This window comes from Lepidochelys kempii, chromosome 1 (assembly GCF_965140265.1).
Source record: "Lepidochelys kempii isolate rLepKem1 chromosome 1, rLepKem1.hap2, whole genome shotgun sequence".
Classification (NCBI taxonomy): Eukaryota; Metazoa; Chordata; order Testudines; family Cheloniidae; genus Lepidochelys; species Lepidochelys kempii.
In genome coordinates, this window is record NC_133256.1 from 26,746,701 (window position 1) to 26,890,879 (window position 144,179).

The window sequence follows — 144,179 nt, forward strand, 5'->3', positions numbered from 1 at the left end:
ACTCATGTCTGCAATGAAAGTTGCACTTTGAACATATGAAATACTATTTAATGTTAACTCCTTTGAAAAATCAGGTCATGGGAATCTCAGATGCAGCACCCAAAATCACTTTCTGTGCTTCAGTTCCCCATCTGTCTAATGGGGATAATAAGACCACCCTCATCTCACAGGTGTGTTGTAAATATAAATTCATTAATGTTAGTAAACCATTCCGGTACCATGGTGTTGAGCACTACAGAAAATCCCAGGAGGAAATTAATAATTCTGTTTTCAGGGAGGAGTTTGAATAGTGTGCAGTAAATAAGGCATGGGACCAAACGCTGAATAATGGGGGGGGAAAAACAAAATATTCAACAGCTGTGCATTAAATGAGCATCATCCATCCTGCACACAGAATAAGCCATCTATGGAAAATAGGTGATCATGTAATTAAAGATTGTATCAAAATGAATATGCAAAAGGGGCTAAATTAAAGGAGAACAACCAATCTTAATTCTGACATTTCCTAATTTGAGTGCTTGTCATTGCAATCTTAATAATGTCCTTTTAACATTGTTTGTATTTGTATTCCAAATATACTTTGCATATATAATTGTGTGTAGTCTTCTTTTCTAGACAATTAGGCCTGGATGTTCAAAAGTGACTAATGATATTAGATTAGGGTTGCCAGGTGTCTGGTTTTCTATCAGAGCATCTGGTTGAAAAGGGACCCTGGCGCTTCCTCTCAGCACTGCTGACTGGGCCGTTAAAAGTCCAGTTGGTGGCACTGCTGGCGCAGTGGGACTGGCAGGCTCCCAGCACAGCTCCTGGAAGCGTCCCTCCAGCTCCTAGGCAGAGGGAGGGCCACAGGGGCTCTGCGTGCTGCCCCCATCCCGAGCGCTGGCTCCACTGGCCAATGGGAGCTGTGGAGCTGAAGCTCAGGGTGGAGGCAGCGTGTGGAGTCCCTGTGGCCGTCCCTCCCCCAAGGAGCTGGAGGCACCTGCCAGCTGCTTCCGGGAGCTGCCTGAGGTAAGCACCGCTCAGCACCTGAGCTCCAACTTCCAACACCATGCCCCAGCCCTGAGCCCCTTCCTGCACCCAAACTCCCTCCCGGAGCCCGCACCCCCTCCTACACCCCAACTCTGTGCCCGAGTCCAGAGCCACCTCCTGCACCCTGAGCCCCTCATTTCTGGCCTCAACCCAGAGCCTGTACCCCCTCCTACACCCCAACCCCCTACCCCAGCCCGGTGAAAGTGAGCGAGGGTGGGGGAGAGTGAGTGATGGAGAGGGGGGGTGGGATCTCAGGGAAGGGAAGGGGAAGGGCGTTTGGTTTTCCATGATTAGAACATTGGCAACCCTATGCCAGATGCCTCCATTTTTTAGGTGTCCAAATTGAAAGAATTTTAAGGGGCCTGATTTTTAGAAAGTGCTGATTGTTCTCAACTGTGCAGTGGCTAGTAGGGTGACCAGATGTCCTGATTTTACAGGGACAGTCCTGATATTCGGGGCTTTGTCTTTTATATAGGCACCTATTACCCCCTCAGCCTCTGTCCTGATTTTTCACACTTGCTACCTGGTCACCCTAGTTTCCAGTGACTTAAAGTTACTAAGCAAAGTCTAAGAGTCTAGCTTTTAAGGTATAAAGAAATGATGAAAAGCAAATATTAAAAAAATATGTGGATGTGATGAGGACCAAAAAATCCTGGCCTAACATTACAAACCACACTTTCTGGTAAAAGAGGAGGAAGGACTTACAAGCATCCAAACTTCCCAAAACACTGATTTGTTGTAGTCTGAAAGGCAAACAAAAATAAGCCAGTTACACATTCATTGAAGGGCTGGCAAAAGTCCTGTCACCATAGCAACCCCTCAATAGGCCTGTTTTGCTTGCACAAGCTTTCTTGCCTATCCCAGCCCCAAATTGCTGAATAGGAGGAGCTTTGCTTTGTCCATTCCTTATTTGTAACTTGTTGAGAGCTAAAGGGAGGGAGGGGTGAGCCATCTCTGCTGCCTGAGTTGCAATTACACCTACAAATGCCTTCTGTGTTGTATGGTGGCTGCATTCTGGCTCTTAAATTCCTTTGGCTGTTTGTGGTGTTAGAAGCAACTACCAGAACCTATTATGTTGGGATTGTGGAGGAGAACTGGGACTATGCACCAACTGGGAAGAATCTGATTACAGGACAAAGCCTCACAGAAGATGAGTAAGTCCCTCAGGTTTCTGGTAAATCAGATCTCATGTCTCGAGAGAAAAATCCTTAGGTCACCCATATTGTCTTAATGTCTTAAGTTTGTGCCGTCACTGGACTTTAGTTTTAAAAAAAAGTTTTGCTAGTATGGCTGCAATATACATTTAAGGCTGGATATGACTTCTATTCAAGTCAGTTGAGGGACTCCCACTGAATTGAATGGGAGTTGGATCAGGCCTCTGCTGTTTAAAATGGCTTCTCTTCCTTAGTACTGATAAAATAGGGGTGGGGTGCAAGGACTGGATACTTGCTGTGACACTTATTGAAGGGTGAATTTCAGGTGTTAGTTCTCAAAGGATTAAAAGTTTTTGTTTTTTTTTTAATTGCAGCTTTGCTTTACCAGGATTCATGTGGGAAATCAGGTATTTGTGAGTGCTGGCCCAAGGTGACATCACAGTTCTGTCACCACTAAGCACAGCTTTTCCACAATGAAAACTGAAGAGAATCTCTTGTAAACTGGTGAAATTTGACAAATTGGGAAAACTGGTTTGAAATCAATAAGAACAAGTGCAAAGTACTTCACTTAAGAAGGAAAAAGCAGATGCACAACCACAAAATGAGAAATAACTGGCTAGGTGGTAATACTGCTGCTGAAAAGGATCTGGGGGTTATCGTGGATCACTAACTGAATACGAGTCTAGAATGTGATGTGGTTGCCCAGAAGGCTAATATTCTGGAGTGTATTAACAGCGATATGATAAGAAAGACACAGAAGGTATTTGTCTTGCTCTGCTTGGTACTGGTGAGGGCTGATCTGGACTACTGTGTCCAGTTCTGGGCGTCACACTTTAGGAAAGATGTGGACAAATTGGAGAGATTCCAAAGGAGAGGAATAAAAAGTTTAGGAAACCTGACCTATGAGGAAAGGTTAACAAACTGGGCATGTTTACTCTTGAGAAAAGAAAATTGAGGAGAGACCTGATAAGAGTGTTCAGATATTTTATAGGCTGTTATAAAGGGGACTGATGAATTCTCCATGTCCACTGAAAGTAGGACAAGAAGTAATAGGCATAATCTGCAGCAAGGGAGATTTAGGTTAGATATTAGGAAAATCTTTCTAACTATATGGGTAGATAAATTCTGGAATAGGCTTCCAAAGGAGGTTGTGAAATCCCCATTATTGGAGGTTTTTAAGAAAAGACTGGACAAACATCTGTCAGGGGTGGTCTAGTTTTATTTGGTGCTGGCTGAGTGCAGGAGGCTGGACTTGATGACTTCTCAAGGTCCCTTCCAAACCTACATTTTTATGATTCTATGTGGAACCACAGAAGTTAGAGATGGGAAAGACTTATTCAAGATTCAAATACACATGTACGAGTGGGATGAGAAGAAGATGGTCCATACAAACATACTGTATACTGCACATATAGGCCTCGGTTCAGGGAGCCACAGAAGTCAGTGCTTAAATTTAAGCACGTGAGTATTTCCACTGACATGCATGTACTTAAATTTAGACATGTGCCTAAGTACCTTTCCGAGCTGTGACCACAGTATTGTGATGTGTATGTTCTTCTTACACACACAGCTAAGCTTGATTCTCCATCCGTTACACTCCATGGAAGACCTCTAGAGGAGCAGGTATCCCTGTAGCCCTGGGAACTGGCATAACGGCTATACTTCTGAACATTGTGTGTTCATTGAGGCCCACATGGGGATGTTTTAAAGTTTCAGTTTTATTAAGAAAATTAAGGGACCTTCCACCTACTGTAGAGAGCCGGTACGGGACTATGCACAGGGATGGGGGTAGGGTTTGGGAGAAAATAGGATCCTGCCCAGATGTAGGAGTCCTCACTAGCAGATCGTGATAAAGTTCAGAACTTTGTATTGTCCTAGAAGTTAGAAATGGGAAAGACCTATATGGCTATCTAGGCAACACCAAGCCAATGCAGGATTGTTCCATACATCCCTACTGATATGTTCATGATAGTTTGAAAAGTCTCAAGCAATACAAGAAGTATTTTTTTAAAATAACTTCAGGTGAAAACCATACACAGCTTTGCAGATAATTACGATAAAAGTACCAAAAATGCAGTATTAGCAAGTGAAATGAATGGACTTCTCACTTTTTGTTTTAGCGTGGATATGATGGTTACGGAGAAGGAGTGAAGAAATGGCATAACATTCTATAACCACTGTTTCTGCTTTAAAAAAAAAAAGGAATGACTAACAAATGGAGCTGTGCAAACTTGTGAAGAAAATGTGCAAATTCATTCACACTCCCAGAAATCTCTCCATTTTGCAGAATTGTGTAAAACAGTTTTACAGCAAAACTATAAAACTACACGTTTTCAAACAGCAACTTCACTGAAAAGTGGACTTTTTCACTCAGAAAATTACTGACATTTTAGTGAGGAAAAAATAATAATGCTAGGCTCATAGAACTGAAAATGGTCCCATGTTCCTGTGAGCATTTTGGGAAAACAGGACCAGTTTTGATTTAGCACCAAAATGTTCAGATCTTGAGTGCTTAGAACTGTACTGCAGCCATTTCACCCCACTCTGCTTATGGGCATCCAAACTTTGAGTTTGTATCTGTCCTACAGAATGTGATGGTAATGGTATTTTTCTGGGCTGCCCTTTGGACTATTTGAATACTAAGCTGAACAGTTTGCTGTTTGGACCAGCATGCTCATTCACACACAGCACTCTCTGAATTTGATTGCATGTACTTTAAAGTCAGTGACATTAATTCACATGCCTATTTCATAGACAGAGAAAATTTTCATTAATGATTTTAAATTAACTCTTTGCTTATTTTTATAGTCTAATTTTTACAGGACATTACTTCCTACAAGTAATTGTTAAATCTTTTAAATAAGAAATTGATTGCTAAAGGCATTAAGCCATGCAGGATAATCTAGTTCCATAAAACCTTTGGATTCATGCCATTCCAGATGACCGGGACAACAGGGCAATACTCTTTGAAAAGGCAGCATTCTGCAAATAATAATGCTTAGTATTACAATACACAGTAATTTTCATTTTCAAACCATGACTGATTAATCCTAGAATATCAGGGTTGGAAGGGACCTCAGGAGGTCATCTAGTCCAACCCCATGCTCAAAGCAGGACCAATCCCCACCTAAATCATTCCAGACAGGGCTTTGTCAAGCCTGACCTTAAAAATATCTAAGGAAGGAGATTCCACCATCTCCCTAGGTAACGCATTCCAGTGTTTCACCACCCTCCTAGTGAAAAAGTTTTTCCTAATATCCAACCTAAACCTCCCCCACTGCAACTTGAGACCATTACTCCTTGTTCTGTCATCAGCTACCACTGAGAACAGTCTAGATCCATCCTCTTTGGAACCCTCTTTCAGGTAGTTGAAAGCAGCTATCAAATCCCCCCCTCATTCTTCTCTTCCGCAGACTAAACAATCCCAGCTCCCTCAGCCTCTCCTCATAAGTCATGTGTTCCAGTCCCCTAATCATTTTTGTTGCCCTCCGCTGGACTCTTTCCAATTTTTCCACATCCTTCTTGTAGTGTGGGGCTCAAAACTGGACACAGTACTCCAGATGAGGCCTCACCAATGTCGAATAGAGGGGAACGATCACATCCCTCGATCTGCTGGCAATGCCCCTAAATATACATCCCAAAATGCCATTGGCCTTCTTGGCAACAAGGGCACACTGTGGCAATCCTCACAAAATCCCTCTGATGTAGGTAGGTAAGTATTATTACCCCAATTTTATTGATGGGGAATCTAAGACATAGAGGAGGCAACCTAAGATGGTTCTCTTTAAAGGAGCTAGTGCACAGAAATTAAGGAATGTTCCTTTTGAAGCTAGCTGGTCTTCAAAGCTGGCCTGAATTCTCATCCAGCACAGCTCTGAGAACATAAGAACTGCCATACTGGACCAGACCAAAGGTCAGTCTAGCCCAGTATCCTGCCTTCCGACACTGGCCAATGTCAGTTGCTTCAAAGAACAGGACAATTATCAAGTGATCCATCCCCCATGATCCAGTCCCAGCATCTGGCAGTCAGAGGCTTAGGGCAGAGCATGGGGTTCCATCCCTGTCCATCTTGGCTAATAGCCATTGATGGACCTGTCCTCCATGAACTTAACTAAATATTTTTTTAACACGGTTATAGTTTTGGCTTTCACAACACCCCTAGCAGCAAGTTCCACAGGTTGACTGTACGTTGTGTGAAGTACTTCCTTTTGTTTTTTAAACCTGCTGCCTATTAATTTCATTGGTGACCCCTGGTTCTTATGTTATGTGAAGGGGTAAATAAAACTTCCTTACTCACTTTCTCTGTGCCATTTCTGAATTTGTAGACTTCTATCCTATCCCCTCTTAGTCATCCCTTTCCCCAGTTGAACAGTCCCAGTCTTTTTAATCTCTCCTGATATGGAAGCTGTTCCATACCTTTGATAATTTTTGTTGCCCTTTTCTGTACCTTTTCCATTTCTAATGTATCTTTTTTGAGATGGGGCAATCAGAACTACATGCAGTATTGAGTGTGCTATGGATTTATATAGTTACATTATGATATTTACTGTTTTATTATCTATACCTTTCCAAATGGTTCCTAACATTTTGTTTATTTTTTTGGCTGCTGCTGCACATTGAGAGGATGTTTTCAGAGAACTATCCACAATGACTCCAACATCTTCTTTGAGTGGTAGCAACTAATTTAGACCCCATTGTTTTGTATGTATAATTGAGATGATATTTTGCCATGTGCATTACTTTGCATTTATCAATAGGGAATTTCATCTGCCATTTTGTTGCCCAGTCACCCAGTTTTGTGAGATCCCTTTGTAGCTCTTTGGACGTAACTATCTTGAGTAATTTTGTATCATCTGCAAACTATGCCCTCACTGTTTACCCCTTTTTCCAGACCATTTATGAATATGCTGAACAGCAGTGGTCCCAGTACAGATCCCTTGTGGACATCATTTACCTCTCTCCATGCTAAAATTGACTGTTTACACCTACCCTTTATTTTTATCTTTTAACCAGTTACTGATCCATGAAAGGACATTTCCTCTTATCCCATGACTGCTTACTTTGCTTAAGAGCCTTTTGTGAGGGACCTTGTCAAAGGCTTTCTGAAGGTTCAAGTATACTAGATCTGCTGGATCACCCTTGTTCACATGTTTGTTGACCCCCCTCAGAGAATTCTAAGAGATTGGTGAGGCCTTTACACAAGCCATGTGACTCTTCCCCAACAAATCGTGTTCACCTGTGTGTTTGATCATTCTGTTCTTTCGTACAGTTTCACCCTGTTTGCCTGGTACTGAAGTTAGGTTTCCTGGCCTGTAATTGTCAGGATCGCCTCCAGAGCCTTTTTTAAAAAATGGCATCATATTAGCTGTCCTCCAGCTGTTACAGGCACTGATTTAAGGGATACGATACATACCACAGCTAGTAGCTCTGCAGTTTCACATCTGAGTTCCTTCAGAACTCTTGGGTGAATACCAGTTAGACCTGGTGAGTTGTTGTTTTTTTAATTGATCAGGTTGTCCAAAACTTCCTATTGACACCTCAATCTGAGACAGGTCCTCAGATTTGTCACCTAAAAAGAATGGCTCAGGTGTGGGAATCTTCCTCACATTCTCTGCAGTGAAGACTGATGCAAAGAATTAATTTCACTTTTCTGCAATAGCCTAGTCTTTCTTGAGTGCTCCTTTAGTGCCTCGATTGTTCAGTGGCCCCACTGATTTTTTGGCAGGCTTCCTCTTCTGATGTACTTGAAAAAATTTTGCTGTTAATTTTTGAGACTTTTGCTAGTTGCGCTTCAATTTCTGTTTGGCGTGCCTAATCATTCTTTTACACCTGGCTCGCCACAATTTATGCTCCTTTCTATTTTCCTGAGTAGGATTTCACTTCCAATTTTAATGCCTTTTTGCCTCTAACTGCCTCTTTTTTACTCTGTTTAGTTATGGTGGCATTTGTTGGATCTGCTTACTATATATTTTTAGTTTGGGGTATTTAATTTGAGTCTCTGTTATGATGTTTTTAAAAAGTTTCCCTGCAGCTTGCAGGCATTTTACTCTTGTGACTGTTCCATTTAACAAGCTTCCTCACTTTTGTGTAGTTCCCCTTTTTGAAGGTAAATGGTGGGCTTCTTTGGTATTCCCCTCGCCCCCAAATGTTAAATTTAATTATATTATGCTTTCTATTATCAAGCGGTTCAGCTATATTAATCTCATGGACCAGATCCTGAGCTCCACTTAAGACTGAGGTCTGAGGCCCCATGCGGGTAGAGGGTCCCAGAGCTTGGGCTTTAGTCTGAACTCAAACATCTACATGGCAATTTTTAGCCCAGTAGGCTCAAGCCCTGCAAGCCTGAGTCAGCTGACCTAAGCCAGCCGTGGCCATGCCATGGGTCTTTTATCCCTGTGTAGACATACCCTTAGAGACCCCAACAGGGAGTGGGACACGAATGGGGCCCATCTGGCTGTGCTGGGGAGAGCTCAGGATACACTAAATGCATTGCTCCCTTCATTGCCACAGTAAGCATTATACCTTTGAAAGAAAAAATACCTCCAGGCATTGGTTCTTCAGTGAAACTCCTCCCTGTCTTCAGTATGCCTCAGGATAAGGCTTAGCTGATTATGAAGTGCCCTGATCCATCCAAATTAATTCTGCAGCTCATAAATCTTTTAAATCTCTGCTGAGTTTTGACAGTATTTAGGCATTAATTGAGGTGAATCTAGTCTCTCACAGCAGGCCACCGGAGCTGTGGGCCAAGACCTGCCCTCAGCTGCATCCAGCCACACCAAGGGGCAGCCTTCGTTACCAGAGAATCAAACATCATTTATGAAATGTGCCAACTGGCTGATCCTGTCCAGCTAAATGAAGACAATACATTGATCATAGATGCTAAACTAATAGCTAAAGCTTTAGGTGACCAAATGACCCATCTGCATCACCAAAACAATCACTGTGGCATGGGTCAGCAACAGCTGGGTGTCAGAAGGCCAGAGGTGAAATCGGCTTCCTACTGAAGCCAGTGGGAGTCTTGTGATTTGACTTCAATGGAGCCAGAACTTCACCTCAGGGATGTACCCGCTATAACCACATTCAACCAGCAACAAACTGGGGGTTCTCCTAAGGTTTTAGGGATTCCCTGAACCCCAAATGTATCAATATATGGAGGGAAAGTGCTAAATGTTTTTGAACCTTCTTAAAAAGACACCGCCACCCCATTTGATTTGATGCTGTGTGATCTTAGGCCTTGTCTGTGTTTAAGTTCCCCCCCTACTGGTTCAGCTCTCCTAGCAGTAGCAATCGCGCAGAGGCTGTTCTGGTGGCTGCTGGCATTTTAACCACTGTACCATAGAGAAGTGCTCCGAGCAGGGTTACACAACACACAGGTTACAATGTCAGCAGCAGCCTGTCTACTCTGGTGCTACTTCCATAGCTACCACCAATCGTTGCAAGAGTGGGGAATTTTAAGGAAACAAAGCCTAGCAGAGACACAACTATAGAGAAAGTGAAAGTTATATGGGAGGGCAAAACCCAGAAAATGGTGGTTTTTAAACGAAGACTAATGTTCAACCTTCGTGAAGCTAGTTGTATGGTGGCCATTAAAAATCCACATTTAGCTGCAGTTAGTCCCTAGATTAAGTATAGGGGGAAACTCAACCTCTTGTCTGGTAACTGTTGGCAAATGATGCCAGCAAATCTTGACAATGGTTAGGCTGTTTTTGTGCGGATTCTGCTGCCTGTCATGCTTACCAATATGGTCTCAGTGTTTACCCTTACTTCCCCATCTGTTTGTATGCATCCATTATCTCTTGTCTTGTACTTTAAATTGTAAGGTCCTTGGGGCAGAGACTGTATTTTTGTTCTGTGTTTGTACATCACCTAGCACAATGGGGTCCTGGTCCATGACTGGGGCTCCTATGTGCTACAGTAATATAAACAATATATAATAATGAGAAATGTTGACATTTCAGTGGAGATCACTGTAACTTCAAGTGGCAGCATAAACTCAAAGAGCCATTGGAATTGCACCAGAGAGGAATCTTGCTCCAAATCTCTAGAAGCTATTGTATCTATACTGGGCTAGTCCTGTTTTTTGTCCTGTTCAAGGCCTGTCACTCTTAGGGTTTTCTATAGCACGATTCACTGTGCTAGATACAATGAACAGCATAACTGAAATCCAGATGATTTTTGCTACCATAAAAGTTGACATTTTATATAAGAAAAATGCTAACAAATTAAGGTCCTCATGCTGAGCACTTACATACTCAAAACTCCCTCCATGTAAATGCCTGTTTAATACATATCTGTGCTGGTGCGGTTGTTTCACTGAGTTAACAGATGGTTCCTGTACTGTGATTGTGAAATTTGCCAATCTTAAATCAAGTATTATGACTCTTAAGATCAAAGGCAACATAAATATCATTTAAGGTGACAATCCTTGGCAAAATACTCTTTGGGACTGATGGAGGAAATAGGTGTAGAAATTACACGTAACACATACATTTACTGTATGGCCTGATTATCAGCATGGCTAGTCTTAGTGTCCTCAGGGTGGAATATGCATTGCTGTAGCGTTTTACTCTACAACTCCTTTTGGAATTAATATATCAATTATAGCACTTATTATGGGGGAATGGGAAGCTGAAATTAAATCAGTAATAACTGTAAAGGGCTGCATTTTGTTCCCTTTTGATAACTCCTTGAACTTACACTCTCCTCCTCCATCCATGTGTGTAAACAGAAGTTATCTGCTGGGGCTTAAGAATTGCTAGAAATGATAAATTGGGAAAATCTGGGATGGTCTAAAGATTTGCATGGAGCCCAAGCGGCAAGAGTCTGAACAAGGCCTTTAGGCTTATTTAGTAAGGCACTTAAGCATGTGCATAACTTTAAATAAGTGAATGGCCCAATGGAAGTCAATGGGACTATTAGTGGAAGTCAGTTGCCAAGCAAACACCTGAGCAGGCAAACAGGAGAGGCTAATAGGGAAGTTCCTGAGGATGTTTTCAGGAGGGAATGCAGGATATTTTTTCTACAGGGAGTATAGGAATTTTTGTCTACAGGGACAACTCTACATTCCCAACAAGGGATTGCCCATAACGGAATGTTATCGTGATCTTCAAGGGATGTGCCATGTTGTGGTCCTGCCTGAAGAAAGAGATGTCCTTTGCAAAAAGTGCAAGGTGATGGCTGTATCAGAGGAAAAGAGTCAAGATCTGGAAAGGCAGCTATTGAGCCTGTTTAGCCTTAGAGAAGCAAGAGTTCTTGGACATCCAGACTGAGGCAGCACCACTGCAGCTCTCCCTGTAGAATGAATAGGTTTCAGGAAACAGAAGAGTGGAAAACAGAGGAGAATTAGCTGTTTGTAACCAAGCAAAGACAGAGAAGCAGGAGACATTTTACACAGTCAGAAGTAGAAGGGCAGTCTGTGCCCACCAGAAGAAAGAGGAGTAGGTAAAATTCAATGCATGTAGAGGCATCTAACTTTCAGGCACTTTGTGCAGTAGCCACAAATAATATATTGGAAGATTTAACTGAAGGGAAAGAACAGGGATCTCCACAGCACATACCTGAGGATGGATGCTCAGCCCAGCTGTTGAGGATGTCAGGCATACCCAAATGAAGAACACAGACTTTCCAAAGAAGACATACAAACCGCACTGAGGACTTGGTATTAAGGAGAGTGGACAAAACATTCTGCAGGGGACAGAAGGACAGCAAGATGGTCTGCTGTCTTCCTGCAGCAAGGACCATACACATCACTGAAAAACTGGATGGGATTCTGAAGACTGGGAAAGAATCCATTGGTTATGATGATATACATTGGCATGAATGACACTGCTTCATGGAGCATCGAAAGCATCCAGGATCTTAGAAAGAAGAGGAAAGGTCTGATCTTCTCTCATTCACAGGACAGGAAAGATCCCTGAGAAGACAGACAGCAAGAAGATGCTGGATATAAACTGTTGGCTACGTATGTGGTGTAAAATAGAGCAGTGTGGTTTTATGGAACATTGGCCCACTTATGGGGAAAGGAGGATATGTGACTTGAGCTATCTCCATCTGAATAGAAGGGGAACCAATCTTCTGGGTAGCAGACCAACTATAGTAGGTAGGAGAATATCAAACTAGGATCTACAGGACAGGGTACTAAGGAGGAAAACACAGTAGGTACACTCAAGCATAAAACTCATACTCAGGATACCATGAATGTAAAGAATCAAGGCATCAAAGGATGTAAAGAGAAGAAATTCTTCAGTTGTCTACACACCAATGTTAGGGTAATAAAGAGGAATTAAATACTAATTTATTAAAAGAAATTTGATAAGACTGGTCTTACTGAAACCTGAAATGGTGGGACCATTCATGTGACTGGTTTGTCAGAATCACTGGATTCATTCTATTCAGAAAGGATAGAGTGGGTAGAAGAGAATAGGGGTGGTGGTACTTTACATTAAAGATACCATTACTGGCTTTAGAGTTACTGATAGTTCAGAAGGACAGGATCTGAAATGTTTATGCATCATGTACTAACTGATAAATCACAGGATGGGGGCACTACCAGGGGTGTGCTATAAACCTCAAATCAGATGAGCAGTTCTTTAAACATCTATGTATAACATGTAGAAAGAAAAATTGTTATTGTGGGAGATTTCAGTCTGTGTGACATATACTCGAGGTCTGATGCTACCCCTAGTTTCAATGAATGGTATAGGTTCGATCTAGACAAAGATGATAAAATTATCAATCATGGTGTAGAAAAGGCAGAAGTATTCAACATATGCTTCTCTTCTATATTTAAAAAGAAGAATGATGTATTAATATTATACAGCGATAATGAAATACTTTCTATTCCATCAGTAGCTATGAAGGCTGGTAAATAGCAACTGCTAAACATGTTTAAATTTGCAGGATCAAATAACTTTCACATAAGAGTAGTAAAAGATTGGCCAAGGAGCACTTTAATGATTTTTAACAAATCATGGTACACTGGGAGAATTCCTGAGGACTGGAAAAAGCTAATGTTGTTCCAGTATTTTAAAAGGAGTAAATCAGATGACCGGGGAAACTAATAGGTGAGTTAGCATAGATTCTGGGCAAAATCATGGAAAGGCTTATATGGGATGCAATCAGTAAAAATTTAAAAGATGGCATAATTAATGCTAGTTAATATGGTTTTATGGAAAACAGGTCTTGTTAAACAGATATCATTTTTGGCAAATAAAGTGTTGGAGACACTGGGGCATGGCCACTAGGTAACTCGAGGGATGGAAGACCACGAGTGTTGATGGAGCCCCCTCGCACTAGGCCCAAGTGTCCTTGGCCCCCTCCCTCCTGCTTGGAGGCACTCGCAGCAGCTCTGCGTACTAGGCCCAAGTGTCCTTGGCCCCCCCGCCTGGAGGCACTCACAGCAGTTATGCTGAGGATCTGCAACAATATGTTGCAGAGTCAGACTGCCTGAAACTAAACAAGGCCAAACAGGGCAAATATGGAAGAAAAATGCTGAATAAAGCAGCTTTATGTATAGTTTAACAAATGATACAAAAAACAAGGGAACTAGCTGGTAACTGGATTGGCTGGCTATATGGATACTTAGGGCAGCTTGCTATTGGATAAGTATGCTGAAGAAAGGATGTATAAAAACCTGTGTAACTTCCTGCTCTGTGTGCAGGATTTGAGATTCAATTCTCCCTGTACCTTTTTGAAGCTTCAAATAAACTTTTCTGCTTCTCCACCCCATTGTGATTGTTAGGGGGCTTATTCCTGGTCCTTCTCGCATGAACAGAGAGCAACAATACCCGAAGTCCAAAGGTGCAAACAATTCGATGTTTATTGGGGTGAACTTCCAGCAAGCATGATTCCAGTTTCCTTCCTTAGTATCCTCCTTCCCAGCTCTGACACCACAGAGCCTTACACCTGTGTCCCTGTTCCCATTCCTACCCTTAGCCAAACATGATTCCTTCCTTACTCCCATTCCCTGTTCCCATTTCCCCCTTTAGCAAAACATGATTGCAATTTCCTTACCCCCATTCCCTGTTCCCATCTCCCACCCTCACCCCCACCCCCACTTCCTCATTGACTACAGATTATATAGTAAAACTTGAGTTCTGCTTAGCTATACCTTAACCAATCATTTTCCTGAAATTTAACTAACCAATCCTAACATATTGTAACATGATTATGTAACCAAGAATATCCCACCGCCTTAATTAGTTTACACCCAACAAAATTAATTATACAGCAGACAGGAACAATCACAGAACCAGACAGCTTATACAAACAATAGCAAAGTGGGAACTATAATGACAAGACAATACAGAAGTGAGGATTTCACATCCCAGCTATTGATAAGTGAGTTCTTGCCAGACGGGATGCTATCAAACTAATTTTCCTTTTACATTTTCTAGGCACTTCCCTTTCTCTGGAGGTGATAGGAATACAATCCTGTCCTGATAGTGCCTAACAGCCCAATAGCACCTTATTTCAATGTGACTAGTTTGGAATGTGAGGATGGGACTGTTCACTTCCTAGCTTATGGCTGCCTCTGCTGCTTAGCCAAAGGCCTTAGCCTAAGAACAGGGTCTCAGACTGTCACAGTAAGAGAAGACCCTTACACCAGCAGATAGTGATTTTGATTCTTTCTTTTATACCTCTATAATTAGCCAAGTGATAAGAATACACCTAAATTCTTAGAGTATAGGCCTTTACAGACAGGCCTGAATATGTATATCCTAACAGTGATTATTGGGTGAAGCACACCAGGTAGCGAACCAACCCCTGTTGTTGTTTTGCCTCTCGGCACTGGGTGCCGGCAACAAAGGTAACTGGGTTGACACAATATATTTAGATTTCGGTAACCCAGTTGACTAGCATTGGTCAAAAATTGTGTTCTTTTTTCCGTGCAAAATTTGGATTGTTTGACAGAAATTAGACTACTGAAAAATTTCAGCCAAAACCCAAAATATTTCAATTTGTAAATACTGCTGCAGTGCTTCATGGGAGTTGTAATTCAGGTCTCTCATCCTCCTATTCTCATCCATAGGCTGGGCTCCCTCATCAGACTACATCTCCCATTTACACCACCTTTGGAGAGGGAAGGCAATGCATCAGGGCAGATGTAGTCTGGACAAGGAGCCCAGACCGAAAAGAAGAATGTGGTCATGAGGCAACCAAACTACAAATTCCATAAGGCATCACTTCAGCATTTCCAAATTGAAATATTTTAGGGTTTGGGTATGGTTTTTTTTTTCCCCCAGAAAAATCAAAATTCCATGTGGAAAGTAGACACTTTTTACAAAAATACTTGTTTAATCGAACATCCAGTTTTCCTTAAAAACTGCTTTGACAGAATATTTTAGACCAGCCCTACATTTGACTTAGTCCTACATGACATTCTGCACTGTATACTGTTCATTACATTAGCACTAGACAAAATCACTGCAGCCCATATTACATTAAAACTAGTCAACTGATAGATCACAAAAAATAACTGTAAATAGGGATATCATCCTATCGGGACTTTTATAGTGGGGGCCTGCTGGGATCTGTACTTGGCCCAGGGCTATTCACTATCTTTATCAATGATCTGGAAGAAAATATAATTCCTGTTAAATTTGCAGATGACACAAAAATTGTTGGAGTAATAAATAATTATGGAGACAGGTCAGTTATACAGACTAACCTAGATCACTTGGTGTCATAAATATAAAGGGAAGGGTAAACCCCTTTGAAATCCCTCCTGGCCAGGGGAAAGCTCCTCTCACCTGTAAAGGGTTAAGAAGCTAAAGGTAACCTCGCTGGCACCTGACCAAAATGACCAATGAGGAGACAAGATACTTTCAAAAGCTGGGAGGAGGGAGAGAAACAAAGGGTCTGTGTCTGTCTGTATGCTGGTCTTTGCCGGGGATAGACCAGGAATGGAGTCTTAGAACTTTTAGTAAGTAATCTAGCTAGGTATGTGTTAGATTATGATTTCTTTAAATGGCTGAGAAAAGAATTGTGCTGAATAGAATAACTATTTCTGTCTGTGTATCTTTTTTGTAACTTAAAGTTTTGCCTAGAGGGGTTCTCTATGTTTTTGAATCTAATTACCCTGTAAGATATCTACCATCCTGATTTTACAGGGGGGATTTCTTTATTTCTATTTACTTCTATTTTTATTAAAAGTCTTCTTGTAAGAAAACTGAATGCTTTTTCATTGTTCTCAGATCCAAGGGTTTGGGTCTGTGGTCACCTATGCAAATTGGTGAGGCTTTTTATCCAACATTTCCCAGGAAAAGGGGGGTGCAAGTGTTGGGAGGATTGTTCATTGTTCTTAAGATCCAAGGGTCTGGGTCTGTAGTCACCGAGGCAAATTGGTGAGGCTTTTTACCAAACCTTGTCCAGGAAGTGGGGTGCAATGTTTTGGGAAGTATTTTGGGGGGAAGGACGCGTCCAAACAGCTCTTCCCCAGTAACCAGTATTAGTTTGGTGGTGGTAGCGGCCAGTCCAAGGACAATGGGTGGAATATTTTGTACCTTGGGGAAGTTTTGACCTAAGCTGGTAAAGATAAGCTTAGGAGGTTTTTCATGCAGGTCCCCACATCTGTACCCGGGAGTTCAGAGTGGGGGAGGAACCTTGACACTTGGCAAGGTGAATCATTTGAACAAACTGTGTGTTAATACCAAATGCAAGGTTATACGTCTAGGACAGGGTGATCAGATGTCCTGATTTATAGTGACAGGTTTCAGAGTAACAGCCGTGTTAGTCTGTATTCGCAAAAAGAAAAGGAGGACTTGTGGCACCTTAGAGACTAACCAATTTATTAGAGCATAAGCTTTCGTGAGCTACAGCTCACTTCCTCAGATGCATATCGTGGAAACTGCAGCAGGCTTTATATATACACAGAGAATATGAAACAATACCTATTCCCACCCCACTGTCCTGCTGGTAATAGCTTATCTAAAGTGATTTCCAGCACCAGCAGGAGAGTGAATTTGTGTGGGGGGGTGGAGGGTGAGAAAACCTGGATTTGTGCTGGAAATCACTTTAGATAAGCTATTACCAGCAGGACAGTGGGGTGGGAATAGGTATTGTTTCATATTCTCTGTATATATAAAGCCTGCTGCAGTTTCCACGATATGCATCTGAGGAAGTGAGCTGTAGCTCACGAAAGCTTATGCTCTAATAAATTGGTTAGTCTCTAAGGTGCCACAAGTCCTCCTTTTCTTTTTTCTGATTTATAGTGATAGTCCTGATATTTGGGGCTTTGTCTTATATAGGCACCTGTTAGCCCTTACCCACCCCAATTTTTCACACTTGCTGTAGGTTCACCCTAGTCTAGGAACAAAGAATGTAGGTTGTCCTTAAAAGATGTGTGGGGAGGGGGGACTATATCCTGAAAAACAATGACCCTGAAAAAGATGTAGGGGTCATGGTAGTTAACCAGTTGAACACGAGCTCCCAGTGCAATGTTGTAGCTAAGATGATTAATGCAGTTCTTGGATGTATAGGCAGGGAAAGATCAAGGAGTAGAAAGATGGTATTACCTTTGTATATAGCATTAATGAGACCATTACTGGAATACTGTGTCCAGTTCTAGTGTCCACACTTCATAAAGGTTATTGAAATATTGGAAGGGTTTCAAAAAAGAGCTACAAGAATCATTTGAGTTCTGGAAAACATGCCTTCTAGAGAGAGACTAAAGAAGCTCAATCTATTTAGTTTATCCAAGAGAAGGTTCAGAGCTCACTTGATCATGATCTACATAGAGAAGAGATTTCTGATTGTAGATGTCTCTTTAATATACTTGAAAAGGGCATAATGAGATCCAGTTGTTGGAAGTTGAAGCTAGACAAATTCAGACTAGAATTAAAGCACAAAATTTTAAGGGAGGATAATTAATTATAGCAACAATTTACCTAGGGATGTGGTAGACTTTCCAGCACTTGAAGTCTTCAGGTCAAGTCTGCATATCTTTCTAAAAGATATTCTGTAGATCAAATGGAAGTTATGGGCTTGAAGGGGAAATTATTGCTGAGGTTGTTTAACTTGTTTTATGCAGGAGGTCAGACCAGATGATCATAATGGCCTCTTCGGGCCTTGAAATCTATTAAACTGGTGCCTGAATTAATTCATTCTCTTTTCCCATTGCTAGAGTGGGGACTGTGCTTTGCTTGCCTTCTTTTTGGGCTCCTGAGCAGATGGGGATTAAGCTGTGAGCTTTCTTCCTTCTGGTCTTTTTGCCAAAGCGGGAATTGAGTGATGAGCTGCTGGCACTACACACAAACACCTAAATGGCAGAACCTTAAGCAGTTGTTTGTCTTGCTTGTGCTTAAGGCCAACCCTGATAGCATGACCACTACTGTTGCATAGGAGGGGACTTTCATCAGTGTAGTACAGTAATGTAGGACCTGACTCCTCAGCCTTTATTCAGGTTGAGTAGCTCTGTGACTTGTCCCATTGAGTTCAGTGGAACCACTTGCATGAGTTGGTAAGTACCAACTTTTGCGTAACTTTAAAAGAGTATTTCTGTCTTTAAACTTTTGTCTTTAAACTGTTTCCCCCTCCATTCTATAGACATGCGAGTGGGTTTGTGAAGAGAGGAGCCAACAGAATAGGACGTATTTACAAGAAAGCTGTTTATAAACAGTTCACAGATGGTACCTACATGCAGGAGATTCCTAAGCCATCCTGGTTGGGGTTCCTCGGTCCAGTGATGAAGGCTCAAGAAGAGGATATCTTTGTTGTTCACTTAAAGAACTTTGCTTTCCGTCCATATTCTTTGCATCCACATGGTCTCTTTTATGACAAAGATTCTGAAGGTAAAAACCAGATCTCAGCTTCACTCCATACCTGCCCCTTCTGACCTCTCCTCCCTTGCCCTGCTCTCCTCACTCTGCTTCCCCTCTCTTTTTTCTTTCTATTTAGCTAATCTCCTCCTAAAGTAACCCCTGTCCCCACCCCACCCCAAAAAACCCTATGGCGCTAACCTGACATTTGCCACCATCACATTATTCACTGTTTATGTGTTATACCCCTTCCCCCACCCAGTTATCTGCCTTGTCTATTTCAGCAATATTGTCTCATTGTTTCTTTGTATTCCCCTGTCTTTGCTTATTTCTTATATTTAAATTGCAAGCTCTTTGGGGCAGGGACTATCCTTTTGTTTTGTGCACAATGGTCCATGACTGGGGCTCCTAGGTGCTTCATGCAAATAATAAGTAAATAAATAATTGTTGTTCTGTCTCATTTCTCTTTTTCTACCCCCTTCCCTTTGTGGAGTGAATATACTGGATAAGGGCCCTGTCCAAAGCTGATTGAAGTGAATGGGGAACTTTCCATTGACCTTAATAAACTTTGTATCAGTTCCTAATAAACTGACCAGTATTGTTAACCAGTAACTTAAAAAAGGAACATTCTCATTTATTATGTTTTTAATTTTTAGGATAATTAGCTTCTTCCTGCCTTGCTTGCTTTTCTTAGTAAAAATATGACCGTCTAAATCCTCCTCTCTAATCCATATGAGAGATCTTGGCTGCAATGATGTGTTCTCTCTATACACAGCTCCCAGGGGCAAATGACTAGGCTTCTATAGCTCTTTGTGGGGCTACAACATGCGATGTCATTTGCACAAGGAGGGATATTGATTTGAATGCAAAATTACATGCTGTGTGCATTTTCTCCTCACCGCTGTCATCAACACTTTCAACAATTTTAAGGCCAGCAGGGATAATTACCATCACCTAGTCTGACCTCGCATAACACACACCATAGAAGATCACCCAGTACTTTCTGCACCAAGCTCAATAATTTGTGGCTGAACTACAGCCCGTCCCTTAGGAGAAGCACTGTGTGCACCCCAGTGCTAGCTCAGGGCCCTGTCTCAGCCCCGCATCTTTCTTTAGTGTCAGATATTTTTGTTTTTAATTTGCAGGTGGGAGTTCTAGGGGGATATCCTGGCCCTGCTGAAGTCAATGGGAGCTTTGCCATTGCCTTCAGTCATGTCAGGATTTCACCCCGAGTTTTTATTCTTCTCATTTCAGTGCTTAAAGCAGTGTACGTTTTGGGCCAGCTCCTCAGCTGATGTAAATCAGTGTAGCTCCATTGTCTTTAGTGGAGTTATGCCAGTTAAGGCAATGGAGCTACAATGATATATACCAGCTGAGGATACGTGTGTGTGTGTGTGTGTGTCGTACCCCCCCCACACACATCTGGCTAGCTAAGTGTTGATATTGATGCCCATCATGGTATTATCTGAATATTGGTGGTTTATAAGGTGCCACAAGTCCTCCTGTTGTTTTTGCGGATACAGACTAACACGGCTGCTACTCCGAAACCGGTGGTTTAATTAGTACGCAGATACTCATTCTGCATTAAGTAAGTTAGTTAAATTAAGTAAGGACTAAAATTCTAAATAAACAAATACAAGTTTTAAGGGATTTTCAAGGTTCCAAGGGTTCTATAAGGTTCCAAAGTATATTAAACTATGTAATTATATCAATATTGGACAGAACACAATGCATATATTTAATTATTGCAACATCTATGGGTATGTGTGCACTGCAATTAAAGGTGTAACTGCAGCACATGTAGACATATCTGAACTAGGTTTGGTCTAGCTAGCTCAAATAACAAGGGCTGTACAACCTTGCCCAGGATCCTGGGTATGTACTCAAGCCTCTGGCCCATGCTGCTGCTCATATGGCCATGGCTTCACTGCTATTGTTATTTGAGCTAGTAGATTAAAGCAAAATTGGGTATGTCTACATGGGGTCAGTCCCAGTCACACCTTTGATTGCAGTGAAGACATACTGTATGTAATAATACATCATATTTGTGTGTATGTCTCTATGTCCTCCCACAATGTATACATGTGCAATGGCAGCCAGTTCAAAGGACTCACCCTGTACTGGCTGCAGCCATTTTCTTCTCTGACACAATTGTGTATTTGCATGGGTTGACACTTGAGCTGTCAATTAATTGCAGTTCATGCATATGAATCACACAAAACAAATTAACTAGGTTAAAAAAAGTCACGATTAATCAGAGTTTTAATGACACTGTTAAACAATAATAGAATTCCAATTTAAATTTATTATAAATATTTTGGGATGTTTTTCTACATTTTCAAATATGACTTCAATTACAACGCAGATTACAAAGTGTACAGTGCTCACTTTATATTATTTTGATTACAAATATTTGCACTGTAAAAAAAAAAATAAAAGAAATATATTTTTCAGTTCATCTCATACAGGTCTTTCCTACTTCGTGTTCAGCCAATCACTAAAATAAACAAGTTTGTTTACATTTACAGGAGATAATGCTGCCCGCTTCTTATTTACAATGTCACCTGAAAGTGAGAACAGGCTTTCACATGGCACTGTTGTAACCAGCGTTGCAAAGTATTTACTTTTCAGATATGCTAAACATTCATATGCCGCTTCATGCTTCGACTTGTAGGCTCTAAAGTTTTACATTGTTTTGTTTTTGAGTGCAGTTATGTAAAAAAAAAAAAATTCTACATTTGTAAGTTGGACTTTCACAATAAAGAGATTGCACTACCGTACTTGTACGAGGTGAATTGAAAAATACTATTTATTTTATCTTTTTTACAGTGCAAATATTTGTAATCAAAATAATATAAAGTAAGCACTGTATACTTTGTATTCTGTGTTGTAATTGAAATCAATATATTTGAAAAGGTAGAAAAATATCCAAAAATATGTATAATAAATTTATATTGGAATTCTGTTACTCTGTGATTAAAATTGCGACTAATCACAACTATTTTTTTAATCTTATGGTTAATTGAGATTATTTTTTTTAATTGTTTGACAGCCCTCATTTATAACTGAAAGAAAGAAAATCATTCACATTCAGCATCACAGAAGTATATGAGACCTGACCTGGCTTCCTTGGACAGTTCCAGTGAGAAACTGAAAGATGTTGAGTTTAGCTAGAGACTGTCTCTGTATCACAGTGAACAGGGGAACAATGTGTGCAAAACTTTAATCATGAAACCCCAAAGTTGTGCCAGGTTCACCAAAAAGTTTTGTGAACTTTTTAGCAAATTTTGGGTAAAGATGGGCCTGAATCAAAACTCCCCACCCAACAGCAACATTTTGAAAGTCTTTGAATTCAAAACCCAACTCTGTAGATAAATTTTGAAAATGGCCCCTATCTATTGTGATGGAATATACCCCTGTGCTCACACCCTACATCCTATTGTAATAATGTTTGGGTGAGGTATGCCATGTGAGGTATCATTTAAAAACTTGTAATTTGCTGATCAGTAATACCATGGCAAAATGCACATAGCAGCATTGTATATGTGAAGTTATAAACATAAGATGAGATGACTAAAAGTATGTTTTCCAGATAAGTCTGGGAAGTGACCAAACCAGTTTCTCAGAGACAAGGGGCAGGCTGACAGCTCAGCCAGGAGTAAACAAGGCTGATGGACCATTACTTGTAAAGGGCACCTTAGGTTACACAGCTACTTATTAGTCTGTATTGTGCCTCAGTAAATCACATCTATGATAGCAGGCTGAGCCAAAACCCCAGATTTAAATACCCCAAATTAAATGGTTGGGAGTAGGATGCCTCCTAGGAAGGTATGCATTCATTTGGGTGTGGGAGCCAGGCGCACGGGCCAGTCCTGCTGTCAGCTGAAGAGCTGCCATCGCAGGTATGTCAGGTAGCATGTCTCAGGTAGCTTGTGCAGATTTTTATCCTAGCAGCAGGCACAGCTACTAGGATGGAAGCAGACCGTTTCTTTGATGTATCTTTCTGCATTGTGTATGCTTCTTTTATCTTTTACTCTTTGATCTGTGGAGCCAACCTCTCAAAACAGATCAGGCGTAAATCAACATTACCAGTCTGTTGAACGTGATGTCTTTTGAAAATTATACTTATTAATATTGCGGAAGGCTAATCTCAGAATTATGTCTTGATTTAATGATTCTGTGTTTGCAATTGCTGCTGTCATTGGTCTGTTTGTGAAATACTTTGTTAGGTTATTTACCAAAAATGTAACAAAAAGAAGTAGTTCCATACTTATCTAGTGTAACCCATTTTTCCAATATGTTTGGCCTTAAACTCCCTTTTTTTCACATTAGGAGCCCTCTACCCAGATGGAACAAGTGGCAAAAGCAAAGAGGATGATATTGTTGTTCCTGGTGGAAATTATACATATACATGGCCAGTGAAGAAAGAGTATGCCCCCACTTTGGCAGACCCAACCTGCCTGACTTGGATTTACCATTCGCACATTGATACACCTCGAGATATCAGTTCTGGGTTAATCGGACCATTGCTGGTTTGTAAAAAAGGTACAGCGCTGAAAATACCGAGAAAGCCCCTCTGCCTGTTTTGGCATCTTAATAATCGTTTTTGTTTATAGGTGTAAATGTTACAGGCTTGATTGTGTCGGTACGTAGCTCATAGTAAGGGGCAGTTTATAGTTGTACCACTCTAGGAGCACCCCAGGCTTGGAATTGTGGCTCAGGGACAATTCCCTTGCTACTTCCCTCTTGCTCTAGAGGACAGTAATGTGTGACTAGCCTATACATCCACAGGATCCTTGCTTCAGTTAGGGCAGAGGTTGCATAGTGTGTAGTGCATTGCAGATGAGACCACATGTCAAAAAATGAGGACCAAAATAAATATTATTTATAATATTTATAAACAGCTGCCTCATTCACAGAATACCATCCAGTCTGCCAGCTGAACCGGGCAGTGGTTCTGTGGAAAAATGGCATGTGATCATGTCATGAAAGGCTGTCATCACAGGCGCTGACTTTCTTCTTTCTGGGTGGGTGCTCCACCTCTTCCCCCAAGTCCCCACCCTCACTCTGTTTCTTCTCGCCCCTGCTCCGTCCTTCCCCTGAGTGCGCCCTGCCCCCACTCCGCTCCCTCCTCTCCGCACCTCCTACCTGCCACTGAACAGCTGGTCAGCAGGTAGCTGGTGGGTGCATTCACTATTTTTTTTTTTTCATGGGTGCTCCAGCCCTGGAGCACCCACGGAGTTGGCACCTATGACTGTTGTACAAGGGACAAGTGTTAAGTTGTGCAGGCAACCTTAACATTGGCATTTACAGACTTATAAGTGTGCTTCAGTTAGGAACCTTAATGTTTTTCTAATTCAGGCTTTTTTGTATGGAATATATCTTTATATGTTCATGCATGTCGAATCTTCAGTGTACGGGAATGTGCTCCATACATCTGAAATGATAACCGGGCCCATGTATTTTACATACAAAATGTATGCCTACCTTAGGGCAATCTTTGTATTTCCTGAGGAAGAGGGAGACTTTGCTATGAAAGGGGCTAACCTAATCTCAAACCCAGCCTGCCTCATTAGAGTGCCTCAGAGTCATTCTTCATAGGGGAGCCTATGAAATCGTCCCATCTACCTGTATATATGAAGCTGAATTAACATTCCCAGTATCAGAGTAGCAGCCATGTTAGTCTGTATCTGCAAAAAGAAAAGGAGTACTTGTGGCGCCTTAGACTAACAATTTATTTGAGCATAAGCTTTCGTGAGCTACAATTCACTTCATCGGATGCATTCAGTGGAAAATACAGTGGGGAGATTTATATACACACAGAGAACATGAAACAATGGGTGTTACCATACACACTGTAATGAAACACCCATTATTTCATGTTCTCTGTGTGTATATAAATCTCCTCACTGTATTTTCCACTGAATGCATCCGATGAAGTGAGCTGTAGCTCAAGAAAGCTTATGCTCAAATAAATTTGTTCGTCTCTAAGGTTCCACAAGTACTCCTTTTCTTATTCCCAGTATCGTCATTCATTCAAATAATTATGCTGAAATTGGTCTGTAAAAGTCTTGCAGCTTAATAAAGTACTTCAGAAATATTGTACATTCAGACTTACTGGAAGAGGAAACATTTAAATTTAATTAACGCTGAGTTTATTTTTTAGTACTTTCTTGTTTGCTGTTTAGGAAGTTTAGATGATACCTTGATACAAGGCACTGATGCTGCTAAAGGCTTTGCCCTGATGTATAGCATTGTAGATGAAAATCTCAGCTGGTATATTGATGCAAATATAAAAGCTTTCTGCTTGGACCCAGCCACGGTTGACAAAGAGGAAGAAGGTTTCAAGAACAGTAACAAAATGCATGGTGAGCAGCCACTATCAAGTACAACCTGTCCTACAATAGCGCCTAGACTGTTTTCATGTCTGTAATATATTGCTGTTCCTTATAAATGCCTTTTAAATGTCTTTCCTTTCTCTTCAATTGGGAAGAAATGAAAGCATAGGCTGTGGGTGGGCCAGACTATTACCCCATTGTACTTACAGAAAGCCTCCCCTCAAGTCTATAAGCAGCATGGTATGTAGGGCACAGGATCCGAAGAAGGAAGCCTGGCTCCTGTGCCCATCTCAGCCACTAGTTTGCTATTTGAACTTTGGCAAATTGCTTAAACCCTTGGTGCCTCAGTTTCCCCACCTGCAAAAGAGAAATGATGAGACTGACCTTTCGTAAAGCACTGTGAGATGTACTGCATAAAAACACTACTGGAAGTGGAGAGTGTCCAAGGCTCAAAAGTGCTTTACAAATAATGGGCCAGATCCTCAGCTGGTATAAATTGGCATTGCGCTATTGCAGACAGTAGAACTACACCCTTTTGTATCAGCTAAAGATCTGGTCCAATGAAGTTAGCCTCTTCGCTCCCTGCAATGTAGGTAGGTGGTACTGTAGTCACTTTGCATGTGGAGAGTCTGAGGTAGAGAGAGATTTAACTTAATCATTTTCAAATCTGAGTGCCTACAGTTAGGCACCTAAATCCATGTTTTCACACCTAAATAAATGGCCAGATTTTGAAGTAACAGAAATGTGGAATCTCCATCAATGGAGGCTTTTAAGAACAGGTTAGACAAACTCTTGTCAAGGATGGGGTAGGTATACTGGGTCCTTTTTGAATACAGGGGGATGGAACTCTCAAGGTCCTGTTCAGCTTTACATTTCTATTATTCTGTGATTTTCAGAGGTGTTGCATACCCACAGTGTCCATTAACTTCAAAATCAGGCCATTTATTTAGGTACTTAACGACAGATTTCAGTGAAAACTTGGCGTAAGTGACTTCCCAAGATCACCTAGGAAGTTGGTAACAAGTAGCGATAGAAATCCAGGTCTCTGGATGCCCAGGCCTGTGATCTGACTGCAAAGTGCTCCTTCCTCTTTCTCACCTGGAACCATTGCTGCAACGTTTGCACTCTGGTTTTCAGGCGCAGCAGCCGCTCATCCTTTCAGAACTGTTCTTCATCTGCAACTAATACATGCTATTAATTATTTATATCTGTATGATCGTAGTGACTAGTCATGGACCAGGACCCCGCTGTGGTAGGTGCTGTATAAACATAAACCAAACAGACAATCCCTGCCCTAAAGAGCTCATTATCTAAGTATAAGAAATAATAGACTAGATGGATATAGACGCACAGATAGGACGGCACAAAGAAATGAGACAATACTGGTACAATCTCTGCACACTAGCGGCCTAACCGTTGTCAACTTTTTGGAGACATGGAAAAGGAGAGTTTTGAGGGGGGGTTTAATTGCCTAACTTGGATATGGTCTCAGCATGGACATTCTGAGGGTTTATTTTAAGGACCAGGCATTTACATTCTTTAAATAAGAGTCACTAGCAATCTGTGCTTCTACTTTGTATCTTATGGGCTGTGTTTTGTTTTGCTTTTAGCTATTAATGGCTACATTTTTGGAAATCTCCCCACCTTGGAGATGTGTGCTGGTCAATCCGTGTCCTGGTATTTGATTGGAATGGGTAATGAGATAGACATCCACTCTGCATATTTCTATGGCCATACCATCATTAACAGAGGCCACAGGGCAGACGTCGTCAACCTGTTTCCAGCAACCTTCATTACAGTGGAAATGATTGCAGGGAATGTTGGGAAGTGGCTGTTAACCTGTCAAGTAAATGAACATTTACAAGGTACAGTGATACAGATCTGGCAAATCTTTCCAGGAAGATGCCAAGTTAGATTATCTACAGTACATATTTCAGACTCAAAAAGAGGAACTCAATGAGCAGGCACAGAATTGGGGGGCCTACATTTTCCGAGGACGTTAATATCTTACACTTGTTTCATCAAATAAATCTTGTGAGTCTTATTTCAGTCATTGACAAAAAGCTATATGAGGCCAAATCATCAGCGAGTGTAAAACTTCACTGATTCATGTGAGTGAGGATGAGTCACACAAGAAGGGTTATTCACACAAGATCCAGCCCTAGCTCAGTACTTGTTGTGTATATTGGGGCTTTTGGTGAGCAATGAATGAAGGGTCAGGCCCTTTCTTTGCACTGTCTTGTGGAATATAGACTCTTAAAGTCATGTCAGGTAAAACATTTCACACTTTTTCTTTTTAAAGAAATCTAAAAAAAACTGTCTGTTTCTAAAAGGCCAGCGAGGGGCCTTTGCATGAAAGAACTTACTATTATTATTAAGTACTGTTTAATAATACAATACCCAGCTCTGGGTCTCATTGTCCCAGCATTGTACAGACCAAATATAAGAGAGAGTCCCTGTTCCAAAGAATTTATAATCTCAGAGTCTGATCCAGAGACTCCCATTGACTTCTATGAACTTTGGATCAGGCAATCCAGGCTTGATTCTGCAAGGTGCTGAGTGCCTCCCACAAGATGCTGCCCACCCTCTCTACTCCTGTTGAAGTCAGTGAGAGGTGAGGATACTTCATACCTTTCAGGAGGTGCTCAGTGCCTCAAAGGACCGGACCCTAACAGCCAGATTCTGCCATTCTTACTGAAATCAATGGGAGTTAAGCGCATAAATATACCTTTGAGGATCTAGGCCTTGACTAGTACCTTGCTCCATGAGTAGTCCCTTTGATTTCAGTGGTATTACTTGTGAAATAATGTGCCATGCTAAAAAGAGTAAGGGTGGCAGAATTCAACCCCATATAAATTGGGGAACTCTTTAAAAATGTAAATTTGTCCAAACAATCCAAGTCATTTCTCCCAGTCCATGTAGTTCACCTTCCTCTACCAAAGCTAATGTACATTAACTTTGCACCAAAGAGATGCCTGAAATGGTGAAATTTGCACTGTCTTAAGAACTGTTTGTGGATTCTGTCTACATTTTAGCTGGTATGAAGGGGCTGTATAATGTTCAGATCTGCCATAAAAATGTTTCTCAGCCTTCATTGACTGGTCAGGAAAGAAGATATTTTATTGCTGCTGAAGCCGTGTTATGGAATTACGGCCCTGAAGGCTATGACAAATTCACGGGGCAGGCCTTGAATACCACTGGCAGGTACGTGTCCCAGCCTTTCATTCCTACTTTTAATGTAAAGAGTATGGGTGGATTTTCACACCACCCTAGCAGATTTGTACGTTGGATTATCATTCATTAAAAATGGGCGTCCAAATCCCTTGAGTGCCTTTGAAAATCTCAACTGTTGTCATAGGTTGCCATAATGTGAAATCTTTTTTTTTTTTTAATTTCTGTTGATGATGCTGCTGCTGCTGCTGATGAGATTTTATATTAGGATATTGCTCAGAGACCCTAATCTGGATCAAGGGCCTATTGTGCTAGGTGCTATATGGACACTTAGGATGACACAGGTCCTGCCCTTTAATATTTACACTCACTAATGTCTTGCCTTGAGTTACAATGTAACACAGAGTGAGCACAGATTTGTGAATTTGGTTTTCTAGATATATTAATACATGTAACTGGCCCTTTCATGCTAAATAATGTGTATCTAACTCCTTTGTGTTACAAACCCAATTTATATGCAAACCTCGCGCACCCATGACATGTAAGCAGGTGAAGCCCTGATGAGCCACACCTGGGTTGAATCAGGTGATCCCAGGGTAAAAGGTCGCTGGAAGCTGCAGCAGTGTCGGGCTGAGAGAGTACGAGAGCAGTGCCCGAGCTCCAGCTAGATGGGTGGGGCTTATGATTTTGGACTCTGTCTGGGGGACTCATTGAAGACTTTTTGGATTTGTTTGTGATTAAGGACTCTTGAGGTTTGTGTGAACTTTATTTGACATTAAATCAGTCCCAGAAAGGGGTGCTGTGAGCCACAACAGAGACTGTCTGGAGCGCGTAAGGGTATGTCTGCACTGGAATTAGACACCCACAGCTGACCCGTGCCAACTGGCTTGGGCTTACGTGGCTTGGGCTAAGAGGCAGTTTAACTGCAGTGTAGACATTCAGTTCTGGGACCATCCTGCGTCTCAGGGTCCTACAGCCTGGGCTCTACCCCGAGCCCAGAAGTCTACACTGCAGTGGGAACAACCCCATAGCCTGAGCCCCATGAGCCTGAGTCAGCTGCCACGGGCCAGCCATGGAGTTTTGATTGCAATGTAGACATACTGTAAGGCAGTGGTGGGCAACTTGTGGTCCGCGCTGCTTCCCACAGCTCCCGTGGGCCACGAACCGCGGCCACTGGGAGCTGCGGGCAGCCGTGCCTGCAGACAGTCAACGTAAACTAACTGTCTCACGGCCCGCCAGTGGACTACCCTGATGGGCTGTGTATGGCCCGCAGGTTGCCTACCGCTGCCCTAAGGTAAGGGGCCTGTAAGATGGGGCCAGTAAGGACAGGGTACCTGTAATGGGACCCCTGGCCATGAGGGAGTGCTCTGTAAGCTACCACATCACTACACCTCTCCTCTAAAAAGTGACTCCTCTAGTTGCACTGCAGCCCAGTGCAACACTGCAGTACTGGTTCAGTGCACACATGTTGCTGAAGGAAAAGGCCTGGGCAGGGACTATCGAATAGTGGAAGTAAATATGTGGCTACTCAGGTTGTGTTGGTGAGAGGGTTTTGGCTTCTTTGACAATGAGCTGATGTTCCGGGAAGGAGGATTACTGTGATGGGATGGGCTCCATCTATCAAATACTGGTAAGCGCATCTTTGGACATTGTCTGGCTAAGCTGATTATTTTATTTGGCATATGCAATCTGGTCAAGCCAAGCCACAGCATTCTTATCAACAGTGTTCAAGGCATGAAGGCCTCCAGGAAGTGGAGTCATTTTGCAGTCCTCTCCAAACCATGTTATGGTTTGTGGCTGCCCACATTGACATGGTGGACTGTCTCTAAAATGCCACTGAAATTCTGCTGCAACACAAATTCCATGTCCAATACAAAATCAGTTGAGAAGGCTCCATTGCCTTCATGGTAAATCAAACATGGGTTAATATTGAGTGGGGTCCAAGACAAGATAATTATTTGTCACTTTCTCTGCGCACCATGAAGCTCACCACACATCCTCTACCGTAAATCCCTTATTTAGTAAATTTATCCACAACAGGCGCTATGAAGGCAGACAGCCATATGATGGATTAAACAAGTCTTTAGTTAACAGCAGATGTGGCATATTACACAATTTTGTCATGAGCTTTGTTGCACTTTCCTCTCTGCAAACATTGGATGGAGCAATATTGCAGAGAACTGGTAACCATGGTAGAGGAGTAGATTTAAGTGTGCCTGAAATAATACACACAGTGAAATTAAGTTATACATCAATCATCCTTGTGTGAGATGAGCTAGCCCATACTGGAGCACACTACTCTGCCACTGAGTAACTGAGTGCCAAGGCTGAAGTGCATAGTGTTGGCGCCCTATGTCATTTTGGCCAGTTTTATGAGCAGGTTGTTGTGCGTTTTGACCTTAGTCGCTGTCTTTTTAAGATTATCACAATGAAGATCAAAACGCACAACAACCAGCTTGGAAAACTGACCAGAGCAACATGGGATGCCAATGCCCAAACGTTACACAGTTTAGCCTTGGCACTCTGTTACTCAGTGGCAGAGTACTGCAAACTTGATAAGGAGAGCTTTAAATTAGTTTCTACAGGGGATGGTGACAAAAATCCATCTAATGTGCATCCAGGCTCAAATAATGAATGACAAGGGAAAGGGGCTAATTTCTGGAGAAGAGACTAGAAATCTCAACTGCATTAAAAAGACAAGAGGAAAAGCAAAAGGTCAGTCTGCAAAATATCTTTGATGCCTGTATACAAATGCAAGCAGTATGGGAAACAAGCCGGATGAACTAAGTCATGGTATATGAATAAAATTATGACATAATTGGCATTACAGTGACTTGGTGGGACAATTCCCATGATTTGAGTACCAGCATTGAGGGATATAGCTTGTTCTTAAGGGATAGGTATGGGACAAAGGGAGGAAGTGTTGCATTGTACATCAAGAATGTAAACACTTGCTCCAAGGTCCAAGAGGAAGTGAGCGACAGACCTACTGAGAGTCTCTGGGTGAGGATAAAAAGGGAAAGGACAGCAGCAATGCTATTGGTGGGGATCTGTTATAGACCACCCAATCAGGAAGAGAAAGTGGATGAGTCAGTCTATAAGCAGGCAACAGGACTAACACACATGAGCTAGTATTAATGGGAGATTTTCACTTTCCTGATATCTGTTGGAAGACTATTACAGCAAAAAACATGTCCTGCAAATTCTTAGCATATGCCAGGGAGAACTTTCTCATTTAGAAAATTGAGGAAACAACTAGGGGTCATCCATTTTGACCAACAGAGAAGAATTAGTTGCGAACGTGAAGGTGGTCAGGAACTTGGGAGGAAGTGATCATGATCTGATAGAATTCAAGATCCTATGGAAAGGAGGACATGAGAACAGCAAAACAAGGACACTGGAATTCAAAATGGTGGATTTCAACCAATTCAGAGAAATAGTAGGCAAGTTCCCATGGAAACACCAATTAGGAAAAAAAAAGGAGTCGAAGGTGGCTGGCTGCCAAGGCTGGCAGTTCCTAAAAGATGTAATACTGGAGGCTCAACATCAAGCTAGTCTTATGCAGAGAAAAGATAAGAAGCATCATAGGAGGCCAATGTGGCTGCACAAGGAGCTTTTTAGCTTTCCAGAAGCCAAAAGGGACACATACAGGAAATAAAAGGGGCATGTCACCAAGGAAGTGTACATGGGAATAGCATGAATGTGTAGGGGAAAAAATTAGGAAAGCCAAGGCAAAGAATGAGTTATAGCTGGCAAGAAATGTTGGAGACAACTAGGAGGGAGTCTTCAAATATGTCAGACATAAAAGAAAAATCAAGGATGGTGTGGGTCAGCTGCTCACTAGAGAAGGTGAGCAGCCAGCATGGATTTATTAAGAACAAATCATGCCAACCCAGCTTGATTTCCTTCTTTGAGAGGGTAATTAGTTTGGTGGATGGGGGGGATGTGGTGGACATAATATACCTGGCCTTCAGCAAGGCTTCTGACACAGTCCCACATGAGATTCTGATAAGCTAGAGAAATGCAGGCTTGACAGAACTACCATTAAATGGATACATAATTCGTTAAACAACCACAAACAAAGAGTAACTATTAGTGGAATGGTGTCAGATTGGAGGTAGGTCCCAAGTGAGGTTCCTTAGGGATCTGTTCTGCGTCCCGTGTTTAATATCTTTATTAATGACCTGTGTGAAGGAATAGAGAGCATATTGACCAAATTTGCAGATGACATAAAGGAGGGTGTTGTCAGCACTTTGGAGGATAGAGCTAAAATTCAGAGGGATTTTGATTAAATTGGAGAACTGGGCTATAGCCAACAAAATGAAATTCAGCAAAGACAAATGTAAGTTGCTACTCTTTGGGAAGAAAAACCAAATGCACAAATACAAAATGGAGGATAACTGGCTTGGCAGCAGCACTGCTGGGAAGGAGTTGTGGTGAATCACAACCTCAACAGGAGTCAGAAATGCGATGCTGTTGCAAAAAAAGCAAATGCAATTTTAGGTTGCATTAACAGAGGCATAGCATGCAAGTCACAGGAGGTGATAGTACCACTCCACTCAGTGCTGGTTAGGTCTCAGCTGGAGTACTGTGTCCAGTTTTGGTCACCAGTGTATAGAAGGGATGTAGAAAAACTGGAAGGATCTAGAGGCGAGCAGCAAAGATGATGAAAGGGATGGAATGCAAGCCATATGAGCAAAAGCTGAGGGAACTGGCTATGTTTAGTTTGGAAAAGAAGAGATTAAGTGGGACATGATAGCAGGCTTCGAATACTTGAAAGGCTACCTTTAAAGAAGATAGAGAAAAGTTGTTCTCTCTTGCCACAGATGGCAGGACAAGAGGCAATGGGTTCAAACTACAACACAGCAGATTTAGGTTAAATCTCAGGAAAATCTTCCTAACTGTAAGAGGAGCAGGACAATGGATCAGACTGCCTAGAGAGGTTGTGGATAGGGTGACCAGACAGCAAATGTGAAAAATCGGGATGGGGGTGGGGGGTAATAGGACCCTGTATAAGAAAGACCCAAAAATCAGGACTGTCCCTATAAAATCAGGACATCTGGTCACCCTAGTTGTGGAATCTCCTTCAGTGGAGGTTTCAAAAGGAGGCTGGATAGCCATCTGTCTTGGATGGTTTAGACCCAGCAAATCCTGCATTTTGGTAGGGGGTTAGACTACATGACCCTTACTGTCCTATCTAACCCTGTGGTTCTATGATCCTGTTCTTCACACTCCCCTCCTGTCATTTCTAACAGCCACACTCCACCTTTCCAGAATTTGAAATCAGATGACTGTCACTTAATTCTGGAATGTATAACCTGCCAAGGCAAGAAGTTTCAGACAAACTATTAGACCAATCTCTAGGGGTGGTTATGTATCTGCAGTTCATTTCTGTTCTCTATAATGAACATTTTTTGTTGGTTAATCTTCACACAGAGCACCCATTTCTAACCATGGGAATTCCACTCATGATACAGGCTCAGCATATGATGGCACGTGAATTCTGGGACATAATTCCATAACAACATGACAACAACAACAATAATAATATACCTAGCTTTTATATAGTGTTTTTTTTATCCATAGATAATAAGAATGGCCATACTGGATAGATCCATTGTCCATCTAGTCTTGTGTTCTGTCTCATTTGGGAGAAGGACTTTTGCCCAAAGTGAAGTGTTATAAATGTATATGCTACTATGTAATCAGTCTGATTTGTTTATTTCATAGTGAGTCTGCACCATTCTTTACACAAGGGACAGATAGAATAGGAGGACAGTACTGGAAAGTTCAGTATGTGGAATACACTGATGACAAGTTTACCAGAAAGAAGAACCGAACTGAGGCTACAATGCACCTTGGAATACTTGGTACAGTAAATATTTTCAGGTCCTATCACTTGCCTCATTTGTGAGCATGCAGTTCCAATCCACTTCAGTGGGAATTTTGTGCACATAGCTATTCGAAAAATCAGCCCCCATTCTGTAGAGGGGGAAGTATTTTTCGGCTTGGCAGTTTTTCTAAGTGACTCCTTTCCTGCTCTGTTTTAAGGCCCAGTTATCAAGGCTGAAGTGGGAGATACTTTGTTAGTTACCTTTGCCAACAGAGCTGAGAAGAACTATAGCATTATGCCACATGGTGTGAGCTATAGCAAGCAATCAGAAGGAACGTCCTATTTAGATGGTAAGTTTCAGCTGTGTGAGTAATGAAGGTAGGATTGCTGCCATCTGGTTTACGTGAAGCTAACTCTCCTTATCTGTAGCATTATAGCTTTGTCTGCTTCAGATAGTCATAGATTTTAAGGCCAGAAGGTATCCTTAGATCATTTAGTCCAGTGGTGGGCAACCTGCGGCCTCCATGCAGCCTGTCAGCGTAATCCGCTGGTGGGCCACCAGACCGTTTACATTTGCACCGCCACCCACAGCTCCCAGTGTCTGCGGTTTGCCATTCCCGGCCAATGGGAGCTGCGGGAAGCGGCGCCCCCCGCCACTGATCTATTCTGACCTTCTGTATAACACAGGCCATAGAAATACTTTCAGTTACTCTGTGTTGGATCCTCCACTTGGATTTGCACCAGGCAATGCATTGGAGACCAATAGATATTTTCCCATTTTGTAATGTCATATGAAAATCATGGGCCAGATTTTGATCTCCGTTATACAAGTGGAAATCTAGAATAAGTCAATGGAGCTACCTGATATTAGAATCTGGTACATATCTCTTTGTTCGTCTTGGATCTTTAACTATTGCTGCTGTTTAGGATATTGCAGCTAATAATTTAGGATCTGATCTGAGCTACGTCCTCTCCGCCTCTTCTCCCCCAGCCCCCCCCCAGCTGTATTGGTAGCATTGTTTTGATGTTCTGATGTGATACACCTGGAACACTGAGCAGCACTGCAGGTACCTTTTGCCCAATGTAACTGGAAAGCAGCAAAGCAGTTAAGCCTTGTAAATACATAAATGTTGATATGAAATCTCCCACCGTATAAATTAGGCCTAAACGTTCTAGTTCCCTAATCTGAGAATATTTCTGCATAGGCTCTGTAGCACTTTGTCTCATTTAAAGCATTCAGCAGAAGGGGAAGTCGCTTGTTGGCCGACCTGCTTTGTTTCGACTGCCCTGGCAGCACTTGGAACTAAGGCACAGGACAGATTCCCAGCAGGGAGTTGTGCAGGGCTAGTAAAGGGAAAATGTAAACAAACTAATGAAATCAATACAAACCGCAGCAGCACCCTCTGTTACACGTTCAATCCCTGATCTCCCAGCGTGTAATGTGGGCATCCAGGCAGGCAGCCAGCCATGTTCTTTTCCTGAAACAAGACCACCCTGAGGCCAGCCTTGATGTCGTCGGTAAAGACCCTGCTGCCACCAACATCAGCAGACATCCCCGGATTGAAGTGTGCTTCTGCTCTGTCTGCTCACATTCATGTTCTGACCTCAGTGGGAGTTCTCTAGTAATAGGGCTCTAAGCGATGCACTCATTCCTGTGGCCATGCTTGGCATGGATTGGCCAAACACTAACTGTACCTTGGGTGCATTATATAGCTTTTTTTCTTATGAGGTCTAGACGTATTCTCCCATCCTGCAGCTCACTCCTATCCTGTGGCAGAGGGTTATTTATCTCCAAAGCAATGCTCTTTTGTTTACTAAGAGCTGTCATTTTTCATTCTTCAGTATAACTCTCTGCTTCTTCATTCTTTATCGTGTGGTTTGTAGCACATATTGTAATCCCAAGTAATAATGTCAATATACTTGTTCATAGTCCATCTAAGCTTTCAAATGTATCCTCTGTGGTCCTGTGAAATATTTCAGGAGCTCAGTTGAAATAAACTGCCACAGAGAGAATAAAATGCCAGTGGCAGACACATTTAACTGCAGTGAGACAACCAGCCCAATCAATGATTTCTTCAATCTTAAAGCACATTTTGGGCCTGTTCTTGCTCACATTGCTGCCAGTGGATGTTTTACCATTGTGTTTGAAGGGTGCAGAATCGACTCCTTTTTCTAACCGTCCTAGAAAGTCCCTTTTGTAAGTCTTCACACAGTGATACTGACATTCTCCGTGGCTGGTGTGTTACTAGTTTAACATTGTCCCTGAGTTTCCTGTGAGGAGCAATATACCAAACCTTTGCATGACACTACCCCCTTCCAAATAAGTCATAACATATAAACAGCAAGCAACACTCCTGAGACCATAACAAAGTTTCTGGTGTGCTGTTGCAGAGCCAGAAAGAAACAGATAACAGAGTCTGAATTGTTAAGTACCCACAGCTCCAACTGCAGTCAATGGGAGTTGGGCATGCCAATCCCCTTGGGAAAAAAGCAGTGAATATTTGGACAGTGTTTGTGCTGCTTTTTTGCTTAGAACGGAGAACGTGTTCTCAGAAACTAATGACTGTGACTGATCTCCAACTATTGCTTATTTTCTGGGAAATGGAAGAAAAGTGTAATTTTTGGGGAGGTGCTTTTATTGGTTTTGTATTTTAAGGACATTGGAAGTTGGGAGCCCATGTTAAACCCTGTGAGACCTTCACATACAAATGGAGAGTGCCTGAAAACGTAGGCCCAACCACCAGCGATCCACCGTGCCTGACTTACCTGTACTACTCAGCATCTGATCCAGTCATGGACACCAACTCTGGCCTTGTGGGACCTTTGATAGTTTGTAGAAAGAACACTTTGAATCGTGATGGAACACAGGTACTAAATGTGACGTGTTTACCTATCCTGAATGGCATGATTTGGTGATCTGGAGAAGTTCACATCCAGGTCTGAATTGCACAACATGGGCTCAGCCCAATTAATAAAATATTTGAAAGGGTAAACAAATTTCATTATTAAGAGTGGAAGCTCATCAGTGGAAGTCAGGAAGAAATTGGCATTGCCCGCTAAGCTAAGTGTGTTATAGTCGTATCTTTGTTTTTTCCATTTTCCCTGAGGCATTACATTTTTCATACAGACTAGAGCTGGACCTAAGCTATGAAGTTCTGATCAGACTCTGAATTTCCCCATATACAAAGTTTGGATCCAGATCCGCATCTGAACATCGTCATAGTTCCTGGGTGTTCAGATCAGGGGCTTTGGTGTGTGTCAGTCTCTGTGTACCGATTAATATGTAATTCAGATAGCGTGGTGGTGAGTGCGGTATAAGAAGCTATACAGACTAAAGTAGAACATGAGCCCTCAATCTGGGGGTCATGAACAACCTGCCTTTCTTTATGGCTGAGTGGAAAAGGTCCTGGTGTGGCATGGGGTGCCGGTATGGAGAAGGTAGAGAACGACTGAAGCAGAGTATTTATTTTGCTGTCATGAAGTTCATGAGAAAAAAAGTCTTTACATGTGTAATTCTGCAGGCACCTTTCGTTTTAACGCATTTGCTTCCTCCCTGACTGTAGAAAGGAATAGACAAGGAATTTTATCTGCTCTTCACAGTCTTTGATGAGAATCTCAGCTGGTATCTTGACAAAAATATTAAGGTGTTTACTGGGGACCCCTCAAAGGTAAACAATGAAGATGAGGATTTCCAGGAATCCAACAAAATGCACGGTATGGAATCTGTAAATAAGACTTTCCAGAGATATTTAAGCAGATGAATAGTGAATGTGTAAGACTTACCAATTTTTGTCATCATTCGTCGCTGCGGTTACAATGCTTTTCTTTGTGAGGGAACGTGCTCTGGGATTGGCTATTCTGATTTAGGGCCGGATTCTGATTCCCTAACTCTCACTGAATAGTACTTTGGTCCCATTGCAGTAAATAAGACTACATCTCATTCTGCATCTCCGCATGTGTATGGGGATCAGAATCTGGCTCTTAGTCAGAATGTCTTGGTCCCATCAGGATAGTGCCTGACTAGCTGTGTGACCTGGATCAACTCACTTAACCTCTCTGTGCCTCAGTTTCCCTGTCTGTAAAATGAAAATAATCTATTACACCTATGCCGTCAACTGCTCATGTTACATCAGTTTAATTATAAAGGAAATATTGTGAAATACTAGGCATGTGGTGTCTTTCAGTATCACATACTTTAGATTAATTATGCCTGTCTTAATTCATTTCCTATAAACTCAGAATTGGGTTTGTTCAGATGATTATATTTAATTCTTACAGTATGAGGCAGTATCTCTTAATAGTTCCTTATGCTGACATGGACAAAAAGTACCAAGTATTGCAGAGTGCTTTACAAACCTTACTGAAGTTAGCTCCACAACACCTCTGGGAAATAAAGAGGGATTACTATCTTAATTATATAAAAATGGAAATTGAGGCCAAATATGGTTAAGTGACTTGGTCTATGTAACACGAGAAGGCTGAGTCACAGCTGAGACTATAATCTAGGTCTCCTTATGCCCACTCCTTTGCCTTAACCATGAGTGCATTGGCGCTTCTAATTTATAGGGTTGCTGTGAGGCTTAATTAATGTTAGGAAAGCACTTTGAAATGCTTGGATGAAAGCTGCCATTGCAGTGTAAAGAATTAAGAGATCCCATTTCACAGACTAAGACTGAAATCTAACAGTAGGTCAGATACCCAGACAGGGGTTTATAGGAACAGCATTAAGGCAATTAATCTTCCGTACTTGTTGTTGATAGATACCACCTGTGCAGTGCTTCACTTAATTAATTAATGTGACCTACTCAGTCAGAGTTCCCTGGTTAGACATGCTAGCAGAGTATCTGCAGAATTATGACATATCTTACTAACTGGACTGTCTTCTCCTTCAGCTGTAAATGGCTACTTGTTCGGTAATCTGCCAGGATTGGTGATGTGCAAGGATGACAACGTTTCTTGGCATATGATTGGCTTAGGTACCTTCACGGACATGCATGGAGTTCATTTCCAAGGAAACACCATCCATTTGAGCGGGACGACAAGGGATACTCTGGCCTTGTTTCCCCACTCGTCGGGGACAGCGCTCATGCAGCCAGACCACGTGGGTATGTTTTTGAATTTATTTCAATATTGCTCTGTTTAGAGGAATCAAACCGCTTGATTATCACTTATGTTAAGGTCCATTTACACTTCTCTGGCAATGTGAAGGGGTCATAAAGTGCATGTGAATCTAGGAGCCTTACTTCAGGCCAAAGTTCTTTATTGCTAAGATGCTAGAATTCAGGTAAGTATGTACACCAAGGAACAAAAGACAGCACCCCCACATCGATGGGCGTGGGACAGACTGACAGGCAGGCAGAGAGGATCATCATAAAATGTTCCATAACTCTAAATACAGCATTTTGATTAAAGGTAAAATTCACCCCCATGAACAAGGCCAGCACGACTTAAGATCTGTAGTGACATCTTGGGTGGGACTGAAGTGAGGCATAGCCTTGAGCCTCTGTACTGGGCTCCATTTCACCTAGAGAGTGTGCATAAAAGATGTTCCCATTTCTCCATTAGTCATCCAGTGATGTGATTTCAAAATTAATATGGGACAAATCCTGCCCTGAGAGAGGCTTTGCAAACATTAGGGTCCAGTGTTGTTTTCCTTTACACTGGTGTAACTCCAGTGGAGTTGTTAGTTTTGCAACAGTGTAGCTGAGAGAAGAATTTGGCCAGAGCATTTAACAAACACCTGCACTATGAGCTAGGGGTGTAATTCCCCAGCTCATGTACACACAATTGTGCCGGCTCTCATACCCGCCAGTTTCAGGAGGGTCTGTACTCTCCGTGGCTCAGCTGTGCCTGTTCTGCCTCTACCATGGCTACACTGCTATTTAGATGAGCTCTCATGAGTATGTGTATATGAGCACCAAAATCACACCCCTAGCTCATAGAATCATAGGGCTGGAAGGGACCACAAGAGGTCTTCTAGTCCAGTCCCCTGCATTAAGGCAGGACTAAGTATTATCTAAACCATCCCTGACAGGTGATTGTCTAACCTGTTTTTAAAAACCTCCAATGATGAAGATTCGAAACCTCCCTAAGTAGTTTATTCAAGTGCTTAACTAAAACACAGCTCTTGCTGTGAGCAGGATTCAAAGCTGAGTAGGGAAACCCCACTGGATTTCAGTTCCAATGCCTTAACTGCTCAGCCATTACAGCTGTGTGTAGCTATAGTGTAGACATAGGCGATGTGACATCAATGGGAGTTATGTATGTTTATTAGCAAGCTGGATTTGGTCCATTGTGTGATGAGTATAAGTATGGACTAGAAAGAAAATTCTGTTCCAGCATGCATCCTATGCAATGCTATCATCTACAATGGAATTACAGAGTATAAATCAGGCCAGAATTTGGGCATCTGAACAAACAATCTGCCTTTCTCTTGATCCTGCACTAACAAGAAGCTGGAGTGAATGGCTTAATGGATTTTTTTCAGTCTTTAACATCTGTGATTCATCTTAATTAAAGGATGTTTTAATTTTCCATAACCTTTGCTTTATAAGCAGTAGGGTGGGATTGGAATCTAGTATGTAGAGTAAGGTACTGAGAGTTAGTACTCTACTTCTACTTCTGGCTCAACCACTGAGCCACTGAGTTGGTCTTGAATACATCACTTAACTTCTCTGTGCCTCAGCTTGCCCAGCAACAAATGGATCTGAAAACATTTACCTACCTCACATGGGTATTGCAAGATGTAATTATTCAGAGCCAGATTGTGGTCAGCCTCTGCTTGGGTGCACAAGAAGGAGGATACAAGAAGCCTTGCCCATCTTTCACACATTTTATGGGAAGCCACCACTGTCCTTGTAAGCCCTGAAAGCAAAAGCTGCTCAGAGCTAGGCCCCTGTGGGTGGGAACCTCTCTGGGAAGGAGAAAGAGGAGTCATGGCTTCACCTAATTCTCTTTGCACTTGCCAGTGGGGACGATCAAATGCTGCACCCTCCTACTTAGTATAGGCTCAAGCATTCATTCCTGATTCATGCTGGTGAATACGTGTGTGGCACAACTGGCCCCTATGTATTGCAGTAATTCCCAGTCAGATCAGGGCCCATTATGCCAGGTGCTGTACAAACACCTAGTAAGAGTCGTCCCTTCCCTGAAGAGTTTACACTCTAAGGGCTAGTCTATACTAGAAGCACCACAACAGCGCAGCTGCATTGAAGACACTCCCTGCTGACAGGAGAGAGCTCTTCCGTCAGCATAATAAAACCACCTCGGTGAGAGGCAGTAGCTATGTCTGTGGGAGAAACTCTCCTGCTGACTTAGCGCTGTCCACACCAGCGCTAAGGTCAGTGTCACTGATGTCGCTCGGGGTGGCTTATTCACACTGCTGAGCAACGTAAGTTACACTGACATAACCTGTAGTGTACACAAGCCCTGAGGAATGGCACAACAGCTGTGCTCTCAGGAGCTCTGGGAGTCATTGTGGCACAGTGCCTTCCAGAACGTTCCCTGGGGCAAGACTGCTCTGCCCTAGCTACTCTTCTGGGCTGGGCCTTCACAGTGCAATCTGTCTGTTAATACAAGTATTGATGTTTGCAAAGCACTTTGAGACTCTTCGATAAAAGGGTGCTATGTTCTTGTTCCTAACTTTACTATTTGATCAATGATTTCACAGCTGCACAGTTGATCAGGTAATAACATTAAAGCTCTGGATCTGGATAGGTGCCTAAAACACAAGCCAACGTCAGCAGAAGCTGAATGCCAACTAAAATGGAGCCGAAACTTCTAAGCAAGAGTCCATTATCTCTCAGCAAAGTGGTGTTCAGCAGCCTGCAGTTGGATTTGCTGCCCGATCCCACCTAACAAAGTGGGTAGGATGCCCTACTATCCCCGTTATATTCTTTGAAGGAACATCTGCAGGAAAAGAAATGGCACTATAGTATTAGAAAAATGTTACTCCTGAAACTCTGCAGTTGGAAGTGTGATAAACTTAGATAGATAACACAGCTACCTGGATGGTACTTAAGGGTAGTGAGGGTTTGCTGGCCAGCTCATTTCTAAAGGCCAGCCATCTTATTGACAGTTGACCGTAAATCAGTACTCCCTCAGCTAAGAGAGCTTATCCAGGTTTAAATGAGAAAAATATCAAGGATGATGTTTAGGGATTTCTAGAGAAGATTATGTCAGCTCTCATGAGGTAGCAAAGTTACTTGCTTTCTCATGGATACATTTATGTCAGTGGTCACGTTTTGGTTATTAAATACCAGTGAATGAATGCTCCCATTGATCGTGAAAAGACTTACATTGCAGGATCAAGACCATAGTTTGTAAATGGCAAAAGGAGAAAAGTGGTGTATGTCCATTTCACTGACCATCCTGAAAACCACATGGGCGTGCAGCTGCACCTGTGAGGATCTCTACTTATCTCAGTGGGGCTCTGTGTGAGAACAAGTGTCTGGCTGCATGGCTCTCAATGCGAAAGCAGATCTAGTTTGCTTTGGGGACAGGTTACTAAAGTATGAGGAATGGGGTTTTATCTTTAATCCTGTCATTTTATCCTTTATATAAATCCCCAGTGCTTTTCCTTGCAGGCATTTTTAAAGTGGTTTGCAGAACATTTGATCACTTTGTGGCTGGAATGAAACAGACATATGAAGTGAATAGGTGTAGCAGTACAGCTCGCCCGGGGCAGCCCTATGGAACCATGAGAACATATTACGTTGCTGCGGAAGAACTGGAATGGGATTATGCACCTAATAAGACCTGGGCGCTGAGTGGCAAAGATGCAAGGTACTGAAGTCCAATTAACAAACTGTATTCATGGGTATTCATACATGCTCTTATGGCAAAACCTAAATGTGTTTTGGGTTTCAGAAAAGCTAGCTAATACTTTTGGAATGTGTTAGATGTTTGCTAAAGCAGGTATTTTCTGCAAAGAAATTATAATATGTTTATTTCTTACTGAATAATGTGGTTTCTGGGTAAAAATTTCAAAAGTGCTTAAGTGACTTAAGAACCTAGGTCTCATTGAAAGTCAGTGGCATGGGGGCTCCTAAGACCCAGATCATCAAAGGGAATTAAGTGCCTAGCTTCTCTCCTCAAAGGTATGAGGCGCCTAGCTCCCACAGGAGTTAGGCACCTGCGTTACTTTTGAAAGGGAACTCGGTCTCCTAATTCAGCTAGGCACTTTTGAAAATGTTGTTCTGTATTTTTAGATTTTAAATTTCAGCTCTGTTCTCTGGCTGACATTCCCCTGTGAGCTGGTGCTGCTGAGGTTTTGGATTCCCTGGCAATGTTTTGGCCTTGGATTTCTCTTTCCAGTGCCCTTTCCCCTGCTTCCTGAGCCCTTTCTGTTGGGCTACAGATAGATAAACACAGACCAAAGGGTGTAACAGTGGCATCTGGTGGCTAAATAGGATATCATCACTTTGAGTTTAATACTGTAGTGCGTTATAACTTGGGGTTGGGACACAGCGTTCAGATCCTTATCTGAACTTTCTCAAAATGTGGGGCTGAGGTAGCAAAGGGGTGGATCCAGGGTATTGTTTCACCCCATTATAGGGGCAGCACCAGCCTGAACTCTAGTTATTGAAAAGGAGGACTTGTGGCACCTTAGAGACTAACAAATTTATTTGAGCATAAGCTTTCGTGAGCTACAGCTCACTTCATCGGATGCATTCAGTGGAATACAGTGGGGAGATAATATCTGTTACTGGTCCACCCACCTTGTCTCTCCATTTTTTCTTATATTTAGGGATAAGAAAAGTATTTACCTTTTCCACAAACTTTAAAAAAAAAATTTTTTTTAAGCTAGTTTTGCCAGCAATAAGTATTTTGCTTTACCCAGTTCTTTATATTCTTGGACAGATAAGTTAGTCTGCCACAGGACTAGAACTACAAAGTACGAGAATTCAGGCAAATCTGATGATTTTACTGGCTCATTTAAGGCCTGATTCAGTTACCATTATAGTTAATAGAAGAACTCCTGTTGACATCAGGTGGCTTTGGATCAGGACCTTAGAGCTCGATCCTGCAAGATTCTGAGCACTCTCAACTCCCAATTAAGTCTGAGTCACTCAGCCACTGCTAGGAACAAGACCTTATTGAAGATGAAGTAGCTCAGGTCTATGGAAAATCAACCCCTGGTTGCAGCACAGTAGCCCCCCACATAGTTAAAACACAGTTTGGGCTTCCAGTATAGCCACAGCCAAGCCATTTTTTTTAACTGTTCTCCTGAACTGTGCTGTTCTAGGGAAATTTGGACTCTGCAAGGAATTTCTGAGGCATCTATGTGCAGTGCCCATTTACTTCCAAGCCTCCAAAGAACATAAGGGAGTTTGAACCTGGCAACTTCAAAAAGACAAATCACTTCAGAAATATGTGCCAGTCTGGCAAAATGTACCCGTTCAAAAAAAAAAAAAAAAAAAAAAGTGAGGAGTACAAAGGAGCCAACAAAGATAGATTTATTGAGAACCATTGGCAGTATGTCATGTAACCATGTGGAAGAATCCCAGAAAGAGGCACTTTCTCCTAACAAGGAATTTGATTAAAACAATGTCCGCTCCACCCTTGGCACATGTGAGCCAACCTAGAGACTCCCCTCCCAGAGTACGCCTTGAAGGTGACATTGTAATGAAAGACCAATGCTCCCTAATCTAGTTTGTTTTTGAGTGCCCCCTTCTGACCAATCCACTCTTTTTCTAGTGTTTAGTCCAAGATGCTGGGTTGGGGTGGGGGGGAGAAGCAGTGTGATTATGTAAACCTGGAGTAGGAGGACTAGATGATTGGTATTCCCAAAAGGAGAATCTCATACATACTGGCATTATGGTCAGAGCCAGAAATGTGTAACATATATTAAAACGCATCAGTGGCTAGTGTGTATCACTGCCCTCTTATGGATAGAATCAGAACTGCTCATTGTGTGTGTGTCAGGCTCCAATACTGGTTTTGACTGGCCATATTTTGTTTAGGTAAAGCTACTGCAGTAAAAGGCTCTGAGTTATCACCTTACTGTTGCTGTTAAGCCCAAATGGTCACAGTGATGAATATGAAGGTATTCACACATCTGTCACACGTAAGATGTAAAAGCCTTAAACTGAATGCTAAAGAGGTGTTCCCCAGCAAGTAGTAATAAAGCAAATCTTTCATTAGCACTTTAGATAGTTAAATAGTTTTGCACTTTTAACTTTTGTCTTTTTTAATTTTCAGTTACGGGAAAATTTTTGTAAGCCCAGGTGAAGATCGGATTGGTTCAAAATACAAGAAGGTGGTTTACAGAGAGTACACAAATGGAGAATTTACAGAGCACAAAGTGAGATCAGCACACGAGGAACACTTAGCAATCCTAGGCGAGTAGCTCTTATAACTCACAAATGCAAGAGAGCATCTCTTTCCAAAACCAAATAGGTTGTGTCAGTTTTGTTGTAGAAGGAAACGATGAACACTTGGATCGGTCCCAGATTTTTCAGTGATTTTTCACACATTTTTGCACAGATTTGAATGATAGAATCATAGAATATCAGGGTTGGAAGGGACCTCAGGAGGTCATCTAGTCCAACCCCCTGCTCAAAGCAGGACCAATCCCCACCTAAATCATCCCAGACAGGGCTTTGTCAAGCCTGACCGTAAAAACCTCAAAGGAAGGAGATTCCACCACCTCCGTAGGTAACGCATTCCAGTGCTTCACCATAGAATCATAGAATCATAGAATATCAGGGTTGGAAGGGACCCCAGAAGGTCATCTAGTCCAACCCCCTGCTCAAAGCAGGACCAATTCCCAGTTAAATCATCCCAGCCAGGGCTTTGTCAAGCCTGACCTTAAAAACCTCTAAGGAAGGAGATTCTACCACCTCCCTAGGTAACGCATTCCAGTGTTTCACCACCCTCTTAGTGAGAGAGTTTTTCCTAATATCCAACCTAAACCTCCTCCTCTGCAGTTTGAGACCATTACTCCTTGTTCTGTCATCTGCTACCACTGAGAACAGTCTCGATCCATCCTCTTTGGAACCCCTTTTCAGGTAGTTGAAAGCAGCTATCAAATCCCCCCCTCATTCTTCTGCAGACTAAATAATCCCAGTTTCATAAATCATGTGTTCCAGTCCCCTAATAATTTTTGTTGCCCTCCACTGGACGCTTTCCAGTTTTTCCACATCCTTCTTATAGTGTGTGGGGCCCAAAACTGGACACACTACTCCAGATGAGGCCTCACCAATGTTGAATAGAGGGGAACAATCATGTGATTGTAAAGACAGATATTGTCAAACAGGAAGCAGTTTGTTGGAAGTATGTAACACATATAAGAGTGCCAGGTTTAAGATTTACCTATCCCTTTAAAGATTGAAGATATGCTGAACAGGTCAGTGGGAAAAGCTCTGGGGAGCAGGGTGTGGTTGCAACAAAAGAGTATGGTGTGCTCCGAATTTGGACTCAACCACAATTTGGGCACGTGCAGATTACGTGTGGGGTGTTTTTTGGGTGCTAAATTTAATAAAACTATCCCAGCGCCTGACCCTGGTAAAAAGTTCATCCAGCTAGGATGGACAAACAGACATTTCCGGCATCCACCTTAGCTTCATATGCACAGTGTTTTTTTTTGCGATGTTCTTGTGGGCAGGCAGGTTGGACTGGATGTTAGGTGTTTGGATTGGGATTAGGGGTTGGAGAATTGGAAATGTTACCTGTGTCCTATGGAATGATCATCACCTCCTGTGGTTTAGGGGTGGGGCTAGACCTGGTCATAAAATGCTATGGATTTTCTGTGAACATTTTTGAAAGTAATGAAAACAATTCCTTTTTTTTTTAAAAGGTTCATGGAAACTTTCCTTTTTTCCCCAAAGAAAAACTGAAAACCAAAAATAGGTTTGAATTATTAAACCACGAGAAATAATCAGTTTTCAGTTTCTGAAAAATTTTTCATTAACATTTTCATTTGTTTAAAAAATCCCCAACCCCCCCACCCCCCAACCATTTTTCACTGGAAAAAAAATTGACTTTTGACTGGCCATATTTGGGATACCCCATATCTGCTGGGGTTAGGGACCTGTTTTGGTGTTCTGTCCTTGGAGGCTAATGGAATCTGAGCATTTCTGATGGGCTCTGAGGAAGAATATTGTTTCCCTAAGGCCATGTCTACACTACCATTTATGTTGGCAAAACTTATGTTGCTCAGGGGTGTGGTTTAATTATGTTGACAGGAGAGCTCTCTCCTGTTGGCATAGGGCGGCTACACGAGAGATCTTACAGCTGCATCGGTACACCTGTGCTGCTGAAAGGTCTCTAGTATAGACATCGCTTATGAAATTATTGTTCAACCTTAACTACTTGTTAGCACTCCTCTTTACAGCTTTGGTCTCACAGCATTTCGCATGTGGATTTACACTGATTTCTCTTTACTTTCATTATGAGCAGCAGTGACAAGTCTAGGGTGACCAGATGTCCCAATTTTATAGGGACAGTCCCAATATTTGGGGCTTTTTCTTATATGGGCATCTATTACCCCCCACACTCTGTCCCGATTTTTCATACTTGCTGTCTGGTCACCCTAGACATGTCACAAAAGTAAGCTTCCAAGTTAAACGCTAGCAAATTCTACAACTTGTAAAAAATATTATTAAATATCCATTTCTGAGCTGACTTCTGGACAAACTCCAGTTTTCTTTATTTTAAAAGAGCAACATTAGTCACCATAGTGTGTTGTTTTCATTTAGGGCCCTTAATCCATGCAGAGGTTGGTGACTCCATACTGGTTATATTTAAGAATAAAGCTAACAGGCCCTATTCAATAACTGCACATGGCATAGAGGAAGTGGGTAGTGGAGAAAGACCTGGAACGCTAATCACTATGCCTGGTAAGTATGATCATTTATTCTTGAGCAACAGAAGAGCTCCTTAAATCTTATATGAAGAAATCATTTTAAAAATCAAATGACATTCCTTTTTTCAAACTTTCTGACACCTACACATATTTTTGGGCACAGTAAATTCTAGATTTATCCGTCTATGTGTCTGTCTAGCTAGGTTCTTATTATTAGTAGGCTCTAGATTGTGTAAGCTTGTTAGGGCAGGGACTTTGTCTTCACTTGTTTCTGAGACACTTCTGGACACTCAGAAACAATAATTAATACTACCAATGGCTCAGACTTTAAAATTAGGTGCCTAAACATAGATTTAGCAACTTTACTTTAGGCACACAGAACTAAAAATTCTACTCAATAAAAACAATAGATATCAGGCTCGAGCAGAAGAGATCTCTTGAACATATGGGAATCGGTATACAATATATTTCCATTTTCGTTTGATCCCATGCTCAGGCAAACTCAAACGGAAATCAATAGGGGCCTGATCCAACTCCCACTGAAATCAATAGGAGTCTTTCCATTTACTTAAACAGGAATCCGATCAGGGCCTAAGGGCCTAATCCATAGCAAAGCCAACAGAAAGACTTCCCATTGACTTCAGTGAGTTTTGGATTAGGCCCAAAGCCACAAGGAGTTTTGCCTAGGTAAAGGCTGCAAAATCAAGATCAGTAATACTGCCCAAACGTGATGTTTAACTGAAAGAAGGGGTTACAACTGGCATTTTATGTGATATATGGAAACAGTGATGTAATTTAGTAGGCCAAACTCTGAATAGGCAGAAGCAGGCCCAAATTAACTGGAGTCAGTAGAGTTTATACCTGTGCTGCATTTGGCCAAAGGCTGAGATTTTAATAACTTAAAAAAAAAAAAAATCAAGGAATTCAGAGTTAAGGTTTCCAACAACATTAACTCTGCTTCTTTGTGCATCAGCATTACAAATGGAACCTTCCTTCAGAGTTGGCTAAAAAAGCTTATGCAGAACCGTTTTCCACCGGAAAATTCAGTTCCATCAAAACTGAAATCATGTTGATTTTGCTAAAATTTTGTTTCAGAAAAAAAATTGGAGGGGGAAAAGTTCCAGGATGTTTCAACATTTTCATAATGAAATGTTTCAATTTTTTGTTTTGAAACCATTTGCTATTTCAGTCTTTTAAACGGTGTATTATATATTATAATATAATAATAAAAGTTGAAGTTGAAACTAAACTATATGTTTTGATCAATGTGATTCCTCCCCTTCCCCCCCCCCCCGAGAATTTTCTTTCATGGAGAATTGTGAAATTTTGGTGTGTTGTTCAAAATCAAAACAAATTCTGAAATCTCAAAATCCTTCACAGAATGGAATTTCTATCTTTCACACAGCTGACAAAAATGCATATAATACAGAGGTTCCAAATGCTGCATGTTTATTATTTAATACATTGCAGCTCCTTTGTATGATTCCTTTTTGTTCTGTTAGTTGCTAGATAGTATATACGTTGTCCAGCATTGCAGTGTTATAATGATAGACATTGTTGTAATGCCTGTAATGGGCACACTGGGGTCGGGTTACAGTAAAGTTGTAGGAAAGGTAACCCTGATTTTCATGACTGTTAGATTATTAAAATCTCAGCCTGAACTTTGCATTCAGATTAAGGTGACCAGATAGCAAGTGTGAAAAATCTGGACAGGGGGTAGGAGGTAATAGGTGCCTACATCAGAAAAGGCCCTGAATATTGGGACTGTCCCTGTAAAATCAGGACATATGGTCACCCTAATTCAGATCACCACACTCTGATTTTTCAAAAACAAAGAAAATTAAAGAAAATTAGCCTAGAGCTAAATGTCTAAAAAGAGTCTAAAATGCCCATCACTTTAATCTATGGAGCAGGGGACCATGCCTCTTGAAGTGTATGGTTGCAGGGTCCTCCCTTCACATCTTTCCTTGACTCTTGTTGGTGAAAGGATGGGGGGAGGGGGGGAGGAGAACTACACAGAGAGGCAATATCCTTTATAGCCACTTTTCCCCTTGTCTCTGTCTTTCCATTGGTTTGGTTCCCCATGACAGTGGGGGAGCATAGGGGTCTGCAGTCATTCCTAATTACCTATTTCCCTGTGATTCTTAACCCTTTTGCAGTGTAACCCTTCTGCCAGATGGATTCGGCAGCAACAAGGGTCAGGTTCAATATCTAGGAGTTCCTCTTAACAATACAAAGCAGAACCTGCTCAAGCCCCTATCCGGTTATCTGGGAAAACTTAACACCACCCATGGGTGTTTCTAAGACGCAATACTTTCCCTCTTCCAAGCACTGAGTCTGTATATGTCAAAAGAGAACTTTTAATAAAAGGGAAAGGAAACCAAGCATTAGTTTGGGAAAACATCACAACCACATTCAAAAGCATGCAGTTCTAAGCAAAAACCCAACCCTACAGTGTGTTGGGCACGTGTCCTTTGCCTCAGTTTCCCACCCTCTGGTGGGAAAGTCTAACACATCACTCTCCTCTACCCCACTCACAGTTGGCTGGCCTTGGTTAGCGAAGACTCACTGGAGATGGGGAAGGTTAATTGGTCACTAGAACTCTTTGGGCAGAGTCATACCACCAGATACAAACAACTGTTCCCACCCCCTCTCTCCTGGCTGGGATTTGGCATTTCTACCCTCTGCTTAGCATGTGAGGTTCAGTTTAGGGTGACTCCCTCAATCAGGGTAGGCTAAGCACAGTTCAGCTGCCCTTTACCCATACAGTAAGGGTAACAATATTTTACTACCTCTGTACTCATTGCTAAAATGATTTGTAACCCAGCACCAGACAAAAGTGATCATTTTGGCAAAGCTGCGCCATCATGCTGAGGACCTAGGCAGAGTCAGCATAGAACCTGTGCAAACACGGACTGTTCCTGAAGTCTTTTTCCCTAGCTGATCGTTAGATGTCAGGAGAGCGCTCACGCAGACCCTGCTTGCAGCAGTACAGACTGGCTCACATCATTTCTACCCCGTGCATTGTACTGACATGCATATGGCTGCATTGTCCCAAACAGTATCCGTTAAAACTTGTTGTCTTTTAATTTGGTCTCACTGTGGATGTTACCTGCTGTTCCGCACAGGCGACTTACCCACAGGCCATGTGAACTGAAGGGTTGCTGAACAACATTCTTGCACATGAGAAATAAATGTGGACTAGACTGTGCCTGGCCCTTGCAGAGGTGTGCAGGGCAGGGGAGGGAGGGAAGGGTCTTGCATGGCCTGCATGGGTGACGGGCACAATCGTTCCTGAGCTCAGTGTAGCTCAGAAACTCCTCACTCCGTAAGTCCCACAGCATCCCAAGTGGGGTGGGAAGGTAAAAAAAGAGGTGGATGAGGCAGGGCTATGGCCATGCCCTCCCTCCTCAACAGCCCACCCAGCAGGCTCAACCCAGGGAGAGGAATAATGCGGTGCCCCACAAAGACTGTAGTAGTGGCTGCACTTTGCCTGTCCATGTCCCGGGGGGGGGGGGCAGAATGCTTGCCAGAGCACCTGTAGTTCCATGTCCTCTCCTAAGTCCAGGGTTGTGCCTTTAAAAGCCTCCCTGGCCCTGCAATTCACAGTTCATAGAATCCTAGAATGTATCCGGGTGGGAAGGGACCTCAGGAGGTCATCTAGTCCAAGCCCCTGCTCAAAGCAGGACCAATCCCCAACTAAAATTGCCAACTTTCACGCAGTCAATAAGCACCCCGACTTTCACAACAATTCAAAAATCAAGCGAATCCCGTTTCAAAACCAGGCCAAAACAAGCCAATCCCTAAATACTCCAACGCTCTATGTGACTCGATTTCCCCCCCCCCCCGGCGTGCAGTCTGGGACTGTGGTGGGCCCGCTGTGCACCCCTGACTCTCTCCCCACCTTGTCCCTGCTTGCCCTTTGCCCCTGTTTGCGCCCCTTTTCCCCCTGCTTGCCAGGAGCTGATTAAAAAAAACAAGAAGCAACAAGCTACAAACCAAACAAGCTACAAGCCAAAAACTAGCCAACAAGCAACTCACAAGCCAATTAAGCCAAAAACAAGCCCAATTTCTGCATTTTTTTTTCTGCAGGTTTGGCATGTCTGCCCTGCATAAATAAATAAATCAATACGGTAATGAACAGCAAGGTTTTGTCCCATAAATTTAAAATAGTAGTGGTAATGCAGCATTTGTGTGATATTCATAAAGGTCGGAGCCATATTTGAGAGTCACCATTTTTTAGTATACATTTATATTATAAAACAGTATATACAACTAAACATAGTAGTAAATGGGGTTTCTGTTTGCCCATACCCTAAACACAGATATAAATAAATCTTGCCCATTTTAAACTTTAAAACCGTCCTTTGCTGTGATGCCTACTAATAATCTTGATGTTGTGGTGTGCTGAGACCAAAGCCTAACATGCTGACCAGTACTCCCCCATCTCTCTACTGTATTAATATGTTGTCTCTTGTCTTATACGTGGATTGTAAGCTCTCTGGGCCATGGACCATCTTTTCATTCTGTATTTGTACAGCATCTAGCACAGTCAGGTCTTGGTCCATGACTGGAACTCCTAGGCGCTGTGAAAACACAAATAGAAAATATTAATAAAAGCAGTAGTACACAAGGAAAATAATTAATCTGCTGTATTATTTTTTAAAATATAGAGAATTTAATGTGGTCACAACAGTTTCTTCAGTCAAATTATTTTGTTTTGTAAAATCAGGGATCAACACACAACTGGAGACATTAATCTTATACTAATACAGTTCTTGATCATTTCATGCTACATAATCTTTATAAGAATCTTCCAGTTTGTCTCTAACCTCTAATAAAAAACAGAAATGTTTTCAGCATCGTTATCAGAGCTTATTTTCGTGGGCCTCAGCCTATTATAACACAGCTTCTCCTCAATGCATATGGTGCACATTTGGTTCTTTACATTTCTGGTTATGAGACCGTAAGATCTGAATTCTATTTTAAAAACTCATAACATGCAACAGTTGTTGGTAAGAACATAAGAATGGCCATACTGGGTCAGACCAAAGATCCATCCAGCCCAGTATCCTGTCTGCCAACAGTGGCCAATGCCAGGTGCCCCAGAGGGAGTGAACCTAGCGGGTAATGATCAAGTGATCTCTCTCCTGCCATCCATCTCCACCCTCTGACAAACAGAGGCGAGGGACACCATTCCTCACCCATCCTGGCTAATAGCCATTAATGGAATTAACCTCCATGAATTATCCAGTTCTCTTTTAAACCCTGTTATAGTCTAGCCTTCACAACCTCCTCGGGCAAGGAGTTCCACAGGTTGACTGTGTGCTGTGTGAGGAACTTCCTTTTATTTGTTTTAAATCTGCTGCCCGTTAATTTCATTTGGTGGCCCCTAGTTCTTATATTATGGGAACAAGTAAATAACTTCCTTATTCACTTTCTCCATACCACTCATGATTTTATATACCACTATCATATTCTCCCTTAGTCTCCTCTTTTCCCAGATGAAAAGTCCTAGTCTCTTTAATCTCTCCATGCGGGACCCATTCCAAATCCCTAATCATTTTAGTTGCCCTTCTCTGAACTTTTTCTAATGCCAGTATATATTTTTTGAGATGAGGAGACCACATCTGTATGCAGTATTCAAGAAGTGGGAGTACCATGGGTTTATATAAGGGCAATAAGATATTCTCAGTCTTACTCTCTATCTCTTTTTAAATTATTCTGAACATCCTGTTCGCTTTTTTGACTGCCGCTGTACGCTGCGTGGATGTCTTCAGAGAACTAGCCTCGATGACTCCAAGATCTCTTTCCTGATTAGTTGTAGCTAAATTAGCCCCCATCATATTGTATGTATAGTTGGGGTTATTTTTTCCAATGTGCATTACTTTACATTTATCCACATTGAATTTCATTTACCATTTTGTTGCCCAGTCACTTAGTTTTGTGAAATCTTTTTGAAGTTCTTCACAGTCTGCTTTGGTCTTAACTATCTTGAGCAGTTTAGTATCGTCTGCAAACTTCGCCACTCACTGTTTACCCCTTTCTCCAGATCATTTATGAACAAGTTGAATGGGATTGGTCCCAGGACTGACCCATAGAAAACACCACTAGTTCCCCCTCTCCATTCTGAAAATTTACCATTTATTCCTACCCTTTCTTCCCTGTCTTTTAACCAGTTCTCAGTCCATGAAAGGATCTTCCCTCTTATCCCATGACAACTTAATTTATGTAAGAGCCTTGGTGAGGGACCTTGTCAAAGGCTTTCTGGAAATCTAAGTACACCATGTCTACTGGATCCCCCTTGTCCACATGTTTGTTGACCCCTTCAAAGAACTCTAATAGATTAGTAAGATGTGATTTCCCTTTACAGAAACCATGTTGACTTTTGCCCAACAATTTATGTTCTTCTGTGTGTCTGACAATTTTATTCTTTACTATTTTTTCAACTAATTTGCCAGGTACTGACGTTAGACTTACCGATCTGTAATTGCTGGGATCACCTCTAGAGCCCGTTTTAAATATTGACGTTACATTAGCTATCTTCCTGTCATTGGGTACAGAAGCTGATTTAAAGGACAGGTTACAAATCATAGTTAATAGTTCCGCAATTGCACATTTGAGTTCTTTCAGAACTCTTGGGTGAATGTCATTTGATCCCGGTGACTTGTTACTGTTAAATTTCTCAATTAATTCCAAAACCTCCTCTAATGACACTTCAATCTGTGACAATTCCTCAGATTTGTCACCTACAAAACTAGTAAAACTGTTTTCTCTCTACTGTTTCAGGGGAAATAAATACATACAGATGGAATGTCCCAGAAAGGTCAGGTCCGGGTTCTTCTGATCCAAACTGCATCAGTTGGGTTTATTATTCAACAGTGAATTTTGTCAAGGTAACTGGGAAGTAGTAACTAAAGGTTGTTATTTTATGTATGGCTTCCTAAACTGGAGCTGGATCCTGCAAACCTTTACTCACTACTTGTGTGAGGTATCAGGGGTAGCCGTGTTAGTCTGGATCCACAAAAACAATAAGGAGTCTGGTGGCACCTTAAAGATTAAAAGATTTATTTGGGCATAAGCTTTCGTGGGTAAAAAACCACTTCTTCAGATGCATGGAGTGAAAATTACAGATGCAGGCATTATTATACTGACACATGAAGAGAAGGGAGTTACCTCACAAGTGGAGAACCAATGTTGAGAGGGCAAATTTGATCACTCGAATAGCCACTCCCAGTCCCTAATCAGGCCCAAATTAATTATATTAAATTTTCAAATGAATTTTAGTTCTGCTGTTTCTCTTTGAAGTCTGTTTCTGAAGTTTTTTTGTTCAAGTATAGCTACTTTGAAATTTGTTATAGAATGTCCAGGAAGATTGAAGTGTTCTCCTACTGGCTTTTGTATGTTTCCATTCCTGATGTCCGATTTGTGTCTATTTATTCTTTTACGTAGGGAGTGTCTGGTTTGGCCAATGTACATGGCAGAGGGGCACTGCTGGCACATGATGGCATATATCACATTGGTAGATGTGCAGGTGAATGAGTCCCTGATGATGTGGCTGATGTGGTTGGGTCCTCTGATGATGTTGCTGGAGTAGATATGGGGACAGAGTAGGCAACGAGATTTGCTACAGGGATTGGTTCCTGGGTTAGTGTTTCTGTGGTGTGGTGTGTAGTTGCTGGTGAGTATTTGCTTCAGGTTGGGGGGCTCTCTGTAAGTGAGGACTGGCCTGTCTCCCAAGGTCTGTGAGAGTGAGGGATCATTTTCCAGGATAGGTTGTAGATCGTTGATAATGTGCTGGAGAGGTTTTAGCTGGGGGCTGTACGTGATGGCTAGTGGTGTTCTGTTATTTTCCTTGTTGGGCCTGTGCTGTAGTAGGTGATTTCTGGGTACCCGTCTCGCTCTGTCAATCTGTTTACTCACTTCCCCAGGTGGGGATTGTAGTTTTAAGAATGCTTGATAAAATAGCGGAACTAAAATTGATTTGCAAATTTAACACCATTAATTTGAGCCTGAATAGGGACTGGGAGTGGCTGGCTCATTACAAAAGCAGCTTTGTCTCTCCTGGAATTGACACCTCCTCATCTATTATTGGGAGTGGACTACATCCACCCTGATACTTGTGTGAGGACTACTGGCATGAGGAAGGGTTTAAAGGACTGGGTAATTCATGCTTTTGAAGATGACAGCTGATGAGTAAGGCTATGTTTTAGTCACAGGTATTTTTAGTAAAAGTCATGGACAGGTTACAGGCAATAAACACAAATTCATGGCCTGTGACCTATCCATGACTTTTATTAAAAATACCTGAGATCAAAACTTGGGCAGGGGGCGGGGGGTGCTCAGGAGGGGAGGGTCTGGAGGTACTGTGGGTACTGGGGGGAGGTTGGAACATGGCCAAGGACCCCACTGGTGCTGGGTGGGAGGGTTGGGGGAGCTGGCAGGGGCTCCCTACCCGGCTCCGTGTCCCTGCAGTTCCTAGGCAGCGGAGGGGCGCAAGCGCCGGCTTCCACAGCTCCCATTGGCCGGGAGCTGCAGCCAATGGGAAATGCGGGCACAGGGCCTGTGGGTGCGGGCAGCGCACGGTGCAGAGCCCCGCCCTGGCCCTTCTGCCACCTAGGAGCTGCGGGGCCATGCCAGTGGGAGCCCTCCACCCCAAGGTAAATGCCCCCCCGCACCCTCCTGCCCCTAGCCCTGAGCCCCCTCCCACACACCCAAACTGCTGCTGCTGCAAAAGTCACCGAGGTCACGGAAAGTCATGGAATCCGTGACTTCCATGACCTCTGTAACAGACTCGCAGCCTTACTGATGATGCATGAGTAAGGCCAAATTCATCTCCATGTACAGTCCATTGAAATCAGGGGAGTTACATCAGGACTAAATTTGGTCCTTTTCAAGGAAAACTTTAGGGCAGTTTGGGTGGAGGTGTGACCTTTGCTTTACTTCATGAAAATCCTTAGAAAGTCATTGTTACCATGTTAGACTTTTGAGTCGACTAAATGCAGCAACAGACAGGCATAAATAGCACACAGAATCATACGCGCTGACTTGTGCTCCTGCTGGTGGGTGCTTGACCCACCTCTGCCCCTGACCCCACCCCGACTCCACCCTTTTCCATGAGGTCCCGCCCCCATTCCAACGCCTTCCCCAAAGTCCCCACCCCAACTCCGCCCCCTCCTTGCCCCTATTCCAACTCCTTCCCCAAATCCCTGCCCCGGCCCTGCCTCTTCCCCACCTCCTTCCCTGAGTGCACCACATTCCTGCTCCTCTCCCCGCCAGCTCCCAGAGCGGCCAAACAGCTGTTTGGCGGCAGCCGGGCAGGAAGCGCTGGGTGGTAGGCGGAGGAGTGGGGACGCGGCGCGCTCAGGGAAGGAGGCAGAGGAGGAGGTGGGGCAGGGAGGAGGAGAGCTTGGCTGCCAGTGGGTGCAGAGCACCCACTAATTTTTCCCCCTGGGTGCTCCAGCCCCAGAGCACCTATGGAGTCGGCGCCTATGCACAGAATAACATGAAGCCAAGAGGAAGAAGGGCTTGTGGTTTACTGATTAGTAATCAGGTGGAAATTTGGATTCCCAGTGCAGACGATCCCCATTCTCCTTTCAGCACCTTGACCCTGTTGCATGGCAGGGGTTGGATTTTCAGAAGAGCTTAGGCACCATTTAGGCACCTTGATGAAGTGGTTTAGGACTCAGAACCTCTCAATGCTCTTGTGAAATTCTGTCTCTTAGGCTGTGTCTACAATCAGAAGTGTGACTGCAGCTAACTGGCTCAAAGAACAATAGCAGTGAAGCCACAGCAGCACAGGCTAGCGGCTCAAGTACGTACCCAATGTCCCAGGTGGGCTCGAACAGCGTGTGCTGCCACAGTTTCACTACTGTTCACTAGCTCAGGAATGTCTTTGGGTGCTGCAGTCATACCTCTGATTGCAGTGTAGAGAGAGCTTTGATTCTTTTGAACTGATGTGTGCTCCGCATGCAGATATCTCCAGGCATTCTTGCCTGGCTCTCCCATGTGCACATTGAATTGAAACAAAATTGGATAGTAAAAAACTGGGTAGTAGAAAACTTTATTATCCATTTTGGGTGTGAGGAATGGAAACTAGATTTTTCATTTACTTCTTACAAGATGGTGGCAGTTACAACTCCTGGAGTTGGAATAATTATTTTTATGTCTATTATTTAAAAGGTTTTATAAAACAGAGATAAATTGGAAGTTTGAGTTTATAGTAGAAAACTATGTTACAGTCCTGACTGTGAAATATAATGCCTGAACTCTAGGAAGCATAGTCATTGTCAGTCATTTCTTTATCCCATGGGAAAATATAAGGTTCTGCTCTAACTGATATATATCTGTATTTATTTCTCAGTTATGTTATGTGAACTATCAACAATTATTAATTTAACCATAGCTCAATGTTATAGTTAATAGCAATATTATGTACTGTGTATAATGTCTTTTTTTAAAATCTAATTGCAGGACACTTACAGTGGTTTGGTTGGGCCGCTAGTAATTTGCAGAAAAGGAATACTAAATGAAAAGGGTTTAAGGAGAGAGATTGATCGTGAATTTGCTCTTCTGTTCATGGTCTTTGATGAAAATGAGTCCTGGTATTTGAATGAAAATATTGAAAAGTATCTGCATAAGTGTCCTGATGACTTTAATCACACCGAGGACTTTCTGGAGGGTAACATCATGCATGGTATGTAGGTTTCATTGGTGGTAGCAGCAGTTTATCCAAGAGACTAATGAATTCTTTTTTTTTTAATATAATCCTTTCAGAAAACTGTCAAATTGGCTTGCAATTACACAATCTTGCTGTACAGTCTTCACAAATGAAGTAGACCAGGTCATTATTGGGCTGGATGGCTACTAAGGAATGAAGGTGCATTCTGGGCGTCAACAAACCTGGAATCATCCAGCAGACTTTGGAGGACTTTGAAAGAAGTTTTCTTAAGAGTTAGTGCTGAATGGCTCAAGACCCTGATAGCTGGAGCATTCAGATATATATTCTTGGTCTTGGGTCACTCGTTAACTTTGTTTTGTAGTTTTTATTTAAGGGCCAAATCCTCTTCCACCACCCTTGTGAGAGTTCTCAGGGCAGAAAAATCAGCCAAACTACCAGTGTATGTGGAGAGGCCATTCCATAACTTCCTGTTATTGCAGAGTTGTGCTCCATGTTGGCATACTTTGCAACAGCATGATCATGACGTTTGGGAACTGGGGGCCAAGTGGCAAGAACCGACTGGCCAAACCTCTGGGTGGGGGAGAGAACAGACTGGATGCTGTAGTACCAGCCATAGAAAAGCCAAGTTTGTGTTTCTGCACATTACTCCCAGTTGGAATGGGATTCCATCCCCACATCCCCCACGTAGGTCCCCTGCACAAAGCCCACTCACTAAGCACTTTATATTAAGACAGGTTAAAACTTGCCTTCTGCATTGCAAAAAACTGCTTATGGTGCTGTGTTGAAATTGAAACGCAAACTGTCTCTTTGCCTGTAACCTTTGAGATGTGAACAACAACTTTAGGAATCCTTTACATTTAAAGGCCTGGGTCTGATTCTCCACCTTCTTGTTTCTTGTGCAGCCATTTGCACTGTTGCAAAGTGACCCTGATTCACCACTTTGTTACTTGTTTTATGCATCCGATGAAGTGAGGTGTAGCTCACGAAAGCTTATGCTCAAATAAATTGGTTAGTCTATAAGGTGCCACTAGTACTCCTTTTCTTTTTGTTTTATGCTGGAATAACTCCATTGGATTTAAATAGACTTACATTGGTACAAAACTGGAGTAATGCATTTATGAATCAGGCCCAGTGAGTGAAAAGTGGGTGTAAAACACTACCAGTGACCTAAGTGAGGGCAGAAGTCTGATTTGGTAATGTTTTACTTCCCATTTTCACCCACTTCACACAGATGTAAGTAATGATTCATGGCAATGGAAAACCCAGTCCTTGGTCTCTGCAAAGAGAAAGCAAGAACAAGTGTTTCTCTTCAGCACCCTCAGCATTCTGTCTCTTTATTCGGCACATTTAGTCCACTAGTGTGAATCACTCTCACTTTGTACTTCTTTCAGCAATTAATGGAAGGGTCTATGACAATCTCCATGGGCTAACAATGAAAGAAGGTGCAAACACAAACTGGTACTTGATAGGAATGGGAAATGAAATCGATATCCATACAGTCCATTTCCATGCAGAGACCTTCATCTTCAAGGTTGGTAAAATCTTTACTTTGCTGTGTGGGAGGTTTAGGTTGGATATTAGGAAAAACTTTTTCACTAGGAGGGTGGTGAAGCACTGGAATGGGTTACCTAGGAAAGTGGTGGAATCTCCTTCCTTAGAGGTTTTTAAGGTCAGGCTTGACAAAGTCCTGGATGGGATGATTTACTTGAGGATTGGTTCTGCTTTGAGCAGGGGGTTGGACTAGATGACCTCATGAGGTCCCTTCCAACCCTGATATTCTATGATTCTACATTTTGATGGAAAACTTTTGCAAAAACTTCTAGCTTCTAGCCTGATCCCACAGCCTTTGTACACACACACATACCATAGGGAGATTTGCATGTGAATACTGCAGAATTAGTTAGAATTTTGTAAAGCTCATGGTTCATATGCCTTTGTATGGTAAAATATAAATGAATATCAATAGCTAAGGTATGTATGTACTACAGGACAATAGAGGATGGTTTACACAAATTGAAGTCAGTGGGAATTTTACCTGCTTATTCTAGGGTTCAGTGAAGCCTCGTGTTCTGTATTTATGTGTTGAAAGAACTATTTAAAGAGCTTGATTTAAAACAAATACCATTGTGTGGTGTTTTAGGGCATCATTGATACTGCTAATGTAGCACGTGAAATCATTTGTATTAATCTGTATTGCTCCGGGGCCCTATCCTCATTGGGCTAGGCACTGTACAAACACATAACAAGGACAGCCTTGCTCCAAAAAGCTTACAGTTTAGTCAGAACATGAATGCATTGTTTCAGGTGTAGTAACAGAAGTCTTCATGATGCTGTTTTGTCCTGCCCCAGACAGATAATGATCACAGAGCAGATGTGTATGACCTTTTCCCTGGGACGTTTCAAACAATCGAACTCATAGCAGATAACCCTGGAACATGGCTTCTGCACTGTCACGTAGCTGACCACATTCATGCTGGCATGGAGACAACTTTTACCATCAGCAAATCAGGTATAGTATTTGAAAATGCCATTTCGTGACTGTGCGCTGTATTACAGTTGTTCAGATAAACAGCAGATGGGTAGAAACATAAGGCTTGGATCAGCACTGCTAGTGTAGGGATCTGTAAATTACTGTATGCTTCCATGCTCCATCAATGTCTGGTTCCAGGGAGCGGACCTACACTGCAGTGTGAACAGGCAGTGTTATCACTGCTGCTTTCTGCAGATTTTAAACCTCTTGGAGATCCACAAGAGCTCCTCGAATGGGTAGTGCTTGAAGGGAACCACTCTTGGGATTGTGCTGATGTTATATCTCCTGTAGGTGGAACTGAAGTTGCTTTCTGTCACCATAACCTGCTCCTGCAACAAGTCTTGCCACCAGGGATTATCACAAGAATTTCTGCTAGCCTAAACCAGATAAGCAACTAGTGAATATGGCGCATAAAGTGTTAGAATTAGAGATGAACAAGATCTATTAGATCACGCAAAAGTGAGATCTAAGACTGAGCTCTATGGTAACCCAGTTAGCTTCCTCAGCTTCTGTTGAAGTCAGCTGAAGATGTAGGTGCTCAGCACTTAAAATCAGGCACCCGGGCCCAGATATACAAAGGTATTTAGATACCTAACTTCCATTGAAATCAGTGGAAGCTTGGAGCTTAAATACTTTTGTGGACCTGGGCCCAGGTTTCTCAAGTTGGGGTCCCAGAAACAGAGGCACCAAAAATTAATGGACACATGACAATTTTAAGCATTACTGCAGCCCTTAAAACTAGGGAGTATTTTATACTGGATTGAGTGTGGCTCTTTAATTAGAGCAGGGGATTGTTAGAGTAAGTTACGACTCCTGTGAATAAGGCTGGCAGAATCGGGTCCTCAGTAACTGGAGTCTTTTGAGCCTTTCTGAGGAGAATCCCTGTAAATGCACAGCACTATCTTTATGTCAAATGGGAGGAGGCGCAGCTTCAGTACATTGTACTTCTGCTCTAAAGTCATACTCTTTTAAACGCCTCTTTACGCACATTAATAGCCTATTTTTATAAATCATTGTCACAGCTTATGACACAAAGTGATTGTTCTGGAATGTTGACTTCATACCTGGCAAATGTAGCCTAAATGTCAGTCTGATCAAGCTCTCATAAGGTGTGGTACAAGTTCATCCAGTGTTGGCCTGGGCTGTTAGCACAGCGAAGAGTTGCCATTTGACTGTGTAGGTCAGCTTTGAGTTTTGGAATCATCCTTAGGTAGATGCTGAGATCCTAGAGTTGTGGCTAGACTGAGAGCTTCCTGTTTCAACACCAATAGAACATGGTACATTTAGCTACTAATGGGAGCTGTTGTATGTTGATTAGGCTGACTGAAAATTTATTGTCAAAACTGTTTTTTTATGGAAAATTGGGGTTTTGACTAAATTAATTTTTTTCGAGGTATCTGTTTTACATAGAAAAGTTCCGTTCTTTTATCGACAAACTGAACACCTGTTTTCAGTCAAACATAAACATATTTTTATTCTGAAATGCTGCCGCACTGCCTCATGGGAATTGTAGTCCAGCTGCTTCATGTTCCCATTGTCTGTGACCCTGGGGGGTTTTCCTGCCAGACTTCATCTACCATATTGTACCATGGCAAGGTGACTTTTATGAGGCACTGTCTCCCCTCATCTAGAAGGGATACCAAGGTGCATCATGGAAGATGTAGCCCTACCAGGTAGCCCAGCATATAGAGGAGAATGAGAGCATGAGGCACTCTAGGGGCATTTTAGAATTGAAATGTTTTGGTGCAGGGACAAATTAGTGTCAAGTTACTTGCCCAAAACTTAAAACTTTCCACAGGAGGAAAAAGCAAATATTTTCCAACCATCTCTAGTGTTGAGCTTCTCTGAAAATATAGCCCTAAAGAAAAGCTGTCTGCTCTTTAAAGGCTGTCTTAAAACAAAAGAAAATTAGAAAAAATGAAGTAAAAACCTATAGCAGGTGAGTTGGAATAACTGGGGAGGGTGATGAAGAATATTAGATACAGACATTGGACCCAGTCCTGCCAGTGAATAATGCCCATTGATTCCAGTGGGAATTGTGAGTACACAGCTCATGCAAAAGCAAGCCCATTTAATGCATGTTGTGCTTGAGAGATTTTCCCATGAAGTCATTTGGAAATCTTACACGCAGAGAACATTTTCATTTCATTTCTGGTAAAAAGACAATTTATAAACTCTTCTCAGGGGGCACATTCTTACATGGAAATATGTTTATCAGGCAAATCCTGCCCACAGCTGGGGTAATGATACTGTGCTCTGGGAATGTCCACAGGGGCTTGGGAAAGAAAGTCTCCCCTGACCTGGTGCTCCACAGCTGCTACAGCACATTCAGTGGCTCCTGTACCCCTCCTCCGTAGGAGATGGAGGAATACACAATGGATTTTGCCAATAGCAATTGTAAGGGTTAAGCCGAAATTCCCCTTCACTGTCGAATGTGAAACCATTCTGTAATTTGCACTTATTCTGGGTGTGAAACTTCTCTTGATCTGAGTGAAAGCATGCAGAACTAATGCAACAGAGATCTCTGCTGTTTATAAGTCAGAGCTGGCAACAACAAGGGCTGGGTTCAGTATCTAGGGGTTCCTTTTCAACAATACAACACAAAACGGTCTTGAGCCCCCACCCAGTGACCTGGGACAATTACACACCACGCCCTGGGTGCCTCTAAGAGGCAATATTTCCTCTCTCGCAAGCACAGAGTCTGAGTGTAGCAAAAAAATAAATAAATAAAAGGAGGGAAGTAACTCAGCATTAAATTGGGGAAGCACCGCAAACAGGGTTCATAAACATAGACCATGAGCAAAAGACGCAACCCCAGGTAAGTTGGGCAGTGTCCTTTTCTCCTCAGGTTCTTAAGTCCAACAACCCAAAAGTCCCTTTAACATGCCCATCCCTTCTCTGCACCCCACTCACAGTTGCTGTCCTTGGTCAGCGCAGGCTCAGAGTTCAGAGGTGCATCTGCAGAGTTCATCTCCTGCCCTGATTGGAGTGGGAGGGCAAGGAGGTACTTTACATGCTCTGCTGCTCAGGCACTCACGCACCACCTCTCTCTGCCAGCTGCTCAATCACCAAGCCTCTCTGGAGGGCTCTGCTCTGGCCCTCTCCACGAGCCACTCTGCCAATCACTGCACCTCTCCACCAGCTAACCTGCTGGCCATCACCAAAATGTCTTCACAGCCCACCACTTAACACAGCTCTCAACAATTGCAATTCTTGGTGAGGGACCCTCACTGCTGTTGTACACTGAGCAGTCTCTTGCATCAGAGACACTATCCCAAAGCAGATCTAATACTTAGACCTAGATATCAGTGATTTCAGTTCTGCAGCATGTAACAAGACTCTCAAGTAAGTCTAAATTAGCTCTTTTATTACATAATGGAGAAAAGAACAGTCAAATAATATCAATGGCCACTAAGCAAGGCCCACACCACCAGATACAAATGTCTATATCCACTTTTTCTTAACTCACTGGGCTGTGGAACCCATGTCCCCTACCTAGTGAGTGCCATTTAGTTCAGGGTGACTCCATCCATAGGGCTATGCCAAGTACAGTTCTGCTGTCCTCGATTCAAGCAAAGATAACAACCCTTTATTACTCCTGCCCCAATAACAAGGGGTCTGGGGATCCAACACCAGCCAAAAGTGATCATTTGGGCAAGCAGTCCCATCATGCTGAGCACCCAGGCTCACCTAGATCAGCTACTGAAGTCCTCTTCCTGCTTACATAAGAAAGGGAAATTTTGCCCTTAAAACTATCCAACTACCCTTGAGCTCTGCACGAAATTTTGTTGGCCTAATCAGAAATTCTATTTGAGTTACCCACGTAGAATAAATGACGCATTCACTGTTTTTTCAGACCACTAAAATCTGCTGCTTTATCCTATTTTCAGCCTAGGTAAGCTTTAATTTTTTTACACAGACAACAACGTTCCTTTAGAAGGAGGAGTAACAACCACAGCATATGACTCAATTAATGTAAAACACCAGGATACTGTAAAGGGTATGGATCCATTTTATTTAAATAATATAAACTTAAGCCGATGGATGTACAGACTTCTCATACGCTATTTCTCGTTTTGACAGGTGGTGACAGAGAAGGAATAAAATTCTTAGGCAAAGCTCTGGGTGCAGGAGAAGCTAGCTCAACACTCATAGCCCTTTTTTCTGTTGGACTTGTTCTTCTGGCAACAGTATTAACCCTCATCATCCTCATCACTTGTCAGAGAAAAAGGACATACTACAGGTCTGTGCAACCCCAGTGTGCGCTCCCAACTGATTCCCTGTAAATCTGTATTTTGGGGACCCTTTCTAGAGCTCTGTTGGATTTCATTGTATATTGTTGGTATATTTGAGGCAAGATATGTTTGTGAAGTTTACAAAGAGAGAGCCCAATCCTGTAGCCGTAAGTCACGTGTGACACAGACTGCAGGCTTAGAACCTGATGACCGTACACTGCTTGTCTTTGCAGCCTGATTCTGCTCTGTTGAAGTCAGTGTGAGTTGTGCCATTGAATTCAATGGGAGCAGGCTCAGACTTAGGGCTAGTGTACACTAGAAGTGCTACATCGGCACAGCTGCATCAATGCAGCTCTGTTGCTGTAGCGCGTCTGGTGACGATGCTCTATGCCAACGGGAGAGCGCTCTCTTGTCGGCAGAATTACTCCACCTCCGTGAGAGCTATGTTGGCGGGAGAGCGTTTCCCATCAATGTAGTGTTACCTGCTTAATTTCAGGACACACCGGCGCTTAGATTGGTCTAACTTGCATCACTCGGGGGGGTGGCTTTTTCACACCCCTGAGCAACGTAAGTTATATCAACATAAGCAGTAGTGTAGACCTGCCCTTATACTTGAGAGGTCCCACTGATATCAATGAGATTGCTCACTTGAGTTAGGCAAGCAGGATTTGGCTTTGAGAGCTGATAAAATGCATTCGGCTTCTGATTCTTTTAATGCTGTAAAGTGTAGCCAAACAATATTATTTTTAGAATTTGAATTGAGTTGCGACTGGAGCAATGAGAAACTCAACAGGGTAGAGGGTTTATGCAAACCTTTTCTCCAGTTTCAGTTCATGTTCATTGTGCTTGGAGATTCTGGTTCAAATAAACAGTAAAACACACTGAGAAACCTAGTCAAACCCACAATAAAGCCCAGACATTTCTTTTTATGCAAACCTATTATTGGCCCTAGATTCCCTCAAAAGATGGACAAGCATCAGTGAACATGTTAACCCACCTGGGTTTACTTTCTAGGGCTCACTGGACTTCCCCTATAGTCAATGTGAGCAGGAGGAGGAGCCTGATCCAAAGCCCACTGAAGTCTATGTAAAGACTCTTATTGACTTCAATAGCTTTGGATCAGGCCACAGACAGTAACTCTTAATGAATCCAAAACAGGTGAGATCTGCATGGCCTTGGTTTTGTAATGAAAATTTTACACAGCTCTAATTTGCAGAATTACTCTCAAATATGTGTACAAACCTATTGACTTTAAAGAGATTTTAACAGAATCTTGTGCTTAATTTGGTCCTGCGTATTACTTTTTATGCTCTCAAGTTCAGTACATCATCTTTGCGTTTCCACTGAGTGCAATGGGTTTGCATGGGTGTATGTGAGGGCAGAATTTGGCCCATAGCCTCTGTGATAAAACAGTTGCTTAATGGGATCTCTATTGGGTAGTGCTATGTTGAACTATTTTCAGTGTGCCAGATTCTGCGTGAGCTAGTGTAAATCTGGAACAAATCAATTGATTCACTGGAGATACTATGGATTGACACAATCTGAGAACAGAATCTGGCCCACTGAATCTACCAAAAGTTTAGGAGTTCTCTTCCTTTACCCTATTAAATGAGATTTCTGTTTTGGGGGCCAAAATTTTAAAGGTTTTTAGGCATCTAATGATGCAGATAGGCATCTGGGATTTTTTTAAAAGCATTTAGCAGCCTAACTACCATTGAATTAGGTAGCAAGGTGCCTATCTGCATCTTTAGGTACCTAAATACCTTTAAAATTCTGGCCCCCAAAACACAGCAAAAATCTGGCCTTGGGTTACTAAAGAGAAAGTCATCTGGTTTTATAACTACTTCTTATTGTGGGCTTGATTCTGTGACCTATACTTACACTGAGTAGTAGCTTACTCCCTGATTTCAATGAGATTACTCAGGAAGTCAAGTACTTACTCAGGCCCGGTCTACACTGGGCAGGAGGGCGATCGATCTAAGTTATGCACCTTCAGCTACGTGAAAAACATAGCTGAAGTCAACATACTTAGATCTACTTACCGCGGTGTCTTCACTGTGGTAAGTAGACGGCTGACACTCCCCCGTCGACACCGGTACTCCGCCGGAGTGAGAAGCGGAAGCGGAGTCGACGGGAGAGTGCTCGGCGGTTGATTTATCGCGTCTAAACTAGACATGATAAATCAATCCCCGCTGTCGATCTAGCGGGTAATGTAGACAAGCCCTCAGTGTTAATAAGGGCATAGAATCAGGCCTTATATATAGTGATACTTTAATGTTTACAGCTCATTTTGAATGACCTATTGTTTATTTCTGCCACAAGGATGTTCATATCACTTACAACCTTGGTGGATGAACTCCAAAACTAAAGCAATCTTTTATCTGTGAAATAATTTAACTGAGTTTGATTTTCAGCATAAACTCGAGTTGGTGCATAATGTCATAATTCCCTTGTAGGGAACTTTACCGACAGTCACTTTGAACATAGGTTAATGGTGTTCTGGATTAATGCCAAGATCACCAACAGATAAAAGGTGTTAAACAAAATCCTTGAGGTGTGGGGTATTTCTCAGTGTTTCCTTGATTCTTTTGTTTTCTTCTGGTTCTTTAAAAGCAAAACAAAAAGCTTTCTAGATAAGAGGTCTGATCTTGCAACCATTACTCATTCAAGAAGTCCTGCAAGAACAATGACTTGTGTGAGTTAAAGTTACAGGACTGGGCTCAGAATTAGGATAGCAATTATAGTCAAAGCTGTTTTATCCGGCATGTTGGGGAAATGGGAGGTGCTGGTAAGTGAAAAATGAGGGTTAAATAAGAGGGAGGGAGTTTGGGTGTGGGAGGGGGGTGCAGGGTGCGGGCGCTGGGAGGGAATTTGGGTGCGGGAGGGGGCTCAGGGCAGGGGTTGGGGCATGGGAGATGGCTCAGTGCAGTGGGGTGGAGCACAGGATGGGGTGCGGGGTGCTGGGTGCTAGATCTAGGGGATGCTCACCTCAAGCAGCTCGCCACAAGTGGCAACCAGTCCTGGCTGCTCGTAGGCGGAGACACGGAAGGCAGCTCCGTGTGCTGCCTCCATCCTGCCCCGAGCACTAGCTCTGCAGCTCCTATTGGCTGGGAACCACAGCCAATGGGAGTTGCGGGGGCAGCACCTGTGGGCGGAGGCAGTGCACAGAGCTGCCTCCTGCGCCTCCACCTAGGAGCAGCTGGGACAGGTCGCCGCTTGTGGGGAGCCACACGAGATGAGCGCCTCCCAGATCTGGCACCCTGCACCGCATCCCATGCCCTAACCCTTTGCCCCGAGCCCCTTCCCACGCCCAAACTCCCTCCCAGAGCCTGCGCTCCACACCCCCTCCTGCACCCCAACCCCCTGCCGTCTCCACGCCAACTGGACTATAAACCAGAATTTCACTGAGGATCAGAAATGCTGGTTTATAGAGCTTTCCAGCTGGTGAAGTGCCGGATAAAACAGCTTTTACTGTACATTGTACCACAAACACTCCTTCAATCATTACTTTTAAAGCTTCCTTTATAGCTGGCTAAACCTAATACCATTCAGGGAACCACAGACATTCTAAACACTAGTTTCTTTCCACTATGTAACCACTAGCATTGAGGTGTCTTGTTCTTTGTTAAATACTATTCATGTGTCCAGAATTCTTGCGTACTATATACAAATAGAGTTAAGGCTTTCACCCATCATGCACCATAAATAAATCAACATTATTTTGGTATTTTTATTTCTGTTTTCCGTATATGTGTTTGATGTTTAAAACAGAATAATAAAATATCTGAATGGTATAATTTAGCCTTTTATATAAGGTTTAAAATTTTAATGTATTAATAATAAAACAATTACCATTTGTATGAACCTTCTGACAGCTTCTTTAATACAGAAACTCTTTTTTATTTGAATTGGGTGGTTGTGGTGGAACAGAGATGAGGTATTCCAAAATGTCTTCAACATAACTGCAAAGCTTCATGCTGTTAGTGTACCAAACATTATAGTTTCACTGTTACCTTGTCCTTCCCCACTTTCCCTCCCTGCTTATTTTTTCTCTCTCACCATATGCTAAGAGTGTAAGCTTTTAGTGGCAGAGTCTGACTTTTTATTGCATGTGTGTACTGCACCTAGCAATATAGGGTTGACTGCCCCAATTTTCTCCAGGAGCTTTGTTAGAATAGCATAGCATTCTCACTTCAGATGCAAATCCCAAACAAGCCCTCAAGGACAGCAGGTCTCCCTGTACCTTCAAATTTTAGGCTGAATATCCGGAAAATGTTTTAATGCTAAGTTCTGTCAGACGTTAGGAAGAAGCCCCTCTCACCAAATCATTTATAGCTGAACTGGAGAATATTTATTTACCTATTCATTGTTTAGCTTGTGGTAATACCCAAAATGTGCAAGGCTCTTTCCAAACAAAAGCAGAGATAGATACCATCCCTGCCTTGTAGTGGATGCTACAATCCTACACTGACAAGGAGGGTGGGTTAGCTGTCTTGTTAGGACCTTGATCCCACAAACATTCTGTGTGTGGAACTTCAGTTGAAGTGAATAGGGTTCTGCATGCCAGAGCACTTGACATCTTGGTCATTTTCATCATTAATTTCTGAGATTTTTATTATGTGAAAGTGGGTTGCCCCTTAAAAATCAATGAACCGGTAACACATGCAGTCTGGTTCCATTGCCTCCTGGGCCCTCTGGCTGTGCAGAAAGCAGGAGTTATCCCATAAACACAAGGGAAAGGAGTTCACTGGATTCAATCCAAAAACAAAAATTCCCACAGAAAGTTAGTGGACCTTTGAAGCCAGAGATCAGATGGTTTAGATGGGAGAATTTTCTTTTCTCTCCCTGTACAAATAAGATATTAACATTCAGTCATAGCTAGTTGCCATTCCACATACTTTCTACTGGGTATTACAGGCTGGAGAGTAGCCAGGTGGCAGTACAAATACAGGATGCAACTTGTAAGAAGCACTGGGAGTAACCCAGGGTTTAATTTGTCATGACAGAGGTGCTGGGGCTCAAGTAATTTTTCTACATTCATAACTGATGCAGCACGCCTAGAGGTGCTGGGGCTCTGAACTGCCAAGTGTAGCGGTGCTGAGGCTCAGCACCTTTTAGCCTAAATTCAGTGCAGGCTGCCACAATTTATCTGTGGAGAATGAATCTGGCCCTCAGAGCTCTACTCTACTCTCCCCCACATGAGATCTCTGGCTTGCTTCTCCGCTCCCACTGCTATAAACCAGGAGTAACTTCACCAAAATCAGTGGAAACTACCTTGGCTTAAAACCATTGTGACTGGAGCATCAGGCCCATTGGCCTCTGATACTGCATCTTTCTACAAGATGGGACAGGCAGGGAGGCCCTCATCCCCATAACCACAAGGAGGAAGATTCACAAGATTGTTTGGGTGGAGGGATGGGGCTTGGGGCACCCACGCCACCAACCCAGACGCTCCTATCTAAGTTAGGGCCACGGGGACGGTTCTAGGGCATGGACCAGATATTGCCCGGGCCACTCCTGGGTGGGCCCAATCCTGCCACCGCCCCTACCCCTGCGCCCAGCCAGCGGGGCCCAATCCTGCCACCGCCCGCCCCCTTTCTGAGGGCCACACCCGGAGCTACCCCCGGCCCCGCCTCCTTCCCGCCCTGGGCCGGCCGCGGCGCCAGGGCCCGAGAGCCGGGCGCGCTGCCCGGGGAGGGGCAGGCGGCGCCGCGGCCCCACTCGGAGGGAGGGGGGACGCGAGCCGGACAAAGAGCGGGAGCCGGGCGGGGCGCCGGGGGCAGGCGGGAGCAGGAAGCAAAGCGAAAGGAGCGGGGCCGGCTGCGTGCCGGGCGCTCCCAGGCCCGCGGGGTGCGGAGGGCGCCCCCTGTCCGGCCCGGCCCGGCCCGGCCCGTGCTCGCCATGGCCATCGCCCACATCGCCACCGAGTACGTCTTCTCCGACTTCCTGCTGAAGGAGCCCTCCGAGCCCAAGTACAAGGGGCTGCGGCTGGAGCTGGCGCTGGACAAGCTGGTCACCTGCGTCGCCGTGGGGCTGCCCCTGCTGCTCATCTCGCTGGCCTTCGCGCAGGAGATCTCCATAGGTAACCGCGCCCCCGGCCGGGCCGGCCCCGCAGCCTGGCGCCCGGCCAGCGGCGCTCGCAGCCCCGCCGCGGCTTCCCGACCCGCGCACGCCTCGGCCCCGCGGAGCGCCTGGGCTGCAGCCGCGCGGGCGGAGCCCCGCTGCGTTGGGAAGGCTGCGGGGGCTTGCTTGGCCCTTCGGAAACCTCGTGTGTGTGTGTTGACAGCTCTGGGTTATGCTGGGTCTGATGGTCCTGCTGACCGGGGATTCAGCACCAAGCCGCTGGCCTTTCTCCCGGTCTGCAGCAGGTTTGGTTTTGTCTCCATATTAGGAACCCCTCAGTGGGTTTTAGGGAATGATGCTGTTCAGTCAGTTCGTCTTTCCTGGCGTACTGCAGGCGCTGGTGATGCCTCACCCACAATAATTAAGAACCGAGTTTATTTCATACAAATTGTATCCAGCGCCAGACATTCGCTGGTCAGAGGTCAGAGTAAACACGTGCTGTATAAAATTAAAGTACCCTTCCTAAGGAAATAACCGGGGGGAGAGAGAAACTAAAACATCTCTGTATCACAATAGGAAATTGAGCGGTTTCTTTGTTACTGTCTGTACCCAGACGTGAGACTCTTCAGGGAGCATGGGAGAGGAATGTCTCTGAATAATTAAAACTAATAGTTTGGCTTTGATGTAAATAGGTGTGGATGACTACAAGTGCACTGCACTTCAGGCTTCAGAAAATGCTGATAGAAATGTCATTTTTAGGAACATGGTGAAATTTTTGGTTTGTCAGCCTTTGTATTGTTCCATCAAAATACTTCCTAGACTGATAAGTTTTTGTCACTCAGAAGGGCTGAAGGTTACATATGGTTACAAAAGGGAAGCAGTAAGTGATTCTGACAAAGATTTGGGGGTTGTGGTGGATAATCAGCTGAACATGTGATGGTGTGACCAAAAGAGCTAATGCAATTCTGGGATGCCTAAATAGGGGAAGCTCAAGCAGGAGTAGAAAGGTTATTTTATCTCTGTATTTGGCACTGGTGCAACCACTGCTGGAATACTGTGTCCAATTCTAGTTTGCACAATTTAAGAAGGATATTGATAAATTGGCGAGTGTTCAAAGAAGAGTCACAAGACTGATTAAAGGATTATAAAACATGCCTTATAGTGGTAGACTCCAGGACCTCAATCTATTTAGCTTAACAAAAAGAAGGTTAAGAAGTGACTTGGTTATAGACTGTAAGTATGTACATGGGGAACAAATAGTTAATAATGGGCACTTCAATCTAGCAGAGAGAGGTAGAGCATGATCCAAGGACTGGAAGTTGAAGCTAGACAAATTCAGACTGGATATAAGGCATACCTTTTAATGGTCAGAGTAATTAACCGTTGGAACAGTATACTAAGGGTTGTGGTGGATTCTCCATTACTGACCATTTTTAAATCAAGATTAGATGTTCTGTGTCTGTGCTATACAGGAGGTGAGACCAGGTGATTACAGGGTCCCTTCTGGCTTTATAATCTCTGAACTAGGTATATCAATTCACATGAAAAATTCTCATTGAATTCAATAGGCATTCCATGCATATAATGACGCCTGGAGATGGCCCACAATTTACACACTGACAGAGGCAGACATGGGGCTTTATTACACTGCTGAAGAAAGATTATCTAATATTTGTGCATATCTCAGACACTGGAATGTGTGCCTATGTCTGATTCATTAAATGGCAATCTAGATAGGTTGTAATCTCTGCTCCTTTGTTTTCTTTCTGTTTAATTCAAATATAACACTTTATTGTGCTCACTCTTGGAAAAAATATTGTAAATTAGATTTACAGCCTTATTAATGTTCCCTGTTGGACTTTGGTAAACTGTCATGGGTATTCTTATGACCTTCATTACTATGGTATCTGTGCATCTCACAATCATAGAATCATAGAACTGGAAGGGACCTCAAGAGGTCATCTAGTCCAGTCCCCTGCACTCAAGGCAGGACTAAGTATTATCTATACCATCCCTGACAGGTATTTGTCCAACCTGCTCTTAAAAATCCCCAATGATGGAGATTTCCACAGCATCCCTAGGCAATTTATTCCAGTGCTTAATCACTCTGACAGTTAGGAATTGGACACAGTATTCCAGCAGTGGTTGCACCAGTGCCAAATACAGAGATAAAATAACCTCTCTACTCTTAATGTCCAACCTAAACCACCCTTGCTGCAATTTAAGCCCATTGCTTCTTGTCCTTTCCTCAGAGGTTAAGAAAAACAATTCTCCCTCCTCCTTGTAACAATGTTTTATGTACTTGAAAACTGTTATCATGTCCCCTCTCAGTCTTCCCTTCTCCAGACTAAACAAACCCAATTTTTTCAATCTTCCCTCATACGTCATGTTTTCTAGACCTTTAATCATTGTTGTTGCTCTTCTCTGGACTCTCTCCACAATCTTTAACATATTTATCCTCACAACTCCCCTCTGAGGCAGGGAAGTGCTAATATCCCCATTTTACAGATAGCCTCTCTGTGCATCAGTTCCCTAAGGCCCAGCTCCTCAAAGGTATTTAGGCACTTAACTCCCATTAAAATCAATGGTAGTTAGGTGCTTATTTACCTTTGAGGATCTGGGCCTTAAGTGGCTTGACCAAGGTCTGTAATGGAAGAGAGAAGCTGGGTCTCCCAAGTCCTATGCTAGCACCTTAACCACTGGACCATCGTCTCTCTTTTATGTTTCATCCTAATCTGTGACTCTCCTTACTTTCACTGTCTGTCATTAATGTAATATTCTTCTAAACAAGATTTTAGTAGCGCAGTGCACTGAAATAACTGCCACCTCTTTTTTTTAACAACACACTCTCTGCTATTGATTTCTACAGGCCCCATGTTACTCTTCTCATTGAATGAGATGTTCCTCAGATTGATGAAAGGGCAACAGATACTAATCTATTAATTTACAACATTTGGCTATGAAGGGCTATATTATACCTTTATAACTCAGTCTTGAGTAGATTCATAGAGCTGATACCCCGATGGGAGCTCAGCAAGGGATTTCACCATGGGGAGACACAATCCATCCATCCCTGAACTTCCAGATAAGCATGCTATCCCTAATCCTGTGCTTAGCCTGCTCTAGTCCTTCCTCCTTCTCCTCTTCCTTTGAGGAGATTTCTCTTCCTGGGGTGTGCACAGAGGGATCGGTCTCTGTGGTCCCTCAAATGCAGTGACTATGGCTGGCCATTGGCAGGGCTTCATTGGGGAAAGCTTTTGTGCCTCTACCAACATCCCCCCACAAGGGCAAGGTGCAATCTGGTCTTAAGCAAAGCTGTTAATTGGACAAACTTGTGCTCAGTTACTGGTAATAGTTGAAGGCCTGATCCTGCAAATGCTCATGTGAGTAACTTTACTTCTGTGAGTAATCCCACTGAAAGTCATGGAGCCACTCACGGTACTAAGCACTCTGCCCCTAGGCTTTATTCACTATAATGTCGTAAGTGGGCCATAAGCCTGAGCCTTCCAGAAAGTCATTCTAGGCTTTAGTGGCGAAAGGGCTAGCTATTCTATCTATTTTTAAAACTACAGGTCACCAAATGAAATTAATAGGCAGCAAGTTTAAAACAAGCAAAAGGAAGTATCTCTTCACACAACGCACAGTCAATCTGTAGAACTCTTTGCCAGAGGATGTTGTGAAGGTGAAGACTATAACAGGGTTCAAAAAAGAACTAGATCAGTTCATGGAGGATAGGGGGATGGCTCGGCCTGGCAGGGCTGGAGGCTCGGCCCAGCATCCCAGCTCACAGGGGCCAGCGGCTCGGACCCGTGCTTGGCAGGGCCGGGCTCTCGGCCCGTCCCGGGGAGCAGTTTCGCCCAGCGGCTCGAGGATGCCAGCAGCTGCGGGGGAGGGGGGAGTGGCAGCTCGGCTCAGTGGGGGCGGCAGCATGGCTGGGGTGGGGCCCTCAGGGCTCCTCCTGTTACGGGCGGGCCTCGGGCGGAAGGAGCATGGCCAGCGGGCTAGCCTCCCCAAAGCAGGGGTTCACCTGCTGCCCATGTGTAGCACCCATAGTGTAGAGATGACCTGGTGTCAGTGAACAAGTGTATTTAGTAAATTCACGTCAAATTTCCCACTGAAGTCAGTATTTTCTGAAGAAATGGTATTATTTGAGAATATTAATCTGGCTCCTGCATTACAAAGGCGAAATTTTCTGATTATCTCACAGATTTCCCAGAATTATGAAACCTGCATTCTGAGAAAATTTTATGTATTGTTTATTTGAAGTTTGTAATGGACAGATCCATGTCAGAACAAGACAGCTCACAAACATGCTTCATGGGTCCATATTTTTGAATCTCCTTTTCAAGAATCTTTAAGTGATAATTTTCTGCTTCTTCATTCTTGCTATTTTAACAGCAGATTCTTTTAATTTCCAAGAAATGACTGAGGGGCTTTCCAAGTCGTAAGGATAACATTAACTTACAGTTTAAAAAGTATGTAGTTTTTGGTTACAAAATGCGTGGCAGAGTGTGCTTAAGTATTATTATCCACCTCTGCAGATTAGGAAACTGCATCAGAAAAAAAGTTTATTCCAAAAGTGGCCTGTATCAGTGAGTGCCTCAGTTCTGGGTCCCCAGCTTTAGACTCCTAGAGCCTAAATTTTGGAAGTGTTGAGCAACCACAACTCAATCTGTAATCATTGAGAGCCTGAATTAGATTTTGAATTCAATGGAGAGCCTCTGCAGAAATTGAAGTATTGGGGGATGTACTCATGGTGCTCACATGTGTTGCCTATCAGGTGGACTGCCATACTCTGTTCCAGTTGCAGCTCTTCCAGTCTGTGTGGCTTCATTCCTAAGTATAATGAGTTGCAATAATCAAGAAGTCATGAACACATGAGTTAAAGTCACCATGACTAGGTCTGAGTCTGATAGGATGAGGCAAAGTTTTCTTACCAGTCACAGATTGAAGAGAGATGTACCTGTTCCTGATATCCATTTATTCATGCTTTTCCTGGTTTTAAACACTTTGAGTGACATACTGCTCCTCTCCTATTTCAAAGGGACCCCTTTCAGGAGATTGCATAGGGGTTGGGTATAGGTGGGGTAGGGTGGGATGGAGGATTTGCCACTACATAGATCCTCCTGCTCTTCCTCCAGCTCCTCTTCTCCTGTAGGAAGAACTTTAGGATGATGGAGTCTACGTCAGTCATTAAGCTGGAGTATTGGCTGCAGATTGATTCCCCCCCCCCAAATCTCTGGGGAAGAATTCCTTTTCTTCATTCCTTCCATGCAGAGAACCCCAGTGCACAAAACAGTTGCACAGGATGATTGCTGGAGAGAGTGGTCCCACAATGGCTGGGCCCGCTGAAATCATGGTGAGTGCGGGAGGTCCCAGATGACTGGAAAAAGGCTAATGTAGTGCCCACCTTTAAAAAAGGGAAGGAGGAGGATCCGGGGAACTACAGGCCAGTCAACCTCACCTCAGTCCCTGAAAAAATCATGGAGCAGGTCCTCAAGGAATCAATTCTGAAGCACTTAGAAGAGAGGAAAGTGATCAGGAAAAGTCAGCATGGATTCACCAATGGCAAGAAAAAAAAATTGGGGATTGGTCCTGCTTTGAGCAGGGTGTTGGACTAGATGACCTCCTGAGGTCCCTTCCAACCCTGTTATTCTATTCTATGATTCTAAGTCGTGTCCGACTAACCTAATTGCCTTCTATGATGAGACAACTGGCTCTGTGGATGAAGGAAAAGCAGTGGACATATTATTCCTTGACTTCAGCAAAGCTTTTGGTACGGTCTCCCACAGTATTCTTGCCAGCAAATAAAGAAGTATGGGCTGGATGAATGGACTATAAGGTGGATAGAAAGCTGGCTAGATTGTCCGGCTCAACGGGTAAATGATCAATGGCTCCATGCCTAGTTGGCAGCCGGTATCAAGCGGAGTGCCCCAAGGGTTGGTCATGGGGCCGGTTTTGTTCAATATCTTCATTAATGATCTGGAGGATGGTGTAGATTGCACCCTCAGCAAGTTTGCAGATGACACTAAACTGGGAGGAGTGGTAGATATGCTGGAGGGTAGGGATAGGATACAGAGGGACCAAGACAAATTGGAGGATTGGGCCAAAAGAAATCTGATGAGGTTCAACAAAGACAGGTGCAGAGTCCTGCACTTAGGACGGAAGAATCCCATGCACTTCTACAGACTAGGGACCGAGCTGCTAGGCAGCAGTTCTGCGGAAAAGGACCTAGGGGTTACAGTGGATGAGAAGCTGGATATGAGTCAACAGTGTGCCCTTGTTGCCAAGAAGGGTAACGGCATTTTTGGCTGTATAAGTAGGAGCTTTGCCAGCAGATTGAGGTACGTGATCATTCCCCTCTATTCGGCATTGGTGAGGCCTCATGTGGAGTACTGTGTCCAGTTTTGGGCCCCACACTACAAGAAGGATGTGGAAAAATTGGAAAACGTCCAGCGGAGGGCAACAAAAATTATTAGAGCTTATGCTCTAATAAATTGGTTAGTCTCTAAGGTGCCACAAGTCCTCCTTTTCTTTTTGCAAAAATTATTAGGGGGCTGGAGCACATGACTTATGAAGAGAGACTGAGGGAACTGGGATTATTTAGTCTGCGGAAGAGAAGAATGAGGGAGGATTTGATAGCTGCTTTCAACTACCTGAAAGGGAGTTCCAAAGAGGATGGATCTAGACTGTTCTCAGTGGTAGCAGATGACAGAACAAGGAGTAATGGTCTCAAGTTGCAGTGCGGGAGGTTTAGGTTGGATATTAGGAAAAACTTTTTCACTAGGAGGGTGGTGAAACACTGGAATGCGTTACCTAGGGAGGTGGTGGAATCTCCTTCCTTTGAGGTTTTTAAGGTCAGGCTTGACAAAGCCCTGTCTGGGATGATTTAGGTGGGGATTGGTCCTGCTTTGAGCAGGGGGTTGGACTAGATGACCTCCCGAGATCCCTTCCAACCTTGATATTCTATGATTCTATGAAATCAATGGCAAAACTCACATCTGCTTCAGTGGAAAAATGATTTGGCTTCAAGCACACAAATGTATATAAAATACATCCCTGAATGTGAAAATAATTTGAATAGATAATAATTGAAATTATAAAACTACACTGACAAAGCAAACATTAGCTTGATCACCAACATTCTATGCCCAGGTGATATTATTGATCCTTGGAATTCTAAGAATCCAAAGGAAACACATGGCTTTTGATTCTCTGAATGGAAGAATTCTGGTTTTAAATTAACCATTTTAGGGCTCTCTAATGTGGTGATACTGCATGGTATCATAACCTGTTGGTGTATTAATATTGAACAGTTGTCACAAGTCTTATTGCTTAAATAACCAAACGTTACTTAATTGAATGATCTGAACTATTTTAATACTGAATTTCTCTAAAGGAACATAATTCTGTGAGCGCTCATATAGGAAAACTAGTACTGGATTCAAACGTTTCCTTGTGTGACTGTACTTGGATTGTTTAAAAGTTAAATGCTGCCAAAATGGGAGACAATGGTTTGATCCTATTTCAGCTCTGAAGAAGAGTAATAGAATATTTAAAATAGATAGAAAGGATTAGCTAGATGTGAAAGCAGTGCCAGTGATGAGTCTGAACATGAAAATAGCTGTACAGGAATTGCTTCTCAAAGAAGTAGGAGTGTTCTGCAGACTGCAGTCATAGGAATTGCCCTCCACACCGAGTGCCCTCACAGATTCCATATCCTCAAAGCAGAAGACTCCCAGTCTGAAAGTGGCCAGTTGAGCATTTGCTGAATGGTGCCTTCAGTTAATCAGCCCTGAACAGTGCTTTGGTCAGTGAGTTTTACATGGAATGCAGGGGAGAGAATGGTATAAGAACACCTCGTCCCTGTGGTGATGCAGCTCTTCTGAGTAGTGAACTTGTCAAGTGAAGACTCAGATGCATCCCATTCAAACTTTGCTGGGTGGACAGTGGAAAATGACCTCCCATCTACCCTTCACTCTAGGCTGGCCTGCAGCGATGTGAGTGGGAAGGAGAAAGGGTGCTGCTGCTAAGGGATAAGCTTAACCATTGCCCACCTTTTGCAGCTCTGTGTCTCAGTAGTGCTCAGTAGTTGGCCTCTGTGCTGATATAGAAAAGCCACTTCAGTAGTAACACCTGAAGATGGTAGGGGAAAGGAAAGGCAAGGCAGAGGGAGGACACTTACGACACACAAATGAATTTAAAGCTCAGCTGCTGATCCCCTGATGCCCTCATGGAATAAAAGCATTTCCCATGAGGTTATCCCCGCGAGAAGAATGTTTAAAATACAGTAATTAACCACGGCTTTTTGTGGGAGTTGGTAAGTGGAAAGAATATAAGCAAAATAAGCAATAGGGTAGAGAGAGGAGGAAAAATTTCTACCTTGAGCTGCATACGCAGTGCTTGGGAGCTGAGGCTTTAAAGTTTCAGCCAATGGTTGTATCTGGCTCATATAATACTAGTCACAATTAATATTGTGATCTTTATAATATAAAAGAAATATGTATAACAACAAATACCTTAGAAACCTTTTCTGGACACGCAGAAAGAGGCACATGAAAAGGTAGACAAAATAATGCAAATAACCCATATACGATCTTGCTGTAGATGTGGGTAAAACCCTGATTATATTTGCTTGGTAGCCACGATGGGAGCAAATATACCTACCCACAGTCAAATCCACACACACACTCAGCTATCAAAACCAATGGAGTACAACACAGTTAATTCCTTTCTCTCCTGTTTACGTTCTTTTACCATGCCCATCACTATGCTGAGTGCTAAATTGTGTTGCTCTTATAGGGCCAGATTGTTCCTTGCCACTAGGGCTGGACAAGGATTTGGGGCGAGTAGGTGAACGTGAAGGAAGCCTTGTCTCACATTGTACCATTCAGAGGGACCAGATGCCAGTCACTGTGCTCAGGGTGTAACGCTCTCCAAGAGGCAGGCAGATGGCAGAGCTGATCCTGCATGTGGTGAGGGAATGAATGGCACAGTGTGTACCCTGCAAGAAGGTGTAGCAGTGGCTGCTATGACCCATGAGTCTCTGATGTCCCTGGAGGCACTGTGCCAGAATAAATGCCTTCAGGTTCTCTTGGTAGGGCAGTGCGCTTCTTCACCCTTCCTATTGCAGAACTATTTCTTTAAGCATAATCTAGCCCATGGTGTCTAAATATGCCCCTGTTTTTTTATCCAAGTTATTCACACTTCTAAACAAAGATCAGACTCAAGCCCTAGAGAAAGGGGAAAAGCATTTCTAGGACCAACCCATTAGACATGCACTAAGAAACAATTCGGTCTCTGGACTTGGTTAGGCTGTTTTTCCTACAGTCATGCACATCTGGTGTCTTAGCAAACAAGGAGGCCATTAATGAAGCCACAACTTTGTCTTGTTAAAATCGATCTTGTGATTGCTGAGAAGGCCAGAGGCTGTAATTAAATTTGACATCAGTGGGCTAATGTGCATGTACTAATGCAGTTGCCTACTGTGAATGCTGAAAAAGCACTGTAAACACTCCTGGTGAATCTGACTTTCACAATACATGTGCTCATGGATATGGTTGGCATATCTTACAGGCAGTACAGTGGGGCCAGTGTATTCTGCAAAAGAATGCCCTAGACTTTTACACTGTGAGAAAACAAAGAAGAATTACTGACTGGTCTGTGTCTTTAGGAATATGAACAGCATCATGATGATTTATCTATCTAGAGCAGGTGTGGGCAAACTATGGCCCGGGGGTTGCATCCAGCCCTTCAGACCTTTTAATCCGGCCCTCGAGCTCCCGCCGGGAGCAGGTTCCAGGGCTTGCCCCGCTCCACATATGCTGTGGCTCCTGAAAGAAGTAGCATGTGCCCCTTCTCGCTCCTACGTGTAGGGGTTGCCACGGGATTCCGCACACTGCCCCCACGGCTCCCCATTGGCCGGCAACCATGGCCAATGGGAGCTGCAGGGGCGGTGCCTGCAGATGGGAGAGCATGCAGAACCGACATGCCTCTGCGTAGGAGCCAGAGGGGGGACATGCTGCTGCTTCCGAGAGCCGCTTGAGGTAAGCGCTGACCGCAGCCTGCACCCCTGACCCCCTCCAGGGCCCCAACCCGCTGCCCCAGCCCTGATCACTCTCCCGCCCTCCAAACCCCTCGGTCCTACCCTACGGCACCCTTGAGCCCGCACCCCCAGCCAGAGCCCTCACCCCCCCACTCGCACCCCTACCCCAGACCAGAGCTCCCTCCCACTCCCTGAAGTCCTCATTTCTGGCCCCACCCCAGAGCCCGGTACCTCCAGCCGGAGCCTCCAACACCCCAACCCCCAATTTCATGAGTATTCATGGCCCGTCATACAATTTCCATACCCAGATGTGGCCCTCAGGCCAAAAAGTTTGCCCACCGCTGGTCTAGAGAAACATTTTAGACTGGAGCTGTTGTAACAGTTGATATTCCAACCATTTCAAGATTTTCTTTTTACTTATCTGAACTATAAAGTCAAAGTTTTGCAGTGAAATTCAGTCTTCACTCACCATGGAGGACTGACCAGAGAAACATGACTATTGGGGCAGGTTTTTCAAAGAATTAAGAGGAGGAATTTTTAACTTTTCCCATTTTTAGCCATTCAGTAACACTTCTTGGTTATGATAAAAGTTGATAAATACTTAGTTTTAATGATTGTATTGAATTTTGATAGTCGTAGAACAGTAGTATCTCATAAATATCATCATCCAGGCAGATCCCAAAGAGACATAGCCTCCTTGTAGATTGAGTACCACCCAGCTGATCTTTAGCTGGATCTTTAAGACAGTTCTTTAGCTGAAACAACGAGGAGTCCTCGTGGCACCTTAGAGACTAACAAATTTATTTGGGCATAAGCTTTTGTGGGCTAGAACCCACTTCTTCAGATACATGGAGTGGAAAATACAGGAGCAGATATAAATACATGAAAGGATGGGAGTTGCCTTACCAAGTGTAAAGTCAGGAAAAATAACTTTTGAAGTGGTAATGAGAGTGGCCCATTTCAGACAGTTGACAAGAAGGTGTGAGTAACAGTAGGGGGAAATTAGGTTTAGATTTTGTAATGACCCAGCCACTCCCAGTAGAATGTGCTGTGTTGAGCAGTAAAACAATTTTTTAAAAAGATCTACTTAGACTTTAAAGCCAAATTTTGTCTTTGGAAGCACATTTGCAGCTCCCACTCACCTTGTGTGAACTCTTGGCCCCATTACATTCAGTAGGGCTGGGATTTCACACTTTACACGGAACCTTGCCTGTACTTCTGAAGGCAGAGTTTTAAACACTTAATGGATGGGAATGCCATTATTTGGAAAATACTTATCTGTTTTCCGTTTGACTAAATGCAGCCCACTGGTTGGAGAAATGCTTAAATACTCAGCTTTTTCCATTACAGTGTAATCCCCTTCCATAACAATGTGTGTCTAAAATGAGATACACGTGGAGAGTGAGGTGTAAGTGACAATCCATTTATCACCTAACTCCTCTCCCACATTTACATCTCTACACTGGCTCCCCTTTGCATGAAACATCTAATTTAAGATTCTCATCCTTGCCTTTATGGCTCTGCACTGCTCTCGCTTCATGTAAAGTCCTCTCTCTGCTCTGCCATCAAAACCAGCTTGAATGCCCTATTTGTTTCCTGTTCCCATACCTGTTTACATGTCTTTTTCCATGCTTCCCTTGTACATTGAATGACCTTTTTATCCTAGTTCTTGAAGCTACCAACTTCTTCCCATAAGAAGTGGGTCCATAGTAAGAACTCTCTGCCCCAAAACTTCCCACTCAACAGGGTTTCTCAGTGCATCCTGTCTGACTTATGTTGTAATATCTTGGTGCAGGGAATGTCTTTATATTGTGCTTTGTGCAGTGCCTAGTACTATATCAGCATTTTTCAAAAGTAATTATTGTAGTGTTTAATTCTTGCTGGATGTTTTCAGAATCAAATATCTTGGTAGCTACAGTTTGCACTGCATTTGCCTAACACACTGTTGGCACTATAAAAGTAATAAGAATAATTTGCATAGATTTAGATGAAAATGTCATCTTTTATCTCAGTAATAGCTGCCTGTCTGAAAGTGTTTAAAAGGAAAGCAATCTGATTTCAGTAGCACCTCAGAATTAGAAACACCAGAGTTACAAACTGACTGGTCAACCACAAACCTCATTTGGAACCGGAAGTACACAATCAGGCAGCAGCAGAGACAAAAAAAAAAAAAAGCAAATACAATACATTTCTAAAAAAATAAAGGGAAAGTTTAAAAATAAAAAAAGATTTGACAAGGTAAGGAAACTGATTCTGTGCTTATTTCATTTAAATTAATCTGGTTAAAAGCAGCATTATTCTTCTGCATAGTAAAATTTCAAAGCTGTGTTAAATCAATGTTCAGTTGTAACCTTTTGAAAGAACAACTGTAACATTTTTTTCAGAGTTACGAACATTTCAGAGTTACGAAAAGCCTTCATTCCCAAGGTGTTCATAACTCTGAGGTTCTATTATACTTACTCTGGGGGGCTCAATCTTGCCAGGAGCAGAACTGAAATGCAGCCTTCTCTTGTTCTGCACCAGCAAAACTGTTGAATCACTCATATGAATTCTTACAGCAGCTTGGATTTTCACTGGGACTCTGGGAGCGGAATAAGTTTTTGTGCCTGCAGATTCCTTTCCAGTATTAGGGCCATGATTTGTGAAATCTGACTAAATCCCGCTCCCCTTTGAAATCAGTGGCAAAACTCACATTAACCTCAAGGAGAATAGGAGGAGACCCAAACTTATGGTTTGTATTGCAGCAGTGCCTAGAAATTAGGGATGTAAATACCATTTAAAAAGTTAACCATTTAAACGATTCAAAAATATTTAGTTTAAGCAGTTAACCAATTAAGCGGCTGGGGCAGGCCAGGGTCATGGTGAGCTTGCTCCGGGCGGTGCTGCTGTGGTCGCTCTGGCTGGCGTAGGGCCGCTGTGGTTGGCCAGCCTACCAGCTGGTGCGGACCCACTGGGGGTCCAGGGTTTAACGGTTAAGGTGGATTAAACAGTAAGACTCATGCTTACCAGTTAACTCGTTAACATTTTACTTCCCTACTAGAAACCCCAGTCAAGGTCAGGGTCCTGTTGTGCTAGGCACTGTATACAAACGTAGTCAGACAGATTCTGCCATATGTAAATAGAGGCACAGAGAGGTAAAGTGGCTTGCCCAAAGTCAGACAGTAGATTGGTGGCAGAGCTGGTAATAGAAGCCAGGGGAAGAGATCCTCACTGATGCTCCAGGCTCTTTACACTGGGTAAAAAGGCTGGAGCAGCATATAGGCACCCTAAAAGCCTTGGTTCCAGCAGTGAGAGGATTGCCCTAGAGCAGTTACTGAAGCAGACTGCTTAAGGCTGCTTTCTGAGCAGGATCCCTTTACGAGGTCTGGTGTAGGGAGTGGGCAGAGGATGGGAGGGGCATGTTGGGACTGGGGCCTCAGGATTGTGTAAATTTCAGGCAGGAGTGCAGCCCTGAGACTTAGACTTTCATTATGTACCATAATGTAGATTTGTACTATGTACCTGAGTTGCATGCCTTTAGGTAATTTCCTGCGTCCGTGAATTTCCTGATAATTTCAGTATGGTTATGAAGATCACTTTTATCATGTTTGTCCTCTCACATTCTAGTCTGTATTTAGTTGTAATGGATAGCATGCTGCAGCTGTCTTATGCAGTCTTTCTTTAGGATAGCCTTGTAAATGAGGGGGCTTTTTCATTGCCTTTTGCTTTGTTGTTGAGGAAAATGCTGTTGTATCATAAAAATTAATTAAGTTTTCTCTCTACCTTCTCTGTGTTAAAAGTAGTGCAAATATAAATTTGTTGATGTCAGTACATAACTTTTCTTCTAAATTAGGCAAAGTGTGCTGTGATTGCAGCTTAGTATAATAAACATGATAGTTTTGCAGTTACCTCATCTTCCCCCTGCACCTTTATTTGTTGTATCTACCTGCAGACCCTCATCATGTGCTAACATTGTTAATTTTGGGGGACACTGGCTTTTTAAAAAAATTCCATGTGTGTGCAGCACCTTCCTCAACGGGGCCTTGATCATTTACTGAGGATTTTAGGTGCTACCCAATATAAATAATAAAAATAATTTATTAATGGTTTTAACTTTCCTCCCCAAGATACCTTTACATTAAAAATATTTTTGCCTGTATTGATTTAATAGGTGTTAATCCTGTGCAAAAAGTGAATTGAAAACACTGAAAATAAACATGCAGTAGAACGTTGCTAATCTGCCCACTTCATGCCCAAAAATGCAATCTCATCTGAAATGATGACTCCTATCAATAAGAATCCATAACTTACAAAAAATGCTACAGTATGCTTATATGTCAATTAAGTCCTAGTCCCGCAAGGTCCTGAGTGCCCTCAACTTCCACTGATGTCTCTGTCTTCATACTTCTCTGTGACAGTATCTGGTGCACTGCTGAAACTAGATAAATACAAAGAACCTTCATTATACCATTGAGATCAGTGGAATTACACTGGCATAAAATTGGTGTAACAATGTGGAAAATTTACACTAACATGTTATGAAGTATTATCAATCACTAAAATTAAACCATAAATAAATGGGAAAATACATTTTCTGATCCATATATTTTTTCTTTGTTTTCTTCTTATGGCCTGATTCTGCAAAATGTTGAACTCACTTAACTCTCCTTGACTGTAGTGGGAATCAAAATAGCTAGCACCTCGTAGGAGGCACACAGCACTTTCCCTTCTTCACTAATTCAAAAAACGTAGTCATTTGCAATGGGTCTCCCATGGATTAATTCAAATTAATGAGGTTCTACTGCATCTGAATTACGTTCAATTACTCTCATTGATGACACCGGCATTACTAAGGCAAACATGGCTCAGCACAATTCTAGTTATTCACCTCTTGAATGTTTGAAAGGGTCATATTCTGCTGTTATTTCACACACAAAAACCCCCATTGACAGCAGCTAGAGTCTTGCTAAATAATGAAGGCAGAACATAAAGCTCATTTGTTCTGCTGGATATCCAGATGATGAAGGGCACACAAATTGCCGCACTGGCCTGCACTGTATTTCTGGGCCCTCCACTGGTAGTGGGGAAAATGCCTGTAAAGTACAAGCCACCCTGGAGTTTTGGTAGGGCATAACTGTTGAGGGTTGTGCCAACTCTGTTAAATCCATTTAAGTTTTCGTGAAATCTGATAAATGTGTTACTGATTTCATGAGGGAGCCTTGTGACTGGTCAGAGCATGTTGTCATGTCACTGCAGTCTTATAAATAATGAGAACAGTGACTCACAATTAAGCTTTTTGTTCATATTGTGCTTGGAGCCCCTAACTATCTTTGGTTCACAAGGTGGCATAGTTATAGTTTTAATGAATTTCGTTCTTGTTATAAAAGGGGCTCTTCTTCTTTTGTAAGAACTGCATTGGCAAGTGGATACAAAGTCCAGGAAGTAATCTTGCAAATATTTTGTTGATTTTTTTAAGGCAATGCAGGGGCCGCATCAGCACTAATTTGGGAGGGGGGGGGTAATATACCAACAGAAATAATGGTGATTTCTTTTTTAAAATAGTCTATGCAGCTTTCAAAGATTAACTTATTCTGCCTCATTTTTACAAGTCAGTCAACTTAATTTTAAAAAAAAGTTTCTCCTTAAAAAGTGCATAAATGAGCAAGCCAAAATAAGAAAAATGTACAAAAGTATAAATGGTGAACAAATAGTAGGGCCACTTGGCAAAACCTGCTGTGAATTCATAGTTCCTGTACAGTGCACCTGTTTTCCCATCCAGCTTATTTCTTGTGGTGGTGTTCCCTTCAACAGAGCTGTGGAATGCTGTTGTGTGCAGGAGGTTATGAAAGGCTCAGTCCTACAGAAGCCATCCTCCCAGACTTACTAGAAGTCATTCTCCAATATGTATAATTTTAGATGATTTATCCAGAGTTATTTTAGAATCTGGGGAGGTCCAATACTACTATTTTCTAATAGAGCACAGGAAATTATTTTTCCTTTTTGGAAAATTGTGCAAAAATAAGCTAACTAATGTCCTCATCCTGTTCTGGCTTTATATGAAGGGTGTCAACAATGTGGCTCACCAAATAATCCCATCCTTATGAGGTACAACCCGCTGTGGGAAAGTTTCGTGAGTCATTAGAGCTGGACCAAGTCTGAATTTGGCCCTGGCTACATTCAAGCTGGGAGGTGCGATTGCCTGTGTTAAGTCTGATTGAGCTAATGACTAAAATTAGAAGTCTGCTACTGTGGCACAGGTAGCAGGAGGGTCTAGCCTGTGTGAGCCTGTCCAAGACCCTAGGCACATACTGAGGTGGCTAACCCGAACTTCTGCTGCCCATGCCTCCATAGCTACACTTTTAACTTTTAGGTGTTAACTCAATCAGAGCGAGCATGTGTGTGTATGCCTGAGCTAGGAATCACGCCTCCCACTCGAATGTAGACGTACCCGTAGTCCTTGCAGACTGCACCTGTTACCTCCCATTCAGCGGGATATGTTGTACCCTGCAGTGGAGCTTGGATTTCATTGATGCGCAAACTGAGGGCTAGTCTACACAACCGTGCTACATCGGCACAGCTGCATTGGTGCAGCTGCGCCATTGTAGCGTGTCTGGGGAAGACATGCTATGCCAACACGAGAGCACTCTTCCATTAGCATAATTACCCCACCTCAGCAAGAGGCGGAAGCTACGTCAGCAGAAGAGCGTCTCCCGCCGACATAGCACCAGTGTGAACAGCTGATAGGTTGATGTAACTTGCCTTGCTCAGAGGGGTGGCTTATTCACACCCGAGTGACATGAGTTACATTGACCTAAGCTGTAGTGTAGACGAGCCCTGAATGAGGTGGGCAATGGTGGCATGCTTGAGTACAGCACAGAGGCTCATGATTAGGCTGGTGGAGAAAGGTAGTATATCATTCAGAAAAGTCCAGAGAACCAATATTGTTACCCCAGAAGGTGAAATGGGAACAGTTAGATTAAATAGCTAATTGGAGAATCCTGATTTATTTTTTCTTACATCATGGATTTAATATTGGAAAAAACTGAAATGTTCATTAGCTGTTCTTTTTAAATTTTGACTTTTGATACATTTTGCTTTGCATTTTAGGTACCCAGATAAGCTGTTTTCCTCCCAGCTCATTCTCCTGGCGCCAGGCTGCGTATGTGGATTCCTACTGCTGGGCAGCTGTGCAGCAAAAGCAATTATCACAGAGCGATTCAGGACACATTCCACTGTGGCTTCATAAAGTATGTACCGATATATTTTCTTCTTGAAAACTGGGTCCAATGCAGAAGTCTGTATTTCCCTTTCCCTTCTCCCTATCCCCAACTTCTCTTATTGACTCAAAACCATTTATTATAGCACTTGTCAATTTATTTTTAGAGCGTATATTTACTTTCACTGGTATCCAAATATGGCATTGTTGGAAAAAGTATTAGCTTTAAAAAAAACCCTCCTGCCTTGCCATACCCAGTAAATGTTGCCAATTATCTGATTTACAAGTAATGGCAACATTAAAGTGTTATCCTCTGAAACACATCTAAGTAAACATACTCCACATATTTGTCCCTAGTGTAAATTCCGAGATATGTCTGCTGATTTTAATGACTCCTTTTTGCTCCTATTAGCACTGCACAGTCCACAAAGTTATAAGAAAGTGAGTTGGATTCTGTTTCATCTCATGACATTAACTAAGGGACAGATTTTGCCACCGTTACTCAAGTAGCATAGTATCTTACTCTATCCGTGCTTCCACTGGCTTCAGTAGGACTCTTCCTGGAGACCTGCTGAGGTCCATGGGACCATTTAGCATGAGTAAGGTTGTCACAATCTGATCCTAAGATCCAATTGCAGAGCTAATAGCAATAGTCTGTATTTATTTTGTTTTCCTTTGAGTTGGTGAATTTTTGTTATTTGCTTTCTCTTTATTTAGTTTTGTTCCTAACAATTGGGCACTGATACTCTCTTGCATATAGCAGCGGACCCTTTAATGCTACCCATGGTGAACACCTGAAGCCATTCATAGTTCTTAATTTTTGCCCAAAGGTAGGGTTACCAGATAGCAACTGTGAAAAAACAGGACAGGGGGTGGGGGTAGTAGGTGCCTATATAAGAAAAAGTCCCAAAAAACGAGACTGTCCCTCTAAAAATGGGACATCTGGTCACCCTACCCAAAGGGCTTAGTCATTTTGGCAATAGGTGCTATCCCAAAGATGGATATATGGCCTTATTACCATGCTCTCTGTAGTTGTTTAATTAGCATTACCCATGATTTTTTGAGATGTTTACTTTAAATTAGGGCTGTCAAATTATTAAAAAAATTAATCGCAATTAATCACACTGTTAAACAATAATTGAATATCATTTATTTAAATATTTTTGGATGTTTTCTACATTTTCAAATGTATTGATTTCAATGACAACACAGGATACAAAGTGTACAGTGCTCACTTTATATTTATTTTTGATTACAAGTATTTGCACTCTAAAAAAAATAAAAGAAATAGTATTTCAATTCACCTCATACATGTATGGTAGTGCACTCTCTTTTCCATGAAATTTGAACTTACAAATGTAGAATTATGCACAAAAAACCCCGCATTTAAAAATAAAACAATGTAAAATTTTAGAGCCTTCAAGTCCGCTCAGTCCTACTTGTTCAGCCAATCGCTCGGACAGACAAGTTTGTTTACATTTGCAGGAGACAATGCTGCCCACTTCTTGTTTACAATGTCCCCTGAAAGTGAGAACAGGCATGCCACTGTTGTAGCCAGCGTCGCAAGATATTTACATGCCAGATGTGCTAAAGATTCATATATCCCTTCATTCTTCAACCATCATTTCAGGGGACATGTGTCCATGCTGGTGACAGGTTCTGCACAATAACAATCCAAAGGAGCTTTCTTTTTTTGCTGTTTCGGGTTCTGTAGTTTCCGCATCAGAGTGTTGCTTTTTTAAGACTTCTGAGAGCATGCTCCCTCCACACCTCATCCCTCTCAGATTTTGGAAGGCAGTTCAGATTCTTAAATCTTGGGTCAAGCGCTGTAGCTATCTTTAGAAATCTCACATTGGTACTTTCTTTGTGTTTTGTGAAATCTGCAGTGAAAGTGTTCTTAAAATGAACAACATGTGCTGAGTCATCATCCAAGACTGCTACAACATGACATATATGGCAGAATGCAGGTAAAATAGAGCAGGGGACATACAATTCTCCCCCCAAGCAGTTCAGTCACAAATTTAATTAAAGCATTTTTTTTTAACGAGCGTCATCAGCATGGAAGCATGTCTTCTGGAATGCTGGCTGAGTTACGCTATTCCCAATGACTCTTAAATGAGCTCATTTATACTTGACAGAACTCCTGAAGCATTGCCGGGAAGTCAGTGTTAATGAATGCCATTCTATTTCTGTCTTATTAGCCTTCATGCTTAGTGAGGTCCCAGGAAAGGAGCCTCATCATAATTGTCAACAGCACCTTCCAGTTCCCTTTGGGGTGTCTCTAGGTGTTTGATTCCCATTTGTTGTTGCCAGGGCTAGCTGCCGCTTGCTGCACCTGTTACTTTGCTTGCTATATTGATTGCACTTTCGCATCAGAAAAGGGATTTAGCTGTCTCCCAAAACACACTGTGTGCCATGGAGTAGTAAAAGCTAATCGTCCTGCACCTTTTGTGTAGATAAGATAAAAAAGCACGCTGTGTTTATGTTAGCACAATGACATTCACAAGTGACGGGAACCTTGTTTAGTTCAAGTAAGGGAAAATTAACCAAATTCATCCCAAGTGCAAGGTACTGAAGTCAGTAGAGAGACATCAGAGATAAATTTGGGTCCAAAGTTTTTAAAACAGTGTTCAGGTTTATATTTGTGGGTTTGTAGAGACACGTTTGTTTACAAAGCACCACAAGTGCTGTTTACTGTTCTGACTCACTTTCCACTGTGATGTAATGGCATGCAGGAGAGCTCCATTTAAAGTAGCCAAGGAGGCACTACATTGTGTTTTTTAGGTTAAAGGCATGGGGCTGGGAGAAAGCGCATTTCACTTTGAAATGAATACTCCTCGCTGCTGCTTGTTTTCTGATCTATGTCAAAGTAACACCATCAAAGTTTTGAGAGCTAAAATTGCATTTAGTATTATGTTAAATTAGTTCAAATCATAATAGTATATAAGTAATAATGAAAGCAGAGTAAGTACAGGAACTTTTTTTGGACCTGTTTTGAGATGGATTAATAAAACAGCAAATAAATAAGAAACAGGTGGGTTGGAAAATGTCATATGTATTGAAAATAGTTTGGGATTCAGTTTAAGATCTAGGGCCAGGATAATCTCCAAGCCAGATTGCATTCCCTCAGGGTTCCATGAGTAATATGCCTACTCTTTTTCCCACTGAAGCCAATGGTAAAACTCCCATTAACTTCAACAGGATCCATAGTGAATTTAATTCCTGGCTTCTGGAAATTGTTGTTAGTTCATATCTATCTGTGGAGGGGTTTTCCCAGGCATAGTCTTTCTCTTTCTCCTACGAGACAGAGTAATTCAGAACCTGTAGTCAATTAGCCTAAGACAGAGACAAACACCTACAAGATCTCTGTCAAGCTTTCTTACAACTACAACACCCACCTGCAGAAGTAAAGAAACAGATTGATAGAGCCAGAAGAGTTCCCAGAAGTTACCCTCAGACAGAGACGAACACCTACAAGATCTCTGTCAAGCTTTCTTACAACTACAATACCCACCTGCAGAAGTAAAGAAACAGATTGATAGAGCCAGAAGAGTTCCCAGAAGTTACAGAACGCCACTAGCCGTCACCTTCAGCCCCCAACTAAAACCCCTCCAACGCATTATTAAGGATCTACAACCTATCCTAAAGAATGACGCAACACTCTCACAAATCTTGGGAGACAGGCCAGTCCTTGCCTACAGACAGCCCCGCAACCTGAAGCAAATACTCACCAACAATCACATACCACACAACAGAACCACTAACCCAGGAACTTATCCTTGCAACAAAGCCCGTTGCCAATTGTGCCCACATATCTATTCAGGGGACACCATCACAGGGCCTAATAACATCAGCCACACTATCAGAGGCTCGTTCACCTGCACATCCACCAATGTGATATATGCCATCATGTGCCAGCAATGCCCCTCTGCCATGTACATTGGTCAAACTGGATAGTCTCTACGTAAAAGAATAAATGGACACAAATCAGATGTCAAGAATTATAACATTCATAAACCAGTCGGAGAACACTTCAATTTCTCTGGTCACGCAATCACAGACATGAAGGTCGCTATCTTAAAACAAAAAAACTTCAAATCCAGACTCCAGCGAGAAACTGCTGAATTGGAATTCATTTGCAAATTGGATACTATTAATTTAGGCTTAAATAGAGACTGGGAGTGGCTAAGTCATTATGCAAGGTAGCCTGTTTCCTCTTGTTTTTTCCTACCCCTCCCCCGCCCCCAGATGTTCTGGTTTAACTTGGATTTAAACTTGAAGAGTGGTCAGTTTGGATGAGCTATTACCAGCAGGAGAGTGAGTTTGTATGTGTATGGGGGTGGGCGGGATGTGAGAAAACCTGGATTTGTGCAGGAAATAGCCCAACTTGATTGTCATGCACATTGTGTAAAGAGTTGTCACTTTGGATGGGCTATCACCAGCAGGAGAGTGAATTTGTGTGGAGGGGTGGAGGGTGAGAAAACCTGGATTTGTGCTGGAAATGGCCCACCTGATGATCACTTTAGATAAGCTATTACCAGCAGGACAGTGGGGTGGGAGGAGGTATTGTTTCATATTCTCTGTGTATATATAAAGTCTGCTGCAGTTTCCACGATATGCATCTGATGAAGTGAGCTGTAGCTCACGAAAGCTTATGCTCTAATAAATTGGTTAGTCTCTAAGGTGCCACAAGTACTCCTTTTCTTTTTGCGAATACAGACTAACACGGCTGTTATTCTGAAACCTAAGATATCTGATAGCTTTTGATCCTTCTCTTCCCCCTGAGAAATGTCCTAGTCCCATATTGCTCTAATTCTTGCTTATTTTATATTTTTTCTGTCCCCAATGCTTTTCTCATTACATGGCAGAGGATTTACTTTTCTTAAAGCTTGATTCAGTCTTGAGGTTGCAGTTTTCACAGCTCTATTAAATTAGAGTTAATACACTAAACTAGTGCTGTACCAGCCTGAGTGTTTGGGTCCCGCTGGTGCTGCTGGATTTTATCGAGAAGTATTTATCCAGAAGTCAATGAGAGCTGAACGTGCCATAACCGATCTTTTCTGTATGTTGCTAGAGTCTTCCCATGCCACGGCTCCCCAGGTGCTCGAGTGCCTTCCTTAGTTCAGCCTCCACCTTAATAGTGCTCTTATTGAGCGCTCCACCTTTATACAACGCTGTTATTGGGTGCCCCGCACCTGTTATTACCTCCACTTTTAAACAAATAATTCAGTCCAAACATGAGTTTATCACTCACATTAAAGTGCCCTTTTAATTTATTATTTTTAGTTTATTTATTAGCTCCTGAAGGAATTGACAATGGTATCATCTGCATGACAGAGAGATTACAGGCTTGGGATTCAGGCTGCCCTCTGTGCAAATTGGGGAAAGAGCCCTGAAGTATGGCTTTGAGTATTTTGTAGAGATTCATTGTATGTGGTGTCAGAACCTACAGAGAAAGACAGAGCAAGCAGCTGCACATATTGAATATAGGTGTTTGAGTATGCAAACAAACTTAAAAACAAACTTTACTTCATCTCATGCACACATTTTGCATACACAGTTAAAGTGCATCATATTTTGATAATGAAAGATTTTCCATTCCAGTAGTAACTCAGGAGGATGTTCAAAAGTAGCTGCTGAAAGTGGACATTTTTAAATCAGCAAGTCTGGGTAACTAGCATCTAAGAGTTTTAAAAGAATTGGCTGAAGCAGTTGCTAGACCATTAATGTTTATTTTCAATAACAGTTGGAACATTGGTGGAGTTCCAGGAGACTGGAAGAAAGTCACTGTTATGCCAGTATTTTAAAAGGGTAAACTGGATGACTGAGGAGGTAGTTATAGGCTTGTCAGCCTGATATTGATCGTAGCCAAAACAATGGAGTGGCATTAATTACATTACCTTCCTTTAATTCTTGTATCAGCCAATCAACATGTGTTTATGGAAAATAGATCCTGTCAAACTAACTTGATATATTTTTTGATGAGATTTCAAGGTTGGTTGATAAAGGTAATAGGGTGGATATAACAGACTGACTTCTGTAAGGCATTTGACTTGGTACCATATGACATTTTGATAAAACAACTAAAATGATACAAAATTAACATGAAGAAAAGGAGTACTTGTGGCACCTTAGAGACTGACATATTTGTTTAAGCATAAGCTTTCGTGAGCCTATGCTCAAATAAATTTGTTGGTCTCTAAGGTGCCACAAGTACTCCTTTTCTTTTTGCGAATACAGACTAACACGGCTGTTACTCTGAAACCTGTCAAAATTAACATGGTGCACATTAAATGGATAAAAAACTGGCAAACTGACAGGTCTCAATCTCTTTGGGCCAAATTTTGAGAAATAAGCATTTTCATAGATTATATAAGGCCAAAAGGAGCCAACTAACCCTACCCCACGCCCCCTACGCTCCCTGCCCAAACTGGCTGCTCAGAGACCAGACCCTGTGGATCTGTGACGCACACTGGAATAAATATTTTCCATGTCTAAGTCTTAGGCTAGTATTTTTGAAAAAGTTCGACTTCCAGTTAGGTAGGTAAATAAATGGTTGTGTTTTCAAAAGAGCTCATTTCAACCTATGAGCTCTCATGAAAATCTGGCCCCAGTGTGAGTACAGAACACTGGAAAAATATGGCCCTGAGCTGTGCTGAAAATCTGGTTTAAAGTTTTCTTTTTAATTAATATGAATTAATACCTGGTGTCAGATTTGGTGGCTTACATGTAATAGTGGTCAGTAGGGTAAGAAAGTAATACATTTCTTTTGTGGCTTTCATAGGTTATCAAATATATTTTGTGACTTAATTTTATATCTTTTCAGAAAAGTACATAACATAAGAAAATGCTTTTGTAAATAATGTGTCAGTGATATCACTGAGGGTGAGAGAGGCTTTAAAATACTGATGTCACTATAAATCATGTTACTAGAGCTATTGTTAACATATAAAATGATGTCTCATATATTGCACAGTGTGGTGGCAGATAGGAACTGCAGAAGATTACCAGAGCAAATTTTGCATCTTCGATTACTCTGCTGTGAGTCTTACTCACAAAATACAGGCAGATGGTGCTGCAAGACTAATCCCTTTTATACTGTATTGTTTTTGAAGTCATGTGTTAATATTTCAGTTTATCGTTCTGGTTTAATAATGTTAATCACAGGACATTCGTAGCCTGGCTGTGGAAGCTATACTTAGTTTCCAGTTCTGCCGCTCTAACTTGCACTGAGTAGGACCTTACTCCATAAGTGGGACCATTGATTTCAATGTTTCTTTAATAACATGGCTGACATTGTACTTTCTCAGAGTACAAACTCTTGGAAACGAGAACAAAGACTCAGAAAACTCACCTTTGGGAATTGCTGACAGCTGCCCTGTTCACGTGTGTGAGGGGTTTGTAGTTTCCCAGAGGGGTCAGAGGGAGTGGTCTCCAAACACTGCAGAGCTCAAGGATCCACCAGGAAAACCAGCTCCAGCCATATGGAGCCAGGTACATTGTTTTACTTTATTCACCTTATTTGCTTGGACTCTGCTTGTCTCCTTGAAAAGGGGCTACTCCAGGAGCTAGCCACCTGCACCCTTATCCGAGGGAATAATTAGCACAGAATGACAAGTAATGTTGCTTCTAGCATCCTTAACTTCCATTGGCTTGTCAGGCAGAAATATTGCTCAGCTTGGACGGGAACATGCTATGTATATGTAATGTTTGCTCCCAGTTCCACCCATGATACCCCAAGATGCCCATCCCAGACACCCAGAGTAACAATCACACAGCATTTACGCTGAGCTGCTGCCAAAGACCCAGAGAAAGGGAAGCACACACCTTAGGGCTTATTTATGCTTGAAGTGCTACAGAGGCACAGCTTCCGCTCTGCCACTGTAGCGCCTCAGTGTAAACACTTCATACACTGACGGGAGCAGTTTTCCCATTTGCATGGGAAATCCACCTCCCTGAGAGGTGGTAACTTGCTGGACAGAAGAATTCTTCCATTGCCTAGTGCTGTCTACACTGGGAGTTAGGTTGGCTTAACTACACCACTCAGGAGTGTGGATTTTTCACACCCTCGAGTGACATAGTTAAGCCGAATTAATTTTCTCATGTAGACAAGGCTCTTGGCTCTCCTATTCTCCTCCTGTTTCAGCCCTTTGAGCTCTTTCTCTAGAACTTTTCTTTTTCCTTTCCTGTTGTGGTGACTCATGATTATTCAGCATGGGGGATAATCTAGGATGGGTGTGTCTAATAATTCATCATTGTCTTCTCCTGGACTGGACAATGGATGGGTATTTGAAGTTTGATTTTTTTGTGAGGTACTGCTCCCTGCCATGAGGTGTACTTGAAGTTGTAATACAGGTTATGAACAGTTTTCTGCATACATAAATACATAAATTTATAACCACAGTCTGAGATAGACACTGTATGACATCTACATATCTCACAATGATCATCAAGTTCAGAACATTATAAGTTTTCATAAAAGACCTTTCTCATTATACTTTTATGGTACAATAATACAATATGCAGTCAGTTGGTTCAACTGCTCATTTTTGGGGTTTAAACCTTCTGTTCTTCCCTTGGGGTGTCTGGACCCTGATCGTTCTAATAGCGTATTGACAGGTAGACTTTAACTGGTGATGTTCAGAATTTGAACACTTCCTACAAATGGCTTTGGTTATCTGAATCCTAATCACGAAGGAAGGGCCTTTTGCATGTACAGTAAACTCCAGTATCACAGGGGTAGCCGTGTTAGTCTGGATCTGTAAAAGCAGCAAAGAGTCCTGTGGCACCTTATAGACTAACAGACGTAATGGAGCATAAGCTTTCGTGGGTGAATACCCACTTCGTCGGATGCATGTAGTGGAAATTTCCAGAGGCAGGTATAAATATGCAAGCAAGAATCAGGCTAGGGATAACGAGGTTAGTTCAGTCGGGGAGGATGAGGCCCTCTTCTAGCAGTTGAGGTGTGAATACCAAGGGAGGAGAAACTGCTTTTGTAGTTGACGAGCCATTCACAGTCTTTGTTTAATCCTGAGCTGATGGTGTCAAATTTGTAAATGAACTGAAACTCAGCAGTTTCTCGTTGAAGTCTGGTCCTGAAGTTTTTTTGCTGCAGGATGGCTACCTTTACATCTGCTATTGTGTGTCCAGTGAGGTTGAAGTAGTGTTCTACAGGTTTTTGTATATTGCCATTCCTAATATCTGATTTGTGTCCATTTATCCTTTTACGTAGGGACTGTCCAGTTTGGCCGACGTACATAGCATTGGGGCATTGCAGGCACGTGATGGCGTATATTACATTGGTGGACATTCAGGTGAATGAACCGGTGATGGTGTGGCTGATCTGGTTAGGTCCTGTGATGGTGTTGCTGGTGTAGATATGTGGGCAGAGTTGGCATCGATGTTTGTTGCATGGATTGGTTCCTGAGTTAGAGTTACTATGGTGTGGTGTGTAGTTGCTGGTGATAATATGCTTCAGGTTGGCGGGTTGTCTGTGGGTGAGGACTGGCCTGCCTCCCAAAGCCTGTGAAAGTGAGGGATCATTGTCCAGGATGGGTTGTAGATCACTGATGATGCATTGGAGAGGTTTTAGCTGAGGACTGTATGTGGTGGCCAGTGGAGTTCTGTTGGTTTCTTTCTTGGGCTTGTCTTGCAGCAGGAGGCTTCTGGGTACACGTCTGGCTTCTGGGTACATGTTGATCTGTTTCCTTATTTCCTCGTGTGGGTATTGTATATTTGAGAATGCTTGATGAAGATCTTGTAGGTGTTGGTCTCTGTCTGAGGGGTTGGAGCAAATGCAGTTGTACCTCAGCGCTTGGCTGTAGACAATGGATCGTGTGGTGTGTCCAGGATGGAAGCTGGAGGCATGAAGGTAAGCATAGTGGTCAGTGGGTTTTCGGTATATGGTGCTGTTAATGTGACCGTCACTTATTTGCACTGTGGTGCCTAGGAAGTGGACCTCCCGTGTAGATTGGTCCAGGCTGAGGTTGATGGTGGGGTGGAAGCTATTGAAATCATGGTGGAATTCTTCCAGAGTTTCCTTCCCATGGGTCCAGATGATGAAGATGTCATCAGTGTAGTGTAGGTAGAGAAGGGGCGTGAGTGGACAAGAGCTGAGGAAGCGTTGTTCCAGGTCAGCCATAAAAATGTTGGCATATTGTGGGGCCATGCGGGTGCCCATAGCGGTGCCACTGGTCTGGAGGTAAATAAATTGTCACCAAATTTGAAATAATTGTGCGTGAGGATAAAGTCACAGAGTTCAGCAAACAGTTGGGCTGTGGCATCATCAGGGATACTGTTCCTGACAGCTTGTATTCCATCTGTGTGTGGGATGTTTGTGTAGAGAGCCTCTACATCCATGGTGGCTAGGATGGTGTTTTCTGGAAGATCACCAATGCATTGTAGTTTTTTCAGAAAATCAGTGGTGTCACGGAGATAGCTGGGAGTGCTGGTGGTATAGAGTCTGAGTAGAGAGTCCACATATCCAGACAGTCCTTCAGTGAGAGTGCCAATGCCCGAGATGATGGGGCGTCCAGGATTTCCAGGTTTGTGGATCTTGGGTAGTAGATAGAATAACCCCGCTCGGGACTCTAAGGGTATGTTGATTTGTTCCTGTGTTAGTGTAGGGAGTGTCCTGAGTAGATGGTGCAGTTTCTTAGTGTATTCCTCAGTGGGATCTGAGGAAAGTGGCCTGTAGAATTTGGTATTGGAGAGTTGTCTGGCAGCCTCCTTTTGGTAGTCAGACCTGTTCATGATGACAACAGCACCTCCTTTATCAGCCTCTTTGATTATAATGTCAGGGTTGTTTCTGAGGCTGTGGATGGCATTGCGTTCTGCACAACTTAGGTTATGAGGCAAGCAATGTTGTTTTTCCACAATTTCTACCTGTGCACGATGGCGGAAGCACCTTATGTATAGGTCCAGACTGTCATTTTGACCCTCAGGAGGAGTCCCTGTGGAGTTTTTCTTCTTGTGCTGTTGGTGGGAGGGTGTCTGTGTATCAGTGTGCTGTTCAGTGTTATCTTGAAAGTATTCTTTGAGTCAGAGACGGCGGAAGTAGGCTTCCAGATCACCGCAGAATTGTCTCATGTTTTTGGGGGTGGCGGGGCAGAAAGAGAGTCCCTGAGATAGGACAGACTCATCTGCCGGGCTGAGTGTGTAGCTGGATAGATTGATGATATTGCTGGGTGAGTTAGGGGTACCACTGTTGTGGCTCCAAGTGGCAGGTAGGGTTTTAGACAGCTTACATTCCTTTTTCCTTTGTAGAGAGGTGAAGTGTGTAATGTAGATCTCCTGTCTTATTTCGTAAAGTCCATTTGTATGGAAGGTTGGTTATTTATGAGAGTCTCCAGGTTGGAGAGCTCTTTTTAAACTCCAGATTATCCAAATAGCATGGGGGGGGTGGACTTTATTTGGATAATCAGGCGTTCGGATAATTGAAAAGGCGAGTGCCATTCAGCAGCAGGTTGGCCTTCCCCATGGCCAGGGGCTTGTTCTTCTCTCCGTTCTGGCTGGGGGGCGGGGGGCTCTCTGCTCTGCCCCATCAGGATCGTAACCTGCACTGCCACAGGAGCTGTTCAGCGGCAGTATGGTCTCCCCTATGGCCAGGGACGCGTCCTCTTCCTCCTCCTCCTCGCAGTCCTGGCTGGGAGTCTCTGCTCTATTACCTGAACCTCTGCATTATCCGAATCCCCTCCTTTTCCCCTATCGTGAGCTGCACAACATACGTGCCTTCTGCAGCACATATCTCATGCTGGGGGACAAGGAAGGGATTTGGATAACGTGGAGGTTCAGATAATAGGGTTTCGGATAAACAGGAGTATACTGTATTCATATTTACTAGTTCACATCCAGCATTATAAACTTCACAAAATGCTGTTAAAAGAGGCCCTACTCATAATCTTAGAACTAAAGCACTCTGGGGCAAAACTGAATTTCATTTAAGGGATAGTAAAACTCTTCAATTTATTTGACCATATAAATCTTTAGCACCAACAAGAAACATGGCTAATGTAATGCAAACTATCCCAGAGACATCTCTCCACTCCTTGATGTAATGCTGCCACCTTGTGAATTGTGAGACATTGAAATAAATTTTTTTGAAAGGCAAATTCATAGAACCATAGAATATCAGGGTTGGAAGGGACCCCAGAAGGTCATCTAGTCCAACCCCCTGCTCAAAGCAGGACCAATTCCCAGTTAAATCATCCCAGCCAGGGCTTTGTCAAGCCTGACCTTAAAAACCTCTAAGGAAGGAGATTCTACCACCTCCCTAGGTAACGCATTCCAGTGTTTCACCACCCTCTTAGTGAAAAAGTTTTTCCTAATATCCAATCTAAACCTCCCCCACTGCAACTTGATTGCAACTTGCATGCTTTGATCCATACACCAAGCGCCAGTTGTTTATCCAGGTACAACTGTCATGAATTTTTTTTTTTTTTAAAGTGAAGACTTATTTTGCCCACTGTTCTTTTTAAAAGATCAGTATGGCAGTGTAAATAAGATTATTTAAATATTGGTTAGATGAGCTGGATAATTTAATAAATCCTTTCCATTCTGATTCCTATGATTCTACTGTCCGATCATCTTTTGCTTTTCTTCTCTGCTTCTGCGTTCATATCAGAAGTTTCATGTGGAAATTATCTTCTGTTCACAAGTTAACACACGTAAAGAAAAACTGATGAGGATAATGAGATGAGGAAAGAGGGTTATGAACCAGACCTTGAAAACATCATGGAATGCTTGGTAAATGAAGACTGCTGCTTCCAAATAAAACAGGCACAAATGCTGTTTCTTTCCAGGTGTGGAACAAAAAACAAACATCTGCAAGGTTCCCCTTATGTTCTCATTAATATTATCATTAATTAGCCCAGCACCTGCCCTAGTCATGGACCCGGACCCCATTGTGCCACACACTCTACAAACACAGAACAAAAAGTCTCTACATCAAGGGATTTACAATCTAGGTATAAGATAAGAGACATCAGATGGAGGAGTACCAAGAAACAATGGAATGATATTGGTCAGCAAGATAGGCAGTAGGTTCAACAAATCAGTGGTCTGGATTTTTGTAGGTGTCATGGCAAAGGAGGATTTGAAGGAGGATAATGAGGTAGGTTTGTGGAGGTTTGTGGGGAGCACCTCCCAAGCATGAGGGGTAGCCTGGGAGAAAGCACAAATATTCTTGTTTGAAAATGTAATAAGTGGAGGAGGGAGGCTGGCATCATTGTCTCACCAGAGGTGGGAGTCAGCATCTCGACAGTGAATGAAAGATAAGTGGGGTGCAGATTGATGGTAAAGGACATTAACAGTGAAGGCAAGAAGCTTATGTTTAATTTGATAGAGAAAAGGGAGGCAGTGGAGGAATGCAAAAAGAGGGGCATGACATAGTCAAAGCAGTGGGTTAGGAAAATGAAATTTGCAACTGCATTCTGAATGGATGCAGGGACAAGATTGCATTTGTCAAGGTCAGAGAGAATAATGTTGCAGTAATTGAGACTTGAGATGATGAGAGACTGGGTGCGAGTTTTAGCTGTGTGAATGGATAGGAAAGGCTGTATCTTACAGATGTTATACAGAAATAATCTGCAATATTTAGACATAGTCTGGATGTGAGGACCTAAAGAGAGGATCAAGTTGAAGATGACAACCAGGTTATTTGGCTGCATGACAGGCAGGGTGGTGGTGGTGTGCACAATGGTTGAGAAAAGAGGTGGAGGGAAAGGAATTGAAGGTGGTAGATTGAATGCTGTGTTTTAGTCATTTTGAATTTCAGCTGGTGACCAGACATGCAGAAGGTGTCAGAGAGACAGGCAGAGGTTTTAGTTTGAACAGAAGGAGACAGGTCTGGAGCAGAGAGGTAGATCTGTGAGTCATCAGTACAGCGATTGGTAATTGAATTTGTGTTTGAAGATGAGTTTACCCAGAGATAAGGTGTAGAGGGAGAAAAGAAGGGGATCCCGGAAAGATCGCAGTGGAAACTCCACAAAAAGCAGGATGGGGGATGAGGAGGATCCCCTGAAGGACACAGTGAAGGAGAGATGAGAGAGAACCAAGAGAGGACAGTGCTGTGGAAGCCCAGGGAGGAAAAGATTTCAAGAAGAAAAGCATGGTTGACTGTGTAGAAGGCAGTTGATAGGTCATGGAGGATGAGGATGGAGTACTGGTTCTGAGCTCCGGCTAGGAAGAGGTCATTAGAGACTCTGGTGAGAGCAATATCATTTGAGTGCAAGTGGTGGAAGCCGGATTGGAGAGGGTCTAGAATGGAACTGGAGGAGAGGAACTCCAGATAGTGATTCTGAAGTGTGTTCAATGAGCTTAGAGATGAAAAGGAGACTGGGGGAGGGGGGGCAAATGCGGTCAAACATGTTGGGGTTTTTTAAAGATGGGAGAGACTGGAACATGCTTGTATTGTGAGGTGAAAGAGCCACAGGAGAATGAGGTTAAGGAGAAGAGTAGGGGAGGGGATGAAAGTGGGTATGAGGGAGAGCAGGAAATGAAGAGGCACATGGAGGGGTTAGAGGAGGAGAGCAGACAAGAAACTTCTGCTTTTGTGACCCTCACCTCCACCTCATGGTCTGATCCATGGTGGGGAGTGTGAGAGAAGGAAAGGCCTCTCTGTAGGAGGGCAGCTAAAGAGGCAATGTTGAACAAAGGGATCCAGGTCTCTGTGAGAGCAGGAGCTGAAAGAAGCAAGATAGGAAGAGGTTCTGGATTGATGTAATTTTTTTTTAAATAAGAGATGGAGTGGGTGATCCAGAGACATCAAGAGAGGGGGAAGGAGGGGGATAGGCATGAGGTTAGGAATGGAGGCACAAGAGGGGCAGAGGTGGGGTCTGGGACGGGTGCAGGAGGTGGGGAATGGAGGGAGGGCCACAGCTGTGTAAATATCATGAGAGGTGAGGAAGGGGGTATGGCTGTGGCTGAGAAGAGGGAGAAGATTGAGGTGGAAAGGGGAAGAGGACTAGATAGAGGTGATGAGCAACTGTAGAGGGGTGAGAGAAACCAGGAAGGGGTGATGGAGCCAGTGGGGCAAAGGGAGGATAACTGATGCTATGAGGCAGAAGATGGATGTGGTGAGAGCTGTGGATGGGTGGCAGAAGGACAAGATTTCAAAGTAAATAAATTCCACAACCAGCCCACAACCCAGGAGGTGTAAAGGTATGTGCCCAGCCCAGCAGCTGAGTCCCTGCTGGCTAAGAAGGGTCATTGACACTGTTAGAGGCCACTCCCCCCTGTAGCCATCCCCTTTTTGGGTGTGAAGGGGTAGGGACAGGCTGCTTTGCAAAAGCAGCATGGCCCCCAGCCCAGCACTGGGTCCTTGCTGGCTAGAAAGTCCCCCACCCACCCAAATCACAGTCTTCCTCACTTCCTAATCATGATGAGTTTTCGAAAACTAATTTGTGTCTGGGCTAGTCCCCCTTGCACCCTTGCATCTGTTCCGATTATAAAATGCGTGCACAATGGCACTATTTTTCTTGAGGACTTGGAAAACTGAACCAGTGTCTTTGCCCACATATAACTGTGATGGGATCAAGCAATATAAGTAGTGGCCAGCAATAGAAGCTGAAGTAGTTAAGCTTCCCATGCCACACGTAGCACAGCAATTTCAGGTTTTAATCAGCAATTAATGCTTCACAAATTTGTTATTTACTATGATTAATGCTTGTAAATTTTTGACTTGGCTGTTACCGTTTTAGAACACGGCACGTTTCCTGATTGGCATGTTAATTGTAGTCAGAGTATGTATCGTCTCCTGCTGTTGAGAGACATTGTTTCCTAAGGTATATGTATAAAGGTATGCTAAGAGAGTGAGTAAGAGTCGAGGCAATTCACAGGATTTTGTCACAGTTGTGTTAGATGTTGGAAGCAGCTTTCCTCCATAGGCGTATGTGCATCAGGTAACACAGAGCAGATTCAGGTAGCATCTTTATCTTTGCTGAAAATGCAAGAGAAGAAAGCTACTAGCCACAGTGACCAACTGAGTGGGCCAGATCCTCAGCTGGTGAAATCTGTGTAGATCCGTTGATTTCAGTAGAACTACATCATCCATTTGAACCAGCTGATGATCTCTTCATGGACTTTCAAATGTATGCGTTGAGGGGAAAAAAAATTTATAATTTAAAACCAAATGAATTTTGGTCATCATGACTATAAATACAATTCCCTGGGTTCTGATACTGGAGTTCATTAGAATATGCTTTGAACTAAAAGTTAAAGCATGGTAATTTAGAAGTTCATGGATGAATAAGATGGATAATTATGTTTGGTAGAATTAGACAATATATGCATTTGAAAGGATTTTCAGATATTATTGCTGCTTTATACATTATACATTTAATATAAATGTGCCTTGAGAATATATTGAGAGGGACAAAGTGGGTGAGATTGGTGGAAGGGACGAGCAGACCAGAAGAAGAGCTCTGGGACGCTCGAAAGCTTGTCCCATCCACCAACAGAAGTTGGTCCAATAAAAGACAATACCTCCCCCAACTTGTCTCTGTCTCATCCTGGGACCAGTGCAGCTACAGCACTACTACAAACAGCCTTGAGAATGTATTGCCATTATTATATGATTTATTTACACGTGATAAGAGCATGCATTGAGTAGGCTATACTGGCATGAATAGTGTTATAAGCTTGCAGTACATGTGTTTTATAACCATCCTTATATGGGAAGAAAGTAGTAACACTTAATCAGGTTTGAAAGTTTTATAAAACAATTACTACCAAGAGACCAATATGTAGAGCCCTGCAATTGACCAACTCCCAGGTAGGGTGGGCTGCTGATTGGCCTACATTTCCCAGCTCCCAGGATTCAACCTGGAACTGGGGCCATGTGGATCCTCTTCTGCTCCGTTCCAGCAGCCCACCCTACCCATCCTGAACTAGGAATGGGAACCTGGCCTGACAGGTGCTGCGGGTCTAGCCAATCTCCAATTTGGGGATCAGGAAGGAATTTTTTTCTCCTGGGGCCAGTTGACTGAGAATTAGGGAGTTTTTCGCCTTCCTCGCAGCACCTTCGAGCCACAATTGGTTAAGTACAAAGGTGCTTAGTACTTAACTGAGGTTCTTGGGTTGAGTTGTTAATTCCTCACAACTTGCAGCCTGTTTCCAGTGCAGTCAAAAAATAAAATGAATAGTTCGCTGAGGTAGAAGACCTGGGATTTTGGTGTTGGCCCTTGGGCTCATGGGATAAGGTGAGACTTTGTCGCTCCCATGGCCAAGGTCCCCATCCCTCTACACCCTCTGTCTCCCTCGCCATAACAAAGGGTGCTACGACTCAGAGAACTGAATCCTGGGCGTTGGGGGAGTAGGCTGAGGAGAGCCTACACCATGGTATATGGTCAGAGCTCTGTAACCCCTGCACTGGATCCAATTAAATGCCTGGTATAGGAGAGTATGAGTGATGGGAAGGTAGTGCCCCTCCCTTGTGTTAAAGCTTAATAAAAGGTGCGGCCAGCTGTTTAATGCCATGCATGTGTCTGTCCTCATTTTGCCACTGTGTCCACATCAAATGACGTTCTTGTCAGTTTCACACTGGCCCACACAGTTCTGAATAGCCATGGTGAAAATGTGGTCCCGAATTTTGTTACGTTCACTCTGCTTCTGTTTGGCAAACTCTGAGCAGCAGCAGAGGCAGTGGATCTGTCTGTCTGCACACTCAGGAAGATGGCTCTGCATTAGTTCTCAATGGGAGCTTTTCTTTGTAGCTATAGGACTATTTCCTGGTTTCGTTTCTTTTTCTTTCTTTAAAAAAGAACAAAAGCTTAAATTCTGCATACATTTTTGGCTTCCCCCTTCCCCCAACCCACTAAGAAAGTTTCCTACTCACCCTGGTTAGCGTGAGAATGGGTTTTATAAGACAGAGTGCCTTGCCCAAGAAAATATTCTTATTTGGCTTGTTTTGTTACAGATTGATTCTAATCTAACAACTTTTAATGCTATTTTTCTCTTCCAGTTTTTCCCATATATCCTGCTACTAGTTGCTATCCTGTTGTATCTACCATGCTTGTTCTGGCGCTTCACTGCAGCACCTCATCTTTGCTCAGATCTGAAATTTATTATGGAAGAACTTGACAAGGCCTACAACAGGGCAATCAAAGCAGCTAACAGCTTTCACAGTGGAGACACTAGAGACCCCGGTAGCCTGCCTCCAGCTGTTAATGAAAACTTGACACAGAGGTAAGGTGCTGTAGCTTGGTATTTCTGGCCTTTATTTCTTTTAGCCTTTAATAAGTATAATATGTTTGGAACACTTGTAAATCACAGACACATACTGTAAATTTATAGCAGACATTTTAAAGATGAGCTGAAATGTTTTTTTAAAACTGTGATTAAAAATTTAAGATCCCAAATTGATGATAAAATGTGTGTGTGGAGTTAGAACTTACAAATAGCTACTTTTTTCAAACAAAATACTTGAAAATCAGGTCTTCTTCCTCTCCCTTTGTAGACCAGTCCCAGCCTGAGGTGGCTCTGTGTTTCCTTTGCTACAATGGATGTCAGTATTGCCTAAAACAGCATTAGGAAGTGCTGGTGGCTGCATTCCTTACCTACCGGTATAGTTATTTTTCACATCCTTTGATGTGGAAAGCCACTACTGGGCTCCCCTGCCATGCTGTTCTTCTCAGAGTTGTTTCTGCAAAGACTCCTTTTTTTCTTTTTCTTCTTTTTAAAATATTTGTCTTTTCCAGTCTCCCTCTCTTGAATTAGTTGCTGCACTGTTCTAACCAACCTCAGTTTCACAGTCTCCCTGGACAGTGCAGCAGTTTCTCCTCTTCTCTTTCTTCAGACGAAATAAAAATTACAAATAAGAACTGAAAATTGTTTCTTTAATAGTGAGTAGGCATGGATCTCTGAAGTTAGGTCCTGGCAGGTAAAATGCCATTTTCATCTTAATGTAAGACATGCTGCAGCTGTGTCCGTTCTTTCTCTTAGTCACTTAGGTTGGATTTGAGTATCAATGCTTGAGTTGCATTTAAAAATTTCTTTTTAGTATTTTACTTATTCTGTTTGAGGCTTGGGCATTTTTCCTGTTGACCTTTCTACTTGTCTTGTAAACAGTTGTATTCAGTCCTAATGAATGTACCGGAATTCTGGTTTTGAGATTGCCCTCACATCTGTTTTACACAAGTGCTACTTCATTGATTTCAGTAGAGTAACTCGTGATTTACAAGTGTCTGTGAGATCAGAATCAGGCCTGTTTTTTTTGTTTGTGTGTGTCAAAGTGTTTGGTTTATTTAATATGGCAAAATGATTCTTGCAATGATTGGTCTGGTTTTTTTTTTCTTTTTCCAGTTTGTGGGAGATATCTGAAAGCCACTTTAAATACCCCATTGTGGAACAATACCTGAAGACAAAGAAAATCTCCAAAAACTTAATAATCAAATATGTTGTTTGCCGTTTACTAACACTAGCAATTATCCTGTTTGCATGCCTCTATCTGGGCTATTATATCAGTCTGTCCTCTATGACTGATGAGTTTTTGTGCACCATCAAAACTGGAATCTTAAAGAATGACACAACAGTTCCAGAACTAATTCAATGTAAGCTTATTGCTGTTGGTGTCTTCCAGCTACTCAGTTACATTAACTTAATTGTGTATCTTTTGGTGATGCCTCTTGTAATGTATGCCATGCTCGTCCCATTCAGGCGAAGCTCAGACATTCTTAAAGTATATGAAATTCTGCCAACGTTTGATGTTCTGAAACTCAAGTCAAATTATGATGATTTAAGCCTCTACCTCCTCTTCATTGAGGAAAATGTAAGTGAGCTTAAATCATACAAGTGCCTCAAAGTGCTGGAGAATATTGCAGGCCCTGGGAAATGTAACATAATCCATCTGTTGCCAAACCTTGGTACGATTAAGATGACAGATACTGTAGATGGGAAGCCAGCAGCTGTAAAAGAGAAGCCTGAAGAGAAAATTACAGAAGAACCAGAAAGGAATACAGCAGAACTACAAGGTAAAGTTGGGCTGCTTGTTGTGTTTAAATGGTGTATCCATTAATATAGGCCTGAATAAGAAGAAAAATTGTTTCTTATATTATGGAATTCTGCATCTAAGCAAATAGAAGCCTTAGAATTATTGTGTGCAAAGACTTAAATGTGCTGTATAAGAAAATTGACTAGCTTATACCTAACAATACAGTCTGCTTATATTCTTATAACTTCAATTAAACCACAGGAGGGTTATGTTGTTGAAAGCTATTGTAGTATTTTTATTTGTTTGTCATAATAGACCAAATTTTCAAAAATAGATGCCTAAAATGTGCCTGCAAAATATATAAGCAAAGATGCAATTTTTCCACCTACAGCTTAGGCACTTGCTTTTGAGAAATGTCACTTCCAATTAATATGGTGTTTGTGCAATAATATTACTTGGGTAATTTGAACTGATGGGTAAGGAAAAAAGTAAGGAAGTCATGTGCCTGTCTTAGCTCTCCTGCATGATTTGTGGGTAGGGGTCTAACCTGTGGCAGAGGGCTAGAGCCAGAAGAGGCTCTTAGATCTGTGTTAGCCCTTCCTGACTTCAGGTCTCATCAGCTTTAAGCCTAGCAGAAGTGGTGGTAGCAGCTGTTGGTTACTGAGTGATTGATCCAAAGGACTAAGAACAAAGTAGTAAAGTGTACAGTCACTGTACAATGTGTTTGCATTTAGAGATAGAACTAAGATAAGATGGGGAAGTTAGTGGTGTCATGATTTTGTTTTAAAGACGGTGTGAAAGGCTGGTATTCTTCAGGCTACAGGAACAAAGATGCATAGAAGTTAATCCTCCCTCTTCTCTCTCACACACACGCGAGATCCGATGGGGTGGTGTTGGGGAAGGGACTCCTTTTAGTGCCAGGGTAGCAGCAGAGCCCCATTATTGCCGGCTGTCTACTCTGTGTGGCAAGGGAAACTATTTATGTATAAGCCACTAAGCCAGCTAGACTTCTCTCATGCTCCCTGTCCAAACCTCCCCTGTCCAGGGGTGGAGGGAGCCCATTAAGGGGGGTAGTACTCTGCACCAAAGGATTCCTAAGGCTTGATCTACAGTTAAAACTTACAGCAACATGGTTATGACAGCCAGGAATATGAAAAAAACCCACATTTCTGACCGACATAGGTATGCTGACGAATCCCCCAGTGTAGATACAGTTAGAGGGATTCTGTCAGCATAGCTAACATCAGTAGGGGAGGTGGGATTCCTGTACTGTCAGATCTCCTCCTTCTGTCGCTGTACACTGCATCTATGCTAGGGGGCTACACAGGCATAGCTATGCTGCCAAAGGCCCTGTAATGTACGCAGGGCCTCACACAGGAAATAAGGCACACATTTTTATCAGAGAACCTAGTTGGAACAATTTACCAAGGATCATATGACTGGCATTTGTTAAATCACAATTGGATATGCTTCTAAAGGATATACTCTAGTTCAAATAGGAATTAATTCAGGGTGGTTCTGTGGCCTGAGTTAAACAGTCAGTCAGACTAGATGGTCACAGCAGTCCCTTCTTGGTTTGTGATCTACAAGCTGGAATGCAGGAACAATTTGTAGAGTGGGGGTGCTGAGAGTCATTGAACCAAACTGTAAACCTTGTATATAATGGAAACCACTTCAAGCCTGGGGGTGTGGCAGCACCCCCACCCCATCCCTAGCTCCAGCAGCTATGTCTACAACTCCTTCATGACCATTGCCACATGCAGAGGGACCACTCCAGTTCTACTGCAGTGGGGCCTTACTTGGTCACAGAGGAGAGGGGAAAATCTGTCCCTAAGTGATTTCACCAGGATCATAGGGTGTCAGAATCCAGAATAGAGCACTTAAACCATAATAGTCCATCCCCTGCCCAGACCTGGTTAATTCTATTGAGCAATCATGATAATACGAGAATAAGTGTTCAGATACTATGGTAATGAGGGTAGCATATTTTATATTACAGAGCACTCACTCAGATCCTGCTCTTTCTACAGAAACATAACCTGGCTTCAGATAATGCTCTTTCCACTTATGGTGTTGATTGTGATTCCAAATCGCTGTTTGAAGGAAATTACCAGTCATGTTGTACATGGAGAGAGAGAGAGAGAGAGAGAGCCTCTTCCTGCAGTGGCGGGAATGGCTGGGAACTCTGACCATATTTAGCTCAGATAGGAGGGAACTGCAGATGCAGCTGTGGAACAATAATGGAAACATCAGGAACCTGCTGCCAATATCCCCTTAACCAATATGTTTTAGAAGCATGCGCTAACATTTTTAGGAATTCTTTGTAAAATGTTCATCAGTGACAACTCATCGTTAGCCTGCATAAGAAGTTCATGAAAGATACTATGTTAGCACTGGAGAACACTGAGATTAAGTCAAAGAACAGTGTCCAAGGCAGGGGATACTTAAATAATTTTTCAGCACAGTAGTGATACTGTCTCTTCTGCCTAATATAATGGAGGAAGCATCAGCTTAAGAGAAATGTTCATGATGTAGTATTCTAAGTCACTCCCCTCCCCCATATAAACACTTGCAAAATAAAATAAAAAATCCAAGATGCCCTAATGACAGGAATGTTTTTATTAGAGTTGGTCAGAACACTGGTGACTGTTTGTTGCTGGCATGTGCTGTTTTGTCAAAGCTAAAATGTATCGATATCAACAGGAAAGTTTCTGAGGTTCATGGTGGATTCTCCAGTCGCTGAGAGGGAGTAACTTATTGAAAACCTGACCTTTTTGAATCTGAAAACTGATCTTTCAACTTGATTCTGTTTTGTGAAAGTGTTCAAGAGGTTTTTGTTGTGTTCCGATGTGGAATGAAAACAAATGTTGAAACTCAAAAGGTGTCATGAAATGGATGTATGGTTCACCAGTCAGCTCTCATTTTTATAGGTTTTGTATGAAGGTTGAGTATGATGATTGTGGTCTTTGATCTGCACTAGGAGGACTAAGGGTCGCATTTAACTGCCCCCACATTTTCTCCTGCCTATAGTGATATTAGCAGGATTTAATAAAAGATTTTACAAACCGAGGTACTGATTCTAGTTCCTTTGCACAAGAACAAAAAGGGCGCCAAGAAGACTTCTTTCCCACACCTCAGAGGACAGGAACAGCCAGAATCCTAGCACTACGGACCATCCTAGAAGTGGAGATAGGCCTGGGGGATGGCTCCAGAACCCCATGCACCAGCTCGTGGTTCTACACCAGCTCTGGGTTCTGCATTTCCAAAAGGAAGCTGTAAGGTGCTCCTCAGGCTCAGCATTTGACAGGTAGTGCCACTAGGAGGGTGCCCTTTGAGTATGTCCCTGTACAAAGCCACACACTAACCTCGCTATAGTACAAAGCAAAGGTGAAAATAGATTGCGGGTTTGTGTTTTTTAAATCTCTGAGGCTGGTATTTTGTTGTAAGGAAAGCAGGAATATTTGCTTATGACGAAATGGTGTGATGGATTTTCATTGTAACAAGCGTTTGCTTTTGTTTAGTTTTAACAGATCTGCTCCCAAGTTGTGATACAAGCTCAAGCAACGAAGATAAGAAGGTTCGTCAAAGACTTATAGATTCTTCATGCTGATTGCTCCTGCACGCTCCTCTTTTGAGGGTTATAGCACAGGACAACTGCCCTCTCTCCCTACCTCCAACACAAGCCACGCCGAACACAGGGCACTGCCTTTCTCAACGAATAGACTGGATTTGGGGTCCTAGCAGTTCACAAGAGAGGATAAACCAGTTTGCAGACTGTTTATGTATTGTACAGTTAACCTCGTATCACAAAAGGCATCATCTAGAGTTTGACTATTTACAAAACCACTTAAATATGAATTATGGAAAAGTGAAATCCATCGGGTAATTAGCATGCAGAATGAATTACCAGAAGCAGCAGTTGAAGCTGAGACCATTTAAACAGTAGAAGTGTGCTTACAGCGACAAAACACTGAATTGTATAGACACTAGAAACAGATGGACAGATTCCATCCTGAGATGGCATGGTATTGAGGTGTGTGTAACAGAGTGCTGGAAATGCCAGACTTTGTTACTTGCCACCTAGAGTCCAGTTCTGCAGCTCTTACTCCATCTATTGTGGCAAGATGGCCGATTTTAGTCTGGTGGGTCCTGTGCTTTTCTTGGCGGGGAGCTAAGATGCCCCCCTTTGCCCCTACTCTTGGGTGCCGAGAGCCCCGCTACTAGCCTGGGAAGGTGGTAGAGGAGGGAAGCAGGGGAGGGATCTGGGTTTGCTCCTCTTTCTGAGTCCCAGCCCCTCTCAACCCCTGTGGGTTTCTCACCCTCGTCCCCCTTAGGTGGGATTACGCTCAGTCCTTAGATGCTGGGGGGGGAGGGAGTCTACCTGTCCTGCTGGGCAGGGTCTCCCTTACTTCAATTCTCAGGTTTTCCAAATCTTTCAACACACTCCAAGCTCCAGTCCTTCCTCCTCCTCCCTTGTCTGCCTGACACAGGGGGTTTTATTAGGTTCCTAAAAGGGCCTTAACTGACACAGGTGCTCCAATTAACCTGAAGCCACCTTCCCTAGTCTACAGGGAACCACAGGGAACTTAATTAGCCTTGAGCTTATATATTTCCCCTCTAGCACTCCCTCACTGTTCCTTGGCCCTCCTGTATCACACTATGTTAAGGTAAAATATCCCATTCATTGCAGTGGGTATCAAAGGAGATGTGTTAGATCTGGGTTTAGAACTAAAGTGTTCTTGGCTCCCTAGCCTGTAAAGTTAATGGGAGTTTTATTTGAGTATGGACTGCAAGATTTCAATCCTTAATTCTATTTCTTAACTGATATTAACTTGTCCCTCTGAATAATGGATTCTAAAGACTAGGGGCTGAACAACAGTGATAACCCCTATTACAGGGGTTTGCCTTGTCTATGCTGATGTCAAGAACCTGTATTTTATATCCATTGTGTTTAAAGTAGCCACTTTTTAACATTTATTGGGTCTCAAATACAGTATAGAACGCACATCTTCCATGACACGCCTTATAAGAAAAGCATGCATGGCATTCTCAGTTATATTACAGTAACAACTACAGGCCTCAGGTCAGGGCCCACTGGGCTAGGCAGGATACAGAAGAAGACAGTCCCTGCCTCAGAATTTGCAATCTTAGTTAAAGATCTGATACAAAGGGTAATTGAAACAAACCGAACAGAAGAGGACGATGATGTGGTGATAGAAATATGGACATATTTTGTGGCAAAATCATTGATCCACAGAGGCATTTTGTAATTCAGAAAGGTACTGCCATAATTCGTTCATGTGGTGTGTTTTTTTAATTGCTGTGGGGGCATTTCATTCAATTTGTAACAGTGTTCCAAATGGGGGTTCATGTCAGCATCCTGGCATTTCTTTCAAATGGCAAATTAAGCCTAATTACCATGGAACTCTTGAATATACAGTAGAACCTCAGAGTTACGAACACCTTGGGAATGGAGGTTATTCGTAACTCTGAACAAAACATTATGGTTGTTCTTTCAAAAGTTTACAACTGAACATTGACTTAATACAGCTTTGAAACTTTACTGTGCAGAAGAAAAATTCTGGTTTTAACCATCCTAATTTAAATGAAACACGCACAGAAACAGTTTCCTGACTTTGTCAAATCTTTTTTTTTAACTTTCCCTTTGTGTTACTAGTTTACATTTAACACAGTACTGTACAGTATTTGCTTCTTTTTTTTTTTTTTTTGTCTCTGCTGCCTGATTGCACACTTCCTGTTCCAAATGAGGTGTGTGGTTGACCAGCGGCGTATTAACGCCTAGGCCGACAAATTTGCAGGGGCGGCAAATTTATAATAGCAGCCAGAGGCTGCTTCCCCTGGCGCTGGTTCACGCCCTCCACCCCTGGCCCCGCCCCAACTCCACCCAGTCCCCGTCCCCTCCCTGCCCCTATTGGTCCCCTTCCCCAAATCCCCGCCCCAGCCCCGCCTCCTCTCCTAAGCAAGCTGCGTTCCCCCCCCTTCTTCGCGAAGCTGTTTCGTGCACTAGCACTGGCAGGGAGCGGGGAGAAGCAGGACCCGGCAGCGTGCTCAGGGGAGGAGGCGGAGTGGAGGTGAGCTGGGGCGGCAATTATTTCAGGGCCTAGGGGCAGCAAAATCTTTAATCCGCCACTGTGGTTGACCGATCAGTTCGTAACTTGGGTGTTTGTAACTCTGACGTTCTACTGTAGAGGGAAGAGATTTTTTTCTTAATTACCAGAATAGTAATGCATATCTTTCACAGCTTTTAAATAGTCACTGGTTTTATCATATGGTCTGGCATGAGAATGACCTTTTAACTGATTAGTGTCAGCTATAACTTTTGTCCAAAAATGCAGTTTAAAAAACACTTAAACAGAACATTAATGACAGTGCCTAGCAGTATCTAAATAAGTCTTAACATTTGCTTTCCCATTTAGCTTATTCACTGGGTTCCTTTTAACATATGTAGAATCAACACTGCAAAAAAGATTTGTTGATAGTATGAATGGGATAACCAGTAAGTAATTAGTGTTAAACCTTTCACTCAAAATTATTAATGAACAACCTAGGTGCTAGGATAGTACAATAAGAACTACTTGGGTATTTTATACCTTATGGCCAAGATAAGCCTTAAAAGGCTATTTCTAAAATAGTTTTATCCAGAAATATGTCTATTTAACTCTGAAATCGGTACTCCTTGTTTGTTCTTAAATTGGAGCTGAGATTTTTCTAAATGGCCATCTGACCCTCTTTAATTAAACAACCCCTCTGTAAAAAACCTTAAAAGCCACTGATCATCCATATGTACATTCCTCTGATGGTGTGCATCTGCCAGAGATTGGAGTCTTTCGGCCTACAGTACCCTTAGAACGCACATGCACTCCTCAGTCTTCATGTTTCAAGGTTGAGGCACGCTATCCACTATTCAGTTCTTCTCACCATCTCAGGGCTTAGAGATGGAGCCTGACTCTCAGAGATGGCCAGCCTCTCTCTTATTATTTATAGCTCATAGTGTTTATAGTGTTAGTGTTTTAGGCATTAGGTTGACTGTTGCGACCCTTTTTAGTTGTTAGAATCTTATTCGTCACCAGTATGGTGTCATCCAGTTCTACCGAATTCAAATGCTGCCCCTCATGCAAGGGAGCTATCCCAGCCTCTGATGGATAATCGTCATGCCCCTGTCTGGGAGAATCACAGTCCCAGTAAATACACCCTTTGTGAGACCTTCAGCTGTCAGGCTAGAAAGAACAGGGAGGCCCGCCATCAGGTCTTCCTAATGACTACGCCCATGATATACGCTTCCAAACCAGGCTCATTAGACACCCCCCACCCCCCTCCACATGAGGACCTTCAGAGCCCCGGATCATAAATGCAGGCTTATTGTCTGACTAGAATCACAACATTGTCCTCCAACAGACAGCAGGGAGCCAGAAGTCCCAGAGGTAGATTGCCTACCATGGTTTCTTCTAAAGAAAGCTTCCCATGATACCAATAATTATCTGAGACTCCACAGTCTGGAATGGTTCCTATTGAAGCTCAGTCTTGAGCTGAGTCTGACCATACGGTATTGTAATGCCCAGCACCAAAATCCAGGATTTTGGGAAAAAGTTTGGCATGAAACCCCAATGTTGTCTACCTCAGTGGCCATGGCACAGACTCTCTTGGCACCAGAACCAGGCTGATCAGGGCACCTGTACCATGACTCTAGTGGAGACTGCAATACCGCTGTGGGAAAACCTGGTTCCAGGTCACCTGTCTATGCCACCTCACACGGCACCATTCAGATTCTTAGCACTGATGGCTCTGCAGAACCCCAATCTTCCCCTGGTCAGCTATAAGCATTTCATTCGGCACCGACTATCCACTCGTGCAGCACCATGGGTCCACTGCATTGCCCGTGGATCCAGCATGCACATTCTCCTCAGCTTGATCTTCGAAACTGGCGGTCAAGGAATATCTGTACCAGCAGCATCTTGACTCACCCAGCTTCTCACCACAGCCCTTTACATCTTGTGAGGAGTGTCAGAACTCCCTATAAGAATGATATTGGGATCCACTGAACCCAAACTAATGGTTCTCTAATCCCCGGCTACCAGATTCTTACTCACCACTGCCCATGGTGCCCTTGTTGGGGACTATGGTCAGCTCAGAGCAACTGTGAGCTGAGGGAGCAGAAGACTGTCTCCTCCACGGCACCGCACAGATGAACACCCCAGTAACCCTTCCTGGTTCCAACACAGCCTCAAGCAGAGGACAAAGAGCCTGATGAGGGGCTGTGAGGCTGATGGCCCCACAGATGGGCAACTATAAGGGATTTCAAAAACTACTGAAAAGGATGGCTGAGGCCCTCCAAATCCCTATTGAAGAGGTACAACAACAGACGTAATAGCGTTGACTTAATGTACCTAGACGAGGACAGGTCCCTGATTCAGAATGATCAGGATCAGTTGGTAAACTGAGCACAAGCAAACAATGTGCATTTAATACAGCTAAATGTAAATATTGATCTAGGAACAGAATGTAGGCAATACTTAGAGGATCCTTATACTAGGAAGCAGTGACTCTAAACAAAGATTGGCGGCTCATGATGGATGATCAGCAGAGCTCCCAATGTGACACTGTGGCCACAAGAGCTAATGTGATACTGGGACGTATAAATGCAAATCTCAAGTAGCAGCAGAGAGGTTATTTTACCTCTGTATTTGGTACTGGTGCAACCACTGCTGGAATGCTGTGTCCAGTTCTGGTACCCACAATTCAGGAAGGATGTTGATAAATTGGAGAGAATTCAGAGAAAAGCCACAAGACTGATTAAAGGATTAGAAATATGCCTTGTAGTGATTGAGCTCCTTGAGTCTTTCTATTTAGCTTAACAAAGAGAAGATCAAGGGATGACTTCTTTACAGTCTATAAATACCTACATGGGGAACAAATATTTAATAATGGGCTCTTCAATCCAGCAAAGAAAGGTAGAACACGACCCAATGGCTGGAAGCTGAAGCTAGACAAATTCACACAGGAAATAGCCATTGCAACAATTTACCAAGGTCCATGGTGGACGATCCGTCATTGACCATTTTTAAACTAAGATTGGATGTTTTTTTCTAAAAGCTCTGCTGTAGGAATTATTTGTGTTTTACAGGAAGTCAGACTAGATTAGCATAGTGGTTCCTTCTGGCCTTAGAATCTATGAATAGTGTATTTAAATGAAGCATGTCAAATGTTAAAATTGTGTGTTGCATATTTACTTCCAAAGTAATGAGATGTAAGATCTTGTAATGTATTAGCATTGGATGGAATAGTTAGTAGGTTTTTATTCCTTAAAACTTGAAACTCACGAAAGTCAAGTATTTTTGTGGTGTATAACTTTGTGTCCATTTCTTTAGCAACATGAGTATTAGTGCAGTGTAGTAAAAGTCTGTTTGTGAAAGCATGATTGGAGAGATGCTTGTGGATGTTTGTTTTTAAACTGAATGGTACAGTGCAGTGGTTCTTTAAAGGGACACTTCCAGGTTGATTTAAACACAATTTTGCAGACTGGAATAGCTTCATGAGATATTTTGGTGATGATTCAGGGGACAGTCACTCTGCAACTGGGCAACAAAGAAAGTAACAGAACGCCACTAGCCATCACCTTCAGTCCCCAACTAAAACCTCTCCAGTGCATCATCAAAGATCTACAACCTATCCTGAAGGACGATCCCTCACTCTCCCAGATCTTGGGAGACAGGACAGTCGTCGCTTACAGGCAGTGTAATGACTCATCCCCCAATCTGAAGCAAAAACTCACCAGCAACCACATACCACACAACAAAAACACTAACCCAGGAACCTATCCTTGCAACAAAGCCCGTTGCCAACTCTGTCCACATATCTATTCAAGGGACACCATCATGAGACCTAATCACATCAGCCACACTATCAGAGGCTCATTCACCTGCACATCTACCAATGTGCCAGCAATGCCCCTCTGCCATGTACATTGGCCAAACCGGACAGTCTCTATGCAAAAGAATAAATGGATACAAATCAGACATCAAGAATTATAACATTCAAAAACCAGTCGGAGAACACTTCAGCCTCCCTGGACACTCAATTACAGACCTAAAAGTGGCAATTCTTCAACAGAAAAACTTCAAAAACAGACTCCAATGAGAAACAGCAGAACTGGAATTAATCTGCAAACTGGACACCATTAAATTAGGCTTGACTAAAGACTGGGAGTGGATGAGTCATTACACTAACTAAAAACTATTTCCCCTTGCTAATTTTCCCCCTACTGTTCCTCACACCTTCTTGTCAACTGTTTGAAATAGGCCATCCTGATTATCACTACAAAAGTTTTTTTTTTCTCTTGCTGATAATAGCCTACCTTAATTGATTGGTTTCATTCAGAGTTGGTATGGCAACCCCCATTTTTTCATGTTCTCTGTATATATGTGTGTGTATATGTGTATGTATATATAATTCCTACTGTATTTTCCACTGCATGCATCTGATGAAGTGGGCTTTAGCCCACGAAAGCTTATGATCAAATAAATTTGTTAGTCTCTAAAGTGCCACAAGTCCTCCTCATTTTTTCTGCTGATACAGACTAACACGGCTACCACTCTGAAACCTCTGAGCACTCAGTTGACCTTCCAAATTTTAAGCTCAAAAAAATACACCCTCTTACACACAAGTAAAAACAATAAAAGTCCCCAAACATGTGATAATACTTGAAAATGTTCTTCTGAAAACAACAAATGCTCCATATTTTGATGTTACTGATGTAGTTTCTCAATTGATTTCTAAATTAAGAACCCAGACCTGTTCATCCATTTACTTGTAAACATGTAAACTTGACTTCAGGACTGGGCCCTAAACAAATTGGCTAGTCTGTGTATTGCAATCATATTGGCTGCCATTAAAACATCACTAGCACATGGAGGCTGGAAATTAACAGTTGCTAAATGTACAAACAGCAAGATAAAGTAGTGATGTATATTGCACTTCTTCAATGTCAGTCCAAATTAAAATGTGCTGTCTGGAAAAAGGAAAGTCTTTGGCCTTTGTCATTTTAATTACATGAATATCACTGTTTTTATGTGATTTATTTTCATGGCAGGATGGGCATGGGTGAACGCGTTATATACTGAAATGCACAGAGAGATTAACTCCGTTACAATGCTGTCAGACTTACTTGACTGTAATCTTGAAAGACACGTTCCCCACAATACATCAGACACACAAGTTGCTTTTGTTAGCTGGATCAACAAGCCTCGTTACAGTCACGGGCAGTGATCTTTTCTGTTCTTTGGATGAATATGGTGTAAAGTCCTTCTGGAAACCCAAAACATCACCAAAAATATGTTAACAATTTATAACTGATATGTCCTTTTTAGAGCAATCAGTCACTGTATACATGGAAAGGTTGAATTGTCCTTCGCTATTAAATTTCAGTCCCAGCAGCATCACCAGTTGGTGAGTTCACTATATAAGCACTCCACACATGACAATGGGAAATCTGGAAGCACCTGTTGGCATGTGAGCAGAGTTTGGCTGACCAAAAGCCTATGGGTTGTTCAGTTAAAGATGGAGGAGGAGGACCAAGGGCAAGGTTCAGAGACCCTATGAGGAACTGGAAAGTTTTATTTACGTGATCTCTCCTACCCAACCCACCTGTGTAAGTGCCTCAGCATGAAACTTACATGCACCCCTATCAGCCTTGAGCAGTGGGCTGATCCTTTCCTGGAGAGGATAATCAGTTACTCAGCCACAACACCAAGGATATCTCTGAGTGGACAGAGCTATTAGCAAGGGCCTGATCCAAATTTCAGTGAAACAGAGTTGGAGTCTTTCCACGCATAAGTTGGATCAAACCATAGGAGATAAATACCAGAGAAACTGTTCCAAATAAAAAATAACCCTGTGCACTGTGCATAAAGAATGAGTGCCCCCATTAAACTGCTGCTTCCAGAGGACCATAGTAAATTCTAAAGGTATATTAGAGACGGTCGAGTGGCAGCTTGAGCTTGTATGGAAAGCAAGTCAGCCATCAACAATTCAATTTTCTTTGTGCGTCTGGAAAGAGATCCTATGACACAAGCCTAGTCTTGACAGGGACAACTGTCTCCAAATTAAGATTGCATTCTTGTTTTTGACCTGTGGACCAAAACCTACAAGGGTTATGACATGTATGAGACCATATGTAAATAGAAAAGGAGTACTTGTGGCACCTTAGAGACTAACCAATTTATTAGAGCATAAGCTTTCGTGAGCTACAGCTCACTTCATCAGATGAAGTGAGCTGTAGCTCACGAAAGCTTATGTGAGCTGTAGCTCACGAAAGCTTATGCTCTAATAAATTGGTTAGTCTCTAAGGTGCCACAAGTACTCCTTTTCTTTTTGCGAATACAGACTAACACGGCTGTTACTCTGAAACCTGTCATATGTAAATAGTTAGAACTAATCTACCCTATGGAAGAATTCTTCCATCAACCTAGCATGGTCTGCACAGGGACTTAGATCATCTTAAACGTGTCAGTCACGTATGTGGATTTTTCAGACTCCTGACCGATATAGTTAAAACGACCTAATTTGCTAGTGTAGACCAGGCCTAAGAACTGCTATAATTTTGTTCTAAGTACATTTAATTTTTTTCTCTTGTGACAGTATTGTGGCCGAGTGTACATTTGCTATCATGCTCTTAAACTGGTTTTACAGAAAACTCCCTTAATCGAAACAATAGCAAGAGCAGAGGTGTGAATTCAGCACCCTTCCGGTACTGCAATAAGATTGACTATTAGGGCTTAAAAGGCTGTTTAGAGCTGTATTCTGCCACCGTATTCAAGTTGATTAGTATCTTATGCTGCATAGTACTCCTACTGAAATGGGTGGGGCTGCTCACAGAGGAAGGATTTATACAACATGAATAAGAGTGGCAGAATCCAGCTTTCAATGGCCATGTAATCAAATCAAAATCAGGCCATTTTTAGTCAAGAACTGAACTATGGATTTAGGGGCCTAGCTTTACACCAGAGGTTGGAAAATGTTGGCCTCTTTCCGTCAAACAAAGAAAATGTAAGAAAGAAAGAAAATTCAAAATGCCTAGAACTATGTTAGTGCAAAAATAAGGTTATGAATTTAAACACAAAAATTGGGGAATGAAAAACGTAATGGGCTCAGAACAAAAATAACTGTAGCATATTTGCACTCTGCTTGCTCCATCTGTCAACTGATGTCAGGGATGTCATCAATTCCAATTGATCATCAGGTCAATTGAGGTCAGGGATCATCAGACCAATTGTACAGGGTGAAAGTAACTTAAAGGACTTACCAGTATTCCAGAGTACTGAGCAGGGCGGCATGGCCTCAACTGGAAGAGGTGGGGCCTTTAAATACCCAGGCCTTTAAATCAAGATTTAAAGGCCGCAGGGCTCTGGCTGCCTCTGAGAGGCCTGGGGCCTTTAAATCACCCCCAGAGCTACCAGCTACAGAGGCGGCTGGGAACCCCGGGGCTCAGGGGCGATTTAAAGGGCTCCGGGCACTGTGGGGAGCCCCAGGCCAATTCCACTGCGGTTCGCCGTTCCAGGTCAATGGGGGCTGCGGGAAGCAGCGCGGGCCAGCCGCCAGTGGAAGCTGTGATTGGCCGAACCTGCGGACGCTGCAGGTAAACAAACTGTCCTGGCCTCCCAGCGGATTTCCCTGACCGGCCACATGCCAAAGGTTGCTGATCCCTGGTGTAGACATACCCTGACTGTCTTATTTGGACTCTTATCAAAGAAGATATTTATAGTGATTGTGGTGGGGGCTGATTAGCTGATGGTTGCTAGGCAATCTGTCTTTCAGAAACAGAGTCTCATTCTTTAGTACCAGCATGAGAGATAAAAAGGAGGTTACACTCCTGGGACAGATCCTGCTCCTGCTGAAGTCAGGAAATGACAAAATTCCCATTGACTCCCAGGGAAGAAAGCACAATAATGATCAAACCTCCATGTTTACTATTTATAAATATATTATCCTCACAGCAAAATGGCTGACTAAGTATTCTACAATTAGTTAACAACATAGTAAAAGCATCCTGATTGGTTAATAATTAAATCACACAGTGTTTTAGTATCATAAGAACATAAGAGTGGCCACACTGGGTCAGACCAAAGGTCCATCTAGCCCAGTATCCTGTCTTCCGACAGTGGCCAAGGCGTGGTGCCCCAGAGGGAATGAACAGAACGGGTAATCATCAAGTGATCCATCCCCTGTCACCCATTCCCAGCTTCTGGCAAACAAAGGCTAGGGACACCATCCCTGCCCATCCTGGCTAATAGCCATTGATGGACCTATTCTCCATGAATTTATCTAGGTCTTTTTTGAACCCTGTTATAGTCTTGGCCTTCACAACATCCTCTAGCAAAGAGTTCCACAGGTTGACTGTGCGTTGTGTGTGTCAGGATAGTTTACCATTGTGCCTTTAATACTGTCTCCTTGAGAAACCTTCAGCGCTCCTGAATACCCACTTTCTCTTAGATTTCCCCCACGCTATTTTCTTCTCTACAAATTCTGAGTTTGTTGAAGTCTGCTATTTTTGAAGTGCACAGTCCTTATTCTGCTGCTATCATTCCTTCCTTTCTTTAGAATCATGAAATCTACCATCTCATGATCACTTTCACCAAACTTGCCTTTCACCTCCACATTCGCTACTAATTCCTCCCTCTTGGAAAGAATTAAGTCTAAAATGGCTTTCTCCCTCACCCTTCCTCACCCCTGGTTACGTTCCACTTTCTGAAACAAAAAGTTGTCCTCAGTACATTCCAAGAACTTATTGGAAGTTTTGTGCTTTGCTGTATTACTTTTCCAACAGATGTCTGGATGGTTAAAATCCCCCATTACTATCAGATCTCATATTTTGGGTAGTTCTGTTATTTGTTCTAGAAGTGTCTCATCTACCTCCTCTTCCTGATTTAGTAGTCTACAGAAGACCCCTACTATGACATCATCCCTATTTTTTTACCCCAGTTATCTTTACCCACAGACTTTCAATTGGTCTCCTCCTGCCTCCTTCCGGACCTCAGAACAAGAGTATATATTCTTGAAGTATAATGCAACACCACCTCCCTTTTCATCTTACCTGCCCTTCCTGAACACGCTATATCCTTCTATAGCAATATTCCAGTCATGAGACTTATCCCACCAAGACTCTGCAATGCCAATTAACTCACAGTTTAGCTTACATACTAATATTTCCAATTCTCCTTGTTTATTCCCCATAGTACTTGCATTTGTGTATATCCATCTAAGAGGTTGAGCTGATTCCCCCTCTAATTTCCCTTTTGTCGCTCCTATGACCCCATTGTAATTTCCCCTGTTCCCCCTGCCTTGTGTCTCCCCCCACCATCATCTACCAGCTGCCTCTGGAGTGACAGGACTGTGGCCAGGAATCTAAGAGTAGAAGGGAGGAAATTTGGGGCAATGATACCATGGCAAATTGATACATTCACAGACTGTAGTCATGGGATCTTTACTGTCCATCACCTCATATTTGAGGTCTCGTCCGAAAGATGCGTGCTTCCCTGAAGAGAGAGGAAATTCGAAAGGTTTTTTCAGGGTCAGGAATGTGGCCTCTCTCCTCAGTTGCAACATCAGACAGTGGGAAATAGCAAGTTGATCTCAAAGAGCACAATTCCCAAATGAGAAAGCAGATGTTAGTACACATTATATGGCATCCACATTTTCAATGAACAGTGCAAAGGAGTAGAGTACATAGATTTAATTATATAAACCAGTTTTGATTATAAAGCAAACAAGTACTCGCTTCCTTTCGCCTCTAAGTTCTAAATAAGATTTTACCCTTATGGAAGAGTCCTACAGAATTGAATACAGAATGATTCCCTTTCCAAGGGTTTTTTAAGCCATCCTATAGACTTTGATAGAAAATTATATACCTGTATCAAATTACTTTGGATGTTTAAAAAAAAAATCAACGAAAATATCTCAGGTCAGAAGGGACCATTGTGACCACCCAGTCTGACCTCCCGCATAACACTGGCCATATAATTTGCCCGATGACCAGAGTGCAGAAGTGCCCATTGTTATCTCAAGAGTACTTACCTGACATCTGAGGTCTCAGCTAGAAGACTGACATTTAACACCCTTTCAAAAAGGAACATGTTAATGTGTATGCTGTTCTCACTCTTTCTTCTCTTTCTTTCATAGAGAAGTTAGAAGCCTAAATACCTTCCTGGACCTGGGCCCTAGAATCTCATTTTCATAAGTGTTAATCTCCTGAAACTCCTTCCAAACCCAAATCGGATTATTAAAATTTGATATGGAATAGGCTACTACTTGACAAAATGTGATTGTTTTGCTGTGTTCCTCATCTCCAATCCCCACCAGTTCCCTCTTTCTTTCTCTTAGTTGTGGTCACTCTGCTCTTCCCCATGTTCTTTTCATTTCTTCTTTACTCCACCTCAATCTCACCTCCCTTTCTTCAAAATCTGGGGGCTCAACACCTCTGAAAATCAGGCCATAAAATGGTGTAAAATTTGAGGCAGCAAAAATTAAAGATCACTCTTGAAAATGTGGACCTTAGTATGTACTAAGCTTTTATTTTTTGGTTTTGTGAGAGGGAAATTGAAATAGTTTGGGAAGAGTCTGCATCCTGCAATTGTAGAAGTTTAGCTAAATCTTACTACATAGCCGAAGTACGGTGCAATGATGGAATACTCACGTGGAAACTTTCAGATAACTTTAGACTCATGGACAGGACTGAACAGTCTGTATAGCCCTGAGTGCACACTTGTCGTTCTTTAAGAGATGAGAAGTAATTTCATGCAATTGCCTGGTAACAGAGATTTCAGAGCAAGTGTTCATAGAATCATAGGGTTGGAAAGGACCTCAGGAGGTCATCTAGTCCACCCCCCCTGCTCAAAGCAGGACCAATCCCCAATTTTTGGCCCAGATCCCTAAATGGCCCCCTCAAGGATTGAGCTCACGACCCTGGGTTTAGCAGGCCAATGCTCAAACCACTGAGCTAAAGTGAAAAGAAAAGGAGGACTTGTGGCACCTTAGAGACTAACCAATTTATTTGAGCATGAGCTTTCGTGAGCTACAGCTCACTTCATCAGATGTTTACCGTGGAAACTGCAGCAGACTTTATATACACACAGAAATCATGAAACAATACCTCCTCCCACCCCACTGTCCTGCTGGTAATAGCTTATCTAAAGTGATCAACAACCTGGATTTGTGCTGGAAATGGCCCACCTGTTGATCACTTTAGATAAGCTATTACCAGCAGGACAGTGGGGTGGGAGGAGGTATTGTTTCATGATTTCTGTGTGTATATAAAGTCTGCTGCAGTTTCCACGGTAAACATCTGATGAAGTGAGCTGTAGCTCACGAAAGCTCATGCTCAAATAAATTGGTTAGTCTCTAAGGTGCCACAAGTCCTCCTTTTCTTTTTGCGAATACAGACTAACACGGCTGTTCCTCTGAAACCTGAGCTAAAGTGGAATTTGTGAGCTACATCCTAAGGTTACAAAAAGAGACTTTCCAAACATTTTCTTTTTCTGGATTATGCAGTGCAATTCTGATACCAAATGAAATGAAACTGGGGTGGGGGAGGCAATTTTACATTGTGTAATCCAAGTATATTTTACTTATAGGACCTTGTGAAATTTGGGACACCAAAGTGAATATCCTACTCGTGATCTCATGAGTGAAATCCTGGCACCATTAAAGTCAATGGGAGGTTTGCTACTTCACTGGAGCCAGAATTTCACCCCCATTTCTCTCTCTCTCTCTCTCTCTCTCTTTTTTTTTTCAAATGCCACTCCCTATGGCCCTGATTCTTCAGGGTGTTGAGTGGTGCTGAGTATCCTCATCTCCCACTGAAGTGCCAAGGCTATGCTGGCAGCAAGAGGAGAGGGGAAACCACATCACAGAAGGGTATTTCCAGAAGCTTGAGGAGAGTTCCCCGAAAATCTGCGGGGTGGAGGGGCTGGGCATGGGGTTGCTGGGATTGGAAGGATCACAGAGTGGGAGCTGGCTGGAAGTCTGGGAGAGATTGCATAGCAAGGGGAGAGAGTTGAAGGGATGATGTAGGAGGGTGGGTATGAATAGTGTGAAATTAAAGTGCCTCTGGCATTTGGGTTCCAAAACAAAATTAATTACAGCAGCAGGACATTTGCGGCTCATTATTCATACACATGCACTTTCTTAGATTTTTGTGTGTGTGTTCCCGTCTGGCATCTCTTGATTAAACAAAAACGCTGGAGAAAATAACATAAATTACAGAGAAATCATGGTTTGTCAGCTGCATAATGAATGAAAAGTGCTGTATTTTCCCCACAGGCATAAAAAATAAAACCTGTAAGACAGGCTACATCTTAATTCATACATAGGGAAAATGGCCAAACAGATTTCAAAGAATATAAAACAAATCAGAACATTTTAAAAGAGAAGAACTTCAATATTAGGATCAGAGTGCATATTTTACTTATCTAGGTAGCCTTATGTTCTGGGAATAGAGTTTGAAAGCCATGTTCCTTCTAATAAATGTAATTGCTCTTTCAGCATGACATTACATAAGGTACATGTCGATAGACTACAAATGAGCTTTGCCAGGATTTCAAAGGTATTTAGGAGCCTAATGATGCAGATAAACATCTAGATGCTTTTGGTACCTATCAGCATCCTTAAGCTCCTAAATACTTTTGGAAATCTGTCCTGTGTTTAGTCAGCTGTGCACACTTGTCTTAGTGCATTAAGAATGGGGGGAATCTTACCCTTTTATGAAGAATCAGTCACAGGTTGCTCCCAGAGGCAGGTTATTGGATTAATGAGCCGATCCTCTGGCCAGTCTTGCAAAGGGTATGTGCAAAAGTTATAGATTCTTACTCTTTGTATATTCAGTAAGGGCTAGAATGCTAGATTATAAAAGCCTTACTCACAATGTGAGCATTTTCTCAGAGAAAGAGTCCCAATGAAGTCAGTAAGGCTACTCCTGTGACTTTGGCCTGGTCTACACTGCAAAATTATGTTGATTTCGGTCACCTTGCATTGACCTGTTTGTGCATGTGTCTACACTCAAATTTGTCTCTAAGCAATGGGAGCATCCTGTTACAGCAACGTCACCTTCCCGAACAGCATGGAGGCATTGTCAAGCTACTGAGGTTGACACAGTGTGAGTGTGATCTATGTTGACTCAGTCCTCCAACTGCTGTCCAACACAACGTCCTGTTTCTGGCAACAGTGACCACTCTGGTCACATTGTTGTTAAGCCCCTTGCCCAGGAGTCATGGAAAGTGGAAGCCATCCCACCCTTAAAAAACACTGTGTATTTCTGAAATGCCTTACTCTGACTACCCAGCTTGGTGAGCACACCTAAGAGCTCTCCCTTGTTCTCTGCAGCTGCTCAACTTACCATTCTGGCTGCACTCTCTGTAGTAGAGAGAGAGCCCGGAACATGGGGCCTGGTGCAAGGCTTGAACCAAAATCAGCAAAAGCCATGCTATGAGCAAAAGTCAGGCCCTGTCATGAAAGAGATGCTTGCTTACAACGTCACTGTCCAGTGCATGAACTTGGCAAAAGCATGGTTAGCATTGCTAAAACACAAGCACTCTAAGAAGTACTAGATACTGGGTATTCATGTAAACACATTCCAGAAGGCTATTCCAGGTACACCCCAGCATAGAGTTATGGCATAAACACAACCCTGGGAGATGGTACAGGAACACACTGACACCAAGTAAGACAAGGAGGGGAGGACAGGATGATGGATGGAGATGTTTTGTTTGAACCAGTAGGTCCATAGGTTTGGGAATTATGTCAGGAGTGTAATGCGTAACTTGTTTTTAATCGCTGTATAAAAGAGAGCTCATAGGAGAAGCACCTTTGTCCAGCCTAGGGGGGCAGCAGAAAGTCCTGCTGTTGACTGAGCTGAAGCCACTGTCACAGGAATACATGTGTTAGTTACCTGTAGCTCCTATGGGGTGCTAGGACCGTGCTTCGTAGGCAATACCTGACCGAGGGCCTTTGCCACGGAACCAAAGCTGTGGTCTTTCTGGGTAGTACTCTTGAGGTCTGCTAGGCTGGCTGTCGGTAAAGGCTGGTACAGCATATGGAAAGAAAAGACTTGCACGCCACTGACAACATGCTGTAGCTGCACTCCTGCCTGGAGTAGACAGACCCGGCTGTGCGGGGCCTGTGGGGAGCGGAGGCTGTGCAAACACAGCTCTGGACCAGCTATAGAAATGTGGACATCTCAGAAAAAGTTGCACAGAGGGAAGACGGGGATTAGCAGCAGTGCCACGTAAAAGCGAAGGAATTGCGGCAGGCATAGCAGGGAGGAGCAGCTGTGCTTTCTATGGCTGCTACCCTCAGGAGTGAGACATCCGCTAACCTCACCACCGCCTGTGGAAAATGGTGCCAGTATTTAGTGCCCCTGCCCCATGCTTCTACCCATGGAAATAGGGACCAAAATTTTGTTTTATGCAACCAGAAGTCTTAACGCCCTTTTGCTCCCACCCCACCCCACCCCCCAGGTGGGCCATACTCACCATGGCTGGGGCTCAAGAGCGGTACTGTGTAGACACGCGCCAAAGCTGAAATACCCGTAAGCATGTCTTACTAAACATTTTATGGGACTAAGGGAAGGGAGTTTGGAAACTTCTCTTTCTCTTTCCATTTTGACTGTAAATCCAGTGATACATTATCTTTATTAGTTCACCACACATACTGCAGCATGCCTAGCAGTACGCAGAGCATCCCATGCTTGTAAATGTACAGCACCCTGGAACTCACAGGTTCAAGAAAACACCCAGTTGTGTGTGTGCATGTGAGCAAGCACCACAGAATTCACAGGTTCAGTACAACCCAGAGACGGGGAATTATTATAGCTATCCACCAAGTACTGCTGAATTCTTAGCAGCACCCAAACCGTCAGGCCCAGAGCACAGTCCAGTGCAGCACATTAATGCCTGAATGCAAACGGACTCAGGGCCTTCTTTCAGATCCAGCAAATGGACAGCACCTCAGGTCCAAAGGGGGGGCCACCATCCTTAGGGAAGGGTTGGAAAGAGTTTGGCCTACTGAGGCCCAATAAGACTGAGGGGTGCTTATTTGGAGCTGAAGCTGTGGTGGACTTGTGGCCACTGGACAACCCCTGGGTGGGATATGAAGGACTGTTCGCCAGCCAGAGCCCATGCTGGAGGTGGGGGTTATCTCTGGTAAGCTTATTAACATGCATGTAGGTTCTTTTGTTGTATTTTATATGTGTTTTCTGTAGAGCATTTATGTTAAGAATAAATGTGCTTAGAAAGAGCTGGGTGGTAACTTGACTTGGGCGACTAGACCATGTACCATCTGTGAAGAAAAAGTAAAGCATGCTGGCTTAGGCAGTTTGACTTTGCTGGGGAGCCTGGAAATACCCCAGTCAGGAGGGAGAGAGACAAAGATCTCCACCCAACAGGGGTACCGGCAGGGGAACTGGGAGGCTGTGAGTGCGTGCCCTTGCTGAACCACTGAGGGGAAATATGGGTGTAGTTGCTCTGAACTGTGACCAGGTTCTTTAAAGGAAACTGGATTTTAAAGCCATTCTTTTTATTTTGCTCAGCCTGCTATTGCCTAAAAGTTTCTCCACAAAATGAACATCACTCCCCAAAGGAAAACAGGAAGAGTAAGTCTTTGCCATCAGCAGCACAGTAATGTAGCAATTCCCCAATGTTACTGTCCCACAGTAAAGTAACCCCCTGAAATCGATCTAGTGCAACTTCAGTGAAAGAAAATCTGCACCTTCTCAGCAGACGTGCCAGTTGTCATTCAAAGGCTTTTATATGGAGTTGTATGAGGGCAGGAGACACTGTGGGAAAACAAGCGAGCCAATCTAATTCCTTTTTGCATTCAGCAGTGACTCAAGGTGGAGAATTTTAATCAGAAAACAGCTTTTGTGTTTATCTGTCTTTCAGATTGATGGATGGGAATTTAATTGTACTCAGCAGAGCAGTGTAGCATGACTCACTGTGCCCACTGAAGAGGCTCTGGTCAACATAACAGAATTTAAAGTATGAGCAACAAAAAGGCTAGACCAAAAACTGAATTAGGGGAGACCCTGAGAATTTTATGTAGGCTTTTTAAAAATTAATTAGATCAGGTATGTATTATGGAGAATTCAGTATTAAAGGAAGGAACCTTAATGCAGGATGCATTATTCCATTTCTACATGAAAAGGGTCTTTTGTTCTTTGCAAAAACTCTCAGTTGAGACAAGGGAATGCTTAGCTTTTTAATACCAGTGGGCACTTTATACAAGTTCTTTCAGAATCATTGATTTCCCTGCACCTTAATGTACAGGAGAGACCAGAGGTTTAATCCTCAGGGTTCATAATTTCTATCAGGTTCCAACTTCATTTCCTATAAGTAGCTATTATATTATATGCTTAGCCTGCATACGAGGGCGTATCTGGAAAGATTCTCTTTCAGGTTTTTGCTTTTTTTTTAATGTTTAAAACTTATTGACAATGTTATGAATGTAGAAATAAAGCAATCCACAATTACAAATAATATAACAGTAGAAGGGTCAGCTTTTCATTGGAGTTATATCTTACATCAGCTGAGGATATCATCCAAATTACGTATGTATGAAAAGCATTAAAAATAACGATGGATCCAAGTGGATCCCTCGTGCATGGCATGCCCTTTGCAATGCTTTGCTGCCATAGCCCCCAGCCTGCTCTGCTCACAAACAGCCTCCAGCATGTAAGTCACTCCCAGTTATGTCTGTGTTTGTGCTGCAGCCAGCCAGCCACACCTTGGTTCTTACTGGCCGTGGTTATATTCAGGGTGACCTCCACATGCTCCTAGTCCTAGATTTCGCCCCCAGAAATTCATGGCATGTACTGCCCAGCCCTTTCCTGGACAATAACTTTAATACAATACGAGAAACAATACACACACAGCTTGCCACCCCACATGGAGCAGGGATGGGGTGGCTTGGGGAGGGGGCAGAAAGAGGTGAGGAAGAGGCAGGGTTGGGGCAGGAAGAGGTGGGGTGAGGGTGGGGCCTTGGGGGAAGAGGTGGAGTGGGGGGTGGGGGTGGAGCGGGGGCAGGAAGAGCTGGGCAGGGGCGGGAGGTTGGGGGAACAGGTAGAGTGGCAGAGGGGCCTGGGGATGAACAGGGGCTGAACACCCTTGGGGAAAATTAGCACCTGTACACAGGAGAATGGATTGAAGGGACAGGGAAAGCTGTCAGGAGCTGGTTATGGCTTTCTGATTCTGTGGGCTGATTTATCTGCTGGGTCTTGGCATAGAGCAGTGTGGGGGCTGCTGTGTCTTTTGCCAGTTGAGAGTCAACAGACTGGGACAACGGAGCCAGAGCAGGGATGAGAGTTGGGCCCAAAGTCACAGTAAATAGCAATGGTTAAAGCAGATTGAGAGCTCTCACTATGCCAAATGGAGGAGGAGGAGCTGTGGGGGGAGCTCCCCCTCTTTTGGCGGGGGACGACGACTGTGCGCTCTTAAAGGGAGTTAGGGTGGTAAGGGGGGGTGTTAAGAGCTCTCAGAACCTTGGAGGTGCCCATGACTTTGCACACAACAGACTCTGAATTCTGATTATTTTGCTACTTTGGCTGATGGGTTAAATGAATCAACCTTTGCCTAAATTCTAACCACGTGAACTGTAAAAATCTATCCCTGCCTATGAGCCCCCTCCTCACAGTGCTGACGATTGATTTTTCACATCAATACTTCTACAACCCCAAAGGCCAACTTTTAGCATCTACTGTAGCTACATCAATGTACAGAGCAAATTCCAAGTGTTTCCATGGTGAGGGGTGCTTTGGGGTCACTGGAGTTACCAGCAGGAGAGTGGGGTGGGAGGGGGTATTGTTTCATGGTCTCTGTGTATATAATGTCTTCTGCAGTTTCCACAGCATGCATCCGATGAAGTGAGCTGTAGCTCACGAAAGCTCATGCTCAAATAAATTGGTTAGTCTCTAAGGTGCCACAAGTCCTCCTTTTCTTTTTGCTGTTACTCTGAAATCTGTAGACTCTGTGTACAGCTGTTCCTTTTCCAGCCACACCCTGTCCTCTGCATCCCAGAAGCAGAAGGCCCCGTCTGAAAAACTTAAAGCAAAATGCATGCAGTTTTGTATTCCATCACAGTGGATTACTTGAACATTCCTATTTACATAGAACTATTCTATCTTCTAAACTAATCAGCAGTGATTCAGGCAATGTAGGCCGCAGGACTGGGAGTCAGAAGATTTAGGTCGCCGCTCCGGACAGATCCGACTGAATTTAAGCCCTGCTAATAGGTCCACGAAAGATTGCTGTTACCATAGAACAGTGATTTTCAACCTCTAGTCCATGGACCAATGGGGTCTACAAACTATGCCTAAGATTTCCAAAGGGGTCTGCACCTGCATTAGACATTTTTTAGGGGTTTGCAAATGAAAAAAGGTTAAAACCCACTGAGATAGACTCAGCCGTGTTGGGAAAATGTGCAGCTTCACTGCCTACGGCAAGGCACCAGAGTCCTTCTGTCTCAAAGGGACAGAATTTCTCTTGGAGCCCATCAGTACATGGAGGAGGAGCACACGCTGTTACCCGGGGTTCTTTCAACCCAAAGCCGCTGGTAACTTTTACTCTGTGCGAGGTGGTGTCAGAAATAAATCGGGGGAGACACGGCCATCAGACCGATAGGTGGCGGGCACAAGCAGGACAACACAAGAGTGCTTTCACTTAAAGCTAAACTTTACTTAGTCTCAAGCACTTAGGCACGTTGGCAAAAGGTTAGTAAAACACCCCAACCCTTGATAATTACCAAAGCTGAGTGTGGCTCTCAAGTGACACAGCGGCAGGCTTCCGGTGGCCAAATCTTCCGTCTGCCAGTGGGGACTCGAGATGTATCCAGAGGGAGAGTCCAAAAAGAGTCCTACTACCTCAAACTTTCCCCCCTTATTTATACTTTAGTAACAGAATGACATGTCCCTTAAAGAAAACTTGTTAAGTAAGCAGTTTCAATAGTCAAGCAAGAAGTTCCTTCTGATTATCAATTAACCAGGTGTGTTTTTTTTCCAGAGTTTGCAGCCTTGAGGCTCCAATAGATATTTCTGGGGCACATCTTGCTCTTCGAAAATGCAGGTATCAGCCACTTCAACACAATTCTTATCAGGAAGGATATGGGGTCAAGCTGCCCTCTCTGTGGCACCCAAAGACCCCTCTCCCTTCCTGCCTTGGTTAAGCTAAGCCTGCTGACTTGGCCAATTTACAGCCTGCTGACTTGCCTGCTTTTAGCAATAAGTCATAGTGGTTTCAGGCATTTTACTGGTTTGCCAAAGTCTCCCCGTACAACACAATGTTACACCCCTTAATGGGATACAGCCTATGATAAATATGTTCCAGTGAGGACAGCCAGCACAGCTGGCTGCAGGGGGCACAGAGCTATGGCTCCAGCTACTTTACACCCCTCCCAGCCTCTTTGGGACCCCTGTACTCCCATGGAAGTAGTGAGGGATCAATCCCTGAACTCTTCTGTGGTCAAGGACTACCATTCTGCTTGGCTCTTACATGCAGTGTGCAAGCAGGGGGAGAAGTCTTACTCACCTACCTGTCTCCAACTAGCCACCTGCATAAGGGCAAGGCAGAATCTAGCCCTTAGCAAGGGGAAAGGAACAGCTGAAAAAAACACATGCCAATTAAATGTGGCTTTGAAAATAGTACTAAGTGTGCTGGATTGTGATTGTGGTTCCTTCAGCCAGACCTTTGAGTCCTACTGAATTGTGCCAGATCCTCAGCTGGTGAAATTTGTCATAGTTCCATTGACTTCAGTGGAATGCTACCAGTTTACACCAGCAGAGGATTTGGCATAAAAATTCACGTTCTAGCCAGATCCAGGGGTTGCTGAATAATGATGTAGTTTCCATCTTTTCCAGAAGACTAGGACAATCATGTTAGTGCTCTATCAGGTCACTGGGCACAGGACAACCTATTTGGAAGAGTAAAATGTCCTTGAAGCTCTTTCTGCTCTATATAATTTCTTATATTGTGCTCAGCGCTGTAGTATCTGAGCACCTGCCAGTCGCGCATTAAGCAACATGACTGACATCTGTCATGTGGTGTTTGTTTTCTCATCCTCTCCTCAGGGGGAGGCACAAGCACTGGAGTGTCTTGTCTTGGTAGGTGTGTTAGGTTTTGTTGTACTTGTTTCTATGTACTTATGTTGGAGAAGGCTGGTCGAAGAACTGCGCCTTGCACTTGGAGAAGAAGGCAGTGAGGTTTGTGATGGTCCTTAGTTCCTGTGAGTGTTCATTTCACACTCTTACTGGCCCCCAGAAAGTTCTGTCTCCACCACAGATGAACTTTACCCTTATTATAGAGGAGTTCCATTGGGCCTGAGGAGCAAAATTGTCAAGCACGGTCTTCATCCCAGAGTTTTAGGCTATCTTTTAGATATCCAGAGCTCAGGTCATGGAGCGCCTTGAAAATAAGGTCTGATACCCTGAACTTGACTCATTCTACGAAAAGCCAGCGAGCATAGGTCAGGTCTGATGTTTCCGCAATTCCCTGTGTTGCTGAGATGTGCTGCAATGTTCTGTACTAGTTAGAGTTTCCCAAGTGTTGAAGGCTTCTTACCCAGGTATATCACATTGCTATAGTGTGAATAACTGAGGCCAGGTCATCTATCTGGAAGGGGTGGAATCTCCTAGACCAGTGCTTCTCAAGCTATCTGACGTGGGGGAACGGCAAGAACCAGTTTTATCCAGGGTAGGTTTCTTCAGTGTTGGTTGGACTGTTGTGTGTTTTGAAGGTGGAAAGGAAGATTCTGTCTCTGACTAAAGCATTGGCTATTTCAGATCAGGAGTGGCACCAATTGCTCATAACCTTTCGACAAGCCAAGAAGTGTTTGGGTGGGATTCCAAGTCTTGGGTCGAGATTCCCTTTGGGAATCCAGAATTTCTTGATAAGAGAATGCCCTGAACTCAGAATGCAGGCAAGCCTTTGAGTATAGGGAGAATGGATACCTGTTGTTTGAGAAGATTTCCTGCTTCTTGCATCTCATTTCTATACCTGCCAGTTTTCAGCACCTGCTTGCTTCTTTTTACTGTTTTTAAGGCCAATCTTCAATGGAACTACTTGAGGAGAAAGGTGCTACTTGGTGTCAGTAAGGGAGAAGTGTCAGAGATTCCATGAAGTACACTAGGGATTTGCTATTGCTATTGATTTTTACGTTGAAAGTGCACACATACTGTGGTGATGGGTGGCAGTATGAAGCCCTTAGATAGTCAGGGAATCACAATCTGGCCCTCAGTGATTCCCACACATTAAATATCCAGGACACTTACATTCCACTGAAAAATGATGTGAAATTTCATATATTTTAAATCTGGGCAATCCAGGCCATTTCTCTGCCCTAATAGTTAATTCTCCATATTGCAGAGACATTGGCCTTGTTTCCCTGGGCTGGGCAAGGAATGTATTGAGAGTGAGTTTAATCTCACGCAGTCAAATTGAATGTAAAAAAATATGTGATGTCATTCTCATTTCTTTCTCTGGTCTGTCTAGGTAAATTATACCCCCTTCGATTAGTGGATATTCCTCAGGGTGGCCCATGTAGGTTTTGTCTGTCTTCAGTATTATTATAGTATGATCATTACATAGTATGCATTGTCAGTTTTGTCTACCCCAGGGGTGGGAAAACTTTTTGGCCCAAGGGTCACATTGGAGTTGCGAAACTGTATAGAGGGCAGGTAGGGAAGGCTGTGCCTCCCCAAACAGCCTGGCCCCTGCCCCCTATCTGCCTCCTCCCAACTTCCTGCCCCCTGACTGCCCCCCTCAGAATCACCAACCCATCCAACCCCCGCCCCACTCCTTGTCCCCTGACTGCCCCCTCCCAGGACCCCCTGCCCCTAACTGCCCCCCTGGACTCCACTCTCTATCCAATCCCCCCCGCTCCCTGTCCACTGACTGCCCTGACCCCTATATATACCCCCACCACCTGACAGGGCTCCCCGGGACTCCCACACCTATCCAACCACCCCCTGCTCCCCGTCCCAACTGCCCCCCTTCCAGAACCTTCATCCCATCCAACCGCCCCCTTCTCCCTGTCCCCTGACTGCCCCCCTAGCATCCCCTGCCCCTTATCCAACCCCCCCGCTCCCCGCTCCCTTACCACACCGGTCAGAGCAGCAGGAGCTCGCAGCCCTGCCACCCATCCAGAGCCAGTCACACTGTTGTGCTGCCCGACAGGAGCGGTGGGCCAGAGCACTGGTGGTACGGTGAGCTGAGGCTGCGGAGGAGGGGCCAGCAGGGGAAGGGCTGGGGGCTAGCCTCCCCGGCCAGGAGCTCAGGGGCCGGGCAGGATGGTCCCACAGGCCATAGTTTGCCCACATCTGGTCTACACTATTAGATATCCCAGTCTCCATTAGATGCAGCTATAATGCTCCAGCTGCTGTGCAGACATCATTTGAATGAGACAAACTATAAGTCTTGAGCGCTGTTGTTAAAGGCCTCCTGGCACTTTTCACAGGATTAAGTATTAATTTTGTTAAAGGCCTTAGACCCTCAGATGAAATGAGCAATAGAAGTACAAAGTATTATTTTAATATAAATGGAGATGAGCCAGTGAAACCAAATCCGGAGGTTTCAGAGTAGCAGCCGTGTTAGTCTGTATCGACAAAAAGAAAAGGAGTCCTTGTGGCACCTTAGAGACTAACCAATTTATTTGGGCATAAGCTTTCGTGAGCTACAGCATGCCTCCGATGAAGTGAGCTGTAGCTCACAAAAGCTCATGCTCAGACAAATTGGTTAGTCTCTAAGGTGCCACAAGTCCTCCTTTTCTTTTTGCAAATCCAGAGGTTGTTTATATCCAGGGCTCATTTCATCTGAGCTGCCAACCACTGGGACAAACGTGGGCTCAGCAAAGGGACTTAAGCATTGCAACACTGAGCATCACAGTACATAACTTATAGGCACTTAGAAAATCACAGGAACAACACAGCAATCCACAAAATCTGAACTAGACACCGAGGCTCCCTACACAATGAATGGGAAGAGATGAGCACCTTACAGATTGCAATCCACAAAGCCAGCGCACTAGGCAGACAGCCACCTAAACTAGCCAATGGGAGACACTGACCAGAAGGATGTGTGCTAAGCCCGGCCCCTCTGTTGGAGACAGGCATCTAAGTCCAAGCTGCACAGAGGTCTCTAGCTCTGATAGTCATCCACAAACTGAGGGAAGATAGGTGGTTGGCTGCCAAAGTTGTGTGCAGGACCCCCCCACAAAGAAACCACCAATCAGGGAGGGGGAGCTCCCATATAACATTTATCCTACTAGGCAGAATACTTACCCAGGGTGTGGGAGACCTTCCCCCAGCTCAAATTCCCCTTCCTCCTGAGAGGAAAAGAAGGGATTTGAAAAGGGCTCTGCCATCTCTGTGGTAAGTGCCTTAACCACTAGGCTAGGGAATAGTCTGATTTGGGGCTCCCTCAAGCTCTCCTGTTGAAGTTGTTCCACTTGAATTAAACAATGGAATACTTAAATGTTACTTGGGCCAGAGAAAGAGTTAGAAAGACTGTATAGCCTAGTGATTAGGGCACTCAGCTAAGTGGGGCTGTAACCCTAAGTGGCCCTCAATGCCCACTGACAAAGGGTTCTCTGCCATGTCACAGCACCTCCTGTTAAGCCTGACAAACTCACTGCACCTAACATATCACAGTCAGGGTATTTATAAAGAATGTCATGCAAGGTGTCAAATGAAAATGTATATTGTACTGGTCATCACAGGTATTGTGTGATGTGTGTATGTATGTTAATTAAAAAGTGGTAGGTGTATACTGGAAATGTTTAAAACCATGTAACCAAACTGGGTTGACAAACAATTCTGCCCCAGACAAAGTGATGTTGAGTTACTTGCCTGCCTAAGTACCCACTGTGAATCAAGTACTGTAAAACCAACACAAAGGATGCAGCATCTGCATTTTAAGTCAACAGGAAAAGCAAGTTTTCAGGGGAACGAGAAAACAGCGTGGTGCCAGCACACTGGAGCACAAACAGCGGAGGGGAAAAGCTTTATCTGGGGACACACTTCAAAAGAATACACGTCAAAGGGTTACTGGACTATACGAAGAGGGGAAGAGCATCCCTTTGTTATCCGTCGCCGAGGGAACAAAGAAGTCAGCGCTTTTTGCATCTATGAATAGTGGATCCCCAACCGCATGGGTTGGTGATGCGGAGAAGTGGCTGTAGGCTGTAGACAAAGCTTGGAGTGTGCTCAGGTTATATGTCGTCTCTTAGATATATGGTATACTTTTGTTTTATTGGTAACCATTTCTGTCACTTACATCTCTGTTCTTTCTTAATAAACTTATTCTTGATTTATTATAAATTCATCTCAGGGCTGTCATGTTAAAATAGGGTGTGACCACACAGCTGAACCAACAGGCTGGTGTGTACATTGTCTCTTTGGAGACACCAGACTTGGTAATTGCTGTGAGTGTCCTGTGACAGGGGCCATATGTTGCAGGGAGATGCTGCTGGAAAGTTTGGGAACTGAACTACACCCAGGGTTAACCTGCAAGGCAAAGTTAACTGGTGGAGTCCGTTTGGCTGACAGGGAGCTGTCACACAGTTTAGCAACACCAAATCCCTCTTTTGCGGCAGTTGCAGATCCCTGTTCAAACCCCTTCTCTGCCTCAGGAGGAAGGGGGACTTGAACCCAGCAGTCTCCCACATCCTCCTATCCACTACGCTGAAAATTATAAGGAAAGGCCATCAACTTCTCCTCTCCCCAACAATTGATCTGTGTGAACTTGTCTGAGGGGCCCAATCCCCATAGGCATGCTCAGAGGCCGTGACTTAGAGCGCCACAACCTATCTTCCCTGGTTTGTGACCCACTGTGGGGCTTAGGTGGGAGATAGGCATCCAGGCGCCTGGCGTGATGCTGCCATGCATGAGCCCAGAGGGGAAAAGTAGGTGCTGAGCAAGTTTAATGTCTACAGGGTTAGGAGACAGCTGAGCAGGAGTTCTGTGGATCACAGTGGTACCTAAAAACTGGACTTAGGCACCTAAGATTCTTCGTGGAGCCCACCCTAGCAGAAACTCTTTTATACCTTCCTTTTAATGAGACAGCTAGAATGGGTTGGGAAAACATTGTCAGTAAGGCCTATTCCTTTGCTTTAACTATCGCAATGAGACAGCTATATTTGTAACTTTCTCCTATTGCTGAGAAACACTGTAGTCTCTGTGCATTGGCTCAATATGGGCCAATTATGCCACATCCTGCTACCACTGTTGTTGTGTCTTAACTGAGGCTTATCTGGCATTTGAAAAGAACATTTGATTCGTCAAGGTTCTTAGGCATAGGTGTGTTCCTTATCTTTGGTAGTAACTTGACTGAACGGTTGCATAGAAAAATAATACTAAGAAAATGAAAGATGTAGCAGATCTATCAAAAAAGGGAAGATCCTAGAATCAGAGGATACCACGGCCCACGTGAAGCTAGAGCTAAATTGGTATAATTTAAGAAAGTTATGGCCGAGCAATGTTAAAAGTGCTCATTATAGAACGACATCAGGGATACTGATGGAAAAACTTTACATACCAGATTTACTTTACTTTTAATTGAATTATGTAGAGTGAGTGGAAGAGATTGAGGCCGGGGAAAATGCAGCTGGCTCAACATTTTCAAGGGAAAGAAGTGATTTTTGGATGCTTCCATTTTTGTTTGCTCACCCTGAGACACCTCAAAGGGCCTGATTTTTTAAGAAGTGCTGAGCACCCGCCCTCTGAAAGTCAGGCCCCTGAGTGTCTCGGGTTGGGCGGCCCAAAACCAGCCACTTGAAAGGCGTTGCCAGAGTGACGAAGAGCATTAATCCATGTGCTTATTAGTAAAGACTTGCCTGTCCTTTACGAGGCCTCACCCTTCAGAAGAAGGCAGCATCCTTAGCACAGCACCAGTCATGTCTTTCACTAACACCTCAGCCATTACGCCTCCCATTTCAACATTTGCTGCTTTTACCCATTGAAATGAACACATTTCCACTCCTGGTTTGATTAACTTTTGCACTTTTTAAACAACAAGCCTGACAGGCACTAAGGAGACATTTCGAAGACACTATTTTTTTTCTTGTTGAGCATTCAGGCTAGAGCGAGCTGCCACTCACAACCCGCATCAGCCAGTTGCTACCACAGTCTTTGTTCCTTTGTTTGCCATATAATTCTGTATGAAGATGAACAAAACTCTCAGGATATAGGTTTTAAGATAGGGAATGAATACCCATTAGGAGCAAGAGCAGCTGAATTCTGGAGCTGTAACTTAATTTTCAGTGGTCCAGCATCCAAAAGAACATTTTATGAGGAACTTGAGAAGGAAGAAATTAGCCTTATCATGAGACATAACTCCTCTTTTAAATACAATACTAGTACATAGTGAAAACTACATTAAAGAATTAATGTTGCGAGTCAAGCATTCAAAAGTTCAGACATGCCTGAATTAAGGTTGCCTGTGCATCCTTAATTCAGCTCCTTTGCCCATTATGCTACAGTCTTTAATTACATGAATATTTAATTATTTAATTATTTTTCCACAGAGGCCCACCTCCATTCAGTGCACAGGATGAACAGTGCTCACTTAATGGTCAGCTATTCACTATTTGTCTTCCTTGTGGGTCAGTGTGTGGCCCTAGAGCTTATTTAATGCACAGTATTCAAAGTGTGCTCTGAAGACAGAATAACTTCCTTATGGGCTTTTCTTTGGGGCTCATCACTCTAGTAGCTGAATGCTTCATAAACATGAATGAATTTATTTTCACAACAGCCTTGTGAGATGAAATGGTTGTGGCCCACAGATGCCCTTGATGCCAACAGGCAGAGGACACAGGGGGTGCATAGGATTTTACAGGGAGCCCTTGAGTCAGATATATGCATACCCAAGGTGGCATGTGAGGTCTTTACTGAGAGCCCATAGCCCACCAGTCATCATAATCATTGCAAAATGTATGGATGGATAATATTTAAGGATATATGTATTTATACTAAAATTTTTGTTCTTAAGGTCTTGGCTTTTGAGAGATTGTGAAATCTACAAGAAAGGAAATCTACAGGCATTAAAAAACAGCTGGGGGAGGAGGCAGAGGTGTCCTGTTTATGAATAAAGGCAAAAGATTGTTCTAGTAACTCTTGAAGTACAGAGTGACACATGGAATCCTTCACCTAGGACACAAACTGACTCTGTGAGTGTCTCGTAAAAAGAGGGTCACAAGTAGCCTGGCTGTAAAGCTCTGCAAAGATTTTGGGTGAGCAACACTCTACTAGGCATGAGAGTACCCTTTAATTAGGTCTAGGCTCTAGAATGTGTGTTATGATTTTATTTTATATGGAACGGTTTGTTTCCGGTGCTTCTACTTGTTACTACTTGAACCTGCTTTGTTCAGTAAACTGTGATTTGATTACAGTGAAATCAAGTATATGTGCACTGAGGTAAGTGAAGCAGTGAGCTGCGTTGCCCTGATTCTTTGGAGGCAGCAAATCTGTGAACACAGCAAGTGTCCAGTGGACCAGGGGCTGAAACACTCCAGGGAGGGCTCAGAGGGCTCAAGCTAATCTGTAGAGTGACATCAGGGCCTGTGGAGGACTGCAGTGCTTGTGTTGCCTAGGGCCAGGGTGCTGACCCACTGCAGGCACAGACAAGGCTTCTCTACACTGAGGGCAGGTGGTAGCAAGGTGCCTCACAGCTTGAGTACCCCCAGGAAGTGTCACGATGATATTATTCACATTTTACAGAGGGGGGAATTGAGGCACAGAGATTGAGGTCAAAAGTATCTGCTAATTTTGAGTGCCCACTTTGAGACACCTAGGATCTGCATATAGCATGTCACATGTTCAAAGCGCAGCTCCAGCTAAGTTCACTTGCAGCTGTGAGTGCTCAGCATTTCTGCAAATTATAGTCTATGGTCTCAAGTCAGACATCCAGAAAATGAGGAACATGCAGTTAGGGACCTTCTGTAAAAAGCATCACCTAGGAACTCTATGGTGCAGGCAGGAACAGAATCCAGTTCTCCAGGATAGCAATGAATTGCATTTACCATGAGACCATCCATTCGGTACCGGCAATCCCCTGCTTCATTCATTATACACCTTCCAACTTCTACAGCGAATGAGGAAGGGGTCCTACAGACAAGCCTCCCACACTACACAATGCTGATTCATCCCACAGCATATCATTCCTGGGTACGGAATGGAAGAGGGGTCCTGTGTTTCCACTGTTATACATTATGAATCATTAATTTTTGCACTTGGATAAAACTGGCTAAATAAAAACATGTTACCCTGGGGGCGGAACACAGAAAGAGCAATTGTTCAGAAAGCATGCTTTGTATAATGACAGCTGGCTTTATTTTCCTGTCAAGGAGTAAACACAACCTCCAATCTTCCTGCTGCTTTGTACTCTGTCTTTTAAGGGGAAAGCAGCTTCAGAGACTGGAAGGCCATGTATACTAGATGTATTAATGTCGCAAATTATTTTTGTCCCTCCTTGTTCATCTCATCCTACCATTGCCTCTCTGAAAAGTAAACTATCCCTGTCATCTCTGCCACTTATGAGGTGTTAGGTGATAATTTTAGATCACTGGTGTTAATGTCACAATTAAATTAAGCACCTAGAACTTCATTCAGTAATTACCTTCATGTATTACCAAACATATAGATTTCAGCAAAATTACCCCCATTCAAGGCTTAAAGTTTTGGCACAGCTTGGGCAATTTTCTGTGAAACAAATTCCATTGATTTACTTCATGATGGATTGAGATATTAATGATTAACCCTCCTCAGTTTTTCCCTTTTTACTTATCTAGATAACAAATAAAAAAAGAGTGCTGGGAAAAACCATCAGATTCTGAAAATCACTGCAGGGTATTTTTCTTTAGCACGAATGTATATTTGTCTGACGTCAATAAAGAGTATTTCAGTGACGTTTCTTTTCATGCATTAACCTGGACTTGTTTTATAGAGTATTTAATATTGGTGGCCAGTCTCCTCTTGAAGTGCTGGAGAAGGTTAATTATTACATAACTAGTTCAAAAAATACCACGTTAACAAAGTGCTGAAAGATTTCTTATTGGCAATATGCTATCAAATGCATTTCTTCCTTTTTAAGGTCTCAGTCTTGTAAGGTACTGAAAAATCTGGTCTTGATTCACTTAAATGTGCAGAAATTTAAAAATCTTTGTCTTTACTGGGTTGGGTTCCCCATGACAGTGTGGAGAGCACAGGGCCTGCGGTCATTCCTAGATTACTTATCTTCCTCCACTGATATATGTCCCTGTGATTCTTTTTCGCAGGGTAACCCTTCTGCCAGGTGGAATCAGCAGCAACAGAACCGGCTTGAGCCCCCACCTAGTAATCTGGAAAAATTTACAACCACATCTGGGTGCCTCTA

General features: G+C 43.1%; 2 protein-coding genes across 8 annotated transcripts; both read left to right on the forward strand.

Moving 5' to 3' along the window:
* The first annotated feature begins 1,976 nt into the window (after nt 1–1,976).
* On the forward strand, nt 1,977–68,386 carry HEPHL1 (hephaestin like 1). 4 transcript variants are annotated; one of them, XM_073337319.1, is made up of 20 exons: nt 1,977–2,183; nt 18,729–18,973; nt 23,273–23,485; nt 25,129–25,308; nt 26,889–27,143; nt 28,314–28,482; nt 34,180–34,319; nt 34,501–34,632; nt 36,939–37,150; nt 37,846–37,996; nt 39,175–39,387; nt 42,868–43,066; nt 45,485–45,624; nt 47,983–48,123; nt 54,879–54,985; nt 58,563–58,785; nt 60,162–60,301; nt 61,120–61,279; nt 65,220–65,300; nt 65,384–68,386. In XM_073337319.1, exons 1-20 carry the CDS (start codon nt 2,014–2,016, stop codon nt 65,584–65,586), a joined length of 3,474 nt encoding a protein of 1,157 aa, XP_073193420.1. In that variant the 5' UTR covers nt 1,977–2,013; the 3' UTR covers nt 65,587–68,386. The 4 variants fall into 4 exon arrangements, with proteins under 4 accessions (XP_073193420.1, XP_073193430.1, XP_073193440.1 ...); XM_073337329.1 differs by lacking the exon at nt 65,220–65,300; XM_073337339.1 differs by lacking the exon at nt 34,501–34,632.
* Nucleotides 68,387–71,341: 2,955 nt separating this feature from the next.
* PANX1 (pannexin 1) lies at nt 71,342–119,805 on the forward strand. 4 transcript variants are annotated; one of them, XM_073337364.1, is made up of 7 exons: nt 71,530–71,617; nt 88,730–88,869; nt 96,149–96,332; nt 106,798–107,021; nt 108,138–108,805; nt 111,863–112,072; nt 112,287–112,360. In XM_073337364.1, exons 2-6 carry the CDS (start codon nt 88,784–88,786, stop codon nt 112,042–112,044), a joined length of 1,344 nt encoding a protein of 447 aa, XP_073193465.1. In that variant the 5' UTR covers nt 71,530–71,617; nt 88,730–88,783; the 3' UTR covers nt 112,045–112,072; nt 112,287–112,360. The 4 variants fall into 4 exon arrangements, with proteins under 4 accessions (XP_073193458.1, XP_073193475.1, XP_073193465.1 ...); XM_073337357.1 differs by lacking the exon at nt 96,149–96,332 and having other exon boundaries at nt 71,342–71,617; XM_073337374.1 differs by lacking the exons at nt 96,149–96,332; nt 111,863–112,072 and having other exon boundaries at nt 71,342–71,617; nt 112,287–119,805.
* Nucleotides 119,806–144,179: the final 24,374 nt, after the last annotated feature.

What these genes read in the sequence shown, in the direction of transcription:
- PANX1 (XM_073337357.1), top strand. Translation starts at nt 71,437, where the DNA reads ATGGCCATCGCCCACATCGCCACCGAGTACGTCTTCTCCGACTTCCTG. An exon ending in TTCCACTGTGGCTTCATAAA is followed by an intron (nt 88,870 to 106,797) that starts GTATGTACCGAT and finishes TTTCTCTTCCAG; the next exon opens with TTTTTCCCATATATCCTGCT. An exon ending in AATGAAAACTTGACACAGAG is followed by an intron (nt 107,022 to 108,137) that starts GTAAGGTGCTGT and finishes TTCTTTTTCCAG; the next exon opens with TTTGTGGGAGATATCTGAAA.
- HEPHL1 (XM_073337319.1), top strand. Translation starts at nt 2,014, where the DNA reads ATGCCTTCTGTGTTGTATGGTGGCTGCATTCTGGCTCTTAAATTCCTT. An exon ending in TTATGACAAAGATTCTGAAG is followed by an intron (nt 18,974 to 23,272) that starts GTAAAAACCAGA and finishes TTTTCACATTAG; the next exon opens with GAGCCCTCTACCCAGATGGA. An exon ending in TGAATCGTGATGGAACACAG is followed by an intron (nt 37,151 to 37,845) that starts GTACTAAATGTG and finishes CCCTGACTGTAG; the next exon opens with AAAGGAATAGACAAGGAATT.